Source organism: Oryctolagus cuniculus, chromosome 13 (genome assembly GCF_051225735.1).
Source record: "Oryctolagus cuniculus isolate XC-2025 breed Fujian yellow rabbit chromosome 13, ASM5122573v1, whole genome shotgun sequence".
Taxonomy (NCBI): domain Eukaryota; kingdom Metazoa; phylum Chordata; class Mammalia; order Lagomorpha; family Leporidae; genus Oryctolagus; species Oryctolagus cuniculus.
This window is the reverse complement of record NC_142879.1, coordinates 17,109,764-17,220,814: the sequence shown is the minus strand read 5'-3', so window position 1 is coordinate 17,220,814 and position 111,051 is coordinate 17,109,764. Positions and strand designations below refer to the sequence as shown.

The 111,051-nt window shown below is 60.4% G+C and overlaps 3 protein-coding genes and 1 long non-coding RNA gene across 4 annotated transcripts; 3 read left to right on the top strand and 1 right to left on the bottom strand.

Annotated features, from left to right (window-relative positions):
• Positions 1–6,703: 6,703 nt before the first annotated feature.
• Positions 6,704–10,554, bottom strand: LOC149122494 (uncharacterized). Its single transcript, XR_016219530.1, has 2 exons — positions 9,285–10,554; positions 6,704–7,006 (listed from the first exon to the last, which is right to left on the bottom strand). It is a non-coding gene; the product is annotated as an uncharacterized LOC149122494 (long non-coding RNA).
• A 9,829-nt stretch (positions 10,555–20,383) lies between these two features.
• TMEM9 (transmembrane protein 9) lies at positions 20,384–36,590 on the top strand. The gene is made up of 6 exons (XM_051821105.3): positions 20,384–20,517; positions 20,908–21,013; positions 21,659–21,750; positions 26,629–26,737; positions 28,481–28,612; positions 35,743–36,590. Exons 2-6 carry the CDS (start codon positions 20,948–20,950, stop codon positions 35,893–35,895), a joined length of 552 nt encoding a protein of 183 aa, XP_051677065.3. The 5' UTR covers positions 20,384–20,517; positions 20,908–20,947; the 3' UTR covers positions 35,896–36,590.
• Positions 36,591–50,430: 13,840 nt separating this feature from the next.
• On the top strand, positions 50,431–52,041 carry ASCL5 (achaete-scute family bHLH transcription factor 5). Its single transcript, XM_008268746.5, has one exon. It carries the CDS (start codon positions 50,822–50,824, stop codon positions 51,338–51,340), a length of 519 nt encoding a protein of 172 aa, XP_008266968.3. The 5' UTR covers positions 50,431–50,821; the 3' UTR covers positions 51,341–52,041.
• Positions 52,042–52,439: 398 nt separating this feature from the next.
• On the top strand, positions 52,440–110,844 carry CACNA1S (calcium voltage-gated channel subunit alpha1 S; the record flags this gene model as incomplete). Its single annotated transcript, NM_001101720.1, is given in 44 exon segments — positions 52,440–52,802; positions 54,338–54,443; positions 67,100–67,239; positions 69,580–69,722; positions 69,881–70,033; positions 70,912–71,117; positions 72,504–72,607; positions 73,859–74,004; positions 75,016–75,097; positions 77,581–77,741; positions 80,398–80,623; positions 81,239–81,446; positions 81,701–81,821; positions 82,363–82,477; positions 83,458–83,551; positions 84,213–84,282; positions 85,923–86,055; positions 86,634–86,763; positions 88,845–88,904; positions 90,280–90,386; positions 90,720–90,807; positions 91,067–91,174; positions 92,267–92,319; positions 92,546–92,692; positions 93,022–93,223; positions 93,538–93,696; positions 95,222–95,332; positions 95,863–95,946; positions 99,234–99,290; positions 100,053–100,181; positions 100,343–100,408; positions 100,720–100,811; positions 101,338–101,497; positions 102,468–102,595; positions 103,698–103,794; positions 104,031–104,133; positions 104,879–104,980; positions 105,265–105,389; positions 106,898–107,026; positions 107,721–107,971; positions 109,080–109,165; positions 109,787–109,878; positions 110,105–110,248; positions 110,356–110,844. Coding segments are annotated over 44 exon segments (5,622 nt in total). The 3' UTR covers positions 110,608–110,844.
• Between the last annotated feature and the right edge of the window lie 207 nt (positions 110,845–111,051).

Genomic DNA, 111,051 nt, shown 5'->3' with positions numbered 1-111,051 from the left:
CCTAAAACCGCAGGGGACAGGACCCTGCGCAGGGGGGAGAGGAGACAGTTCCTGCCCTCCGTGAAGGGGACACAGACTCCGCCTTCCATGTGCAAGGGCAGAGCAGGGAGCTCGTGTCTGATGGAGGGGCCGTAACCACACAACCTCCACTGTCAGGCCAGCAGAAATGGAAACTGGCACTGCCATGGTCAGCTCGGACAGCCATTCTGTCCAGGACAAGTGGAGGTGGAAACCAACATGTACCAAACATCGATAGCGGGCAGCTGTGCAAGGCACTGGGTATCGCTATCAACCTCCTTTCAGTCTCCGTGGACTTCAGGGGGAGGCTGGTGCACACCACAGCCCAACTGACTCATGTTAAGATTGGCTCAGGTTGGCCTTTGATGACCCAATGTGAAGTAACCAGCCCTTAGCGCCATCAAAGTTATCCTAATCCATCCTCAGGACATGGGTTTGTTTACTAACTCTCTCCCCCACTTCAATTTTTATTTATTTATTTGAAAGGCAGAAAGACAGAATGAGATGTAAAGAGAAGAGAGTGAGCTAGCTCCCGTCCACTGCTTTACTCCCCAATGCCCAAAGCAGCTGGGGCAGGCTAAAGTCAGGATCCCAGAACCCAGTCTGGGTCTCCCGCATGGGTAGCAGGGACCCAACTCCCTGAGTCATCACTTGCTGCCTCCCAGGGTCCCCACTGGCAGGAACCTGCACCGGTAGTGCTGGGACTTGAAGTAGGTATGAGATGCGGGTGTCCCAAGCGGCATCTTGACCTCTGCACCAAACGCCTGGCCCTGACCTTTGCCCTTGACCGGTCCACTTTTGCTTTGACAAGACCCCTTCCAGTTTTTCCTGGCCATGGCTTTGACTGTGCCCTGTCTTCAGGATCAGACGGATAAAGCCACGTTTCAACTCCGGTTAGAATTCTTGGAAGAAATGCTTCGAGATCTTGATGCCCTTGTTTAACATTCCCATTGCAAGCGCTGCTCTTGTCTGCAGCTGATCTGAGTGCAAAGGTTTTGGCATCCGTGGCGTCAAAGTTGGCTCAACATTAACGGTTCAGGCAGGCTCGTGTAAGCTGAACTGATTGAGATGTCCGTGTGCTGCTGTTGCTTCTGCCATTAGCAGCCGTCCTCTCCAATGGGGGAATGAACAAGGTGAACCTTTCTCTGGCAAACTGAAGAGATGGTGTGTGGCTGTGAGCTCCATCCTCGGCACCATCTCAATCTTTCCTAAAATGAGCTGCTGATTTGCAAACTGCTGATTTCTTTGGGGCACTGACCCATAAGCTTCCCACAAATGGTCAATGATTCCACCATTCTCACACCCACACTTCACCATAGATGTGGACTTTGTTCTTGCTTCAATATGAGCAGAAGTCCTGTTGCTCCTGTGGGGCTGTACTCAAACTGAGGTCTTTTCTTTCCTAGTGCCTCCTCGGGAAAATGGAGAATCAGGTTTTCCAATGACCATTTCATGCTGGTCGTAGACTTGTCCTTCCCGGTATCATTAAAAACACAACATTCCATGGCACCTTCATAGGCCTGTTGCAAAACAGACCTCACTCATGCAGCCACACTCGGCACTGGGCTGGAGCAGGACAGACAGGAGGACGGGGTCCCCCAGGGCCCCCAGGGCCGGCCCCCTCTTCCCTCTCCATTTCAAACACGAGCCTGTGGGAAAGAGACGTTCTGACTCCTCTCTGACATGAGATAAGTGCTTGGCATTCATCGGTTGAATGAATAGCGACTGCGAGAATCTATTAATAGTTTAACCGGCACTCACTAGGTGGGGAAAGAACCATTTCTGCTACTTGACTTCAAGTCTGGGGGCGTTGGAGCCTCAGCTCCAGCTGGGATGTCAGCAAGGGAAGAAGGCGCCGTCACAGCTGTAGGGAACACCACTGGGAGGTTTACAGACAGAAATGGAGAGTTTCCAGTTACGCGGGAACACGGAGATGCCGAGCGGGAATGGGATTTGGGGGGATTTCACTCCTGGAACGCCAAGTCCTAGTTGAGAGCACAGTCAGTTGGTTGTAGCCACCAGGCCCGGGCTGGGGGTCAGAGGTCAGGCTGTAGGATTAACGGAGCACCTCTTTCTCACTCAGCCCTTTCTTTGCTTTACCAAAGAGTTGCACAGTCACAGATTGGCTGAGCAAAACCACACCGCCCAATTCCTGAGCGAAAGCGGAGAACCGGTTAACAAGCGAAAACCCAAAGGGAGCCATGACAGAGTTGAACCAACTTCTCTCCTTTTTGGTTTTGTTAGGTTTTTCTTTAAAAAAAAAAAAAAAGATTTACTTATTTGAAAGGCAGAGTGATAGAGAAAGAGGGAGAGACTGAGAGAGAAAGAGATCTTCCATCCACTGGTTCACTCCCCAAATAGCTACAGTGGCCAGGACTGGGCAAAGACAAAGCCAGGAGCCTGGAACACCAACACGGGTGGTAGGGGTCCAAGTACTTGGGCCATCGTCTGGTTGCCTACCAGGGGGCATTAGCAGGGAGCTGATCAGAAATGGAGCAGCAAGGACTGGAACCAGCACTTCGATGTGGGATGCTGGTGTTACGAGGGGCGGCGTGAGGCCCTGCACCACAGGGCTGGCCCCTCTTTAGATCTGGGTTCAGAAACGGCAAGCAGGATGCAAGCCCCCACCCAGAGCTCTACCAAATCTTTCAAGATTCCTGGGCACGGATATCAAGTGGCAGAGGAATGCTGGGGGGCGGGCATCAGTCACTATGGAGCAGCAATGGGAATTCTGGGTGTGTTTGGTGCCACACACACATCGGAGTCCATGCAGGGAGGAGAGGCAAGCCCTGTGAGGTCTTATTGTCCTAAATCAGACCGTTTCATTGATTGCCCAAATATTCTCTTTCATTTAATTTCACAACCATGGCTCCACGTTTGGAATTTCTTTTCCAGGAATTAAGCCCAATGTTCCAGGAGGTGTTTGCCACTGCCAGAGCCCAGCGAATGCCAGAGAGGTCAAGTGCACATGAAGACCTCAGTGGGGACAGTGGCTTCAGGGTCACACTGGACTCTACAGCTATGGGCACCGTGTGAGGTGGGAATCCTGTGCCCATTCTGTAGATGGGAAGCCTGAGGCATTTGAGACGATCTGAGTGGGGGTGACAGAGCGGGCCCTGATGGACGCAGAGGCAAAGCCAGGAGGAAGCCAGACAGACACGTCTCTGCCTCTCCAGACTCGGGCCTCTCCATGCAGCAAAGAAACGAGATCCGGACCTGCTGGACGGCGACCCTGCTCAGGTTCCCCAAGAATCAGGACAGAGAGCAGAGAAGTGGGGGAAGGAGGGAGGGAGGAGGAGAAGGAGGACGAGAGGGAGGGGCCCTGAGAGACAGGAGGAGGAGGAGAATTCCACGGAGGAATACTATTAGTGCCAGCCCGGGGTCCGTGTGTTTAGCTCTGCGAACCCTTTGGTGCAAACGCCCAGCCATCATCAGAAAATGACCTTGGGCACCCAGAGGGCACTGCTTCCCTGCTGTCCTTGCCTCCCACTTCCTAAAACTCCCGAGCCTCCCGCTCTCCCTGCAGTTAGTTTTGGAAAACACTCCAGGCAGTCCCTGGCTCACTCAGCGCACATCCCAGGGGGCCACCTGTCAGCCTAGGTCGTTAGATACTTGCTCCTGGGAGATTGACGGCAGCCGGCTGGATTGCATTAAGGCCTCAGCGGAAAAGGGCTTTGCTGCCTGGTGACTGATTGGCGCCCTGGGGGGACACGAGCGGAACCGCCTGACCACGTGCTAGCGCTGCAGCTTCGTGGACCTAAGCACCTGATGTCCATTCTTGGCCCAGCCTGTGTCTCTCCTGCAGCTAGAAACCCCAGTGGTGATCTCCAGGCTGGATCTCCCAGAGTTCTCTGGGGCCCTTGTTTCATGTGAGTGGAGGGACAGGGGAATAGTGCCCTGAGCCTCTTGGTCCTCCCAGTGCTGCCTTGTCCTCTGTGCGCCCCTGTGAGACCCCTCGTGGCACAATGAAGCCTTCTGTTGGCTTCTCCTGAGCTTGCAGGAGGCTGGGAGCAGACCCACCCCCTCCCCGGCTGCCACCCTCAACTGCGTTTACAGAAATTGTGGGCAGGAAAAAGCATCCTCTTGAGAATTTAAAGCAAGAGGAATGTGCCTTCCTGGTGGACTTTTTTTTTTTTTTTTTTTTTTTTTTTTTTGACAGGCAGAGTAGACAGTGAGAGAGAGAGAGACAGAGAGAAAGGTCTTCCTTTGCCGTTGGTTCACCCTCCAATGGCCGCCGTGGCCAGCGCGCTGCGACCAGCGCACCGCGCTGATCCGATGGCAGGAGCCAGGTGCTTATCCTGGTTTCCCATGGGGTGCAGGGCCCAAGCACATGGCCATCCTCCACTGCACTCCCGGGCCACAGCAGAGAGCTGGCCTGGAAGAGGGGCAACCGGGACAGAATCCGGCGCCCCGACCGGGACTAGAACCCGGTGTGCCGGCGCCGCAAGGCAGAGGATTAGCCTAGTGAGCCGCGGCGCCAGCGGTGGACTTTCTGAGATCAGTTTCAAGCAAACTTAGGACAAAGAAGAGCAAGACCACAAGCTAAGTGGAAATGAAGACTGAGGGTCTTGGGGGGTGGGGCGGAGAGTGACTGGAGCTGTCCACCTGCCTGGACATGGTCTGGAGAGACAACAGCCACAGCTCTTTGCAGAACGGCAGCCCTTGTCCTCTACCAGTGTCCCCCCAAGGCCTCCGTCCATTCACAGCCCCCCGGGGTGGGGGCAGGTGCCCCTGCTTCGCACGTCCAGCCAGCGGTATTACAGGAAGTGCCCACCCAGCCCACCCGGACTACCCGCCCGCAGGAGCCCTCAGGCCAGGTGGGATCCACTTGTTTTCCTAAGCGAAGTTGTCTTGGGAACAGCCTGCGGCTTCAGGGATGTGGCAGCAGTGGCTGCTTGGGGGTCGCCCAGCGGAACTGAGTGCGGCTGGTGGAGAACGGTCAGTCTGACCGCAGGAGGAAACGTTGCAGACCCCCGGGGTGGGATGAAGGTGCGCTTTCACTGCCTGTAGGGATAGTCTACGAAAAAGCTGCCCCTAGAAACCCCAGCCCCCCAAATTCCGGGGTCCTGGAAACCGAGCGCTGAGAGCCTTCTGCGGGGATGCTCAGGAACAGCTCTGAGAAACGCCGCTCAGACACCGCGTCCCACATCCGGGCACCTGGGCTCAGGCCTGCACTCTGCTCCTGGCTCCAGCCTCCCGCTCATGCACACCCTGGGAGGCAGCAGGTGATGGCCCAAGTCCTTGGGTCCCTGCCACCCATGTGGGAGACCTGGATGGAGTTGCAGGCCCCAGCTGTTGTGGGCATTTGGGAAGCGAACCCGTCTATGAAAGCTCTTGGTCTGTGTGTGTGTGTGTCTTCAAATCAAATAAAAATAATTAAGTGTTTTTTTCCATGGAGGCCGCAGCTGGGCCCCGCGGAGGGAAGCGGACTCCGCCTCCTTGGCCTCTGTGCCAGCTGGCACGGACCGCGGAGGGAAGACTTGGAGGGGCTGGTGAAAGGCTGTGAGAACGTGCAGGCTCCCAGGACAGGGCCAGGTGGGCAAAGAAGGGCTGGGGCGCTGCGGGCGGAGCAGGAAGAGGGTGCCCGGCTGGGCCCTTGTGACTCGTGAAATGGAGAGGGCCTGTCCCGTGACCCTGTTTGCTGATGGCTGTCTCAGTGACATCCTTAATCCTGCAGGGTTTGCATACCCCTGCCTGCTCCCGCAGCGACAGCTGAGCTCAGTCGAGGAGGCCAGAGCGGCCCGTTGGGCGGCACAGAAGGAGAAGCAAGTTTAGTCTGATGGGGGAGGGGGCCCCCTCCCACCCCGGGGCCTCCTGCCCTCATCCTGAGCACCCCTTCTCAGGGAGGGCGGCACACCTCTGGCTGGCGGGGTCGGGGGGAGGGGGAAGTTCTTCCCGGGGGCCCGGTCCTTTCTGGGGGGCACAGGGTATGGACTTCGGAGGCAGATGGCCCCGGGATGAAACCGCCCTGCTCCTTTTTTCAGTCGGGTACTTGAACCCCTCTGCCTGCCTGTAAATGGGCACAGAAGGGGATCCACCCCGCAGGAGGCGAACGCTGGAGGAATGTGAAGAGTAGCAGGCAGATGGCAAATTCCCCACGCATGATCGCTGGTGACTCATTCAGATACCACATCCTTGCCCCTAACTTGGACTCACTTGCTCTTTTTTTTTTTTTTAAAAAAGTCACTGTCGCTCCCCGTCTTCGTGGAGGAACGACACAGGACCCTGCGCTGTTCTTTCGTCTGCTCGGCCCTCCCCGGGTTTGCTGCTGGTTCTTCCCGGGTTGGCTACCGTCCCTTCCACCTCCGTGGAAGGGCGGTTCCCCCTGCCACTTTCCCCACTTCCGCGGGGGAGCGGCACACCGCCGGCCGGCTCTCTCGGGGGCTGCACAGGTGTTCCTCTTAGATGTTCCCCTTAGATGTTCCTGGTGCATGTTGTCTCTCTCCTCCTTTATAGTCCTCTTCCGCCAATCCCAACTCTGCTACCCACACGCCGAGTACGCTGCTCTCCTCCAATCAGGAGCAGGTCCTGCAGCTTGTCAAGTTGGTGAGAGGCAGCTGGGTAGAAGCTGTTTGCTCCTCTCCCAGCGCCATATTGTGGGAGAGCAGATGTATAGAATAAGTCTTAATTCCAGTAACTTAGTCTAGTCCGAGTTGCCCCCAGTTGCTCCCCACAAGTCACCCTCTTTTTTTAAAAGAAAAAAATATTTATTATTTGAAAGGCAGAGCTACAGAGAGGCAGAGAGAGAGAGAGACAGAAAGAGAGAGAGAGAGAGAGAGAGAGAGAGAGAGGTCTTCCATCCACTGATTTACTCCCCAGATGGCCACAACGGCCAGAGTTGCTCTGATCCAAAGCCAGGAGCCAGGAGCTTTCTCCGGGTCTCCCACACAGGTGCAGGGGCCCAAGGGCTTGGCCATCTTCCACTGCTTTCCTAGGCCATCGCAGAGAGCTGGATCGGAAGTGGAGCAGCCGGGACTTGAGCTGGTGCCTGTAGGAGATGCCGGCACTGCAGACAGGGGCTTTCATCCACAGTGCTGGCCCCATGACGCACTGGCTCTCGCTCTAGGCTCACGGTCAACACTCACATAAGCAGTCAGCAGCAGACAACAGACACTTGTGTAGTTGGGACCTCAAGGGGCCAGACAGCATGTTGGGCCATGGTGGCTTGGTGTTTGGCTGTGAGGCTCTAACTGTGGCAGGTGGAACCTTCTAGACAGAGGGGCAGGCCTTCCTACCTCCTACCACATGGCCAGGATTTGCAAGGGTAGACGACCAGAGTCCTGGTCTTGATCCTATGAGATCCAAAAGGATCCAGGGTCTCCAGGTTGAGACACCGTGGACGAACAAGACTCAGAGCCCCGTGGAGCCCATCGGAGGCCACAGACAGAGCAGCAAGCTCTCAGAGGCAAAGCCAACATCTTGAGCCACAGACACGGCTACCGTGCCCACTGACCCACGCAGGGAAAGACTTGTCCCGGTGCCCAGTGCCAGCTTCCACAGCCTTGGGGCTGGGTCACACAGGCACTAGAAACCACCAAAACCCTCCCCTCCCTCCCAGCTGCTGTTTGGGTAAATATTCGCCAGACATTTAATGAATGTGGCCAGGCACTATAGTTGGCATTTTACTCACATTGGGACATCGGAGCGGGCTCAGTGGAGTGAACGAGGCACCAATGACATGCGCCAGCGTCCCCGTGTTGGGAGCCGCCCCTCCTGGGACTGACTGTCAGGCGTCAGGGGTAATTGTAGGAGGCCCCTCCCTGGGACGGCAGGGCCATCCCTGTCCAGGATCGAGCCAGCTGCAGTTGGCCGTGATTAATGGTCTCTATTAACAGCAAGCTGTAAACTGAGCAAGCACCGGAGCCCATGAAGGTCTCACCTCTGCTGAGCCCCACACAGCGGATCCACTTTAACCCCTGAAGCCCCTGCCTCCCTGGTCTGAGACACGCAGAATGGACTGGGGCATCCGCCCTGTTCACTCCCTAGGGAAAGGCTCTGCGTCCAGGGCGTGCAATGGGGAGGGGCCGAGCCTGGGGGTGGGGGTGGGGGGCTGGTTTCAACAACCTCTTGGGCCTCCGTCTCCTCCGCTGTTGAGAGAGGCTTGGCTGGAAGGGCTCGCAGCCTCCTGTTCCACTCAGCCAATTCACAACCGGCCCAGGTCACAGAGAAGTTCACCGAGTCACCGGGGGGCCGTGGGCCTCCCTCACCTGCATCGCTCCCCCCCCCCCCAGCTGCGCACAGAATCCCTGCAAATGAGCAGCCATTCCCCACACTGCACCCCCACCCCTCCACCTCCTGCCCTGATCTGACCAAGCCGTTAGGTCAATGCCAGTACACGCTTTGTCCTCACTGAAATCCACAGTCCTGGGGGAGCAAACACACTGCCCCAGGACCTCTGCGGACCTCTGTGGACTCTTGGCAGTCTCTCTCTTTTATCCTGAAAAGGCAGTGGGATGCACAGGGTCTCGCTGAACCCATTGAACAGGTGGGAAAACTGAGGGCCAGAAAGACGCCAGGAGAGACAGTGGGGAGGCGGGAACCCACTGGCTGTGAGGGCAGTCCCAACGCTCCTGGGAACATAAGCCTGTAAAACCGACAGATTCCTGCAGCCAGCGCCATTTCAGGTCGGTAATCTCTCCGTGTGAAGTGATTAAGTGTAAAAACAGCGGATTAGTGTCTCGGGGCTGCCCTGTCTCCTGGGATCAGCAGGAGGCACGCAGCACCCTCAGGGTGCAGTGAGCCGCCGGCCACCGCCTGCGACCTCGATTGGTGCTCTCCGGGCCGGGGGCGGGAGGGTGGGCAGCCCGCACGAGGACGGATGCTCCGGGAGTTTTGTCACATATTTTCCCGGGGTTAATGACTTCGGGGAGGGAATCCGAGCTGCGCTTGTCTCGGGCACAACAAGCCTTGTCGCCTGGTGGGACAGGCTCAATCTTTCTTAGTGACAGCTGCTGGCCTCGGACAGAGCTGTCCTCACTCTGGGCTTCCACCTGCTCCACGCGGCCGTCCGGGCGCGGGGCGGAGCTTCCGCAGGGGATGGACTGGCCGGCTGCCCTGTGGGCGCGGGGGCCCTCGTGGGTGGGGCGAGGGTGGGCCCCAGCCCGCTGGGAGTCCCTCCGCGGCCAGCCCCACCCTGTTTGACCCCGACGCCGGGCGCTTGCCCTTTGCGTCCCGGCGGGGCAGATATTTAACCTTTCCATTTTGGCCCGGGCTTAGTGAGTCTCGGTGTCCGGCACAGGGCCTGGACCGGAGTGGGCACCCGATACCTGTTTGTTGAGTCCGTCGTCCTGTCTGTCGCCTAGCAGGTCGGGTTCTCAGGCTCGTGTGCGTTCCGGCGCGCAGCCATGTCGGGTTGTGCTGCTGCTACTGCAAGCCGAGCACCCACAAGGGTCCTTTACTTGTCAGGGCAAATCCGAATGCTTTGAGGGCTACTTGTACCGCAGTGCAGCTCCCGCTGGGAGCTGAGGGGCTATCCTGGGGGTAGGGGGGCAGCGATGGGGGTGGGGGGCAGCCCAGCTTGCTTGGCCCTTTCTAGTCATAGGAGGGGACTTAAAAAATCACAGAATGAAAAGGTATTACGTGCAAAATAGGTTCAAATCCACCCACAGCTTGTTCATAAAATGCATTTTCCATGAACTTTCAGAAGTACACTCCCAACTCCTGGTTTAATCTCGGGACATGACCCGGAGCCAGCAGGTGGGCGTGAGACCAAGCGTGGTCATTGGGCCTGCCTGTCTCTCCTGGACCCTGAAGGCTGAGACACGCCTTAAGGATGAGGGGACAGGCCAGCCATGCCACCCACGCCACCCGAGGGGGCGCTCCAGCGTCTGTGTCAGTCTTCAGGTGCTTCTCAGGCTGTGTGAGGTCCCCACGACTCCCCAGCGAACCCCCATTTGCCTTGGGTTACACAGTCAGTCTGTTGCTTATCACCAAAGCCCCCCGCCTGCGAGTGTCCCCGGGTTCGGCCGAGGCTGCTCACGGAGTCACATTCAACGTCAAAGCATCCGTGCGCACCTGCTCCTGTGGAGCATGGATGCAGTCCCAAGAAGTGAAGTGACTCTGTGAACTCACACAGCCAGACTCCCAGCATCTCAGAGGTAAAAGAGAACAAATCTTAAATCTTTCATCTGGTGCTTAAGTTTCCTTGCTTCAGCAAGTGTCCAGCCAAGAGGTGCGTGGACACCTCTGATGACCACACCAAGTCTCCCTGGGCAGCTCCTTCCTTCTTTGGACAACCTGGTTGAACATTCTTCTCGTCACAAACTGGAGTCCTCCCTCCCTGTGCACGTCGGCCTCTTGGACGCACGCCCTCCAGCTGCCGACCCTCTCTCTCAGGCCGCCAGTGCTGACCGCAGTGACACTTCCGACGCTCCTTTCCCGGGACAGGCTCTCGTGTCCTCGTGGGGCAGGGGTTGGAGGCCCTCACCGTCCTGCCCGCTGTCCTCTGGATGCATTCCTGGCTGTGCCCTCTGTGGTCTGTGTCCCCAGATGGAACGCAGCACCCAGCTGGGAGCTGCCCTGATTCTGGGTGGACTGAGTTCTGAGGTTCCGACATCTGCTAATTCAGTCTGCGGTCAAATTCGCGTGTTTGTTCAGGACAGTCACATGACACTGAGCTATCCACTAACATGTCCTCTGTCACCTTTGCTTATCCCGTCCCTCCCCCCACCCCCGTTTCTGATTTGTGTGAGTGGGAAGCCTGCATTCAGCCTCGTTACAACCTTGCGAGATCCCCTTGGATCCTGGCATTCCCTAGTCCTGCACGCTCCTCCACTCCCCGCCTCTTACACACACACAGCTTTGTGGGAGCCGCGATTTGCTAAACAGGCGCCCTGTCTCCATCTACGTCGGTCACCCAGATCTGTGCCCCCTAAGACCCTGCCTTCTACAGGAGGTTTGCCAGGACACTAAAAACCCCCTTTTTAGGCAGAAAATTCCTGCGAGAGTCTGAAAAGGTTCTGTTTCTCTCCCCCAAATGCACCTCGTGTATTCAGACAAGACTGCGTTATGAGAGCGCCGAGTACCCAGTAACTCAGCCGGTCCGTGCCCAGCCGTGAACCAGAGAGAGGAGTTAGCTGCTGTGTCCACGGCAGCCCACGTTGGAAGCAACCCAAACAGCCACCAGCAACAGAACCAGAACGGAGAAGCAAACCGTGATCCGCTCCTGCGATGCAATGCGCGATGTGGCAATGCCCGTGAACCAGCGACTGTTACGTGCAACAACGCACTGATTGAGTAGACAGTCCATGGCTGCCCCACGTGCCGTCAAGAAGAGGAAACAATCCATCTATGCTGATAAAACTCAGGGTGGTGCCACAGCTCTGGTTAGCTCTGGCCTTTCCTGGCCCCCCACCCCCCCATGAAAAACAAGACCACAATAAGCAGAATCATTTGCAGATTGGCTACTTCTGCCTTATCTATCTGTTTATCTACTTACCTACCATCTATCTGCCTGCTTAACTGGCAGAGCAGCATCTGTCAGTTTGCCTACTTGGTCCGCCATTGGTCCTAATAGGGGTTAATGAGGGTGTCCCGCCTCCCTACAGAGGCTAGCCAATCAGAGTTACTTCCCAGCCTGGTTGAGGGATCAACTTGTAACTCAAGCAAAGCCGGAGTCTTCTCTAAGATTGGTCACGCGGATGCTGTGAGAGACACAGAGTCACTTTTTCTTTGTTATTGAGGTCGTTAGCAGCATCTTCCCACAAGTATGAAATGATCCTGTTTGAAAATCAAATCAATTCACCAGAGCCAAGAGACGGAGAGAATGAAAGCTCTCATGGGGCCGGCGCCGTGGCATAGCGGGTGAAGCCACCGCCTGCAGTGCCGACATCCTGTATGGGCACAGGTTCAAGTCCTGGCTGCTCCAGTTCCAATCCAGCTCTCTGCTGTGGCCTGGGAAAGCAGTGGTGGATGGCCCAAGTCCTTGGGCCCCTGCACCTACTTGGGAGACCCGGAAGAGGCTCCTGGCTCCCGGCTTCGGATTGGCACAGCTCTGGCCAGTGGATGAAAGACTCTCTCTAACTCTGACTTTCATACAAACAAACAAACAAACAAACAAACAAAAAAAGCCCTGAGCTTGTACCATTTGATTCATGGGATCCAATGTGCCTGAAGCTCACTCTTTTCCCATTTTTTAAAGATTTATTTATTTATCTATTTTATTTGAGTTACGGAGAGAGTGGGAGAGACAGAGAGAGAGAGAAAGATCTTCCATCTGCTGGTTCACTCCCCCAGATGACTATAATGGCTGGGGCTGGGCCAGGCCAAAGTCAGGAGCCAAGAACTCCATCCAGATGTCCCATGTGAGTAGCAGGGGCCCAAGTACTTGGGCCATCTTCCACTGCTTTCCCAGCTGCACCAGGAGGGAGCTGGATCGGAAGTGGAGTAGCCAGGACTCGAACCAGTGCCCAGACAGAATGCCAGCATCACAGGCAGCTGCCTAACCGGCTGTACCACAACGCCGGCCCTAGGAAACTTGTTCTACAGTTGAGTTTCCCACTTATGTGAGCTATATATTCCCATTGCGTTAGGTTGAACTGTATGAAATTAGCATTTGGTAAGTCAAAAATAATCAAATATGGACAATTCTATATGAGTCAGCCTAATTATTAAAGCAAATTTGAGTTGGACTTTGATTCTGGTAGGTTTTCAAAAACTAAGGATTTTAGTGTGAGATAGTCATAGGTTCACGTGTAGCTGTAAGACATAATATACAAGGATAACATCTGATAGAAAAAATTGTAGGGTAGTAAAAGCAGGATATCCACATCTCCGTCACTACAAGGATCCCTGTGCCGCATTTTTTTTTTAAGATTTATTTATTTATTTGAAAGTCAGAGTTACAGAGAGAGAAGGAGGCAGAGGGAGAGAGAGAGGTCTTCCATCTGCTGGTTCACTCCCCAAATGGCTGCATCTTCCACTACTTTCCCAGGCCATAGCAGAGAGCTGGACCAGAAATGGGGCAGCCAGGACTTGAACCAGTGCCTATATGGGATGCCGGCACTGCAGCCGGTGGCTTTACCCGCTATACCACAGCACTGGCCCCTGCCACCATTTTTAGTCATATCTACTTCCTCCCACTCTGCCCCACAAACACCAGGAGACCACTAGTGTGCTCTCCATTTCTGTAACTTTGCCATTTCAAGACGGTTCCATAGAGGGAATCCGACAGTGGGCGGCTGAGAGTGACTGTCGCTCAACCTTACCCTGTAGCAATGCATCAGGGTTGTTTCGTGTCCCTTCTGATCCCTGGGGACAGTCCGTGGTGTGGCTGTGCCAACGTCTGTTCAGGACGTTTCCTATTTCTTGGCAATTCTGAATGAAGCACTATAAACATGCAAGGTCTAGGGCAACCGCAGGGTCCATCTTTGTAGGTTAAACGCCCAGCAGTGCGGTCGGCTACGGTAGCATGGCATTTCCAGGTTTTGTTTTTGAAGAACCTGCCAAATTATTTTCCAGAGACACTGTACCATTGTACGTCTCCACTCGCTGTGGGTGAGTGATCCGATTGCTTCACACCCTCGCCAGCGTTTGGTGTTGTCAGTTCCTCTTTGTAACCATCCTAACTGGCGTGTGTCCTCTTCAGGAGCTGTCTCTCCTTGACTTTTGTCTACTGTCCGCATTGTTTTTACTCTTGAGTTGGGGACGTTCTTTATGTATTCCACCTACTAGTCCTCTGTCGGATACGTGGTTTGCAAATGTTTCCTATTCATCCTCTGATCAAGGTCCTTTGGGGAGCAAAAAGCTTTAATTTTGATGAAATCCAAATCATCGTTTAATGGATTGTGCTTCTGATGCCGCGGGTAAGACTTCTTGCCAGGGCCAGCACTGTGGCACAGCAGGTAAATACGCTGCTTGCAGCACCAGCATCCCATATGGGCACTGATTCGAGTCCCAGCTGCTCCGCTTCTGATCCAGCTCCCTGCTAATGCACCTGGGAAAGTAGCAGAAGCTGTCCCTAGTGCTTGGGCCCCTGCTACCCTCATGGGAGACCTGAATGAGGCTCCTGGCTTTGGCCTGGCCCAGTGCTGGATGTTTCGACCATCAGGAGAGTGAGCCAACAGGTGGAAGACCTCTCGCTGTCTCTCCTTCTCTCTCTGTAACTCTGCCTTTCAATTAACTAACTAAATAAATCTATATAAAAAAAGAATTCTTGCCTCACCTAAGATTCCAATAATTTTCTTTTAAACTTTTAAAAGTAAAGTTTATAGTTTTAGCTTTTCCATGTAAGTCCCTGGCTCTTTTCTCAGCTACACATTTTATAAGATGGGAGACTTCAGTGGAGTTAATTTGTTTTTTTTTGCCCATGGATGTCCAGTTGCTCCAGCACCACTTGTTAGAAAGGCCATGTCTATCATCCTTTTCATTGCTGTTGCATTTTTGTCAAAAATTGGCTGGTGTACATCCGTGTACCTATCCCTGGGTTTTCTGTTCTGTTCCGTTGACTGATGCATCTCTGTCTCCACCAACACCACACACGCTTGATGACTGCACTTTTTTAAAAGCTTCCTGGCACATAGTAGGTGCTCAATATATGGTAATTAGTATGCATTGCTTCAAATACATATATATCTAACCTGACTGTAGTTCTTATTTTTCTACTTAATTTTTAGCAAACTGCAACTTATCCAGAGGCCAAACTGAGGTTCCTGTAGCCCTGAAATGACCATCATAAAGTCTGCATAAAATAATCCAAAAGCATGCATGCAGAGCTTTAGGGAAAAGCTGACTTTGAATGATAGAATCTGCTATCGCTCAGGTGGAGACCCTGAGCAGTTTCTAAAGCATACTCCTTGGCACACTGGCCTTGAAATCTGGTCTTCGACAGAGAGTTTGTGGTCAAGACTGGGAAAACACCATACACAGGATGTATCGTAAGGGATTCACAGCGAATGTCGTCACACGGAGGCATCTGAAAGTCCTGCCCTAACATACGCCCTACTGGATTGTGCTTTGATCTAAGGATCCCCAAACTGACGCATTCACAGATCCATATCCGGCAACACCCCGGGTCCTTATTCCTGGGAGCACACAACCTGAAGTGGGTTTTGAAAGCCACAAACATAGATAATCTCAGTAAGACCACAGAACGCCAAGATCTGGCACAAATTGTAGGGACTTCCAAACAGTTCTGAAGCCTGCCCTGAGAACCCCGCGGGTCCCCAAGACGCTCTCAGTAAATTCAGGAGAGTCCAGCCACGTCCCCAGCAACACTCAGATGCGCTTGCCTTTTCACTCCCATTCTCCCGCAAGCTCCTAGTGGGATTTTTCCAAAGGCAAGATGACATGTGATAGCACAGGGCAGAGGCAGGAGAATCCAGCTGTGAGAACCCAGCTGTCCTCTACTCAACCAGACATTAAGGGAATTTACCAAAAAATGTAAAACTGATGCCACTTTTCTTACGACATTTTTCCTTTTGGAAAATATAGAAGATGCCCATGCATGCCATGGGGTTGTTGTGCAAATCTGTTCAAGCTGTTTTCTCAGTTTGAATTGTAATGCTGCACAAATGGATAGAACCCACATAAGTGAAAGCTCTCTGGGGCCCTCAGTAAGTTTTCAGGACGCCCAATCGTAACGTCTACAAGCTGCTATTCTAAACCAGCCTCTCCAGGGGAAAAGCGAGGCCCCTCCAAGGCCGGTGCTCTGCCGGGAGAGAGTTCCAACCAGATCCCAGCTCCTATGAAATCTGGTCTTGGGAACTTCCTGCAACCCCACCCTGTAACACCCACTGCTCATTACCAGGAGCTGAGAAACAAACAAAACCCAAGGCATTTGATGTGGGTAAGAAAGCTGAAACCAAAAAGTGAGCTGTCATCCTAGACTCAGGCAGCTCCGTCCAGTCTGTGCCCAGAAGCACAAGTGCGAGGCAAGAAACACAGGGGAGGGAGCTCTGGCACCTGAGCACCTGGGGGTGCCTGGCGCCCAGCGGAACCAGGATTTATTTATTTTTATATTTTTAAAGATTTTATTTATTTATTTGAGAGGTAGAGTTACAGACAGTGAGAGGGAGAGACAGAGAGAAAGGTCTTCCCTCCATTGACTCACTCCCCAGACGACCACAATGGGCAGAGCTGCGCCCATCCGAAGCCAGGAGCCAGGTGCCTCTTCCCGGTCTCCCATGCGGGTGCAGGGCCCAAGCACTTGGGCCACCCTCCACTGCCTTCCCAGGCCACAGCAGAGAGCTGGACTGGAAGAGGGGCAGCCGGGACTAGAACCAGTGTCCATATGGTTTGCTGGCACCACAGGCGGAGGATTAACCTACTGCACCACGGAGCCGGCCCCTGGGCCCAGTATTTAAATTTAAATGTGTGTGCTACAGAAGTCTGTACCTGTAGACTCATGTACAAACAACTTAAAGCTAAGTTTCTTTTGGTGCAAAAAATGGCTGAAACCCATGCATAGTTTTTCCATGCTACGCATTTTCCATGAACATAAATGTGGAGGCCTCTGGTATGCATGGATTACATAGCTTTTGCATGACTAAGCCTGACTCCTAATTCCACTTCCCACAAATATTTTGATGCATTCATTCATATATGTATATATACACACGTATCCAAGGCTGGGCAGATTTTATGTCATTTGTTAAACTTTAGATGGAAGGTGTTAAACTTTTACTCCAAGTTTTGTCCAATTAAAATAGGATCCTTCTTTGGCTAAGTGTTGCTCGGCCCGTTGCGGGTGGGAGAGCAGTGGCTGCGAAAAGGCAAGGACAGAAAAGTGGTGACTCTGCAGGCCACGAGGGGACGGCGCTGTGTGGCCAGCACCGCAGCCCACAGCCCAGTGGCCCGGCCCCCGCTGCCTGGGAAATCCTGCCGTGAACACTTCCCATGCTCAGGGTATCTGAGGACAGAGCCCTCCCCCACGCACCTGTGCGCACAGCAGCACCCTCCTCTACGAGGTGGGTCAAGGGCTCCTCTGGGTGCCAAGGCACTGCCCTTGAGAGTGTTACAAGTGTCGAGTGCTGTCAATGGGGCTTCCGGCTCTGATGAGGCTGGACAAGCTAAGGCATGGCAGCTGATGCAGGAATTCAGACGAGAAGCCTCTCCGAGGTGCCTGAGGCTATGACACACCGGGCAGATAAGCTCTGCTGGGGCCTCGGGGACAGGGCAGGGGCACAGGGTCGGTGCCCGGAGAGCAGGCTCCGTTTGGGGATGACGACCAACGTCCAGCCCTGGCACGGATGCCAAGTCCTGGCCTCATGTGGCCAAACTGCTGTTAGGGTTTTTGGGGTGAAAGCAGGCCCAAGAGAGGGGAGCCATGGGCACAAGTTGGTCTCAGACCCACAACCTTAACCTTGGAACTAGATAGCAGGCGGACAGAATGAAGACTGATGACCCTGCCAGGAAAGAACAGAGGTGCCAGCAGAAAGGGCCTCATTCGGCCCCCTGGGCTGCAGAGGGCACATTCCCGCGGTTGCCTGGCCCCTGTCCCATCTGTGAGCCCCACGCCGGGGGCCCTGGCTCATTCCCTGGCTCACGTTCGACCGTGATGTCACCAGGGTCGGCCCCGGCTTGTCCTCCTGCTTCTTCCCAATCGCTCACCCTGGGTTCCAGCCAAGCAGAGCTGTCTGTTCTCCCCACATGCATTTCCTTGTATCTTCCCAGGGCTGTCTCTCCCCTCGAATGCCTTCCTCATCAGCGCCCTGAATTCTGGCCCAAATCTTGCCCACCCCTCTGTGGCTGCTGGAACAAATGGCCACAACCTTAGTGACTCAAACACTGTATTCTCTTACAGCACGGTGGCTCTGAAGGCTGACGCGGGTGTCAAGGTGACCGCAGGCTATGCTCTGTTCAGAAGCTCTGGGGTGGGGGGGGCCCAGGCCCTTGCCCCACCAGCTGCTGGAGGCTCCCAGGTTCCTGGGCCGGTGCCCCTGCCTGTGCCCTCAAGGTTAGCCAGGAAGCATCTCTCTGACGCTGTGTCCATGGCAACAGCTCTTTCTCGGAGCCCAGCCAGAGAAGGCCCCCATCTGATTATACTGGGACCCCCTAGATGATGCAAGACAATCCCCCCCATTCCAAGGGCCTGCATTTAATCATACCCGAGAATCTTCCGCTATGTAAGACAACACACTCCGCGGGTTCCAGGGCCTCGAACATGGATCTTTGGGGATGGTAGCTTTGTGAGCCGCAAGGAGGGAAGGCCTACACTTCCAGGAATGGAGAGTCCCTACCTGTACTTCCGGGGAAGAAAAGTCCTTGTCAAGGTCCCAGCGGATGCCTAAAGGTCAACCAGTGAGGATCAGACCTGCCTCAACCTTCTCAACCTTTAACCCCCACGCCCTGTATCTATAAAAGAAGCCCTCCCAGCCTCTGACATGAGACTTCCCTGCCCACCCCCCTCAGTTGGGACCGGGGAACCTCACCCGGGAGCGGAATCCCAATAAAAGCTTGTGAATTAATTGATTCGTCTGCCTGGGAAGATTTGTTATGCGCTGGACACCTTGCGGGGAGAGGGGGGACTGTCCTGTCTACCACACTGGCCCAGCTCAAGCAACCCCTCACTACCCTCACAGCCACCTCGCCACCACTCCGGGCTCCCCTGGCCCTTGGGTCAGCTGCCCCGAGAGCCTCTGCTGTCTCGCCCAGGCATAGCTCTTGCCACCTTGAATCCAGCTTGTGGACTGGTCGATTTCCTGCCATCCGCGTCAGGTTCTATAAGAGCAGGGACATGGACTGTCTTGTTCACCGATGCACCTCCATCATGCTCAGAAAATATTTATGGGGGAGGGAGGCTCCTCTGTGACACCGCACCGCCTACATTAAATTATATTCCGGGTGCATGGCTGGGCCTCTGCTATATGCCTTTGCACTTCTGGAAAGCAAGGCCTCGGACAGCCCTGGGGCACCCGGCTCGCCTTGGGAAACTGAACTGAACGAAGAGGTGCAGACTTCTCACTCCCTGGGCGCTGGGGGACCGTGGGGGCGAGCTGCACTGGGGCAGGTGGGGCTACTTGGGAGAATCTCTCTGAAGGCAGACTTGAGAGGGATGACGGGTACCGATCGGCAGGTCTGAGGGGTGACAATATCCGACCAAGGACTGGTGCAAGCGGTCAGCGTGGGGACAGCAGGTGACGAGACTGGGTGGGGAGGGCGGCAGTGGTGGCCAGGGCTTGGATGTCCGGTGGCGGGGTCTGGATTTGAAGCAGGGTTGCATCCGGGATTGTGCTGCACACAGACGAGGGGTAGAGAGGTGGGACTGGGAAGCCAGGCGAAGGAGTGTATTTGAGAGCAGAGTGCTGGCTGCGGCTGGGCACAGGCAGGGCTGTGACAGCTGTCCCCGGGACCCCCAGAGGCAACAGGAGAGAGGGGGCCAAAGATAATCTGACGCCACAGCCTGGGACCTGAGATGCAGGATGACACTGCTCTGAGAAAACTGGGGGGTCTTGCTTCTACTTCATGGGGGACACGGGGACTCAGCCCTGGGTGTCTTCAGCCCGAGCTGCCCCCCCAAGCCACCCCTCTGACGCCCAGTTTCCGCAAGGAGCCCCCAGTTTGTGCCTGATGTTGTTCTGGGTGCTTTGCATGTACGGAATCATCATAGGCACACTGGAAGTCCTCCAGTGTGACCCCCATCTCGCCGATGTGACGACCAAGGCTCCCCAAAGGATAAACCAGCTACCCAAACTCACACAAGCAGGAAGGGGGTCCCGGGGCCCGTGCCCTGGACCCTCAGAGCCCCTGAGCGGGGCGTCACACCAGGTGCCTCTGGCCCCCTCCCCGACCAGGTTTAATCTGATTCTCAAGCACCCAGCAGGTGTCGGGGCCTGTGTCAGGAGGTGAGGCCACAAAGGCCCCAAGGGTGGACCACAGTCCACCTCCACTGAGACGGGCTTGAGCCCACCTGGGTGCAGCCCATCTGCTGGGTCTCTGAGCCTGGCGTCCTGGGCTCAGGCACTGTTGTCTCCTGCACAGCCCCTGAGAAGCTCACAACCGGCTGTTAGCATCACCGGACCCCTCTGCACCCCGCAGCCTGGACTTGCGCACCCTGCCAGGCGGGGGACGGAGCGCCCCCCCCCGGCCCAGTCCCCGCCGCTGCCGACCCTGGCTTCCTGCCGCTGAGGGATGCGGGCGGGCGTGGGGTGGAAGCAGGGCCTACAAACCCGTCTGTGGCCCAAACGTGGGCCCCCGCACATTTCCGGGAGCGAGCCTCTGGCTGTCTTTGTATTCGTGCAGCGGCGGCTGGGTCTCGGCTTGCAAAGTGTGAAACAGCGGGGGGCGCTCAGGAGTTCTCCAGTACAGGGAAGGGCCGCTGGCCGCACCGAGGCCGGTCCCGCCGCGCTCCCCTTCGGCCAGGCTGACGGTCCCTTTTCTTGTTGGATCGAGTTTGAGAAATGCCCGCCCCTCCCTTGCGCGCGAGCCACCGCGCTGAGGCGAAGGCGGGTCCTGTTGCTAAGGCGACAGCGAGGTTGGGCTGAGTGGCTGCTGCAGCAACCAATACCGTCCTGCTTGGGGCGGAGCCGGCTGGGTCTTGTGCGGCTGCGGCGGGGCGTGCAGGTTTGTGGACGCGGCGTTGGGGGAGGGGCGCGGGGGTCGTGGGGGGCACTGGGGAGCGCTGGAGCCCTCGGAGCGGTGGGCGTCGGCCTTCGCCGGCGGATCAGACCGCTTAGACTCTGCCCCCGAAGTTCCCGGCGGGCCTGAACGGGGAGGTGCGGCGGGGCGAGGGTCACCGCCCGGCCTCGCCTGGGGACCTGCGGGCCCCTCCAGGCCGTGGGCCCTGGACGCCCCCGCTGCCGGCTGCAGCACGTGATCCGTGGGGAGCCGGGAGGCCCTGGAACCGCAGCCCACCGCCCAGCCTCGAGCCCTGGTCCCGGCGCGAGTTTAAGGGGCCGCGCGAGCTGGCCGTGCCGCGGCCGCCCCCTGTCCCCGACTCCGTGTCTTTTCCAGGCGCCGGGACGCGCTGGCCTGGCAGCCAGGTGTGATAAGCATGAAGGTCCTGTCCTTGGTGGCCGTGGTCGTCTGCTTGCTGGCGCCCCCGGCTCAGGCCAACAAGGTGAGGGGGCCGAGCCCGCCCGCCCCTCAGCACGCACCCCGGGCTGTCCTCTGCGGGGTGTCGCCGCCGGCAGGCCCGAGGGAGGCGGGAGGGGCCGGACTTCCAGCAAGCAGGTGCAGGGCAGGTGCGTAAGTTCCTTCCCCGGTTCCTCGCACCTGCCCTTACTCCGGGGTAAGACAGTGGCGGCGTCTGCCACCCCTCTAGAGGAAATCCACACGTGCCCTGCAAGTAAAGTCTGTGCAACTCGGGCTTTCTGTTAGTGACCGGGATCCCCGTGAAGTGGGGGTCCCAGTCCTGTAGGGGCGGGTGACCTGGGGTGTAGGTATCCACTTTCCCAAGTTAACCCCGCCTTTCCTCCCCCCTGGTCCTAGCCCAGGAGGTTGGAGGTGGAAATAGCCTAGTGCACAAAGGTGCACCCCACGTGGGGCCCCAGGCAGGGGGCTGCTGCCCGTCCTGCCACTTGTCCCCCGCGTCACCACACACGGAATGGCCACCCCCAGTAGCCCTCTGTGAGTGCTGCTGCCGTGGGGACCTGAAGCAGTCCTTGCTGGGCCTGGGGCTGGGGCGGGGCGCAGGAGTCAGGGCCTGGCGTGAGCCTGCCCCCAGGCGGGGCCCTGCCTGTTCCCTACGGCCCTTGTCTTGCAGAGTTCTGAAGATATCCGGTGCAAATGCATCTGCCCACCATACAGAAACATCAGTGGGCACATTTACAACCAGAATGTGTCGCAGAAGGACTGGTAAGGCTCCGCGTGCGCTGGCCCTGCTGAGGGGCCCCGTTAGGGTTGTTGGACCTCTGGAGGGGAAGCCTGCTCTCCCAGTCCCCGGCGGAGCCTCACGCAGAAATGACTGTCCTGGACCAGTTGTGGCTGTAACCCAGGTGTCTTGAATTCCAGCAAGAGGGGGGGGTTCCTGGTCAGAGGCGTGGAGTCTGTCGTCGGCTTTGAATTTGGGGCTTTATGGATGTGTGTGGTGTGCACAATGGCAGTGGAGAAGGTGGGAGAGGCAGGTGCGCTGGCCGCCTCCCGCGGGGTGCTCGGCGTTTCGGCGGAGCCGTGACGGCTGTCATTCTGTGCACGTCTCTGCACAGCCTTGTTAGTGGGTGGACGGGTAGTGTTCCCATTTCACACTTGTGGAGACTGAGGCCCAGAGAAGGAACGTAAATTGTTCTCCCAGTGTCTTGTATCCACTTCTGGGAGCCCCACTTTTCAAAGCGGAGAGATTTTCAGGAGTTTGTTCCGCTCGGTGAAGGGAAGCTGTGACGCGTGGTCCTGCAGGGAATGGCTGAAGGCAGTAGAGACGGCCTGAGAGGGCAGCACCCGGGTCACGCGGTGCCTGGCGAGCTGCAGCCCCTGGAGCCGGGCTGGTGGGCTTCTGTTACGTTCTTCTTTTTTTTTTTTTTTAATAAAAGATTATTTATTTATTTATTTATTTGAGAGGTAGAGTTACAGACAGTGAGAGTGAGAGACAGAAAAGTCTTCCTTCTGCTGGTTCACTCCCCAAATGGCTGCAACGGCTGGAGCTGTGCTGATCCAAAGCCAGGAGCTTCTTCCAGGTCTCCCACACGGGTGCAGGGGCCCAAGGACTTGGCCCATCCACCACTGCTTTCCCAGGCAATAGCAGAGAGCTGGATTGGAACTGGAACAGCCGGGACTTGAACCTGCGCCCATATGGGATGCTGGCACTGCAGGTGGAGGATTAACCTGTGCCACGGCGCCCCACCCCCACCCTGTTACGTTCTGCATGGTCTCCTGGTGTGGTTTTGGGGCTGGTGGATGATGCTGCGTGGGCCGAGGGAGCTGGGAAGCCCCATGCTCGCAGGGGCAGACGTGTGAGGTCGTTGTCAAAAGGATTAGCCTCCAGTGGCAGATCTGGGTCAGCACTGTGGTTGCTCAGCCTGTGTTAGACGGCCAGGCATGCTCTGGGGAAGTACCACCCGGCCCCATGTTCTGATTCAGCAGGCCTGGGGCAGCGGGGCAGTAGCCTGTTAGAAAATTCCTTAGGTGCCAATGAAGCCCTTAACCCAGCACAGCATCTGGGAGCTTTGAAGCCAGCGGAACGCGTCCAGCTCTGGGAAATGGTGATGCAGGCAGGGCCTCCGGAGCCAGCCTTCCTGGCCGCGGGTCGGGCTTTGCCGCCGGTCACTGTGTGAGCGGCTTGATAGCCAGTGTGCTCTGAGCTCCTTATGTGGGGGAGGGCAGCAGGATTCTGAGCATGCGTGTTTGTGCCTGTGCGCACGCATGGAAGCAAATGCGCATGCTCTCCGGCTTCCAGTGAGGTTGTGGCCCCTGGGCCTCTTACAGCCTGGATGTGTCGTTCGCTGAAAATGCGGTGGACACGCATAACCCGCACTGCACCCTGCTTAGCGGGGCAGCCAGCACCTGGCGGCCTGTGAGTTGCTCGCCCTCACCCTGGCGGGGCTGCCTGGGAGCCGTGGCTCCCCCCCCTGCCCTCCTGCAGGAGAGACGGTCACAGGGCATGTTGCTAGTCTGGAGAAAGCTCAAAGTTCAAAGCTGGAAGTATACTTCTGCGTGGTCATAAAGATGGGAAATCAGAAGTCAAACCAAGCAAGTCCAGGCCGTGTGCACGGCACCTGACACATCGTGAGTGCTGCACAAACACCAGCCACTGTGTTACTACAGCCTGTCAGCTGGTGACGGCACAGTCATTGTAAGCTCACCCCAGGGCCCAGGAAAGCAGCGGCTGCTCCCAGAGCACCAGGCAGGTTCCCGCTGCTCTGTCTGTCCTGGGGGACTCACAGTGCACGGAGACCTGAAGGCCTGGATGCCTGGCGGCTCCCTGGGGCTCGTGGGGAATGGCTGGAAGGGCTGGCATGTCCCACTCCCCCGTGCATGCACCTGTGGCTGTCATAGCGTTGTCTCTGGCTTGGAGAGAGGCTGGCCTGAAACCCCAGCGTGGTGGCCGCACCCTGTGTATCTCTTCCAGGCCAGACCTCATCCCCTGCTTCCCCTTAGAGGCCCGAATGCGGGGGCTGCCTGGTGGACAGGCCCACATCAGGAACCTCAAGACGGTCCCACTAGGGGTGATGATGGGTGGTGAGGCTTCAAGATTCCCGGAGCCAGCAGGGCTCTCCAGGCCTGGGAGTCCTCCCCCTGCTTGCCTAGGGCCCCTTAGGGGTAGGTGGGGCCTCCATACTGATCTTAGCATCTCAGTGCCAGGGCCACTGGGCCTCTTTGGGTTTTCAGGTCATGGCCACGTTGTCACTCCGGTGAGACATTTGGTCCCCTGCAAGACAGCACCGGCCCCTTCCCCCTGGGAGTATGGAGTGAAACCAGAAGCTGCATAGCCACAGTCCTGGGGAGCAGCGGCCAAGCCCCTGGTGGCCCTGTGTTGCTGGTATCCTGCCATCTAGTGTTGGGAATTTATAACTACAGGTGTGGAGGAAGACAAACTGCTGCTTTTGCCCAGTTGTGGGCCTGGAGAGACACATGTTAGAGACAGTCCCAGCACGGGAAGGAGCTTTATAACTTGACAGTTCATCGCATTTCTAGCTTGTTAAAGTCGACCCCACCATGGGGCTGGCATTGTGGCGCAGCAGGTTAAGCCGCCACTTGCAACGCCAGCATGCCATATAAGACCCATTCAAATCCCGGCTGCTCTGCTTCTGATCCAGCTCCCTGCTAATGTGACTGGGAAAGCAGCAGAAGACGACCCAAGTGCTTGGGCCCCTGCACCCACACGGGAGACCTGGAGGGGGTTCCAGGCTCCTGGCTTCAGCCTGGCCCAGCTCCAGCCGTTGTGGCCATTTGGGGAGTGAACCAGCAGATGGAGGATCTCTCTGTCTCTGGGTCACTCTGCCTTTGGAATAAATACATTTTTTTAAAAAAGTTCATATTTGAAAGGCTGTTGGGATACAGCTTGGCGTGACGGCAGCCGTCTTGCCCCTGGGTGACCTGGAAGTCACCAGGCACTGTGGGGAAACCACACCTCGAAGAGAACCTACGGGCACCCTCTGAAGCACTTACCCGAGTGTGTCTTAGGAAAGTTACGGTTTCCTGGAAAAGTCCAAGGGATTTTTTCTTTAAATATTTATTTTATACATTTGAAAGGCAGTGTAACAGAGAGAGAGGAAAGACAGATCTTCCACTGGCTGGTTTACTCATTAAATGGCCGCAACAGCCAGCGCTGGGCCAGGTCAAAGCCAGGGGTCTGGAGCTCTGTCCAGGTCCCCTTCGCGGGTGCAGGGGCCCAAGGACTTGGGGCCATCTTGTGCTGCTTTCCCAGGCCACAGCGGTGAGCTGGACGGGAAGTGGAGCAGCCGGGACCAGAAATGAGCACTCCTGTGGGATGGCGGCATCACAGGTGGCAGCTTCACCTGCTGTGCCACAGATCTGGCCTCTAAATATTAAAGATGAAATAAAATGGACTCCTTTACAAACAAAATCTGCAGAGGAAACACAGACGTGTGAAAGACAAAACCAGATTCCCTCCCCCCACCCTCCTGCACGGGGGCCCGTGCCACCCCGCAGGGCACCTACCGCTTGAAAGGCGTGGAGCAAGGTTGGCCTGTGGGGTTCAATGCCTGTGGGGTTCAATGCGTGCCCTGCATTCAGAGTAGGAGGAGGGACCTGGAATTGACCAGCTCGTGTTTCTCTTTAGCCGCCTCCCTTCCTGTCTGCCCCTCCCGCCTTGGGACAACACTGATCCCCAGAGCCAGTGAAGGGAGACCCCCGGGAGGGTCCCACTGGCTCCTGGGAGAGCCGGAGACTCAGAAATGTTTCCGCTCCATCTTCCTGTCTCCTGACCCCGGGGAGCTTTCCCCTGGGAGAAACGGAACAGAAGAATGGGTTGGCGCTTCCCAGCTGGCCCACCACCATCCTCACACTGTGGCCTGGTGGGGAGTCTGCTGGCCCCCCTCCCCTCCTGCCCCAGCACCTGCCTGCATCACCTTCCAATCCTAGGGCCCGCTGGGGCTGGGGTTGGGGCTGGGGCTGGGGCTGGGGCGTGGCTGGAGGGGTCAGGAGTGCCGTGAGGGAGGTGGCAGGAGGAGCAGGTCAGTTCACCTGCCGGTTAGAGCTGGGGACTGATGGGACCAGGCTTCTGCGTCGGTGAGGTCCCTTGGCTGCCGTGTGCAGGTGGCATTGGCTGGGGGCAAACCGGAGGTGGGCGAGTGGCAGGAGGCTGGGTCGGCTGTCCCCAGGGAGAGCTGGTGCGGGCCTCCACTGAGATTGTGGGTGAGAGGCGTCCCTGGGTTTGACCGGTCAGCAGAGGGGTGCTCTGCCCTTGGGGACTCAGCCGCTGAGACTGCGGGACTAGGGACTGGATGGTGACGGGGGTGGGCACGGGGTTTGTGTTCCCTTTGGAACCCTCAGGTTGGACCCCGCAGGCCACTGGACTTATGTGAGGGTCAGCTCAGGAGGGCAGAGGGGCCTGGCAAGATTGTGAGCTGAGCCCCGCCCGCCTCTGAGCTGGAGCTCCAGGCGCCCACTGGCGAAAGCTTGGCGGGAGGGGAGCTGGTGGCCGGGGTCGGGGGTTGGACTGTGGGCTTCTGTGTGGTGCTTTGGAACCCCCTGCCCTCCCCGGAAGCAGCCTCACCTGGGCCGGCCCCTGCCCCGGCTCCCTGCTGCCCGCCCCATGGCCCTGTCTCTGTGTTGCAGCAACTGCCTGCACGTGGTGGAACCCATGCCGGTGCCGGGCCATGACGTGGAGGCCTACTGCCTGCTGTGCGAGTGCAAGTACGAGGAGCGCAGCACCACCACCATCAAGGTAGCCCCGGGCCCTGGCCTGCACCCCCACCCCAGCCCTGGCGCACCTGCACCGGGGTCATGCTCTCTTCTGGAACGTTCCCAGACTGCTCTGCGTGGCTTCCAGGCTGGTCTGGTACAGACACAGGGACCCACTTCCTGCACCCGGAGCCGACTCCCTCCGTGCAGTGAGCGCTGAGAGCCTGGGGGTAGGGGAGGGGGCTCCCTCTTCCCACCATCCCTTCCACCCCCTCTTTTGGGTGCCTGGGCATGGCGAGGCCAGCCTCCGCCGCCTCCACCCCAAGCTCCCCATTTAATCCAGCTGCGGAGAGGAGGCTGATCTGCCCCTGGGGAAGCTGCTGAGTTGTGGACTGGGCCTGCCGGGGCCGGGGGCTAGGGGCCAGGGGCCAGGGGCCCAGCCCCGGCCCAGGGCACCAACACAGGTGCTTCCTTCTGTGTTCTCTCGAACTTTCTTCTCATGGATCCTTTGGGTGAATTCAGGAGAGCAGCAACAGGCAGGCTGACCACAAGCTCCTCGTCCATTCCTCCGCCTCTCACGGAGGCCGTGACCTTGCCCTAGCAGAGGGTCAGGCTGCCCTGGCGCCCTGCGGTGCCTCTGTCCGGTGTCAGGTGCTGCCCGCTGGTTTCTGACACAAGCCCTTTCTCCGTTTGTTCGCTGCTTTCTGCTTGCTCTGGGAGTAGCATCAGAAAGTAACTCGTGAGCGGGGACGCGCAGCCATCGGCTTGTCCTCTGGAGGCCTGTGGCCGAGAGCTGGTCTTCCCTGCTGTCCCGCCCTGCCTGCTCCAGGGAGCCACGCCCCCTGCCCCGGCTGTCGCCTGCCCTGTATTCTCCACACAGGTGGGGAGCAGCTGCGTGTCCCCTGCCCTGCGCCCTGCCGCCTCCCCCACGCCTGCAGCTGTCTGTCCACTCTGAACTTGGTCCAGCAGCCCCACCCTCGGTGGCCAGACGCCAGAGCCCTTCAATTCAGTTCACAGACAGATGTCACCTCTCCCTGCTGGGCAGGGAAGCGGCTTCCTAATTGCCCAGGCCTCCCTCTCCCCCCAGCGCAGCCCCGTGCACCTGGGGTACACACTGAGCTCTGATAGTTCACCCTGCCCTAACCAAGGAGGAAGTTGGTCCAGTTGAACTTGGCTCTCGGCCAGCTGGGCACCTGTACCTTCTCAGTTAGGTGAATACGGCCCCTTCCCCCAGGGGCTCGTGGAGTGGTTCCACAACCGGGGTGCAGCACCGACGCCATCACACACACAGCCGATTGCTCAGAGGGCCCCTGCGATGCCCAGAGCACCTCAGGCATTGAACTTGGCCCGTTGGGTGGGTCTTTGCTGTAAGGCAGCCTGCGGGGCGCTGTGCACACGAGAGGGGGGGGATGTCCTGCTGCTGTGGCCTCAGCCGTCACGCGCCGTCTCTTGTTCAGCCTGGCAGCTGCCCTCCCACGGGCCGTGGGCCTGCGAGCCCAGACCCCCACTTCCTGGCCCATGTTTCCCCAGCTGCTTCCTCCCGCTCTGTCCTGGTTCCTGATGGCTTCCCCCAGGCTGTCGGGCTGCGGGCTTCTTCCTTTGCCATCTTCCTGTTGCCCTGGGGGCTGCCATGTGCTCGCTGTTCTTGGGGACCCCCCCTCCACCAGGCACCCTTCCCCTCCAGGCCCACGTCGCCTGCCAGTCCTTCCTCAGGGCGGCACTGGGGTTGCTGCCAGCAGGACACAGGTGGCACGCGCTGGAAAGGATTCCCGGGTCTCCTCCCCAGGTCATCATCGTCATCTACCTGTCCGTGGTGGGAGCCCTGCTGCTCTACATGGCCTTCCTGATGCTGGTGGACCCTCTGATCCGAAAGCCGGACGCGTACACCGAGCAGCTGCACAACGAGGAGGAGAACGAGGTACCGTGGTGCCCCGGGCTGCAGCCGTGGGCCACCCCTGTAGGCCCGGGTCCCCCACGTCACCCCAGCTCAGCTGGCTCTGAGTTTTCTGGATGGCCGGCGGCAGGCAGTAGCACTGCACAAACAGGGAGCCGTGTCTTCCTGTTAGGCGGCCACACACGCAGGGTGTCCTGCCTGCTCAGACCCCGGGGGCAGGTGGTGGTGGACTTCCGGTTGTGGGTTCAGTGATTGCACAAAGATTGCGCTCCTGCTCGAGGCAAACACAGCCTTGGGGTCTTGAGGGCTAAGGAGGAGCCAGGTAAGTGTTGGGGGGGACTGGGGGGGCATCACCATGGGAACGTCCAGACTTCTGAGCATTGCACGGCTTGGGCAGGTGAGCAGGAGTAGTGATGGACGGAGCTGGCCAGTGAGCTCATCGGAGGCCTCGGATGTCGAGCCCCAGGCTTCTGGCTTTGTTGCATAAAGAAGGGAGAGACCTGCTGACTACAGACAGCCTGCAGGCCCCGCTGGAGTGCAGACGAGGCCGGGCAGCTGGTGGGGCTCACCCCGGGGCCCAGCACAACTCACGTTGCTTCCCACCCTCCGCCATCGTCCTGCTCAACAGTTGTGGTCGGTGCGGCCAGGATCCCCAAGCTGGGGCAGGAGGAGGGCCCCGGCGGAGTCCTTTGTGGCCGGGGAGGGCTGCAAGGGGCAGCATGCCCTCAGATGCCTGGGGGCCCCTGGACAGTGGCGGCCTCCCAGCCCCCCATGCCCCCACCCTCCTGCTCACAGCAGCTGGCTGGGCACGTGAGACAGCCTCGGGGCGGGTCTGAGGCAGGGCGGGCTCACCTCCGCACCCGCCTTGGGGGACACACTGTGTCCCTGGGCTCTGTCCCAAGGGCCCCACCGCTGGAGGAAGCAGAGAGCAAGCTCGCGTGTGTCCAGGGTTTTGTAGGGGAGAGCCTGGCCTCACGGGGACCAGCAGAACCCATGGTAGGTGTCAAGGGGAGAGACTTCCTGCCGACAGTGCAGTCTGATGGTAGAGGGTAAACTCACGTGTGAGGTGGTGAGCTGGCCATCGCTAGAGGTAAGCAGGCCTAGGCTGCGCTGGCCCTGGGCAGTCAGAGTTCAGATCTTTAGTGGAGGTGAGAAGGGCATGTGCCCCACCATAGAGGACCCAGGGGCTCAGGCCTGTGTGCATGTGCACAGGTGTGTGTGTATGTGTGTGTGCATGCGTATGCAGCCTCCGTGTGTCTGTGTATGTGTGTGTGTGTGCACACATATGAAGCTGCCATGTGTGGGCCGGCGGGAGCAGGGGCCGGAGGGAGGCCCTGCTGCCTCCCTGGGAGCGTGCCTGGGCCCTTCCCTGTCTGTCCCCAGCCTCCTGCGGACATCAGTTCGGCCAAGAGGTAGAGCAGAGGGTGTGAGCCGGGCCTTGGAGGCGGTGGCATTGGCAGTTGGGTGGTCTGCATGCGAGAGGGAAGCTCGCCTGCTACCTGGTTATTAATGTGGAGTAATAGCAGCTCGGATAGGGGAGGGGCGTCGGGAACAAGCGCGCGGCGATTAGGGCGCTGTGCTAATTGCAGCCCTGGCTGGGGCTTCATTGAGAGCGATGATTACAAGCCCATGCTGCCATTTCACTGGAATGCGTGGCTCTTGGGCACGGCCGTGGCTCCTGGCGTCCTGGGTGTGGAGCCAGTGGGAGGGCAGCCTGTCGTCTCCGCGGCTCAGCCTGAGCCTCCCTTCCCCTCGCGGGGCCTGGGGCGCTCCCCACCTGGAGTCTGACTGTGGAGGGGCCCTGGGGGAGAAAGGAGGGGTTGGATGCGCAGGCAGAAGCAGGAACAGAGGGTTTGGCTCAGTAGGTGGGAGGGTTACAGGGTGAGGGCACTGTCCAGCCACGCAGTGGGTGCCTGTGAGGGCGTGGGCCATGCCGGGCAGACCCGAGCAGCACTGGCGACCCCAGGCTCCGTGCTCAGACACCCTCACCTCCCACCCCGGGGGCATGAAATGTCTCTTGGAGACCCTGACCCGACGTGCAGCCGGCCCTGGAGGGTCCCACGCTTGTATGGGGCCAGAGGAAGGGCTGTCTGGGTCTCACCTGTCCACCGCTGGTCCCCAGGGTTCTGTCTGGGCTACAGGGCTTGTGTGTGGACATGACACAGACTTTGCTGGGCTTCAGCCCCGAGTCAGCTGTCCATCACGCAGGGACCTGGGGGTCCTTCCTGTGTTAGCCTGATGGGCGAGGTTTCCTGGCAGGGGCGACTTCAGAGCGGTGCCTGCCAGCTGGCTGTCAGGAGGGTGGACAGGCCCTGGTCTTTTGTTTGTTTGTTTGTTTTTTAATATAAAGACTTATTTATTTGAAAGAGTTAAACAGAGAGAAGGAAAGAGAGAGAGGTCATCCATCTGCTGGCTCACTCCCCAGATGGCCGCAACGGAGCCAGGAGCTTCTTCGGGGTCTCCCATGTGGGTGCAGGGAACCAAGCACTTGGGCCATCTTTTGCTGCTTTTCCCAGGCACATTAGCAGGGAGCTGGATTGGAAGTGGAGCAGCCGGGACTCGATCTGGTGCCCATATGGGATGCAGGCATTGCGGGCGGCTGCTTGACCCACTATGCCACAGCGCCGGCCCCAGGCCCTGATCTTTACAAAACGCATGACCCCAGTTGGCAGGCGAGCAACAGTCTACTGGCCCACCCCTCTGAGCATGCATGGGAAAGGGGGCCTTGGGGAAGGGACAAGGACACCTGGGCTGGCAGGATTCAGCCTGCACCCCAAGAGGAAGAAAGGACGTGGCCTCCCAGGCTTCCCCGGGGCTCAGCCAGGCCTGTACTACTTGCCAACCTTAAGAGAACCCAGGGTCGGCGTTGCTGTGCAGTGGGTAAAGCCGCCGCCTGCGATGCCGGCCTCCCATACCGGAGCATCTGTTTGAGTCCCGGCTGCTCCGCTTCTGATCCAGCTTCCTGCTAATGCATCTGGGAAGGCAACAGAGGGTGACCCGAGTGCTTGGGTCCCTGCACCCACGTGGGAGGCCCAGATGGAGTTCCAGACTCCTGGCTTTGGCCTGGCCCAGCACTGGCTGTTGTGGCCATTTGGGGAATGAACCAGCAGATGGAAGACCTCTGTCTCCATCTCTCTGTCTCTGTCACTCTGCCTTTTAAGTTGTCTCTTTTGCAAAAGAGAGAGCCCTGTAGGCTCCCAGGCTTCCAGGCCTGGCCCCTCTCCGCTCCCCGAGTCAGGGACCAGGCCCAGTGGGATGCAGGCGTCAGAGCACCTCTGGGCTTGCGGGCCTCCTGGCCCCAGCCCCCAGCCCCCAGCCCCTAAAGCCAAGAGCTGCCCTGCCCCAGGGCTGGAGGCCTGGAAGAGGAAGGGGCGGCCGCCCCGCCGCCTGAGCGGGGTCCGTGGCGGGGGATGAAAGCGTGCCGCGTTCGCTTTGAACGGCCTGGCAGCGCCTCCGTGGGCCTGGCTGCGGGCGCGGCCTCCTGGGATTCCAGCGGCATTAGGCCTAATCCCCGGGCTCAGACGCCCTTTGAAAGGAGGAAGCGGGCCTGTTTGCGAGGACAGAAACAGCAAACAGAGCTGTGTCAGATGTGCAGGGCTGGCCCTCTTTGAAGAGACGAGCAAGGGTTCCTGTGAGCCTCTGTGCGCCTCAGCTGCTCCCAGCGCGGCCCCTGGCCTCGGAAGGGGTCCTCGGGTTCTCAGCCCAGCCAGCCCCGCGGGGGAGGGGCGAGCAGGGCATCGAGCAGGGCGGTGATGGCGACGGGGGTGGGCGGTAGTGGGACTGGGGGAAGGAGCCATCCCCAGCCACTGGGGATGGGCAGGCAGCTGTGTGCCAGGCACCAGCGGTGACACATGGAGAGGGCTCAGGACCATGAGGGCAGCCAGGTGGCCTCCATCCCCTGAGGACAGGCGTGGGAGTCAACATCCTTAGGGGCAGCCATTCCCGGTCATCGAGAGCAGGGCTTGGGACCCCTCCTGCTGCGTCGGGGGCCCAGCTCAGTCCCTCACCAGCCCGGGAGCTAAGCTTGTGCTTGGCCCGTCTCACTCCGGAGTAGACAGAACGGCTGCGTGAGCACCCCCAGCGCATGTTCATCCCTCACCGTCTGGCCTGAGCGCGTGAGGGTGGCGGTTGCTGGAGGGAGGCTGTGGGCCCCATTGCAGAGCCCTGGAGTGCAGCCGCCGCTGGGGGCGGTGGGGGGGGGGGTGCCGAGCCCTGCACTGCAGCCCAGCCTCTAGGCCCCGGAGTGCCTGCTGACGAGTGCTGCACCTGTGGTCACCAGGCCAGGATCTGGAGCAGCGTGATCTGATCTGGCGGGGAGGTGACTGACGGCGGCCCTGCACGCCACGCACAGGTGCAGCGGCGAGGGTTGGGGTGAGCCCTGGGAAATGGAGAGCGGCTGTGCATGAGGGCCATCGCCTGCCCGCCTGGCCCTGCTCCCCTGCCCTGGATTGGAGAAGGTGGGGGAGGGGAAGCGAAAGAGGGACACCTCCGTCTACTTGTCCTCAGAACCCCGGCTCTGGCGGGCTGGCTGCAGAGGGTCCGCTTGGGCTGCTTTGATGGGCTCAGGCTTGGCCACACAGGTGTTGGGGCCCTCCCAGGGCTGGGGAGGAGGCTGCGCCTGGGGCCCCAGTCCCTGGTCCCTCCCAGGCACTTTGCTCCCGCTCAGACCTGGGGGCAGTCCTGGCCCACTTGCTTTGTTTGGCCCTGTTGGCTCCCGCCTGGGTGAAACCAGCCAGCAGAGGGCGCTACAGAGCAGACGGGTGCGCATCCCGCTCTGCCCCGCGCTGCTGCGTGGCCTTGGCCCGCGAGACCCCTGATCTGGCAGAGCGTCGGTTCCCTCATCTGTGAGATGAGAATGAAGCTGCCCACGTGCTGGAACAGAGAGCCAGGCGTGACCCGTGCAGCGCCCAGCAGAGGGCCCGCCCCACGGCACCGCTAGTCGGCTCCTCGGGGGCCTCCTCCTCTCCTGTCCCCTGCACCACCCGAAGACCCAGCCTCAGTGGGGGTGGGGGATCAGGATCGGGAGTGGAGTCGGCTGGCGCTGAGGGGCGAGCACGGCTGGGCCGTCTCTGGGACAGAGCCGTCTCCGGCAGCAGCCTCCGGCTCAGGGCTGTGCGTGAGGGGAACAGCCGAGGCTGTGCCGTGGGGTGGGTTCCGCCTGCCCCTTAGTGCCTGCCCTTGGTTCCCCCCAGCTCCACTCTGCGAGATGCCGTCCCAGGGTGCAGAGGGCTCGTGGAGGGAACGCCTGGTGCCTGCACCCCTCACTGAGGCCCCAGAATCAGCACTGGCGCCGGGGGGCCCCCGTGGCCCTCAGAGCCGGGATGGCTGGGCCTCGAGGGCCCACCTGCAGCACTGCACACGTCCAGGTGGCCCGGCGGGACTCGGGGGTGGGCCCGGGAGGTGGTGCCGCCGCCATGGACATTTTCCCAAGGCAGTGCGGCAGCCTGCCGACTGCCTGACCCGGCCAGGGCCTGATGGTCATTGGCGCTGCCGTGACCAGGTGCTGGGCGTGCCGGAGCCTTCCCGCTCTGTGTCCCGTAAAGGAGTCGCTGTTTCCGCCTCCATCTCGGGATAGGGAAGTGGGTTCCGGGAAGGTGGTGACTGGCCCCGGGTCCCCTGTCCAGCAGGGGTCAGAGCCAGGGTTGCTGACCCCAACCTCGTCTCAACTACTGTGCTGAGCTGCCTGGGGCGGGGGGTGGGGGGAGCAAGCGTCTCTCAAGCTCCTGCCCCCTGATGGCCGACGTACTGGGGCTCCGGGACATCTGAGAAGTGGAACTGAGAGAGGTTTATCCTGTTGCAGAGAAGTTGGCAATCCTGTGTTTCCAGAGGTTGTGTCTCGTGAGCCTTCTGAAGGTCTGCCCATTCGTTAAACAATCAGCAGCCCGTGTTTTTTGGATCACAGCCCGTTAGGTCCTGAAATGAATTTTCTGAGTCAGGATCAGGGTGTTTAAAAAGTGACTTGGAAGAGAGCGCAGGACAGGAGGCTGCCTCGTGCCGTGTGTGTGTGTGTGTGTGTGTGTGTGCGCGCGCGCGCAGTGGGGGGGGCGGGGGGGGACTGGGTATCAGGGTGCATGTCATCCCTGCTGACTGCATTTATGAAGCTCAGTTTGGGGAGATGAAGTGCCTTGGCGAGTGCCGCACAGCGGAGGGGCTGAGGCCTAGCCTCCTTCCAGCTCCCACGGTGGGCCTGCGGGTACCACGCGCGGGCCCGGGGAGTCTGAGGCCGCAAGGGGCAGGCGCTCCCCTCGTCCGGGTGTAGAACCCAGGAGTCCTGCTGCGGGCTCGGTGCGCCCCCTGCCTGACGCTGCTGGCACCTGCCTCTGCAGCATTGCCCGATCCCGCAGCCTGGCAGAGGCCGCCTCGGGGGCCCTGGGCTTCCCCATCTCCCTCACCCTGGAGTGAGCGGTCACAGGAGAATTACCTGGCGCTCCTCGCCGCCTCGCCTCTGGCCACCTCCGCAGCGCCAGCTCGCTCTGTGTCCTCCCTCCCCTCCCCCACGCGCCCCTCCCGGCCGCGCAGCCTGGCAGGTGTGTGGCGACAGAAGCTGCGCCAGCTCGGGGCATTAGAAGCAAAGTTGCATTTACTGGGCGGCTCCGGGCTTAGAGGGGCATGCTAATCCCTTAAGAGACGTATGGCAGGAGATGAGAGGCAGGGAGAGCCAGGGAGGAAATCCCCACGGGGGTGGGCCTGGCCCTCGGCTCTAATTCCCCCCAAAGATCAGGTTCGGGTCCTGCAGGAAACGCAGGTGCTAATTAGGGGGGATGCCTTTGACAACGACAGAAGCAGGTCTGAGAGCAAAGGGGAAGCGGGGAGCCTCTGCTGGGAGGCGGTGGGGGTCGGGGGAAGGGGCCGAGCCAGACCGGGCCCTGAAATGCAAGTGCCGAGGTCCAGCTCCCTGCCAGACCCCCTGAGCAAGTGCCCCCCACTGGAGCAGGTCCTGTAGCCCCTCCCCCCTGGGCAGTGGCAGGCAGGGCCGTTCCCCAGCCCTGGGGGCCACGAGGGTGCATCTGCCAATGGCCAGTGGCACGGAGTCCGTTGCTGTCAGGTGGAAGTAGGCGTGCAGCCTGCGGGCCGGGGCCTGGCTGTGCCGTAGGAACAGGGCCTCTCCTGACCCTCGGCCAGGCCCTCAGGGGACCCCTTCTTTCCCGCTGCAGGACGCTCGCTCGCCGGCTGCAGTGGCCGCGTCCCTCGGGGGCCCCCGGGCGAACACGGTGCTGGAGCGCGTGGAGGGGGCCCAGCAGCGCTGGAAGCTGCAGGTGCAGGAGCAGCGGAAGACGGTGTTCGATCGGCACAAGATGCTCAGCTAGGAGGGCCGCCGGCGGCTCCGGGACGTGAGGCCGTGCCGTCCGCTGCTGCGGCCGCCGCCCAGACCGGTCCTCCCGGGCTTCCCTCCGCCAGCCCGCGGCGTTCTCCTCCTCCTCCCTCTCTTTAGAAATGTGGTGCTCAGCCGTCTCGACTGGGGTCTCCTCGGGTCTTTGGGGTTGAGGGGAGGGGGCAGGCAGGCCGGAAGCGCGTGGACCCCTTGACGCTGGCCTCGGGCTGGATGGACGTGCTCCTCGCCACCCTTCCAGCTCTGAGTCCTGGAATGCGACGGCTTCAGAAGGCGCGGGGGCGGCCAGGCCTCAGGGCTGGAGGAAGGTGGCCCGCATTCCGCCAGCACTCCCTCCTGCCCAGTCCCATCTCTCCCTCCCTCGCAGCCCTCAGGAGTGGCCCTGACCCCGCTGGCGTCTCCAGGGCACTCCTAGGGGCTTGGGCCCCCTCCCCCATGCCGCTCTTGCACGGTGCACGGCAGTGCCCATGTATTCCTGCCCAGTCTGCCACCTGCCCCCACCTGTCCCCAGTGCCTGCCCTGGCCAAGCCACACGGTTGCTGGGACCACGGGGCACAGGAGACTCACGTCCCTGAGTTGTACTGGACCAATGCATGGAGAGAGAGGTCTGTCTCTCACTGTCTTGGAGCTGTCTGTGAATGAAGGAAGCCATCATTAAAGCGTTGATCTCTCTCTGTCTGTGGAGAGGCACCCTGGGAAGGGTGGTGTCGGGAGGGGGCGGGAGAGCAGGGGCCCTGCCTGCCGGTGCTGCTGTTGAAGGTTCTTGACTGCGTGGAGCAGGCGGTGAGCGGGGGTTACTCCTGTTTCCCCCCCGCGGGAGACGCCTCGAGACTCCACAGGTGCCTGACGTGCCCCTGCCGTCCCACAGACACGGGCAGTGGTGCTCACTGCACAACCCACGGGAAGCCAGCTGCCCGGGAGCCCAGTGCCGAGTGGGCTCCGCCCCAGGGTGTGCCGGGTGGGGCCGCATCCAGACCCCTCCAGAAACGAGGCTCTGATCTGTCCTTAAGGGTCAGCCAGATAAACGCACCGAGAAACCTCCTGCGGCTCCCCCGCGGGGGCCGTGGGCACCGCGTGGTAGCGTGGGTCTCAGCTTGCAGGGTTTTCTGAAGTTCCAGGTGGAGGCTTGGGAACCAGCCTTGGCAGTGAGTGAGGGACACAGCCGAGAGGGAGCTGAGCTGAGCTGACGGCGGGACCCCGGGCACGAGTGCATGGCCGCTGGGGCTGTGTGGTGGGGTCCCCAGGGGCTCATGGGTCGTTAGGTGCAGGGCGGGGATGGAGGGCCCTGTGTGATGCGACACCCAGTGGGGCCACGCGCTGCTCTGGGAGCCACTTGAGGGCTGTTTCTTTCACGCCGGGGGTGCTCAGGATGGAAGAGGCAGGTGCAGGAGGACTTGGCGATGGTGAGCAGGCGAGTAACCCACGAGAGCAACGGAGCCAGAAACGCAGCCGGCATGGCCAGGTCTGCCTGAGACCACACTGCCCGGGACACCTCTGAGTCCCGGGCGAGACCCGCACACCACCCGGCATGGCCCTGGTACTCCTGGGGCTCTGGTCCGAGTGGAACAACCACCGCTAACTCTAAACAAGCCCAGCGTATGGGAAATCACTGTTTTACATAAGGATCCAACCTGCAACCAAGTGTCTGAGTGGTCTCGGCTTCACACACTAAAACCCTGATGTCCAGATGCTTCCAGAATGCACTGGCCCCAGCCAGGGGCAAGGGAGCGGCCTGGTGGGTCAGCAGCGTCCGTCCCGCCTCCCGTGCTGTGGAAGGAGCAGGGTTTCCGTGCGGCTCGGCTGTCCCCCTCGCCCCCAGCCAGAGCAATGCCTGGTGGGTGTGGCCCTGGGCACCGCCAGAGAGGGGCACCTGTTCTTCAGTGGCCCAGTGGAGGGAGTAAGCCCGCCTCCTCGTGGCCCCGTCATTCCTCACCCAGGTGAGCTCCCTTGCACTGTTTCCTGGCGTCCATCCTCACCCGTCCGCCCACAAACCCCATCCCAGCCCTGCTTCCCTGCTCCCCCAGGGCCAGGGCAGGCAGCCACAGAGGCCGTGCGGGGCTTCCTCCCCCTTCCCCATGGGGGCCCGTGGCCCTTTCTGGAGGCTCCCTCTCGGGGCCACCCAGGAGCCTCACACTGACTGGAGAAACCTGAGGCCAGCAGGTGCGACCTCGCGTCCCTTAGCCCCCTGCTGCCGAGCCGCGTTTGCTTATGTCCACCTGGCACACCTTGGCTGTGGTACTGGGGGCGGCGTGTCGCTGCTCCTCCAAGCCAAGCCATCAGCCCCGCCTCCGAGAGCGCCATCATCTCCACCCTCACCCCATTCCCTGCCCCTCCTCAGCCTGTTGACCAGTCACCTCTCCTACCCTGAGAAGAACCTTCCAGAAGCTTTGTGCCCTGTCTGTGCCCTGTGCTGTCCACTCCTGGCCACTGGCCACTGGCCTTGTGCCCCATGCAGACCCACCCCACCCCATCTGCTTCACTGGAATAGTTCTCGCCCGGGTCACAGGTGGCTCGGAACCTGCCAGGCCCAGGGGACGTCTTTGGCCCCGGCCTTTCTGAGCCTCTCTGCGGCACCTGACCCTGCTGACCCTGCAGAAAATCTCTGCTCGGCTTCTGGGGCCCAGCCCCGCTGCTCAGCCGACGGCCCCATCTGAACTGCCCCACCCGAGGACGCTCCCTGAAAGCTAGTTCTCTTCCATGGTTTCATGGCTGACCCCTGAGCTCCACGCCTGCCTGCTTGGCCCTGTGACACTGGACAGTCCCCCACGGGTCTCAGATCCAGCTCAAGACCAGCGAGTCCAAGATTAACCCCTGTGTGTTCCAGGTTGGCCCCATCTGTTTATCGTACACGCGGTACCCACGCCCCACCCGGTTCAAGATTCCTGCCCTGTCTTGAGTCGCTCAAGGTTCCACCAGCTTTACCTCCTGCGAGTTCTGGAGTCTGGCCCCTCCCTACCCCTCCTGCCACTTTCCCAGGTCAAGCTCCCGTCAGCTCCTGTTAGACAGAGCGGTTCTTCCTAGGAGCCACCAGGACTGCGTCACTTCCCTCCTGCACAGCCTCCTAAGACAAGCCCGGAACCAACTGGCAGGAGTACCTGGGCGGGCTCCGGCCAGCCCTTGGAAGTCCCATGGATCAGCGCTCGCCTGGGTGGCTCCCAGGCAGGCTAGTGGTCCCCAGCTGCCCTGCAAGACTGTGTCCTGGGCAGGGACTGTCCCAGGTTTCCCAGGGAAGAGCCGGGCTTGAAGAAGCGACTGCAGGGGTAGGAGAGGGGAGGCCCACCCCGGCCGTGCTATCATCCCTGCATTGCAGCCGCCTGCTGCTCAGCCAGCTCCTCCCAAGCCCCAGGGGGACGGCAGGTGGAGCAGACACAGAATCCAGGCTGGGAGCCCAGCGCCCTGGCCCTGGCCTTGGCCCTGCTGCTGCTGCTTGCTGTGTGAGCTCGGGCAGGGCGGGCCTCCTCTCCGAGCCTCTGCTGGTCCAGGCACTGAGGCCGGTGAGGCCGGTGACTCTCCCACAGTGCCACGCACATGCGCCAGGCGATCTCAGGTAGTGCCGGAAGGCTACATTACTCGTGTCATGTAATTATTTCAGTGTAGATCAGGGAAAACATAATTAGCACATACACTTCAGGGCTCGGTGGGTATTGATGCTAAGGACAAGAAAGGGGGTGGGGAATGAGCACGGGAGCTGTCAGCGGCGGAAGCTTTGGAGGCGCTGTGAGCTGGTGCGGCTGGTTTGGGCCCCCGAGCCAGTGACAGCTGCGGTGCCTGCGGCGCTCCCGTCCAGGGCCTGCTTTGTCTTCTGCACTCCAGCCCCCCCAGTGACGGAATGTGCCGGAAGAGTGCAGGTGCCAGGGAGGGTGTGAGCACAGCGCAAGCCCCGGATGGGTCCACACCTGTGGCCGCTGGACCCCTCCCCAGCCCGGAAGGGCCCTGTGGTACGGTGGCCAGGAGTGAGGGCACCAGAGGCAGACTGGGTTCTAACCCTAGCACGGGGCAGCTCCTTCTGTCTTCACTTCCTCGGCTAAGCAGCAGGAAGGGCTCAGTGGGGACACGCGGCTGTTTTGTGCAGCACACCTGTCCCTGTGGCAGGAAGGCTGGCTCCCGCTGGTGCCCAGAGAGGCCCCTGTCGACACCTCAGCCAGCGCCCCAGGCCCCTGCCTGTAGGGGACCAGCGTCGAAAGCCGTGTGGGGTTGAGGCTAGAACACAGCTCCGGCGGCTTGCTGCGTAAGCTCCTGCCCAGGGCAGCCACTCTCACCAGGCAGAGCTGGGCAGAAGCCTAGACCTGCTGGCTGTGTGTCTCTGGGCAAACCTCGTCCCTCTCTGGGCTCCGTTTGCTCAGCTAACCCCCGAGGCGGGTGGCCTGGGTGACGTCCACGGGCCCCTGCCGCTCTGGTTTTGGGCAGTTGCACAGATGGGCTGCCTGGCACCTTCCCAGCCCCTGCACCGTGTCCCCGGGAGCCACTGCTGTCCTTTTGGCTTCAGGAGGGCCCACTGACCACCCAACAGCCTCCAAGCCCCTAGCCATAGCGACTTCCGGCAGAGACTGGCGCGTGTTCCTGGCTCTCGCCCTGGACACTCACAAAGCCTTCCTGGGCTCTACCTCAAGTGCCTCCTGCAGTACAGATGTTCACTTGTGGGACTCTGAGTGGCCCTGCCCACGGTGCCATGTGCGTGGTCCCTGCCTTGACCCTGCACTGGTTAGGCCCGGAGGACAGCATCTCCCTCGTGCCTCGGCTCCAGCCCGAGGGAGCCGCCCGGGGTGCCTGTGGCCGGGACTCAGGGCAGCCAATCACAGGCAGCCAGGAGTGGCCCTGTCTCCTACTGGGAGCAGATCCCAGATCAGAGGAGCCCCCCACCCCTTCCCTCCCCTTCTGGGTGTGTCGCCGCTGTTTGAAGCTTAATCAGGTAAAGTGTACCTGGCTCCTGGTGCTGGCCGTGGCAGGGAAGCCGGGCCAGAAGCTGCCGGAGATACCCGGGGCAGACCACGCAGCAGCTGGATCCGAACGCCCCCCGAGAGGCCCGCGAGGCAGTGCCGGGACCGCAGCGCTGGAGCAGCCAAGGCCGGGACAGGTAACAGTGCAAAGTTGGCGGCTGAGAGGGGCGCATCCAAGCTCAGTGTTGAAACGGTGACGGCCCCAGCCGGCCTGGAGGGGGAGGCCCCCCTTCCCTGCCCAGAGGAAAGCCCAGCAGAGCCGGCCACCTGCTGGCAGTGGGCGCAGCCCCGCCTCGGAGGGGAGCAGGGGAGCTGAGCGGTGCTGCCAAGGGCGCTGCTCCGAGCCGGGGTTTCTCCGTGGACGGCAGAGCTCTCTGCCCCTGGGTCTGGCCCGGTGCCTGCAGCGTCTGCAGACGAAACTGTGGATGTTCGGGTTGAGACCAGCTCGGGGAGGCTTCCTGGGAAGAGAGCTCAAATGCAAAGGGTGTGGGCAGGAGAGAGCCTGAGCGTGGGAGGCAGTGGGCTGGAGCGGGTGTGGGGCAGGGTGCCGGGGTGCGGAGGCTTGTTCCTGCTGGGGGCCGTGTCGGGGTCTGTAACAGCATTCACAGGCCGTGCCAAACAACCACATTAAAAATGAGCCTGCTGTAGACTTAGGCACCTCAAGTCCCACCTGCGGTTCCCTTGGCAAGGCCAAACCACGTGATTTAGTGGGCTTCATACAGCCCACGGGCGGCACATTCCCCACCCCTGGATAAGGGCACCACCTCCGGAGCAGACTGCGCGGGCTCACGTTCTAGCTCCGTCACCGAGGTACTGTGTGACCACAGGACATTTGCTTCTCTGGGTCTCTATTCTATCAGCTGTCAATGGATTGATAACAACTTCTGCCTTACAGCTCTGTTGTGAGAATCAAATGAGCAAAGTATGTAGCTTAGATGCTGGCTATAAAGCTATTTTTGTTCTTAATCCTGCTGTTTATTAGAAATATAGATCTCCCTTAGGCTCACTCAAGTTCTCAGAGCTTCAGTTCACACATCTGGAAAATGGGATTGGGCCGGCGCTGTGGCTCACTAGGCTAATCCTCTGCCTTGCGGCGCCGGCACACCGGGTTCTAGTCCTGGTTGGGGTGCCGGATTATGTCCCGGTTGCTCCTCTTCCAGGCCAGCTCTCTGCTGTGGCCAGGGAGTACAGTGGAGGATGGCCCAGGTGCTTGGGCCCTGCACCCCATGGGAGACCAGGAGAAGCACCTGGCTCCTGGCTTAGGATCGGCGCAGTGCGTCGGCCGTAGCAACCATTTGGGGGGTGAACCAATGGAAGGAAGACCTTTCTCTCTGTCTCTCTCTCTCACTAACTCTGCCTGTCAAATAAGTAAAAAAAAAGAAAAGAAAGAAAGAAAATGGGATTGAAAGTCGAGGAGGATTGATCAGTTGCTGGCACGTGGTAGGGTCACTCTCCCTGCGGCATGCGCCGAGTCTCTGCCCCTCCTGGAGACAACACACGCATTTCCTCCCGCTCATGCCTGCTCGCTCCACCCTGTTCCCAGAGGAAGCTGCTCGGATGGAGGAGTTTCATGCGTTCAGGTCCAGAGCCCCTGCCTTGTTGCTGCTGTGCCACAGGTGCTAGACAAGCTAAACGTGGCTGTGGGGACGCCTGCTTTGCCACGGCGAGGTACGGATCAGGGACAGGTGGGACCCGGTGGGTGCCGCTGGCTCCCTTGCACTTTAGGCTTCGTCCTGGGTACCTCCTGTGTCAGGCACGGCGCCAGCCCTGAGATCCCTTAAGAAACTCTTTTTGCCTTGGGCAAGAGCAGGACACAAGTGTGCAGCCAGATGCCTGGCAAGGCGGGAGGACGGCCGGAGAGCGCCCTGCACCCTTCACAGTTAATGAGGCACCTCACGCCCCGGCTGCAAGGAGAGGAGCAGGAGAGGGCGGAGAAGACTCCGCGGACACGGAGAGGCCCGCAGGCTCCGGGGGGAGGAGGGGACCTGGGTGGGAGGAAGGGTGAGGGGCTGTGCTCCCGGCACAGTGCTCCATGCAAAGGCGGGAGCCGGGGCAGGACGGCAGACTGCTGGGGACCAAGCAGGCCAGGCGGGGGCCGCGGGCTGTGCAGAGCTGTCTGTTACCTATCTGGGCAGCGACAGGATTGAAGCAATGTTTTAGGATCGTGGACAGCCAGAGAATGAGGTGCGGGGGAGGGCAGGGCCACGGCGGAAACCAGCGCGCATCCCCAGCAACCGCACCTGCTGGCTGCCCAGCGCCGGCCCCACCCGGGGCAGGCGGCTCCTGGAGAGGTGTTCGGCCCCAAGCTCCTTGAACTTCGGAGTCACCCAGGCAGCAGCTGCTTTTGCTCTCTCCGTCCAGCAGAGGAGGACATGACTAAGGGGCATGCTGAGAAGTGGCAAAGCCAGCAGCCAGCCATCGAGGGCTGGCCCCAGCATCCTGGGGCTTCCTCCCGTGGAGTGTCTGCAGTCCCCTGCCTCGCGGGGACCCCGAGGGGCAAACGAGGTCCTGCACTCCCCGCCCCATCACGGCAGGCCAGGCAGGGAGCCACCAATCCGTTGCATCTGCGATGGAAGGCTGGCTGGTTCATCTTTTTGGAGAAACCTTGGACTTCTGTCGTGGCTCCCTGTGAAATGCCCGAGGACTCTTCCTTTTCCCTCTGCTCCCCTGCACTGGGACCCAGGGCAGGAGGCCCAGGGGCCGACAGCCACAGGGACAGGCAGGCAGCACCCTCGGGGCAGCCTCCCCTGGCTGCCTGGGGGGCTCAGCTTGAAGTCCTTCCCCGGGTCACCTGGTCCAGTCTGACCATGCCTACCTACGTGGTGTCTGTGGGGTGACCTCCCTTCCTTCGTCGGCCGTGGGTCGCAGGCACTGGAGCTCTGAGCATCTGCTCTGGGCAGGCAGCGGGCAGGACTGGGGTCACCGCGCGGGACAGCAGAACCCGAGCTCCAGCACAGGCTCCCAGGCGGGATTTCGGCCAGGGCTTGCCCTTTCCCTTCCGACCCCCAAACCTGCCCGCATGGAGGCTGGGGCTGCTCTCGGAAAGGCAGGGTATGGAGCGGTTTTGCCTTAGGGTAAGAGCTGGCCACTGAGGCACAGTAGCACTCACTGGTAGCTTTGAGACAGGAGTCCAGACACACGGGCTGGCTGCTAAGGCATGGCCTCCCCGCCCCCCACCCCGCAGGTACAGCTCACTGCAGGGGGGAAAGGTGGAGTAGCGTATGGAGACAGGGAGACAGCCCCTCTCGCTCTCCTATTCCGGACAAGATGACGATACCCAGTGTATGCCGGTTTCTCCTGAATCCCAGCTTCAACTTCCGTCAGCTGTGTGGGCTTGCTGTGTCTCCTGCCTGTAAAACCTGTGTCATAGTGGGAATTCAGTGTGTGCCATCCTCTGCAATAGTGGCTGGTGTGGGAGGCAGCTTCCATCGGGGTTAGCTCCAATGCCGAGCGCTGGGTGCTGCTGAGCCCGCGGGTCAGGGTTGCTGAGGATAAACCCCCTAGTGATAAAGCAAGAAAGAAACTTTCCTGGCCGGCGCCGCTGTGGCTCACTAGGCTAATCCTCCGCCTGCGGTGCCAGCACCCCGGGTTCTAGCCCTGGTTGGGGTGCCGGATTCTGTCCCGGTTGCTCCTCTTCCAGTCCAGCTCTCTGCTGTGGCCCGGGAAGGCAGTGGAGGATGGTCCAAGTGCTTGGGCCCTGCACCCGCATGGGAGGCCAGGAGGAAGCACCTGGCTCCTGACTTTAGATCGGCGCAGTGCGCCAGCTGTAGCAGCCATTTGGGGGATGAACCAACGGAAAAAGGAAGACCTGTCTCTCTCTCACTGTCTAACTCTGCCTGCCACAGTTCACTGCGGCTCAAATGGCTGATTGAAGAACTGTCCGATATTTTCTTTTCTTTTTTTTTAAATAATTATTTTATTTATTTGAGAGGCAGAGTTATAGAAAGAGAGAGGGAGAGAACGAGACAGAGAGAGAGAGAGAGAGAGAGAGAGAGAGAGATGTCTTCCATCTGCTGGTTCACTCCCCAAATGGCTGCAACTGCCAGAGCTGAGCCGATCTGAAGCCAGGAGCCAGGAGCCTCTTCCGGGTCTCCCACGCGGGTGCAGGGCCCCAGCACCCAGGGCATCCTCCATTGCCTTCTCAGGTGCATCAGCAGAGAGCTGGATCAGAAATGGAGCCCCTGGGATTTGAACTGGCGCCCATATGGGATGCAGCCCCACAGGCGGAGGCCGAAGCCACTACGCCACAGCACCAGCCCCCCAGTATTTTCTGTTTTCACTCTTCAAGAACGGAGGGAAGACAGCACCTGATGCGTGGCTGCTGCTTTTTAAATGGCTGAGAAATGAGGCTTTAATGCATAGAGTTCTTTAGGTTTCTGCCAGGGCAGGTGTGATGGCAGACCCTACTGGCTGTGGGCATCAGTGCTGTGTCCAGCTGCACTGGCTGGGGGTCGGGTGGGGGATTTGCAAAGCCACACCCAGGAGCCTTAGGGTTCCAGGAGCTCTTCCCAAGGTCACCCCTGCCTCACTGGGCACTACCATTAATTCAGGTCCTACCGGGTGCCACACAGCACCTAATCTTCAGTAACCTGTAAGTAACCTGCATTATCGCCCCATTTTACAGATGAGAAAACAGAGGCTTATAAAAGCCAGTGACCAGGCTGAGGCTACTCAACCAGTGAAGGTGGAGCAAGGGTTCACCTGGCCCAGTTTTGCCCTAAAGCCCATGTTCTCCTGCAGGCCAGGCTGCGTGTCACCCGGGGCCTCCTGGGGACCTGAGGGGCTCTGTGGTCTTCCACCCGGCGTCCTGGGGAGGAGGGGGAGGCAGAGCCCGCCGTTCTTCCTGGAGAGGCGGCGGCTGCCTCCAGGAACGTGGTCCTGTGACTGCCAGCATTGCAAACACCAGGCTAAAGGCAGGGACCCAGGAAAGACCAAGGCCCTCCGCCCAGCCTGGCCTCCCAGGGGTCCTGGAACGATCATGACTCCCAGAAAAAAAAATCACGAGAACCCTGCCCAGCCCAGAAGGTTGCTGTGAACCAACCCAGCCAGATCCTGGAGAGCTGGAACCGAGCTGTGCGCCCCTGGGCAGCCCTCTGAGGCCCCCGCACCTCCACTTCCTCACCTGAGAGCCGATACAGGGACACCCCCTCCTGTCAGCGGTGGGCAGGGCTGAGGGCAGCGGGGCACCACGCAGAGTACCTGCAGCGGCTTGCCTGCCTCTCTGCACCTCTCCCTCCAGATTCTCGGCAAAGCCGTGGGAGGGCGTGGCTCAGCCAGCCAGCCCCCCCTCCCCCCCCCCGCCAGGGCTCAGCCACGCTTTTCTCCGGGTGAAAGGGGTTTCTGAAACCCGAGGCAGGAAGGAGGCGTGGAGGGCATGCGGGGGCTGAACCCGAGGGTGGCGCTGCCTGCATCCGCAGGCCACGGGGCACATGAGGCTGACGTGCAAGGTGCATGAGACCCACCCCAGGGAGGGAGCACCAGGGGCCACGTGGCTCATGGGGCCTGGCTGCCGCTTCTCCTTACTCCTGTCTCGTGGATGCAGATGCTGTCTCGCTGCAGGATTCTATGACAGCTGCTGAGGTCCGATCTGTATGCGGCAGGAGTGGCAAGGGTATCCGTCTAGACGTCTAGAAATGTTTGCAGGGCGAGAGGGGGAGAAGCCCCGCCCCAAGGGAGAGAGTGACAGCTCTTATGAAAAGTAAGTCTTGGGGCCTTAAAGGCAGAGTTTCCTGAAGCGTATTCTATGTTCTGAGGCTGGAAGCTAACGTGTAACACGCGCTCTGTGCTCCATCTGGGACTTGGTTTCCACGCGGGCTTCTCTCCTGTAGGATGTGCTCTGGGACCTCCAAGGAGGCACACAGCACTGCAGACCTCAAACTATTTGGCCACGGAGTGCTTTTATTGGTGGCCTCCTTGCCCGGAGGCAGCGGATGGGGGAGAGGACGCCACAAGGCCAGGGGAACGGTCATGTTGAGTCTTCGATCTCCTTACAGATCTTGCACTTTTTGATGGGCAGGCTCTGGGCACAGCCTCCATGCTGCCACGAAAAAGCTCCAGCGTGGCCCCATGGAGTTCCCGGAAACTCTCAGAGCAGGCAAAGCAGCGGCTGAGAACTCCCTGTCCCCCCAGCCGCCCCAGAGCCCCCAGCTCCCTTTTGGACAGGACACGTCCTGCAGATCTGAGACCCTCCCCCCTTCTCCACCCCCCAGCTCTGGCCACAGTTCCAGTGATGATGGTGGGGGGAGCCAGAGGGGGGTGCTCTGCTTCTGCCACTCCAGCCTGTGTGAGGCTCACAGCTGCCACCACTGTCAATCAACAAACATTTACTGAGCCTGTGCACTGTGTTTCAGAGATGGAGTGTCAGACGGGAGTTCTCACACTGGCAGTTTACAACCTGGCCCCGGGGGACAGGACCCTCAGGCTCCCTGTGGGCCACCAAGAGTCCATGGCCAGGAGAAAGGAGGGAGGGAGCCCTGCGAACACTGGCTCTGGGGAGAGAGCTGGGACAGGACGGGCAGCAGGGCAAATGGCCCCTGGGCAGCCAGGTTTGGGAATGCGCCATCCCAGGTGGGTGGACGGAGTGGCTGGCAGCACGGGACAGCAAGGGGCTGATGTGGGGCAAACTCTACCTGGTGCCGTTGGAAGCAGCAAGGCACCCAGGGGGTGAGGGGGGAGGCCATGGAGACCGCCACTGACGACTTACCCTGTGGGTTGGAGGGTGACAGAGCTCTTTGCACAACATGGGGGGACAGTGGGACCTCCACAATGAGTGTTCAGGGCACGACTGTGAATGTATCCCAGACTCCGGGTAGCTTTAGGGAGGAAGTCCCGGTACCTCTCGCCCAGCACATCCCCAGAGCCAATTAAGCTACAGTAGGGTGGGGCTGGTGAGGATGGGGCATGGCGGGGGGCGGGGCAAACAAGGACTTCCCCCAGGGCCCCTGCCAAAGGTGGACCCAGCTGCCTAGGGGCAGGAGGCCATGGCTCCCCAGGGCATGCGCCCTGACACCCTCAGGTGGGCACTTGCAGAGGGACAGCTGTTACGTACTGAGAGGACCTCATTTTTCCCAGTAAGTTTACTGATGCGATGTGCTGGCTGCTTTTGATGCAAAACAAATCACACGTCTAATTGTATGTATTTTACTCATCTGTATATGTAAGAAAGTTTAAGGAATGTGAATTCATTCAACAGTCTCGGGGATCCAAAACGATGTTGACAGACAGCCAGTAACTCTTCCTCTGGGTTCTCCTTGACCCTGAACTTCCTCCAAAGCCTTGGGGAGTGGCAACAGGGAGTTGCAACTTCTACACCCTTGGGGTCAGACCTCGAAAGTCCCCATTGGCTCCTGCACTGCTTCTCACCACCACACTGTGGCGCTGTTGACAACAGCTTCTGCCAGGTCCCTTGGGCGGGGCCCAGGGCAGATTTTCTGCAGTGGACAGATCCTTCCCCCCGGGGGCCTTTGCTCCACAGGTGCTTCCGTGGGGACTTAGCTGTGGTTTTCTTGATTCAGGCAAAGACGCCCCTCGGGGACTCAGGGACTCAGGAGTCTTCCCAACAATACACTCCAAAGACTGCCCTCCCCGCACATGCTCAGGGGACTGCTGCCTTGCCAAGGACACCCGGTGGCCACAGTTCCTCTCTCCAGGGCAGGAGCTGCCTGGCAGCGCCATGAGTGTAACCTGTGGGGGGGGGGGGACAGGAACCCTGGTGTAATAGGATCCTTTTATGACATCCACGCAAACCTCCCTGATTCTTTGGCCGGATGCAGAATACTGGGGGGCGGGCGTGGGAAGCTGGGGTGGCTGCTGAGTATTTATCTGCTTATGATTCCTCCTGTCCGTGGGACCCTGGGCAAGCGACTTAATTAATCCTTTATGCACCTCAGGGCCGCACCTGCAGGGCTGGGTAACAGGAACAGCCGGGGCCGCACCTGCAGGGCTGGGTAACTGGAGCAGCCGGCTCACAGGCAGGGTGTGAGGACAAGGGACGCTGTGCCCCACACAGCAAAAGGAAGGCGCGACGGCCGGGATCCTCCCGAGGATTCCACGGCGTGGGTCTGCAGCCCTACCCCAGCCCCCCCAGGCTGAAGGCCCTCCGCGAACACAAGCTTTCCTTGAGCAGCTGTGGTGCCGCTTGATGACAGCGTGCCGCACCCTGGCAAGGCACAGGGGACTCAAACCGGACGCAAGTGCACGGGCAGGTGTGTTCTCTCCAATGCTGGACTAGAAGTTCTAGTCTCCAAGAAATTGAATAACTAAATAGGAATAGGTAGGAATCTTGAGACGGAGTAGTTTGGATGCCACACTGTTACAAAACAAGAGGTCTGTGAGGGAGAGATTTTCTAGAACGTTCAGGGCCCATGGAGAAGGGGAGGAGCAGGTGCATTTGCCCGGATGTCCTACAGGTCTGCTGCCCCTGGAGAGCGTGCCCAAGTCTCCGTGATGTCTGCAGCCACTGATGATTGTTCTTGGCTCTCATGGAGGACAAAGGCAGCTGGGAGCAGGGTTGGGGGCTGCATAAGGACAGAGCGAGAGGGTGCAGGGGGAGACACGCCTGGGACTGCCCCAGGCCAGGAGGGAGCCGGCCCTGGCTGCCCTCCTGTGGGCCACAGTGCCCCCGCTCACTCACTCAGTGCACCTGAGCACCTTCCTCGGCGGGAACAGCGGTGGAGCCCTGAGTGCTGAGGTGTGGACCGCAGGAAGGGGGGCGTGGGGCAAGGGGACACCTACCTCGGCGTGATAACTGCTTGGTGGCACTTGGCTCAGCTCAAACCACTCATTTCTGAAATAACAGCTTCCGCGAGCCCGGGAAAGGCTCCGTGTAATTAAGTCCCACCCCAACGAGCCCAGCCTTCTGCCTAATCCTCCCTGTTATTTCACGGCGATCTGAGTGGCACCTCTCGCCTGCCAGGGGTGGGCTCGGGCTCTGGGCACACAGAAGGGAAGGACTGAAAGTGCCATGCAGGAGAAACCCGGCGCCCTCCACCCCATCCCGGGAGAGCGCGGATCCAGGACCACGATGGGCCAGGCCAGGCCTCCGCGGGCGTCTCTCCGCCAGGCGGCGCCCTGTGGCAGTTGGTAGCCCTCCCCAGCACTATCCCCCTCAGGTGCTGCCGGGTGCTGACCTGGGGGCTCCTGAACCCCTTTGGAGGTCAGGCCCCGGAGGATGCCCCGTTCTCAAAGGAAATGAATCGCCGGTCTTTTGTGAGCCTGTGGGAGGTGTTTGGGGCTGTTTCCACCTGATTCTCATATGTAATTCACCTGCTGTGTAGGATGCTTTCCTGAGGGTCACCAAAGTAGCAAAGGGTGAAGGCACGATTCGAACCCCGATCTTGGCCTCTCCGGCAGTCACAGGGCCTCGGTCAGATGCTTCCAGCCCCACGGGGCAAGGGGGTAGCCCCTAGAAGCCCCTACTGTCCACCCTTCCTAACTGACATGTTCACTCTCCCCCTCCTCCTCAGACACACCGGCCCTCCCCGGACGCTCTGTGCTGAGCCCCTGCCCTCGCGAGAGAAGAGCAGCCGCCAGCTCGTGACCCCTGGACAGCCTGGGGACCCCGAAAGCCTTGAGGATCAAGAACCTGCACTGGGGGAGAAGAGGCTGGGGGGACTGGGGGTTAGTGCCTGTGGAGGTGCCCGCGCCCCAAGAGGCAGGCAGCGGCGCGGGTCAGTCGCCCGCCCATGGGCGCCGAGGGCGAGGGCGCGGGCCCTCAGAGCTGCGCAGTGCTCCGTGCGGGATCGGAGAGGGGACCCGCTGAGCCCCCGTGCGGGGCCACACGCGTGCTGAGCCATGGCTCGCCTTAGGGAGTCCTGGGGAGCCTCCCCAAAGGGCGGGAAGAGGCATTAGCAAGCTCTGGGAGTGGCTGCTGACGATGTGACTGGTCCCCGTGGCCAGGACCCGGCAGAGCCCCAGCAGGTGCAGCCTGGTGAGGGTGTCACTCTGGGCCCCGCTCCACGCGGCGCCATGAACAACAACTTCTGCCACACCCTGGTGGACCGGAGGCCCATGGGGGCCCCCACCTGCATGCAGCTGGGCGTCGTGCCCCCTCCCCCGCAGGCGCCCCTGCCCCCCGCTGAGCCCCTGGGCCCCGCGCCCTTCCTGCTGTACCCGGGCCCCGCGGAGCCGCCCTATTGCGACGCCTACGCGGGGGTGTTCCCCTACGTGCCCTTCCCCGGGGCCTTCGGGGTCTACGACTACCCCTTCGAGCCCGCCTTCATCCAGAAGCGCAACGAGCGCGAGCGGCAGCGGGTCAAGTGCGTCAATGAGGGTTACGCGCGCCTGCGCGGGCACCTGCCGGGCGCCCTGGCCGAGAAGCGGCTGAGCAAGGTGGAGACACTGCGCGCCGCCATCCGCTACATCAAGCACCTGCAGGAGCTGCTGAGCGCCGCGCCCGACGGCCCGGCCTGCGCGCCGCCCCAGCCGGCCGACGCCTCCCGCTTCTCCTCCTCGCCTTTCTTAGAGAACGAGGAATCCAGCCAGTGACCCGGCCCGAGGCCGCAGACCCCGCCCGTGGCCACGACAGCCTCCCAACCCACCAGCTCCGGGCGGAGGGGCCGGGGCGGGGGGCGGCCAGCGCCGTAGAGACGGGAGGAGCCCCAAGGTCCCGGGAGGCGCCGGTGCGCGCTGTGCCGCCTCCACGATGCAGCGTGGCCACTAGGGACCCGCAGCGCCGCGTCCGGCTCCACCTCCGCTTCTGCCTCGGCCCGGGCTTGGGGAAGAACGGAGCCCAGCTGGCCCCGGTGGCTCTGTCCTCCGTGGCCGCAGGCCGCTCAGGCTCGCCCAGGCGAGCCGGAGTCTCGGAAGGGCCATGCCACCGCTCTCCACGGATGGCCTCAAATATTAGCGACCCCGCGAGAGAGGACCTCAGAGGGAGGGCGGGGCGGCCCAGGTGTGACTGACCTGCGTGGGAAGAGGCGAGGTGTGCGCGCTGGCGGCTGCGCTGGCTGCCTCCGAAGTCCTGCTCCTCCCACCCCGTCCTGAGGGCCTGTCCTGGTGCCCAGGTTGGATAAGGACTGCGGGTTTTGCCCGGAGACCGTAAGCGTCGGGGGACACACTGGTACCGTGTTTGCACCCAATAAAAGGACTGCTGAATTTGCGATTTCTGGGTCCCCCCTACCCTCACCGGCCCTGGTGCCCACACGTGGCCCCAAGAGCGCTAGGAGCGTGTGTGGGCGTCTCCTGTTGGTTCTAGCGTTCTCCTACTAGCTGCAAAGAGTTTAGCATATGCCAGGGAGTGTGCAGGAAGGGCCCCAGGGCCCAGAGATGAGACACTCAGCCCCTGCGCAGGTGGCGCAGTGCGTCACCGCAGTGTGCAGGCTCCAGGATGTCCCAGGAGCCTTCCTTCCACCCCATGGGAAGAGGGTCACCATGACCTCATGGGGGGCATGCATGGGTTGGGGTGAGCCTGGGCAGGCCTGAGATGGGTTAGGCCACCCAGCACCTGCCCTGCCTTGCACGCCCCCCCCAGGTTCTCACTGCCCCTGTCCATCTCAGGCTGTATGCGAGTTCCCCTCCCAACCCCCACCCCTCCCAGGGGCAGATTGGGATGTCACTGGCTGGGCTGGAAGGAGTGACAGCTGCCTGGCCTGGACAGCAGGGAGCCGAGGGGAGGCTAATTTTACTGCTGGGAGCAGCTAGCATAATCCTCCCGCCCCCACCCCGCTGGCTCAGCAGGGCAGGCTTCGCCCGGCAAGCTCAGCGGCCCAGTCCCCAAGGCGGGGAACACTGGGGACGCAGGGAAGAGAGGGCCGCGGGGTGGGGGAGCAGCAGGAAGCGCCGTGGCCAGGGAAGCCATGGAGCCATCCTCACCCCAGGATGAGGGCCTGAGGAAGAAACAGCCCAAGAAGCCCCTGCCTGAGGTCCTGCCCAGGCCGCCCCGGGCTCTGTTCTGCCTGACCCTGCAGAACCCGCTGAGGAAGGCGTGCATCAGCATCGTGGAATGGAAGTATCCTTCGGCCGGGCCCTGGGCAGCTCGTGCTACCGGGGAGGGGCATGGAGCGCACTCCGAGGGCCCCAGGGCACTGCCCGGGCTTACTTGGCGGAGTGGTGGGGGGAGGGAGAGGAGGAAGAATTGGTGGGATATCCTGGGGCCCCAGTGGGCAGCCCTAGTCCTGGGTGACAGCCCTGACCGTCGATGGCTGGGCCTGTTTCACGGGGACGCTTGCCAGCTGTGCCCAAATCTGCAGGACCGGGGGCACCACGGAGGTCTTGGCAGCAGCGGTTTCTTGGGGAGTGGAAAGGGGGCAGAAAAGGGAAGTGATGGCCTCTTGAGAAAACCCCCCCATCGAGGGGGTCTGATGGTGAAGGGGGTGGCACTGGGACAGCTGGAGGCCTGGGTTGTGGGGAGTTCCGCCCCCCACGGCTCCACGACGCAGGCCCAGCAAGCCGGGCTGATCTGGCTGAGACCCCACCCCGGGCAGGGACTGCAGATCCCTTCGGTGTTTGCATGAGCTCCGGGGTGGTGGGGGGAGAATGATGAAAATGCCCAGGGTTATTTGGGGGGAGGGGTAAGGCGCTCCAGAGAGGAGGGGAGGCCTGTGCAGGGTGGGTGCTGAGGGCGCGTCAGGGGTATTTGAAATATTTCTGAAGGGCTCTGGAAGGCTGGGCTGCCACCAGCTGCTCCCTGGCCTGGAAGAAAGGCGAATGCGGGGAGAGAGAGCGTGGGGCCAGGGTCCGCCCCGCTCCTGCAGCGCACAAGCCTGGAACCTCAGCACACTCACCTGGGCTCCCGGTCCTCCCCCTGCCTCCTGCCTTCCTGCTGCTCCTCTCTTGGCCTCTGCCCTGACTCTTGTCTCAGCTGCTGGAGGCTGCTGGAACAGAAGGGGCTTTTCCAATCCCACCCTGTGCAGGGTCTGCCTGCTGGCCGCTTCCCCAGACTGCACCCCAGCCACTCACACTCCCCCTCCCCTAACTTCTCCCGCACCTGCGCTGGCTGTCTAAGTCCAGAAAGCAGAATGGCAGGGCCGGAGGTGCCATGGTGGGGCAGGGGGTGCGATGTGTGAATGTGTGGCTGGGTGGGAGTATACACACCCCACCCGCCTCTGAGAACCAGCCTTTATCTGGCCATCCCCTCCCTTTCCCAGCCCTGCGTGTGGGTGCTGAGCCTGGGGCCTGCCTGTTTCTCTGGGGGAGCTCGTGCGGGTACTCTGGCCAGAATCCCAGAGTCATAGCTCCAAAGAGGAAGAGGAGGCGGCGGGACCAAGTGCATGCCCGCACCTGGAGCGGAGCAGTGTTAGGGCCTCTGGCCCTGAAGGCAGTTAACCCACAACTGGGCACAGGACCATTGCAGGCCCAGAGAGACGAAGAGGAAGTTCCCTGTTTCTGAGGAGTGGGGGTGGGCTGCAGAGTACGGAGGGGGTAGTGGGAGGAGAGTCCCCAGGCGCTGCCCATAGCCTGGCGCCGCCGTCCTGGTCCGCACGGACCTAGCGCTCTCCCTGTCTCAACCCCGCAAACACCGTGCCTCCTTAACCCCGACGCCAGACCCTTCGAGACCATCATCCTGCTCACCATCTTTGCCAACTGTGTGGCCCTGGCCGTGTACCTGCCCATGCCCGAGGATGACAACAACTCCCTGAACCTGGGCCTGGTAAGACGGGGCCTGCAGCCCCAGGCGGGGAGGCCCCCAGGGGCCCTGCTGGGCCGGGGGTGCAGCTGAGATGCACACAGACCTTGTCTTCCCAGTGGCCTGCAGGGCACAACACTGCCTGTGCGGGATCCTGGATTGTCACCAGCCAGCGCCCAGCGGCTGCCCCGGGGCCCAGGCACCTTCTAAGCACCTGTAGGAGTCAACTCATTTAATATGCACAGCTTCCCTGGAAAGTAGCCCCTTTGACAGATGTGAAACTGAGGCTGATTGAGGCCTGCTGGTGAGCCATGCAGATAGAAGCCCGATTCCCCCTCCCCGGCTGTGCCCCAGGAAGCGCGCCTTCAGGGTGGAGGGTGATCTGGGGATGGAGGGAAGATTCTGAAATGTATATAACACACGTATACATCTCCCCTCCCCACCAAATGTGCCTGAAACCACACAAGGCCAAAGTTGTAGGGACGTTCAAGCTGGGTTGTCCAACCTCCTCCTCACCTGATAGAGGAACAGGCCCACACTCACCCAACAGCTGGATGGTAACGTAACGGTCAGCATTTATGATGCTGGTTCGTAAGCATCAGGCTCTGTGCTAAATAGTTTACTGCATGACGTGAGCCCCGGGATTATTCCTGGGGGTAAGTTAACACTCTGGGAGGTGACATCATCAGGCCCATTTCAAAGACTGAGGAGACTGAGGTCAGGGACCCTTGGTCCCTTTCCCAAGGCCCCTCCCATCTGGTCTGTGGGAGGGTCTCACTCAGGTCTCAGCACCCCGTGCGACCAAGGGAAGCCCTCGGTGGGCTGGGAACGGCGGCGCCACCGTCACAGCAGGGCCTTGCCTGCCCACTGAATCTGCAGGCGCGAGGGAGGCCGGGAGCCTGCGCCCGGGCCCAGCACAGGGCGTTTGTCTCTGCCTGCCTGTGTGTGGGTCTCTGTGCAGTCTGTCTCTGCGGTTCTGAATGTGTGCTCGCTGTGAGCTCCAGCACAGGCAGGCAGAGCGGGGCTGACCAGGGCAGGGCCATGGCGGCCCCCGGGCCCTCCTCACCCTGCACGGAGTCCCCCTTTCAAGGCCTCAGACCCAGGAGTTGAGGACTGGGACAAGTGGCCCAGGCCTCCGCGAAGGGTATCGGATTACACCTTAGTGGTTCCGCTTCTGGAGACAAAATGGCTGCCAGGGTGTGCCGGTGGCCCTGTGTGTGGCCCTCCAGGTTGTGGGCTGCAGTTGCCATACCTCGGGTTAGGTCTAGAGCTCACAGACATGGGCCAAGGGTTTTCCGGAAGAGGGGATGTGCAGCTTGGTGGGACATGGTGACCAGGAGGGGCCGGGGCAGCACCGCCAGCCCCTCCCTGAGGCCCCTGCCAGCCAGTTGCTCATGGCGTGTTCTCTCCATAAAACTCCTAAGAGGGCAGGGGGAGGAGGGAGGACGGGAAGCAGGGAGCCCCCTTCCTCCGACCCGGGGGCTGCCTGGCGGGTGTCTGAGAAAGGCTGGGGGTTTCCAAAGGAACCGTAGGTTTTAGGAAGCGAGGCCCTGGTGCTAACTCTGCACTGCCTTTCTCCGGCCTTCAGCAGATGCGTATCAAGTGCCCGTCGTAGCTTTGGCACCCACTGGGCACAGAACTCTGAACAAAGGCGACCTAGTCCCTGTCTTCACGCAACTTCGTCAAACCCACTCTCTAGGGAGTGACGGTCAAGCTGACTGATGAGAGGGACATGGGTGAGGCTGGGGGACACCGAGCAATCCTGGGCGAGCACCCGGGCTGGTCCTGGGTCCGGGGCGGGATGTCGAAGCTGAGACCTGGGGGAGGACAGGCCCCGTGCAGTGCCACAGAGCCCCGAGCTCGGGAGGGCCCACACTTGGGGTTGATGCTCCGTGGGCAGCGCGTTGAGATGTGACGTTCGTTTGGTCTTGGAAGCTCCGTTTTGTGAGTGAGGTCCATGGGACGGTGGCATCCACGCCGGGAGCTGGCCCGTGCGGCTCACCCATGGTCCTGGCTTGCTACCGCATTCCTGCCTCAAAGGGTGGCGTCTCGGCTCGACTCCTGGCCCCCTGGCTCCCCGGGGTGCCTGGCAGGGGCCTGAAGGCGGGAGTAGGGCGGCTCGGGTGGGGTCTGTGGCCTTTGGTGTCTCAGCTGTCCGGGGGAAGGGCTTATCCCTGAGTAGGCCGTGTCCCTACCACGGGCAAGGCTGCGCCTCCAGGCCTGACCCCACGCAGGTGCTCGGCGTCTCAGCTGTTGCCTTTCTGTGGTGGAGGTAGGCAGCGGGTCTGCGGGACGGGGGATGCCAGGGCCCAGGGTGTCAAGCTGTCAGAGGGGTAGGGGTGTGTGTGTGGGGGGGTGCTGGGATGGTATGTATCTGTCTCCCACAACACTAAATCGCAGCCAAAAAACCCACCGTGACGGGCAGGGAACCAGTGTGAGCAGCCTTGCATTTTAGTACATTGATCAACACTTGTTCCCTATTTTTCGAAGGGAGTCCCGTGTGTTTATTTGCACTGTCCTCTCTCCTGCACAACTGTTGTGGGCCTCTCTAGGGAAAGGGGTCGGGGTGGGCCGGGCAGGAAGAGCAGGCAAGGGAGGGAGCCACCTGGGCCGGAGTCTGCAGGCCAGAGTCAGAGAGAAAAGTGTGACAGCCCAGGGCGAGAGGGGTGGAGGGAACAGGGAGTGAGAGAGAGACTTGCCCAGGCGGTCCAGATAGATGGACGGGAGGTGAGGCTGAGGGAGGTCGCAGGCAGGAGTGGAGGGGACAGGTTCCTGACTACAGGCCCCGGGACAGAAGCAGGGGACAGGAGAAGGCAAGGCTGACACCCCGGTTGCGGAGCGGGGGACCAAAGCAGAAGCAGTGTCGCTTCCCAAGGCGACAGCACAGAGCCCTCAGGGAGAACGCTCAGCAGGTGTCTGGAGGGTCTGGCATCAGAGAAAACCTCCCCGTGGCTCAGGGCACAATGGCGGGGGCAGAGGTGGGCACACAAGGCTTCCCGTAGATACCGTGCGGTGCAAGCCACGGCGGGGACATGGGCACCCTTGGTGGTGGGCGGGGCCCTGCTGCTGTGGGAGGGGCTTCCCTGCGAGGTCCCTCCGGGAGCCCCCGCCTGCCTGTCTGCCCAGCAGCATTTTCTGGGGGTGAAGGACCTGCAGCCCTGGTTTCCCGGGGGCCCCAGGCACCCCCGAGTCTGTCCTGTGTCAACAGGAAAGCTTGGGGTCCTCTTGGAACACAGGAGGGCACTGAGGCCCAGAGGGGGCAAGGACACAGTGTCCCCCAGGCAGGATGGAGGCCCTGGCTGCTGGCGCCCTGGCCAGCTGCGTGGATCAGGGAGTGGGCTCTGAGCTCAGCGGGACGGGCGAGGCAGTGTGGCACGGTGGTTAGGAGAACGGGTTCTACAGCCCAGATGTGTGCTTTCCAGCTGGGGCCCACTCACGCACCAGCTGTGTGATCTCGGACAGTTATCTGACCTCTCTGGTCCCTCATTCGTAGAGTAGGAGTGATGTATTCTTTAAAAAAAAAAAAAAGATTTATTCATTTATTTTAAAGGGAGAGAGAAAGAGAGAGAGAGAGAGATCTTCCATCTGCTGGTTTACTCCCCAAATGGCCACAATGGCCAAGAGTGGTCCAGGCTGAAGCCAGGAGCCTGGAACTCCATCCTGGTCTCCCACATCGGTGACTGGGGCCCAAACACTTGGGCCATCTCCTGCTGCTTTCCCAGGCTTGCTTGCTTGCTTATTTATTTATTTATTTTGACAGGCAGAGTGGACAGTGAGAGAGAGAGAGAGACAGAGAGAAAGGTCTTCCTTTGCCGTTGGTTCACCCTCCAATGGCCGCCGCAGCTGGCATGCTGTGGCCAGCGCACCGCGCTGATCCGATGGCAGGAGCCAGGTGCTTCTCCTGGTCTCCCATGGGGTGCAGGGCCCAAGCACTTGGGCCATCCTCCACTGTACTCCCGGGCCACAGCAGAGAGCTGGCCTGGAAGAGGGCCAACCGGGACAGAATCCGGCGCCCCGACCAGAACTAGAACCCGGTGTGCCGGCGCCGCAGGCGGAGGATTAGCCCAGTGAGCCGCGGCGCCGGCCTTCCCAGGCTTATTAGTGGAGAGCTGGGTCAGAAGTGGAGCAGCTCAGGTTCAAAGCCAGCTCTCTTACAGGGGATGCCCAGGTCACAGGTGGCCCCTACTGCTGCCCCCGACATTGTGTTCCTGAGGGAAGTTTCTGGCTGAGCCAAGACCTTCTACCAAGCAGGTCCCCAGGGGCCCGGGCCTGGGCCTGGGCTGCCCAGCCAGGAAGCCATGGAGACCCCCAGCTATCCAAGGGATTACTACAGATCAAAGCATCCCTCTCCCCTCCACCCCTGTCTCTCCACCCCGATTTCTTTAACCCTTCAATCTCTCCCCAAAACATCCAACTAGCTGGTGGGCTCCTGGCGCCCCACGCTGATACCCAGCGCCCCAGCAGGCTGTGCTCCCTGGCCTCCGTGCCCACAAGGCAGCTGCTGTTGTTGGGCCCATGTTACAGATGAGTAAACTGAGGTGCGGAGGAGTCAGCACTCAAGCTCAATGGGCTGTGTCGCGCCTGGGGCGGAGAGGAGGAGTCACCCCTGCCCCTTGGGGAGAGGCTCCCAGGGCCGGCCTGCTGCCATCTTCTTCCTCCAGGCCATGGAGTTTCTACCTGCCCTGGGGCCACAGCCAACACTCAGGGTGTCCAGCCCCGCCTCTCAGGAGCTGCCTGAGGCTTGGGGAGCCTGTGGTTAGCACAGGAGAGCGAAGGCTGCGGAAGGGGTCACACAGAGGCACCTGTGCCCGAGGAAGGGCAGAGAGACACCCAAACACAGGTGGGAGCCAAGACCAGGACCCGGGCCCTTCCAGACTCGGAGCCAGCTCCGCCCCTTAGGTGCTGCCTGCTCCCAAGACCCAGAGCAGTTCTGCTTCCGTAGGGGGCCCCTGGGTGATTCCAGGGAGACATTCAAGGGCCACCACGCCAGCCCAGGCCAGCCCAGGGGGCCCCTGTGAGCCAGCACGGTGACAATGGGCATCACTAGTTACCGGCCGTGGCCTGGAGATGGAAGCATAGGCTGCATCAGCTCTGTCACTGTCAGAGCAGTCCTGGGTCTTCCAGGAAGCCAGAACGTGGCTCCGAGTAAAGGACAGGAGGCGCCCGCGTCCAGGACTGACTCCCTCCTGAGGGAGCAGCAGTCTGGCAAAGCCAGCTGGAGGGCAGCAGGGACACAGAGGGTAGAATGAGAAGCTAGGATCGCCCGGTGGGTGCCGAGCTGGTGAATGGCCCACCAGGTGAGGACACTGCCCACCAGGCTGCCCTCCCAGTGCCCCAGGGACTGAGGAGTGAGAATGCAGTGAAGGTGCATTCCTGGAGGCCCGCCTGCCGCCAGCCTGGGACGGGGGGGTGGACACCGGGCAGTGTTTGGAATGCCAGAGGTGAGGCCAGCTGCCTCCCACCAGGGAGGATGATGGACCCCAATATCAAAACTGCCCCAGAGAGTGAAGTCATCGCTGGCCAGACCTGTCCCCAAGTGTTCCAGCGCGACACGACAAGGGGACAGCGTCCTTATTTCCAAGCTCTGGACGGCTGCCCGCTGTGTCCAGCCCCTTCTGGGCTCCGGGGCGGGCACCGCCCCCTGCCGCATTCCTGGGGCTCAGGTTGCCGCTTGCTGCCGCTGGGAGGCTGCGGCCCAAGCCTCTGGCAACCAGGGCGGTGTCTTTATATAGGGTCAGGAATGTGCTGCCACCTCCTCCTGTGGCCGCCGCCTGTCCCACCTGCTTGTGGGGCAGGCTGAGGCCTGGGAAGGACCCCCTAGCTCTGGCCTTGCCCTTCAGACACCCAGGACCCACAGGGCAGCCACGGGGAGCTGGAAACGAAAGGAAAACCTGACTGTCAGCCCAGCGAGGACCCCGCTCCCGCATCTTGCACCTGGCACCCCCTCTGCTGTTTGCACCCCCTCCCTGTGCCGGGGCAAGGAGCTGTGGATGCTACAATAACTCAACAGCAAACGCCTAGGGCCAAGCCCTGGCTCTGGCTCTGTGGCTCCGTGGATCATGGGAGAGCAATGGAGCCGTCAGGTCTGACCAACCTGCCTCCCAGCTGGGCCTTGAGGCTTTGTCCTGAGCGCTCAGCTCCTCTGTGGCCTCCCCTGGGCGAGGGGACCACTGTGTCCACCCTCTCCTGACTGTCAGATGCACTGACCTCACACTCCGTAAATGTGCGTTCCATTCGCACTGACAGCCAAGGCCACTCACCTGGCAGTGAGAGACCGGGGACAAGGACCTGACAAATGCATTCGGATGTCCCAGGCCTGTGTTTCCCTCCTTCCTCAGCTTGGCATGGGGGTTGAGCCCGCAGAGTGTGGATTCGAACTGTCTGGATACTTACAGGGTGCTGCCACTTGGTAGCGGTGTGCTCCTGGACCCCCTCTGTGCCTTGTTTTCCTCATCTGTAAGATGGGAGTGAGGGTACCGTTCACACAGGGCTTGGGTGAGGGTTAAATGCAGTGTGTGTCTAGAATAGGGCCAGGTGCATCGGTGGCTGCTGCGAGAAGCTTGGGTGTTACCACCTGGCTCGTGCCCTCTCCCGGCTCCCTTTCCCCTCCCTGCGCCCCCTTGCCAGCCCCCCTAAGTGTGAGATGCTGGGCCAGGTGTCCAGGATGTGGCCACAGTGGAAAAACTGACTCTGCTCCCAGGTGGGGCAGGGGCCTCCTAGCCCTGGACCCCTCGCCTCCCCTGAGTCTCACTCTCATCTGTGAAAGACCGGAGGCCAGGTGATCAGGGCTGATCTTGGGTCTGCGACGGAGGTGTGCAAGAAACGTCCTGCCTCCTTCTGCAGCCGCTTGGTGTGGGGCTGGGGGATCTCGGGGCGGGCGTTCTGGGGGCTGTGATCATTCATAGTCAGATCTTCTGCCTGCACAATAAGGCAGGCTTCCCCGGCAAGGCTGGACCCTTCCTTGGGCTCCCAGAGCCCCCCGGGTCCTGCCACCCGCTCCGGAGCCCGTGAGCTGTACTTTTTTTTTGTAGTTTTTTTTTTTTAACTTTTATTTAGTAAATATAAATTTCCAAAGTACGGCTTATGGATTACAATGGCTTTTTCCCCCCCATAACTTCCCTCCCACCTGCAACCCTCCCATCTCCCGCTCCCTCTCCCATTCCATTCACATCAAGATTCATTTTCAATTATCTTTATATACAGAAGATCAATTTAGTATATATTAAGTAAAGATTTCAACAGTTTGCACCCACACAGAACATAAAGTGTAAAATACTGTTTCAGTACTAGTTATAGTATTAATTCACATTGAACAACACATTAAGGACAGAGATCCTACATGAGGAGTAAGTGCACAGTGACTCCTGTTGTTGACTTAACAAATTGACACTCTTGTTTATGGCGCCAGTAATCTCCCTAGGCTCTTGTCATGAGTTGCCAAGGCTATGGAAGCCTTTTGAGTTCGCGGACATCGATCTTATTTAGACAAGGTCATAGTCAAAGTGGAAGTTCTCTCCTCCCTTCAGAGAAAGATACCTCCTTCTTTGATGACCCGTTCTTTCTACTGGGATCTCACTTGCAGAGTAGTGTCTGCTAATACTAACTGATAGAATAAAAAAGGGAGAGAATGATCCAACATGGGAAGCAGGATACACAGCAGACTCATAGAATGAGAGATGTCCTAAACAGCACTCTGGCCTCAGAATCAGCCCTTAAGGCATTCAGATCTGGCTGAAGAGTCCAGGGAAAACCAAGACACTCTGGCAAAAAAAAAAAAAAAAAAAAAAAAAACCAACCTAAGTGAGCTGTACTTTTGAGATCTCCCAGCTCTGGAATGAATCACAGACTTTAGCAAGCACACCCCAGGCTCCTGCTACGAACCTGCAGCAGCTTGAAGGAAGCGGGTGAGGGCAAGAACCCGGAAGGAAAGCAAGCATCAGTATGGGACAAGCATCTTGCAATGGCCAGACCTGCCCTGCCCACCTGGGTACTTGCTGGGAGGCCCCAGGAGTGGAAGGATGTGTAGGGGCCACATTGAGTCTCCTCCCAGCCCAGGCACCCCCGCCCTGCCCCCTGTGTTCCTCCCCCTCCAACAAATCCGCTTCGCCTCCTTGAAGCAGGTGTTCCGCAAGGAGTGAGTCACACCAAGTCCAGTGTCTCCTGCACCCGCAGGATTTGTGAGGCCTTGACCCAAAGGAGGGCGATGTTCAGGCCCAGGGATGGGGGTGGGCAGGCCTGTGGTGCCAGACACCTGACCAGGGAGAAGTCGTTCTGATGTTTCGGCCTGATGCCCTTGCCTAACCCTCCAATCAGTCATTAATGCTCTGTCTGGGGGCTGTATAGGCCCCAGAGCCCTCCACGGGGACACAGATGGCCTGGGAGACTGGTGTCCAAACCAAGCCGCAGTGTTTGGGACAGGGATGCTGGGGAAAGAAGTGGCACAGGCCACAGATGGGGAGGTGGGCTGGGCAGGTTCCTGTGTAGGGCGGCCCAGCCAAATCCCCCCCCTCCATCTTCCCACAAGCCCAAGGCATTCCAGGTGGGGCAGCAGCTAGGGCTGACCCTTGGGATGCAGGATTCAGCCTGAAATTGGAGACAGTGGGATGGAGAGGGGGTGTGTGGTCCGAGCCCTGCTTTGTTCAGCTCAGGACTTGGGGAGTGCCAATGCCCCAGGAGCAGGTGCAAGGTCTGTGGTTCAAGGTCATGCACCAGGCCTACCTCCAGCCAAGTGTGGAGTGGGTGATGGGTACAAAAACCCTTGTAGGAGCTGGTGCCAATGCTCCCACCTTAAAAAGGCAGGCAGGTGCACGGTGCTGGCCTGAGCTAGGAGGCCAGGGAGGCAGGAGAGGGTCCTGTCCCCTTGTGTGGTGGCAGGGACTGAGGTCTGTATCTTCTTAGGAACAGAGACCCCAGGGTCGCACCTGCCCTTGAGTCCTGGGGCAGTAGCCATCCCAGCTTCTCAGCATTCATTCCTTCAACAAGCATTGCTTGAACACCTACTACGCGCCCTGCAGCATGACGTGCTCTGAGACGCTCGGCGGGGAAAGGCCAGTCTGTTTGTGATTTCTAGTCATCTGTGGGCTGCCTCGTGGTCCTCCTGGCCTGGGGCCCTCCACAGGGGACCCGCCTGGGACTGACCGGTCCGGCTTGATCCGCTGCCCACGCACAAGCGGGGAAGTTGCTGCAGATCACCATAAAACAGACCTAGTGCTGCTCAGAGCTTGCGCCTACCTCGTCTCAGAGCGCAGCAGCAGCCGCCCACAGCCTGCCCCAGGGTGACCACACCGGGACGCTGGTTCCTTCAATCAGGCACACAGATCTGCAGGGCAGGCGCCACCCCAGGTGTTGGCAAAGGAAACTCCCTGCTCCTAGGGACAGGTCAGGAGAGGCAGCATGAAGGATTCGAGAATGCCCGCAAGGTCAAGTGCTGACCGCTGCTACCGAGAGATGTACAGTGGGGTCAGAAGACGGAGGGAGGAGGGGCTTGGAGGGACATCCGGGTGATCTGGGAAGAGCATCTCACAGAGGGGACAACAGGGCTGAAGCCTTGAACCCCAAATTTCATGTGGGTGAAGGGACTTACACCTGGGGGTAAGATGTCAGGACCCCCGGTGGGGGTGATGGTGCTTGTTCAGACAAAATCCCTGCCTCAGCCACCATCGGGGTGATGGGTGCCTTGGCCCCTCTACCCAAATGCTATTGCAATGGGGAAAGACCTTGTCTGTCCTGCTCTTGGGGCCGGGAAGCCGCTGGGATTCCCGCACCATTAGGGACACGCATGCGCACAGCGGGACCTGGAGGAGGCTGCAGCCCGCAGAGGTGGTGTCTAGGGGACAGGGAGGACACAGGGTTAAGGGGTGACAGGTCTGCCCACGTGACAGGTGGAGGGGCCAGGATGGGCAGAGGCACCGAGGCTGGGGTGGCTGGGGGACATGGAGGTCATCCCAGTGGGCCAGAGGTACGGCCAGTAGCCAGCAGTCACATGTCACAGCGGGCTCTGCCTGCCGTGGAAAGCGCCAGCACGTGACCGGGAGCCATGGCAGATCCGCTGGCGAGGCGGTGAGACCCCTGTAGAGAAGGGGCTGGGGGTGGGCGAGCAGAAGGCAGGAGAGGGGAGCAGCAGGGGCGGGGCAGGATGCAGGGGACGTTAGGGGCCGGGGCCTGGTGCGCGGGAAGAGCGAGGCAGGGGGAGCCCAGAAAGAGCCTTCGGGGCCTGGCTTGGGGCTCGGTGCTGTTGGGTGAGACAGGGGCATGGCGGGAGGGTAGCTTTGCTGGGGGGAGGAGTCCAGTGTGGAACAAGTGGAGTTGAGTTCAAGGTGGGCCAAAGCAGAGCCCTGGTGAGCCCTGCTCAGACCTGGCCCCGCTCGGCAGCTCCGTGAAAGCCAGCAGAGCACAGTGGGAACCCGGAGAGCATGGTGCAGGGTGCGGGGGGCAGAGTCACCCCATGGCCCGGTGTCAGAAGAGCCGCCCACTGGCTCTGTAGGGCGCCCAGCGATGCTGACACCAGCAGCACACCATCCAATCCTCAAGATGATGCTTTTTCATTTTTAAAGATTTATTTATTTATTTGAAAGGCAGAGTTAGAGAGAGAGAGAGAGAGAGAGAGCCAGAGAGAGGAGAGAGCCAGAGAGAGGTCTTCCCTCTGCTGGTCCACTTCCCAAATGACCACTATAGCCATGTCTGGACCAGGCAGGAGCCAGGAACTCCATCAGATCTCCCACGCTCGGGCCATCCTCCACTGCTTTCCCAGGTGCATTAGCAGGGAGTGGGATTAGAAGCGGAGCAGCCGGGACTCGAACCGGCACCCACAGCCCTGAGATGAGTCTTTAGGGCAGTTGGTGCCCTCTTGGTTTTACAGGTGAGGGTCTGAGAGACCTGGGAACTTTCCCAAAGAAACAGAGTCCTGAGGTCAGACACTGGCTGCCTCCCTCCTGCCTGGGCAGACTCCTGGGATGCTGTAGCGTTGGTTAATGACTTTGATCTTGGGGAGACAGCCAGAGCTTGCCCAGGGCACCCGGCCCAGAGCTTAATAACTATCAGTGGAGTGAATACTCCAGTCCCCTGTGAAAGCCCGAGCCCGGGCTGGGGAGGCCTTGGGGCCAACCCAGGGTGACACTGGCGACCCTGCGCTCATGGTATAAGATTGAGCCTGGTCCTCCTCCAGCTCCTCCTGGGGCAGGCCCGAGCTGTGTGCACACCCAGGATTCCTGGGGTGGCGAGTTCTCAGTCCAGGCTCTCCAGGACAGGGCTGTGGGCAGGAGGGCGAGGAGAGCTGGGCCTTGGAGCCCTGGGCTGTGGGACCTGAGTGACCCCGTCTGAGGCCCGTGGCCCTGATGCGCCAGGCGATGGCTGGACAGACAGTGGCAGGTGCAGGCAGCTCTCCGGTGGTGCGCATGGCTGTCTGCCCGGCCTGTGAGCAGCACAGCTATTTTGGGTCCTGTTTTCCCTGCCCTCAACCTTACTCTGTCTGTGCCCTGGGGTGGAAATGACCTGGAAATTTAAATGCCGGCTGGACTGCACTCTCTTCCTATACGCCTTTGCCTTACTGTGGCCTGACTCCCAGGGGACCTCCAACCACGTCCAAAGAGACCGGAGACCCCACCCCCACCAGCTGCCCCATTCCACTGCTCCCAGCAAGGCCGCTGTCGGGACCTCCCTCTGTGCTCTCCTTCCACGAAGCACTTGGCCCTGGATCCCCGCCTCGTGCTAGGCACAGAGCTGACCAACAGGCCCCTCAGGACGCGGCTCTGTTGCTTTCTGGGAGAAGGAAGCTTTGGGGTCCCAGATCAGCAGCAGGAATTGGGGTGAGGTCAAGGAAAGCAGGTCTGGCTCGTACATGTCTCAGTTTAGGAGAAAGGCCGCTCTCAGGAAAACACCGTGCACACGAATGAGCCATCGGGAGCCTGCGTCCCACGCCGCACACACCTGCCCTTGGAAGCAAATCAATGTCCTCAAGTCACGAGCGGATGGGGCAGCCCGTTCCCATCTGGCTCTGCTTAGAGTAAAGGGGCTGGGAGTCCGCGGCGTGGCCCTGGCCCAGCAGTGGGTGTTGGTCCCTCGTGGCAATGGGGCCTGCACCGTGGGGCAGACTCGCGCGTGCACAACTGCAGGGGCCAGCAGTCACCTCTCTCTCTCTCTCTCTCTCTCTCTCTGTCTCTCTCTCTGTCTCTCTCTCTCTCTCATACACACACACCCCTCCGGGAGCTGTGCAGTGCTGCAGCCCGGCCCAGGCAGCAGGCTGGTCAACAGCTCCTTGGGAGGCTGGGTGGGCTTTGCTAGGGGCGACCCTGGGAGCTGCCCAACCAGGGACCAAGTGGCTGCAAGGAGAGCAGCACTAGCCTGGTGCCCTGTGCCTGACGTCTGAGGCAGGGAGCCCTCTCCTGGGCCGGAGGAGGGGGAGGGAGGGCAGCCAGCGGTGAGCATGCCGGGGGCCAGGCTGCAGGCCAGCAAGGCCTCGGTGAGAGGATGGCTTTGGGGTGAAGACCTGCAGGAAGTGTGGGCACTGGCGGGTGTAGGGGTGAGGTGAGGAGGGGACATTACAGGCAGAGGAAGTACAAGTGTCCTGGGGCAGGCAGGGGCTCACGGGCTAAAGGGGACAGAGAGGGGGGGGAGCAGGGGTGCCCTGGGGGTGTGTGGAGGACAGGTGTGACCAGCCCCCCCCCCCCCCCCCCCCCGTCCAGGAGAAGCTGGAGTACTTCTTCCTCACCGTCTTCTCCATCGAAGCCGCCATGAAGATCATCGCCTACGGCTTCCTGTTCCACCAGGACGCCTACCTGCGCAGCGGCTGGAACGTGCTGGACTTCATCATCGTCTTCCTGGGGTGAGCCCAGCTCGGGGCGGGGGTGGGCAGAGGCTGGGCCTCTCTGCGGACACCGCCCCCCAGCACCAACACCCCGAGGCAGACGGAAGCACAGCACAGGCGGGGTGCAGTCAGTGACACACCGCCCGCCCTGCGCCCACCGGTCGCAGCCCCCTGCCCCACCAGGCGTTCCTCCATCCCTCAGCCCCTGGTGTCTGCTTGTTTATCTGGAAAACGAGCAGGACAGAGACAGGCAGAGAGAACTCCCGTTCACTAGGTCACTTCCCAAATGTCCAAATGTGGACAAGACCACAGCCGGGAGCTGATTCTCACCCCGGGTCTCCCCCTTGAGTATCCGGGACCCAGCTGCTTGAGTGTCCCTGCTGCCTCCCAGGGGCTGCACTCGCAGGATGAAGCCTGGGGACCCAGGTGTGGGGGCATCGCAGCCGCTGGGTCCAGCGTCCACCCCAAGAGGCTCAGTTCTTGACCGCGTGCTGCCCTTCAATCGGCACAGAGCACAGTGGGTGTCTGTGGCCGGCTCAGGGCTACTCTCCGTGAATCAGCCAAGACAGGCGAGTGCAGAGTGACAGTGTCAGAGCCCAGGGCCACAAGGGCCCCAGTGCTCTGCACGCAGAGAGGCCCAGAGGCTGGACTGGCAGAGGAGGACACAGAGGAAAAGTCTCTGGAGGTGGACAGAAGGGAGGAGACCTGGGGAGTCAGAGGGGGTGACAGGAGGAAGGCTGGGGGCAGTACAGCCTGGGGGGAGCTGGCTCTGGGCTTTCTGCTCCAGGCCACCACTGGGCAACCTACAGCCCACATGGAGTGTCCCCAGCCCCAGGCCAGGGACCCCAATGCTGCTGCAGCACCCAGAGCACACATGACAAATGGATCACAGCACTCTGCACCCACAGCACACATGGCTAATGGATCACAGCACTCTGCACCCACAGCACACATGGCTAATGGATCACAGCACTCTGCACCCACAGCACACATGACAAATGGATCACAGCACTCTGCACCCACAGCACACATGACAAATGGATCACAGCACTCTGCACCCAGCGCAGACATGGCTAATGGATCACAGCACTCTGCACCCACAGCAGACATGGCTAATGGATCACAGCACTCTGCACCCACAGCACACATGGCTAATGGATCACAGCACTCTGCACCCACAGCACACATGGCTAATGGATCACAGCACTCTGCACCCACGGCACACATGACAAATGGATCACAGCACTCTGCACCCACGGCACACATGGCTAATGGATCACAGCACTCTGCACCCACAGCACACATGACAAATGGATCACAGCACTCTGCACCCACAGCAGACATGGCTAATGGATCACAGCACTCTGCACCCACAGCACACATGGCTAATGGATCACAGCACTCTGCACCCACAGCACACATGACAAATGGATCACAGCACTCTGCACCCACAGCACACATGACAAATGGATCACAGCACTCTGCACCCAGCGCAGACATGGCTAATGGATCACAGCACTCTGCACCCAGCGCAGACATGGCTAATGGATCACAGCACTCTGCACCCACAGCAGACATGGCTAATGGATCACAGCACTCTGCACCCACAGCACACATGACAAATGGATCACAGCACTCTGCACCCACGGCACACATGGCTAATGGATCACAGCACTCTGCACCCACAGCACACATGACAAATGGATCACAGCACTCTGCACCCACAGCAGACATGGCTAATGGATCACAGCACTCTGCACCCACAGCACACATGGCTAATGGATCACAGCACTCTGCACCCACAGCACACATGACAAATGGATCACAGCACTCTGCACCCACAGCACACATGACAAATGGATCACAGCACTCTGCACCCAGCGCAGACATGGCTAATGGATCACAGCACTCTGCACCCAGCGCAGACATGGCTAATGGATCACAGCACTCTGCACCCACAGCAGACATGGCTAATGGATCACAGCACTCTGCACCCACAGCACACATGACAAATGGATCACAGCACTCTGTACCCACAGCACACATGGCTAATGGATCACAGCACTCTGCACCCAGCGCAGACATGGCTAATGGATCACAGCACTCTGCACCCAGAGCAGACATGACAAATGGATCACAGCACTCTTCTCTGTTGGTCTCAGCATCCTTTCTAATAAAATACACTTCTCCCTCAGGCATTACCACATCAGCCAAGCTAGCAGGGGTGAATCCTATTCACCTTCTCTCCCTTGGGCCTTTCCACAGCCCCCTCCCCCAGCGGGGTGGGACACGGGGCCCCATGCCCCTGGGACAGTGGCCTCTCTGACCGGTGGCCTCTTCCCCTCCCCTGCACCCTAGGGTCTTCACGGCGATTCTGGAACAGGTCAACGTCATCCAGAGCAACACGGCCCCGATGAGCAGCAAAGGAGCCGGCCTGGACGTCAAGGCCCTGAGGGCCTTCCGTGTGCTCAGACCCCTCCGGCTGGTGTCGGGGGTGCCTAGTGGGTGGCAGGCCCCTCCCTCCTCTCCTCCCCTGGCCCCACGTCCTCAGTGCTGGGGCCCCCGCCCACCTTGGGGTCCCAGAGGCTTCCCAGATCTCCGGAGAGGGAGGGCAGGAGACCCAGTGGGAGGTGACTCCTCTCCCTCTGCCCCGCCCCAGGTTTGCAGGTGGTCCTCAACTCCATCTTCAAGGCCATGCTCCCCCTGTTCCACATCGCCCTGCTCGTCCTCTTCATGGTCATCATCTACGCCATCATCGGGCTGGAGCTCTTCAAGGGCAAGATGCACAAGACCTGCTACTACATCGGGACAGGTGAGCCCCCAGGGAGGGGGCTGCAGGGTGGGAGAGGCCCTGGGACCACTCTAATGGGGCCACCTGGCCCGTGAAGAAGAACCGGGTAGGCCATCGCCTCCCGCACCTGCTGGCCTTGAGAATGGGCCCCTCCCGTGAAGGGGGAATTGGAGGGGTACAGCCCTGCAGGGTCAATGCCAGTCCCAAACCCAACTCAAGAGAGTCAACTGTGGCGGAGCCACCGGTGGTCCCGAGCCCACCCATGTCAGCCTCCGATCTGTATATGTAGATGGGGTCTTCACAAACAGAAACCCCTCTCCAGCTGGGGCTCCCGACTTTACGGGAGAGGGACCCCATCTGGCCATCAGCATCCTGGCCCCATTGTCAGGGCATTGGGCCTGCCCAGTAACCACAGGCAAGGCGGGACATCCTGCATCTGGGGAGCTAAGCTGCTGCGGGATGCAAAGGGGGACTGGACACAGGCCAGGACGAAAGGCGCGCCAGGTGTCACCAGCCCTGGGGACTTCAGAGACAGCAGCGGCAGCTCCCAGGGGAACGAGGCACAATGCAGGCTGCGCGTGGGCGGGGACTCCCCTGAGAGTGGACCCTGCCCCAGAGCTGGGGCTCTCATACAGCCCAGCTCAGCACCCCAGGAACATCTTCATCTTAGCGTCCAGGCAGGAAGGACCCCGTGCAGCCGGGCAGCTGCCCGCTCTTCTAAAGCTCTGTGGGTACCAACGGCGCTCGCGTTGCTCAGCGTCAGAGGTGGCACTTCGGAGCACCATGTGTCCCAGAAGCAGAGCCCCACCCAGGGCCCGGGGCCTCCGCCATGACTTCCCGTCATCTCTCCCCTGTGCTGTCCTCCCCTGCCGTCGCCTGGTGCCACCCGCCCTCTGCAGACATCGTGGCCACGGTGGAGAATGAGAAGCCCTCGCCCTGCGCTAGGACGGGCTCGGGGCGCCCCTGCACCATCAACGGCAGCGAGTGCCGGGGCGGCTGGCCGGGGCCCAACCACGGCATCACGCACTTCGACAACTTCGGCTTCTCCATGCTCACCGTGTACCAGTGCATCACCATGGAGGGCTGGACCGATGTCCTCTACTGGGTGCGTCTGGGCCTGGCCTCTGGGCTGCCTAGGGGAGAGGGTGGGGAGGCGGGCCAGTCACGGGCTGGTGTGCCTGCCGCTCCTTCTCCAGGTGTGCTTCCCAGCATCCTCTGGGGCAGTCCCCGTGGTACAAAGTGTGTAGAAGTGCAGGACCCGAGGCGGGGTGGGGAAGGCGACTCAGCAGTCACCTGGGTTCCCCGGCCAGGCTGGGCCAGGCTGGGAGCGACTCGCTCCTGTGTCATTGTCTTCGCCCCCTTTCAAGGATGCTTGTCTGTAATATTAATCCCGCCCCCGTCACACAGCTGTTGGAAAAAGCACCTGAATTCTGTGTCTGGCTCCCGGCCAACGCTATGGGTGGGGTGTGTTGTCTGTGATTATTAACAGCTAGGCCGCACTTCTCATTCAATTCTGCAACTGCAAAAGGTGTGATTCCCACTTTACAGAGGAGGAAACCAGGCCCAGAGGGCCCCAGTAACTTGCCCGGGTCATGGATTTAGTGAGCTACCAGGCCAGGAGTGGACTCTATTTCCCATGGCTCCAGTCCAGAACTCGCTCTATTTTAAAAAAATATTTTATTTATGTAGAGAGGTAGATTTACAGACAGAGAGAGGGACAGAGCAGACAGAGAGAGGGACAGAGAGAGAAAGGTCTTCCATCTGCTGGTTCACTCCACAAATGGACCCAGCAGCTGGAGCTGGGCTGATCTGAAGCCAGGAGCCAGCAGCTTCCTCCAGGTCTCCCACATGGGTGCAGGGGCCCAAAGACTTGGGCCATCTTCTACTGCTTTCCCAGGCCACAGCAGAGAGCTGGATTGTAACTGGAACAGCCAGAACTCGAACCAGCACCCATATGGGATGTTGGCGCCACAGGTGGAGGCTTTAGCCCGCTACACCACAGTGCTGCCCCCAATCCAGAACTCTTAATGATAACGTGCCTAGGGAGGGGACGCTGTGCAGAACTGCCGGACGTTTAGCAAATCTAAGGGATCAGGACGAATTTCTGAGCTCTCACACTAGGAGAATGACTTATCAAACATGTCAGAGGACCATGACCTCGGTCACAAGACTGGGAAGAGGGCGCACTATGGCTGTGCGTGTTAGACAGATGGGAGGACGCTCAGAGATGTGAGGGGGCCGTTCCAGGGTACTCTTGGCTGCAAAGACAAGGCTGGAGATAGCGTCCGTGAGGGGTGACGTCAGGGTGGTGCCTAGGAGATGCCCGTGGCTGGAGGGAAAACGGGTCAGCCTTGGCTGGCCAGGCGGATGGGCAGCAAGGCCCTTCCGGGAGATCCCTCCAGCCCGTAGCCCCTTTCCTGCCCCCCCCCCAGGGGGGTTGGGACCAGAGCTGCAGGTCAGAGGGCGGGACTCACACCTCCACCTGGGCCAGGTCAACGATGCCATCGGGAACGAGTGGCCCTGGATCTACTTTGTCACCCTCATCCTGCTGGGGTCCTTCTTCATCCTCAACCTGGTGCTGGGCGTCCTGAGTGGGTAAGCAGAGTCAGGGGCAGCTGGGCAGGGGAGGGGAGCAGGAGGAGATGGTGGGGGGAGAGGAGGAATGAGGGAGAAGACAGGAAGGGGGAGGGGGAGCCAGGCAGCGCAGGGCACTGGTGGCTGCGACTTCCACTCATCCCCTTCCCCCATCCCCCAGAGCTGGGCCAAGAGCACTTCTTTCCTGGTTAGCAGGTACAGGCAGGAGCCCTCCCAAGTTCAGCTGTCCTCCCTCCTCCTCAAGCCCCTCCCACCCTCCGTCTCCCTCTGAGCAGAGCCCCCAGACCCCGGCCTCCTGCTGCACGTGTGCACCCAGAGCCTGGGGCGCCTTCAGGCTCGGCCCCCAGCCCTGGAAGTACTGCCCACGTGTAACCCTTGCCCTGGCCGCAGCAGCGGTGTGGCCTCCCTGCCTGACCACCCAGCCCCTCTGGACTCAGCGCTCACGGCTGTCACAGTCCCCAGGTCCTAGGCTGGCTGGGAGGAGGAAGTACTTAACACAAACACCAGAGTCATTGTTCATTCATCAAATCTGCCATTCTGCCCCCCCCAACAGCCCTGCCGAGGTCCCTCTCCCCACCCCCACCCCCGGCACCCCCTCCCCCCAAAGCTTCCCTCCAGGGCCAGTGAACTTGGCTGGAAGCCCTTCCCTTTACTTGCACGGCTCTGGTTGAAAGGTGGCATTCCCAGTCGTGACGGCTAACGGACCACAGCAGCGCTGGCAGAGGCCGGCGCTCGTCCTAACAGGAATCCCCGGCACGGAACCGCCACATTGGTCACACCCGTTACCCACTAGATCTTTCTAGCGGACGAGTAAATGAAGCCGTAGGCTGCTCTGTCACATTTTCTAAAGGTTACGAGCTGTATTGCAGTCGGTTCCTCTGTTACGCTGTGGTTTTGTCTTTAGCCTGAGTCCCCGCGGGCTCTGTTGATCACCAAAAGGGTCCACGGCACAGAGGGTCAAAGCTGTGCCCCTCCCCACCCTGCGGGGATTGGGGGGGACTTGTCCTGTGCTTTGTGAGCCCGGCCCATGGAGCCTCCCCCGGGCCCTGCCCAGTGGCGCAGGGCGCCCTCTGCTGGTCTGAGGCTCCCTTGCTGAGCCCTGGTCCTCTCCCTCCAACCGCGCTGGGGCAGGGGAGGGTGAAAGGGGCTGCCTCTCAGTGCCTGGAGGGGCCCAGGACCCCAGGCGACCCCCAGGGACAGAGGACAGGGCACGCCCGTCCCAGTCCCCCTCCCGTCCCTGTCTCATTTCAGGGAATTCACCAAGGAGCGGGAGAAGGCCAAGTCCAGGGGAACCTTCCAGAAGCTGCGGGAGAAGCAGCAGCTGGAGGAGGACCTTCGGGGCTACATGAGCTGGATCACGCAGGGCGAGGTCATGGACGTGGAGGACCTGAGAGAAGGTCTGGGCCCAGAGGCTGTGGTCAGCGTCCCTGCCCCCCACATGGGTTCCCCACCCCCGAGCAGGTGTCTCATTGCCTGCCCAGGCCGAAGGCAGCCCAAAGCCTTCCACATTTACCTGTGCAATCCAGGCGTGCGGGGGGCTTTTCCCAGAGTACGGGGCTGCCAGCTCTGTCAGCAGAGATGGGGGGGTGGGCTCTGGGCTTCCCGCAAGAAAGAATTCAGACGTGAGACAGCGAGGAGTGGTTGGCAAGGGAGCAAGGCTTATCCATCAGAACAGATGGGCACCTCTCCAGACGGAACCTGACAGAGAGAGAGAGAGAGAGAGAGAGAGAGAGAGAGCGCCCACCCGCCCAGACTGGGGAAGGCAAGGTTGCGAGGTTCCATGGAGAGAACACACCTGGCAGGCCAGGCGGGGGCTCAGGGAGGAGCTGGGAGCTGAGCGTGCAGCTGTGTTGAGACTGGGGCTTACAGGGAATGGGATCCGGTTCTTCCCGCTGTTTCTCCTTCCCCTGGACAAGGGTTCGCTGGGTGTGAAATAGGTAAGATTCCTCCCAGGTCTCACTGCTCAGTGCCATCAGACTGGGGAGCCCACCTGGCCCGGGCGGAGGGGCTTCCCCCACGGTGCCTGCCGTGGGGGAAGGCCGGGAAGGTTTCATCGCCCGGTGCTAATAGGCTGAACAACCCATCTGGGGCTGAGCAGAGAGGACTCTCCTGGGGAGCTTTCCTGGGGGGCAGTCGTCAGGGGATGGACAGGACTCCTAGTGCCCAGTCCTGGGCTACTTCCCAGGCGTTCCGCTGGGCTTCCGTGGATGCTCTGTCTGCCTTTGCCCCCCCCCCCCCACAGGCTAACTTCTAACTTCCTACCCGACAACCCCTGCTGGCCGCTCCCCTGCAAACGAGGACTGTGCTCCTGGGTCTCAGGACAGCACAGAGCATCCAGTGCCGCCCCCGACCCCAGCTCAGTGGCCCTTTGCAAGGACCCCACCGTGTCCTCTCTGTCCTCGCCCCAGGAAAGCTGTCCTTAGAAGAGGGAGGCTCCGACACGGAAAGCCTGTACGAAATCGAGGGCTTGAACAAAATCATCCAGTTCATGTGAGTATCTGCCCACGGCCCCCGGGGTGCTCCAGGCCCCCAGCTCCCCGAGACCCCTGCCCTGAAGTCAGGGGCCATCCAGGGCCTTGGAGTCTCTTTCCTGAGCCCTTAGAAAGGTGGCCTGTCCCAGCCAACAGGGCCAGCTGGTCTGACGGCCCCAGCAATGACCTGTTTATGCTCCACACCACGGGAGAAGACAGCGGTGCCCTCAGGGGCTTTGCTGGCCGCCACTTCTGCTGGGTGCAGGCAGGGGAGGGGCCGGTGCAGGGTGCAGGGAAACCTCCCTGGGGGAAGCAGGAAGGTGTGGGAGCAGGAGGCAGCGGCAGCACAGGCAGCTTTCCAGGAAGGAGGCTGGCGCAGCCAGGGGCCACGCGAGGCTCCCTGGACGTGGACTTCAGGGCAGGTCCTGCCTTCTTGTTGGCTGGCTCCTTGCACCAACTCTTTGAAAGCTCAAACAACAGAGAGATACAGCTGAGGAAAGACAAGGTCCCCACCGCCCTGCCGAGAGGTAACCATGGAAACAGCTCCATCTGTGTCCCCCCTAGATCTTTTGTGTGCCTGCCTCTCTCCTACTCGTGCCTGGGATTTTCTGGTTTTGTTTAAATGATGGGGTTGTTTATGTTAACTTCCTGTTCCTACACAGTGGGGAGCCATGCCCAGCACGCAGGAGGTGTTAGTGCCAAATACTTGTTGAATAAGTGACTGTGATAGACATGTTACCTCACAGCTTACATGTTTAACTTATTTGTGAGGACAATTTGCACACCAGTACATGTGTGTATACATACATACATGTTTATTTGGGTGTCTAGACACACACCTTCTCTTAGTTATCTTTGCTTGTAAAGTATTCCACAGTACAGATATTCCATGCTGTATTTATTTATTTATTTATTTTTGACAGGCAGAGTGGACAGTGAGAGAGAGAGAGACAGAGAGAAAGGTCTTCCTTTGCCGTTGGTTCACCCTCCAATGGCCGCCGCGGCCGGTGCGCTGCGGCCGGCGCACCGCGCTGATCCGATGGCAGGAGCCAGGAGCCAGGTGCTTTTTCTGGTCTCCCATGGGGTGCAGGGCCCAAGCACCTGGGCCATCCTCCACTGCACTCCCTGGCCACAGCAGAGGGCTGGCCTGGAAGAGGGGCAACCGGGACAGAATCCGGCGCCCCGACCAGGACTAGAACCTGGTGTGCCGGCGCCGCTAGGCAGAGGATTAGCCTAGTGAGCCACGGCGCCGGCCTGTATTTATTTTTAATAAAAATTTTATTTTATTTATTTGAAAGGGAGAGAGAGCGAGTGAGCGAAGTCTTTCATCTGCTCGTTCCCTCCCCAAATGGCCACAACAGCCTGAGCTGGGTCAGGCCAAAGCCAGGAGCCTAGATCTCCATCCGGGTCTCCCACGTGGGTGGCAGGGGCCCAGGGACTTGGGCCGTCTTCTGCTGCTTTCCCAGGCACATCAGTGGGGAGCTGGATTGGAAACAGAACAGCCGGGTGTCTGATCGCTGCTCTGACATGGGCTGCTGGGGTCACAGGCAGTGGCTTAACCACTGTGCACTGCTGGCTCCCAGGACACATTTCGTGCATCTCCCCAGTCTAGGGCAATGCGAACAGTGCTGCAGAGAACAGCTGTGCACAGGTGTCACCCTTCTTCTGGGCAGACTCCCAGATGGTCAAATAGTTTTTAAACATTCGATAAGGGCCACCCAATCACTTACCACAAAGGCCACACTGACCGTGAACCTGCCCTTGCCCCACATCCTCCCCAGGGATTATTAATTTGTTAAAGGCGCGTTTTCATGATGGGCAAAACGTGGCATCTCCGTGTCACTTTCGTTAAAATGGAAACTTTTGGTGACCTGTTCTGCCTGGCCTGGGCCAAGCATTTTGCTCACATGATCTCACGTAACAGCCCCAGAGCTGGCGTCACTGTCACTCTCGTTTGAAAGATGAAGAACCTTGCTGGTGAGCGACAAGGTTTTTTGCTTTTTTTTTTTTTATTTATTTCTTTGAAAGGCAGAGTTACAGAGAGGCAGAGGCACAGGCAGGGGGAGAGATAAAGATAGAGAGAGAGGTCTTCCATCCGCTGGTTCACTCCCCAGATGGCTGCAAAGGCCAGAGCTGCACCAATCTGAAGCCAGGAGCCAGCAGCTTCCTCCAGGTCTCCCACATGGGTGCAGGGGCCCAATGACTTGGGCCATCTTCTACTGCTTTCCCAGGCCACAGCAGAGAGCTGGATCAGAAGTGGAGCAGTTGGGACTCGAACCAGCTCCCATATGGGATACCGGCACTGCAGGCAGCAGCTTTACCCATTAATCCTCAGCGCCGGCCCCAAGCAGCAAGGTTTTAAATCAGCCTGGCTCCCTGGCTCCTGCCCTTAGTTCCCCTCACGTGGCCGGGGAGGGGACGGGTGGTCAGGCCACGTGTGGCTGGCACGGATGCAATGCAGGGCGCGAAATCTCCACCTCCCTCCCGCTCTGCACCCCTCAGCCGACACTGGAGGCAGTGGAACCGTGTCTTTCGCTGGAAGTGCCATGACCTGGTGAAGTCGAGAGTCTTCTACTGGCTGGTCATCCTGATCGTGGCCCTCAACACCCTGTCCATCGCCTCGGAGCACCACAACCAGCCACTCTGGCTGACCCACTTGCAAGGTGAGACTGTGCGGGTGAAGCCAGCCAGAGGGCAGGTGTGGCCTGGTCCAAAGCCACCAACGGCGCCACAGTGGGAAAATCAAATTAGATATCGCATCGTTTCCTGGAAATGATCGACTGTGGATGTTGGGTCATGTTTGAATCCCGTCCTCTCACAGCTGGGAGACGGAGACCTCGAATGGTGTGGGGGCACCCCAGCTTGCTTCCTCGTGGCATCGTTAGTGACCGGGGCAGCAGCACAGGACAACCTCCCAGTGCCCGCCCAGGTGTCTGGGCAAAGTAATTCAATCACAGATCCTTGCACATTAGACAGCCAGTAACTGAGAGCTCGGAGCAGCCAAGTTCAACCCACACCATGAAAACAGCCGTCTCGCCCCAGCTGTTTATGGAGCTCCCCCCCGTGGAAGGCACAGAAGTCAGGATAGGAGGTAGCTGCTCCTGACTTGAAAGAGCTTGCTCAGCCAGAGGAGAAGACAGGCGTAAGTAAGCAAGCCCAAGTTCACAGAAGGAGGTCAAGGAGAGAGGTCAGAGGGGCACAGTGGGATGCGGTGGCACCGGCGCCTGGGGCCCGGGGCTCCATGGATCTTCGAGGATAAGGAGAGGAGCCCCGGGCGGGCAAGGAGAGGCGGAGCTCCCGCAGGAGAAGCAGCTGCACCAAGACGTGGTGCAGGGAGCGGCAGAGCTGTGCATGGGACCAAGAGAGTGCCAGGCACAAAGGAGGCCTTAGCCGGGAGGGCCCTTCAGAACGGAGCTAGACACTCAGTGCATTCTGGTGCATGGGGCATTGAAGTCCACGCACAGGAGTGGTCTTCAGAAAGCTCGCGGACCATGCGTGTTGTAAGACAGCTAAAGCGTTTTCCGTCTGGACCTAAACCCTAAAAGCTGGCAACTGGGTTCTGAACGCAACAGGGCCCTGGGCCTGCCTGAGGCCAGGAACTGGAACCAGCACACTGTGTGGAGCCAGGCAGGGCCTGTCCAGAAGTCCCAGTGCCCATCGGGGCAGGGAAAGAACGTGGAAGCTGGTTCCCGCTGGAGACCCTGGGACAAGAGGAACATGTCTGGAGAGAACAGTCAGAATGCAGCCTGTGTCCTGTGTCAGCGCAGGGGCCCCAAGCTACATCAGTAACATGAAAAGCTAGCTGCAGGCAAGTGAAACCCTGGCACGCCCAGCAGACGAAGATTCAGCCCCTCAGGCTGCGCCTCGCTCCGAGGCGTATATACAGCGCGGAGAAAAGCTGATGGGACATTGCAGTAAACGCTGAGTTTATTTGGGTGCCCCCAAATTGGAAACCCCGCACAGTCTTTTTTATCATTTGCATTTTCCGTGAACTTTTTGAAGCACTCTTGTAGGCATGGATTTTAAAACGCTTCTGTATCAAAACCAACTTAAATTTTAATTGCATTTGCACGGACTTTTGGAAGCATTGCTGCAGAACTGTCAGAGGGCAAAGGGTGCTCTGAAGGTGAGCTCACAATGGGAGCACTGGAAGCCAGGAGAGACTCTGTGTACAGAGATCAAAGACCTAAAAGGAGGAAAGGAGACGTCACAGCAGATCCTCCTTGCTGGCATTTGTCCATTCGCTACAACCAGAGTCCCAGACATTGTCACCGCGTTACCCATGGTCAAACATGGAGACCACGTGAACACTCCCTCCCAAGGGGAGCCAGAGACGGGTTTGAGGGTCTGGCCCAGGCAGAAGACTGGGTGACGATGTCGCTCACTGAGACGGAGGAGAGAGCGAAGACCAGATGGTTTTTGTGGATGAGGGAGGAGGCCAGTCCCCATCAGGTTGGTCTTGGGCGTGTCGAGTTGGACAAGCCTTTGCGAGAGCCCAGTGGAGCTGTCAAGGAGGCAGGTGCAAAACTGGGCCTGGAACTGACGCAGAGATCTCCGTTCAGTCTGAGACTGCCGGCTTAGCTAATGGCACCAGAGGGCCCGGGGCGAGTGCAGACTCAAGTGTAGGACCCAAGCCACGCATGCAGTGACCAGGTGGAGAGTGTCTCTGTGAAGGAGGCTTAGAGGAAGCCCGAGAAGCAGCGGAAACCAGGGACTCCAAGGGTGCAGCGTCACAGAAGCCCGGGGCTGGGGAGTGAGGATGGCTAACCGTGCCCGGTGCTGCTGGGAGCCCAGAAGAAGCAGGGCAGAAGCGTCCGCAGGCCCTGGTCAGGTGGAGGTGGCTGCTGACCCGGTGGGATGGCCGGGGTAGATCCAGATGGGTGTGGGCTGAAGACAAATGGAGCAGAGCAAGGTGTGAAGAGGGCCGTGTGGGCCGCTCTTTGGAGAAGCCGGGCTGTGCCAGGAAGGCCAGAGCTAGGACAGGGGACACAGGACAGCGGCCGCTTTGAAGAAGCCATCTGGGAGGGAGACAAGGGGAGAGAGGGGACTTGTGGCAGTGGGCTATCTGAGATGGGGGGCCTGCCAGGCAGGACGGGGAGGGGGGTTCCCCCTCTACCCCGATCTAGGGAGGTGTGTGATCACAAGTGAGCCCAGGTGGAGCAGGAATCACCAAACTCTCCCCATTACAGTGTGGTTTAGCTTGCTGAAAACCTGGGTGAGCACCCCTTCAACGGGTTGAATTGGGGGTGTCCCGGGTGGAGGCTCTCAGGCTCCACCTCTTGCGCTGAGGCTGTGCTACCCCCACCCCACCCCATGCAGACATCGCCAATCGAGTGCTGCTGTCACTCTTCACCATCGAGATGCTGCTGAAGATGTACGGGCTGGGCCTGCGCCAGTACTTCATGTCCATCTTCAACCGCTTCGACTGCTTCGTGGTGTGCAGCGGCATCCTGGAGCTGCTGCTGGTGGAGTCGGGCGCCATGACGCCGCTGGGCATCTCCGTGTTGCGCTGCATCCGCCTCCTGAGGCTCTTCAAGATCACCAAGTGAGCGCAGGGCTCCCGGGCGGTGCCGCCCACCTGCCCAGCAGGGCTGGGTCCGCTCAGCTCCCCGGGAGCCCCTCGCCCAGGACCTCCCTCCAGGGAAGAGAAACCCCTTCTCCCCTCTGCTTTTTGCTTTTTCTCGCCATTGTCTCTGGCAGGGTAAGGCAGAGGTGGTGGAGGTGGAGAGAAGGAAGGGGGGCTGGGGAAGGGCTGGGATGGGGGAGGGGAGAACCAGAGGATACGGCATGGATGGTGGGGCGAGGGCAGGCGTGCATTTGTTGGTAGGTGTGCAGAGGGGCACGGGGCAGACCAGGGCACCGGAAGGCAAACTGGACCTTTCTCTCCTGGGGCTCCTGGTGCTAGGAACCAGAAACGAAGCAACGGTGCTGCCAAGTAGTGTGGCAGTGCCGACTGAGCCGAGGGCTCGCTGCAGGAAGGAGTGGGCCCCGGGCCACGAATCAGGGACCCCCAGTCCCCAGACAGCCCTTCCCACCCGGTGTGTGTCCCTTCAGTCCTGCGCCTCTCCTCCAGGCCCACGCACGCTACTGCGGGAGATGAGCCCCGCCACTGGGGTGGGGCTGCCTCCTCCTCCCCACCTCACGGCCCCTCCCCCGCCAGGTACTGGACGTCGCTCAGCAACCTGGTGGCCTCCCTGCTCAACTCCATCCGCTCCATCGCCTCGCTGCTGCTGCTGCTCTTCCTCTTCATCATCATCTTCGCCCTGCTGGGCATGCAGCTCTTCGGGGGGCGGTACGACTTCGAGGACACGGAAGTGCGACGCAGCAACTTCGACAACTTCCCCCAGGCCCTCATCAGCGTCTTCCAGGTAGGTGTCCCCCACCCCCACCCCGCTTCCTGGAAGCTGCCGTGGCAGGGAGCAGAACAGGGCGCGTGGCGACCCATGATCATATTCCTTGGTCCTGCTGGGCCTTGGCGGGATTTTAGGTCATTGGAAGAGGGGCCACGGGGAGCGCAGGGCCCCCGGATAAAGAGAGGAAAGGGCTGGGGAGCTGCAGGGCTGGGAGAAGCCCCTCGGCCGACGCGGCCCTGGGCTGTCCTCACAGCGCCCCCTCCCGCCAGGTGCTGACGGGTGAGGACTGGAACTCCGTGATGTACAACGGGATCATGGCCTACGGAGGCCCGTCCTACCCGGGCGTTCTCGTGTGCATCTATTTCATCATCCTTTTTGTCTGCGGCAACTGTATCCCCTTAGGGCTTGCGGGGGGGTCAAAGGTGACCCCTGCAAGGGGCCAAAAGCAGGGAAAGCTCTGGGGGACGTCCCTGCCCCGGGAAGGTCAGAGAGGCACAGGGGAGACCGGCTGCAGGTGGGAGGAAGTGACGCCAACAAGGTGAGCTGGAGCAGGGAGGAGGAGAGACGGGCTTAGCCGAGGGGCAGTGGAGAGTATAGGAGGAGCTGGCCGGTCTGTGCCTTGGGACCAAAACACTGAGCTGGGCCGCAGAGAGCTGGCATAAGCAGAGGTGGGGTGTGGAGGGCAGAGAGAGGTGGGCAGAGCCCGAGGGGTCTTGCTGCCTGCGTCACAGCATGTGATGCTTTGGGGAGGCACGGGTGCAGGGGACCCTTGTTCCCAAGCCCAGATGTGCCCGGCCCGGCTCCCCACACAGCCCCATGTGGGAGGCGGGGTCCGTTCTGGGCCTGTGGGGCTCCAACTCCCACCAGCACAGGGCTTGGGTCAGGCAGGATGGGACCCCCGCCCACACAAGGTCCTTAGCTGGCGCCGCAGATATCCTGCTGAATGTCTTCCTGGCCATCGCCGTGGACAACCTGGCCGAGGCAGAGAGCCTGACTTCCGCGCAAAAGGCCAAGGCCGAGGAGAGGAAACGCAGGAAGATGTCCAGGTGGGTGCCGCCTCCTCCGTGGAGAGGACCAGGCCTGCTTGGCCGTGGCCCCCCAGCACTGGGCGGAGGTCTCCCTGGGGCTGGACGAGCAGGGCCCACGACACCGTGATGCTGGCTCTGGCCCCGTGGGCAGCTTCTGCAGGCAGGGTGTCAGGGATTACTCGAGTCCTTTAGGGTGTCCCCTTGGGCCCAACTGGAGGCAGCATGGCCGTCCAGACAGGCCTCAAGAAACAAAGAGCCAGGCCACCCGGGTGACAGGCTCCGGCTGTTGTCCACCCAGTCCCGCTCCCAGTCATTGTGCCCCCTGAGGGGAGTCCTTGCTGAACCCCGGGCCTCCCCTCATCTGTGAAGTTGGCCTTGACTCTCCCGGCCCTTCCCAGTTCTCTCCACCTGTAATCCGTCACTCAACTCCTTAGCCAGGGACGCCCTCCGGGGGTGGGAGCTGGACTGGCCCTCCATACGGGGCCTCTGAAACTCAGGCTGCCTGCGGGTCCCCCCCGGCCCTATTAACAAGGTAGATTCTGACTCACCAGCTGGGGTTGGGCTCAGGGTCTGTGTTTCCGACCCGCGATCCAGCCGTGCCCGTGCTGCTGGCCATCGGGGGCCCATGCTCCGGGCAACCAGCTCCCAACACCTGTGCTGGCAGAAGCGGGTCCTGTGCCCCTGCAGGCAACATGAGAAGAGAGAGGGAGAGAGCAGCAGTGGAGTCCCGAGTTGGGCTTTGTCTTGGACAAACCAGGCGTCCACTACGAGACTTCTCTGTCAGTGGCCATTACGAGTGGCTGACCCGTGGGCCACAGGGAGCCACATATCCCAGGGAGAAAGGCGCTGGCAGGTGTACCCCCAACCCCACAAGATGGCCGATGCCACCCCTTCCTCCACGGAGGCCTGCCAGCCCTTGGTAGCAGACCCTTAAACCAGGGTATCAGGAACTTTCTGGGTGGGCTTCCACTTGGGTTTTCTTGGTTTTCCCAAATCAGGGGTCTCCCTGACAAGACGGAGGAGGAGAAGTCTGTGATGGCCAAGAAGCTGGAGCAGAAGCCCAAGGGGGAGGGCATCCCCACCACTGCCAAGGTGAGCCCCCCCCGCCACGGGGCAGTTAGGGCCAAGGATGGGGGGCCCCAGGGCCCCTGGACTCCCCTCCAAGCCTGATGCACTGGGGGGGTGTGCGCCTGCCTGACCGTCAGCTGGGCGATGGCAGCTGCCTGCTCTCCGGCGGGGAAGAGCCAAGGGCCTCCTCTCCGGGGATTCCTGCACTGAGAGGCAAGGCCCAAGCCTGGGAACCAGACTCCCCAGAGTGCCAGCTTCCTGCAGCAGCACAAGAAGACGCCCCCTCCCCACGACCCCACCCTGCCACGGAGAGGCCGGGCCTGGTTTCTGTCTCTGCCGGCCTCGGCCTGCTTCTTCCGCCTGGCTCTGCTCAGCAGTTTTGGAGATTCAGGAAGTGGACTCAGAGGGGCAGGGGGCTGGGCTCAGAGGGGCAGGGCTCTGTCTCCCGGAGCAAGGGTGCAGGGAAGACAGACAGGCCAAGGCCAGGGCTTTGCCCCATGCACCCTGGCTGGTTGTGAGTCCTTGCTGGGCCTGGCCTTGCCTTTGCAAAACAGGGAGGGTCTTAACGTGACCTCCCCCTGGCTGTGGGGAGGACGAGGTGAGCCGGAAGCCACCCTGGCGTGTGCTCGGTCCCTGGCAACTGCGGTTTGTCCCACCCTCCTCTTCCCTTCGTCCCTTCCTACAGCTCAAGGTCGATGAGTTCGAATCTAACGTCAACGAGGTGAAGGACCCCTACCCTTCAGCTGACTTCCCAGGTGAGGAGCCCAGGTGTGGGCTGCAGCAGGTGCCGGGGCTGAAGGCGACCCACCGGCTGGCTGCTGTGTCCCCCTCTGGGACCCCCCACATGGAGGTCAGGACGCTGGAGTGCCAGGCCTCGCTAGGAGCTGTCTACCAGCCTGCCTCTCCCTCTGACACACCCTGGAGAACACCCTGCACATTTTATGTTCACGCCCCTCTACAAGGACTTACTGATGCCAGCCGTGTGCTTCCGGGCTGAGCACTGACCCGATTTTCTTGGTTTTTGTGTTTGATGTTTTTTTTTCTTTGAGATTTATTTTTATTTATTTGAAAGGTACAGTTACAGAGAGAGAGACAGGTCTTCCATCTGCTGGTTCACTGCTCAGATGGCCACAACAGCCGGGGCTGGGCCAGGCCAAAGCCAGGAGCCAGGAGCTTCCTCTGGGTCTCCCATGTGGGTGCAGGGGCCCAAGCACTTGGGCCATCCTCTGCTACTTTCCCAGGCCATTAGCAAGGAGATGGATCAGAAGTGGAGCAGCTGAGATGTAAAGTGGTGCCCATATGAGATGCCGGCACTGCAGGCAGTGGCTTTACTTTCTGCTGGTATGTGCAGGTGCGAGGTGACAGGGACAGGGCTGGAAGGCAGTGGGGTTGGCCTGTAGGTGGGGCAGCTGGCAGAGCCATCTTCCCAAGGGGCTTGATGTCTGTCCTGTTTCTTCCTCCACAAACTGGCTCAGAGCAGCAGCTGTGCGACAGTCACCAGGCACTGCTGGGGAAGTAAGAATGAGTGAGAAGGGGTGCAGATCTGGGGCTCTGAGAGCTAACGGTCTCCACAGCGGAGCGTAAACTGTGCCCCTGGGTCCACAGCTGCCTGGGCAAGCCCGGGGGGTCACATCAGAACCCTCTCCCGGCATGTGGCCGTGATGGATGGGGTAGACTCTGACAGGTCTTGGCTCCCACCCTCCGCGGGGGTCTCTGCCAGGATCCTGCTGGGTGAGAGAACCCAGGGGGACCCTGACTGCATGCAGTGCCCCCAGTGTGGCTGCTGGAGCCTCCCTCCCAGTGATCACATCCGCCTCTGTGGCCTCTAGCCCAGCTCCACCCCCTGGGCCTGCCACAGCCCTGGAGCCCGGCTGAAGCTCAGGGAAACCCACTACTCTTTTCCTGCTGGCGGTTTCTCTCGGGGTCCTTATGCCAAGCCCAGCAGGGAACCTCGGAGTCTGTTTATTTCAACAACCTCCTGCACCTGGCCAGTTTCCCAGACTGGGGAGCTACTGCTCAGGAGGGGTCCAGAAGTGCCCAGCACTGGCCAGCAAGTGAGTGGCAGAGCCGGGACCAGAACTCCGGGCTCCTGAAGAGGGTCCTCCACCCGGCTCCCAGATTGTGGGTGTTTAGGGCAGTGTGGGTCCAGCCTCAAGACAGAAGATACAGCGACAAGGTTCCTTGGCCTGGTGCCACTTCCGGAAGTTTCTGGGCCTCCCCAGCAGTCCCAGACGGTGCAAGCCCACTGGCCACAGAACAAGGGAGAGGCCCCAGCCAGATCCGCTCATGCCCTAGTGTCGCACGCCGACAGGCTCCCACCGAGCTCTGAATGTGGAAGCCAGGGGCGTGGCAGAGTGTGGGGAGCCACCTCTCATTTCTCACCCTCTTCCCACAGGGGATGATGAGGAGGACGAGCCTGAGATCCCAGTGAGCCCCCGACCGCGCCCGCTGGCCGAGCTGCAGCTCAAAGAGAAGGCAGTGCCCATCCCGGAAGCCAGCTCCTTCTTCATCTTCAGTCCCACCAATAAGTGGGTGGTCCCAGGGCTGCTGTGGGGACACTGATGGGGCCTGAGAGAGAGAGAGAGAGAGAGAGCCAGCGAGCTTGGGATTCTCCATGCCCGCAGTCCGTTAGCTTGAGGTCTTGCTAGTGTCTGGGAGAAGCGATGACTTCAACATCTAGGAGGGAGCGTGGCAATGCGTTCCTGTCTGAGAGCAGTTTCAGACAGGGCAAGGGGATGAGGGCTGGGGATTCGGGGGTTTCTGCCAGCTTCATAACTTGGCACCTTTAAAAGACCCTCAGCCTCAGTCTTGGGGGATCTCAGGTCTGCCTGCCCCAGGGAGGGACCGCAGCGTGCCCCATTGCTCTAATGGGGAACCCCCGGGATGGGGACTGAGGGAGCTGGTGGAGGGACGTGGGACTAAGGCTGCAGGAACGGAGTGGGGGCAGGGCCCCTGCATATCCAGCCGAGGACCACACAGAGGCAAGGTCGCACCTCCACGGACCCCCGCCATGGGGAGTGGGCAGGAAGTAGATGCGGTGTCTCTCACGGGACACCCTGGGGAAGCTGAGTTCCAGCTCACAGCTCACCTGTCCCCCGCTGCCCAGGGTCCGCGTCCTGTGTCACCGCATCGTCAACGCCACCTGGTTCACCAACTTCATCCTGCTCTTCATCCTGCTCAGCAGTGCTGCGCTGGCCGCCGAGGACCCCATCCGGGCGGAGTCCGTGAGGAATCAGGTGACGGCGGCCCCTCCGCTGGCCTTGCACCCCTCCCCCACTCCACCTCAGCCACCCGCACCTCACTGGCGCCCAGGGTGCAGCTGCATCCTCTTTATATCCGGGTTCCTGAGGTTTTTAAGTTCCCTGGATGGCCAGGACTGCCCAATGCACGCTTGCTGCCTGCTTTTAATGATGGTGGTGGTGGTGATGGTGATGATGATGGTGGTGGTGATGATGATGGTGGTGATGATGGTGGTGCTGGTGGTGGTGATGATGATGATGGTGCTGGTGATGATGGTGGTGGTGATGATGATGGTGGTGGTGATGGTGATGATGATGGTGATGATTGTGGTGGTGGTGATGGTGGTGATGATGGTGATGATTGTGGTGGTGGTGGTGATGGTGGTGGTGATGATGATGGTGGTGGTGATGGTGATGATGATGGTGGTGGTGATGGTGGTGATGATGGTGATGATTGTGGTGGTGATGATGATGGTGGTGGTGATGATGATGGTGGTGCTGGTGGTGGTAACAGTGATGATAGGGATGGGATGGTGATAATGGTGGTGATGATGATGGTGATGGTGATGATGGTAGTGGTGGCGATGGTGAGGATGATGATGGTGGTGGTGGTGACAGTGATGATAGGGGTGGGATGGTGATAATGGTGGCAATGGTGGTGACAGTGATGGTGATGATAGCGATGGTGATGATGGTGGTGATGGTGGTGACAGTGATGGTGAAGATAGCGATGGTGATGATAGTGGTGATGGTGATGGTGATAATGGTGGTGCTGATGATGGTGATGATGACGGTTGTGATGGTAATGATGATGATGGTGATGATGATGATGGTGGTGGTGGTGGTGATGGTGATGGTGACAGTGATGGTGATGATGGTGGTGCTGGTGGTGCTGGTGATAGTGACAGTGATGATGATGATGGTGATGATAATGATGGTGATGATGGTGGTGATGGTGATAATGGTGGTGATGATGATGGTGGTGGTGGTGGTGATGGTGATGGTGACAGTGATGGTGATGATGGTGGTGCTGGTGGTGCTGGTGATAGTGACAGTGATGATGATGATGGTGATGATAATGATGGTGATGATGGTGGTGATGGTGATAATGGTGGTGATGATGATGGTGGTGGTGGTGGTGATGGTGACAGTGATGATGATGATGGTGATGATAATGATGATGGTGGTGATGGTAATGGTGATAATGGTGATGATGGTGACGATAGTGATGATGATGATGGTGGTGGTGTGGTGGTGATAGTGATAGTGATGATGATGGTGATGGTAATGATGGTGATCATGATGGTGGTGATGGTGATAATGGCAATGATGGTGATGATGATGGTGGTGGTGGTGATGACAGTGATGGTGATGATGGTGATCATGATGGTGGTGATGGTGATGCTGGTGATAGTGACAGTGATGGTGATGATGGTGATGATAATGATGGTAGTGATGGTAATGGTGATAATGGTGACGGTGGTGGTGGTGGTGGTGATGATGGTGCTGGTGGTGACAGTGATGGTGATGATAGCGATGGTGATGATAGTGGTGATGGTGATGGTGATAATGGTGGTGCTGATGATGGTGATGATGACAGTTGTGATGGTAATGATGATGATGGTGATGATGATGGTGGTGGTGGTGGTGGTGATGGTGACAGTGATGGTAATGATGATGATGGTGATGATGATGATGGTGGTGGTGAGTGGTGATGGTGACAGTGATGGTGATGATGATGATGGTGGTGGTGAGTGGTGATGGTGACAGTGATGGTGATGACAGTGATGATGATGGTGGTGGTGGTGGTGAGTGGTGATGGTGACAGTGATGGTGATGAAGGTGATGATAATGATGATGGTAGTGATGGTAATGGTGATAATGGTGGTGCTGATGATGGTGATGATGATGGTTTTGATGATAATGATGATGATGGTGGTGCTGATGATGGTAATAGTGATGATGATGATGACGATGGTGATGGTGATGATGATGGTGGTGGTGGTGACGGTGGAGATGATGATACCATTTGCTCCACTCCTCTCACTTGGCTGCTTCCCTTCCTGTCCCATCCCCAGATCCTTGGATATTTTGATATTGCCTTCACCTCTGTCTTCACTGTGGAGATTGTCCTCAAGGTGAGTGAAGGCCTGGGACAGACCGCCCACGCGTGGGCCTCTCTGGGCCAGGGAATGGCAACCTCCCTGCTGTGACTCCAATCTGTACAAGCTGAACTCTCTCAGGGCTGGGCTAAGGGACGGGAGAGGAGCAGGACTGACTCACAGGATGCAGAACAGGGCACAGGGCATCAGCTCCTGAGTCGGGTCAGTGGGTGAGCAGGTGGCCGCACGGAAGGCTGGAGGCGTGAAGCGTACCTGGCCCAGGGCCTGCCACCCAGTTAGCAATCAACACTTCCCTGCCACACTGAAAGCCCTTTTAGCTTAGGAGCAGGCCTGGGGAGCCATGATTTGTTCCTAGACCTGTTGTAGGAGTCCCTAGAGAAGTACCCGGCCCCAGACTGGATTTCTGGCAGCTCTTTTGATGCCTCATCTGCACATCACTGCTTGCCCATTCTCGGGGTGCCCTAGGCTGAAGCCATCATGGGGTGGTAGGCGGGCTCTGGGGGGCAGAGGGTGCACCCATCTGTGCCTGACACCCAGCAGCCCCAACCTCACGTTCATGAACATGAAGGGGAGAGGGCCAGGCCCAGAGCAGGCTGTGGGATGGCATCAGGACTGTCCCTTAGGTCAGCGCTCCACTGTCGAGGGAGTGGAGCTGGGGAAGGTGGCGGCTTCCCCAAGGTCAGGGAGATGAGCTGTGGGGTGGGGAGTGAGAGCTGACCCTCCAAGTTGGACAGGACTGTATCAGAGAGAGGTAGCTGGGGCAGCCTAGAAGGAGTCGCCAGGGCCATGCTCAGAGAGGACAGAGGGGGCCCCTTTGGGCTGGGATATGGCACAGGGGCAGGCCTGGGTTTATGGGGCTGGGAAGGCAAATTGAGATAGAATCCCATAGGGCCTTGAATCCCAGGGAAGGCTTCAGCCCTAACGGGCTTTAAGGGCATAATGTGCTTGTGCCAAGGGCCTGGGAGACGTCGAGAGGACGGATGAAAGGAGCTGGGACATGATCAAGAAGGCAGAGGGTGCAAGGGGGAGAGGCAGGGCCCAGGATCCAGGCTGTGCAGGCTGACTCCACAATCCCAGGGAGCTCTCTGGGGAGGAGGAGAAACTGTGTCATGTCCTGTGGGACAGGGGCGGGCCTGGGCCTCCCACTGTGTGGCTCCAGGGGCCAGGAGCCCGGGACTCCCTATGGCACATGAAGAGAGACACTTGCCCTCCGAGAGCAAAGTCTCCTGGGAGAAGCCCACATGCTTCAGCCGCAAGCAGGCAGGGCGGGCAGCAGGAGCCGAGTGAGGTGTAGAGACAGCGCCGAAGGCTGCTGCCCAGCCATGCGCCGAGGGAGACAGGGCTGCCCCCACACTCCGCCCCAGCCAGGACGCTGCCTGTCCCTTCCCAGATGACGACCTACGGCGCCTTCCTGCACAAGGGCTCCTTCTGCCGCAACTACTTCAACATCCTGGACCTGCTGGTGGTGGCCGTGTCTCTCATCTCCATGGGTCTCGAGTGAGCAGGGGCAGGGGCCAGCCCCAGGGTGGACACGTCCTCCCTACACGCCTTGTGCGGGAGTCCTGCCCACTGCTGGTTGGTGGGAACCGTGGACACGGCATGGCCTGGAGGCCGCGAGGCGATGCAGAGGGGAGGTGGCAGGCACCCAGCTGCCTGCCTTCAGACTGCCCCCATAGCAGAAGCGTTCTGCTGCATCACCCACTAGGGGGCGCTTTACCCTGGGGGTGCAGAGAGCTGTGGCAGCAGGCCGCTGTGGGCCCCCGGGGGTTGGGGGGAGACCTGTCTGTCTGGAGCGGCTGCCCCCAGCCCTGTGCCCCTGTGACCTCCCAGGTCCAGCACCATCTCCGTGGTAAAGATCCTGAGAGTGCTAAGGGTGCTCCGGCCCCTGCGAGCCATCAACAGAGCCAAAGGGTTGAAGGTGAGAGGGGGCCTGGGCGGGGCCCCGGGAGGGGCAGGGGAGGCTGCGAGGCTCAGAGCCCAGACCCCTGAGCCCCGGCGGCCCCAGCGTGGCTGGGGGAGAGGGATGAGGCCGGGACAGGATGAGGTGGGCAACCAGGCTGCCCGCTTGCCTCCTGCTCGCTGGGAGCCAGCAAGTCTTGCCCTCGGGCATTCCCTGGGCTGGGCTAGTGGGGCTGCAGCTGGCGCAGACCCGGCCGCACGGACCTCTCTGTCCCCAGCACGTGGTCCAGTGCGTGTTCGTGGCCATCCGCACCATCGGGAACATCGTCCTGGTCACCACGCTCCTGCAGTTCATGTTCGCCTGCATTGGTGTCCAGCTCTTCAAGGTGAGGCTCAGCACCGCCCCCAGTACCCCCCCGGTCCTGGGCCAGCTCTCAGGCCTCTGTGAGGGCCTCCCGCAAGCAAAGGGAGCCCCGGGCTGTGAAAACTGAGGTTCCTGACTGCTCAGTCTCAATGCCCAGGTGGCACAAGACCCGGGTCCTGGGTGATGACAGTGGCTGGCTTTGCTGTCCACTCCCTCCCGTGGGTCTGGAAGCCACCCCTCCCTCCTCCCACCTCACCCACACCCTCCTGACCAAATCGCGTGCACCCCAGACCCGTGCCCTGCCGTTGCCCGGGTTCCTGCTGGGATGTGTGACGTTGTCCCTCTCCGCTCCCACTCTCCTGGGAGAGCATGGCTGTCTAGGGATCGGCCCTGCAAGGGTGGCCCCTCCCACAGAGCCCTGACTCCCGGGACTCTGCTGTCAGATCATCTGCAGGGCACAGGGTCATGCTTAAGGACCACCGACGTGCAGATGCCTCCTGTCATGACCCAAAGCACCGTCTTCCAAAGTCGTGTGTGTGTGTAACCTCAGTTAGTCTAGACAGGCAATGGCCTCCTCTTACAATCGTTCATTCACTCAACAAGCACATAAGACTGGAGCATTTTCTCTACGCATGGACCAGGGTCCTTGCTGGGGCTAAGGGGTCACAAACCCAGCAAGGCCCTCCCTGAGGGCAGGACACAGGCTGTGGGGGGACGCAGGCAGGGTGGGCTCCCACAGGCCTCAGAGGGGACTCCTGCTGGTCCTGCCTTGCCCTGTTGTAGTGGGGAGACCGTGAGGGCTTCCTGGCACTGTGGTGCGGGCCCGGAGGCGCAGGTCCAGGATGTCCACACGTTCCCCCAGCTCAGCTGGGCACTCAGCAAATGCCGGGCAAAGGCCCTGGGGTGCTCAGCCTGGAAAGCTGTGGAGCAGCCCTGGGAGTACTTGGTGGTGAAGGGAAGAGAGGATTCTGGGCCCTGCCCGTGGGGCGAGGCCATGCCTCCGGGAGGAAGAGTCGGGCTCCTTGCAGGCGCTGCCTCGCCTTCTCCCGGCTGCCGCGCCTGGACCACTCCGCTGTCCCCTGTCCGTGACAGCTGTCTCCCTCTCCTGGTGCAGGGCAAGTTCTTCAGCTGCAACGACCTATCCAAGATGACAGAAGAGGAGTGCAGGTGCAGCAGGCTCTGCTGGCCCAGTGCACCATGGGAGGGGCCACCTGGCGCAGCCGTCACGTGGGGGGAGGGGTCCCACCCCAGGGAGGTTCACAGACGCCGCTGGGGGGAGGGAGTTGCCCAGTGGAGTCCCCTCTGGTCACTTCCTCTGCACCCCCCTGCCCAGGGCCTAGAGGCTGTGGGGGGTGGGGGTCTCTGTGCAGTGACTGTCCCATCCCCCCACCAGGGGCTACTACTATGTGTACAAGGACGGGGACCCCACGCAGATGGAGCTGCGCCCCCGCCAGTGGATACACAATGACTTCCACTTTGACAACGTGCTGTCGGCCATGATGTCGCTCTTCACGGTGTCCACCTTCGAGGGATGGCCCCAGTGAGTGAGCCTGGGGCAGGGCTGAGCCAGGGAGCCAGCTGGCCCCTCGGCAGCCCCGAACCAGGGGCCCCGCGGACCCCTCCAGCTCGCTCGTGGTGTGTAGGACCGGAGTGGTCCCTGGTCACTCCAAAGTGAGCCTGACCAGGGCTCTGACAAATGTCCTTGGGGCACCAGTGTGTGAGCGCCTCTCTGCCCACAAGGAAACCACTGACTGGGTGGGGCCGGCCAGGGGACCCCGTGGAAAGGCAGGGCCCTCCTAGGATCCGTCAACCTCTCTCCCGTCACCCGACCGCCCTGCCGGCCTGTCCTCCCTGCTCTGCCCGCCCCAGGCTGCTGTACAGGGCCATAGACTCCAACGAGGAGGACATGGGCCCCGTTTACAACAACCGAGTGGAGATGGCCATCTTCTTCATCATCTACATCATCCTCATTGCCTTCTTCATGATGAACATCTTTGTGGGCTTTGTCATCGTCACCTTCCAGGAGCAGGGGGAGACAGAGTACAAGAACTGCGAGCTGGACAAGAACCAGGTGCCCGGGCCGCCTGCTGGCGCTGGGGTGGGAGCCTCCTGCCGGCCCTCACACCTGCCCTCTCTCCTCTCTCCAACCGGAAACAGCTGGGGAGTGGGCAGTGTTCTCACGGAAGCCCCGTGGTGCCCACAGAGAGGAGGCCCTTCAGAGCCCCTGGGCGAGGCCAGAGCCGTGGGTAACTCAAGAGGACTTGGGGCACAGAGGGGTTCTTTCTCCATACAGCTCCTGGGGTCCCTGAGCCACAGGCTCCTGGCCTGCAGTGGGTGTGGGCGGGGCCTCACGGTGCTGACCTGTCCTATCACGTTGTACCCCAGCGCCAGTGTGTGCAGTATGCCCTGAAGGCCCGCCCACTTCGGTGCTACATCCCCAAGAACCCATACCAGTACCAGGTGTGGTACGTCGTCACCTCCTCCTACTTTGAATACCTGATGTTCGCCCTCATCATGCTCAACACCATCTGCCTGGGCATGCAGGTAAGGGGTTCCGGGCTCGAGGACTCCCCGGTTCTCCCTGGCAGCCATTTCCCGGCACCTGCTCTGCGCCGGGCACTCGGGTTTATTAAGGAGTCAGTTCAAGCACACAGGTAGGGTGGGAACTCTCCTCCCTAGGGGGAGGAAGAACGTGCTGTCCGATTTTCTTCTGTTGGTGCAAGTCTGGATGACTGAGTTGGTTGGGACCTTGGCTCTGGTCCCAAGAAACCTGGGTTTAACGGATTCCCAGTCCAGGTGTCTCTCGTAGGAGCTGTGCGTCCTCTGTAGACAGTATCTTCATGGGCAGCATCATGATCATGCTTTAAGTAAGCACCTGACCCCTTGAGCCTGTAGAGACGGACTCGTATGGCTAGCTGCCCTGCCCCCTTGGAGTCCAAGACACGCCCAACCACAAGACCACACTGTCCAGGTCACAAGGAGATGGGGAGAGCATGGCGGAGCCAGTGGGCCCAGACTGTACCCGGGATGATGACGATGGCTTGTCTTGGGCTGAGTCAGGCAACAGAAAGCAGCAGCCACCAGCCCCTTCTGAACAGCCTGGGGGGGCGGGGTGTGGAGGAGGCAGGCCTTGTATCAACCTTCTGACAAGAGTGTGAGAAACCCCAGGAAAGTGTATGGGGATGCCGTTTAAGGAGGACCCCAGCAGCAGGCCCGGGGGTCCAGGTCATTGCCTTTACTGCCTCCCGGCACGGGGGGCAGCAGGTAGACGGGGTGGGCTTGGTGAGCTCCATGATGCCACCAACCACAGAAGCTGGGGTCTTCTCTCCCCACCCTGTGCCCAGATGACTAGCTGAGACCTGCCGTGGCCCTGCTGGGGAACCACCCATCCTGAACGTCCCAAAGCAGATCTGTCAGTGAGCTCTGGCCTGGCATCCCTGTGCTTAGATACCCCCCCCGGGGGGGGGGCGCTGTGGCAGAGCACGTTACGCCACGGCCTGCAACGCCAGCATCCCATCTACTTCCGACCCAGCTCGCTGCCAATGGCCTGGGAAAGCAGCATAGAATAGCCCAACTGCTGGGGCCCCTGCACCCTCATGAGAGACACAGAAGAAGCTCCTGGCTCCTGGCTTCAGATCAGCCCAGCTCCAGCTGTTGCGGCCATTTAAGGGAGTGAAGCAGCGGATGGATGATCTCTTTGTCTCTCCCTCTCTGTAACTCTTGAAAATAAAAATAAATAAATCTAAAAGAAAGAAGGAAAAGAAGGAAGGAAGGAGGAGAAAGGCTGATCACACAAAGCCTTTCAAAGCTTAAAAAAAAAAAAAAAAAGAACGAAAGAACGAAAAAAAAGAAGCTCCCCAGCGGGACTTGGAATGGGGGCACAACTCATCTCCCCCTCCTCTCACTGCCCCTCTTGTGGTGGTGCTGGGGGGCCGGGGGTACCATAGGATTTGCTAAGAAGCCCCTGGTTTCCTGGCAGGGTTGGGGTCATCCAGGGAGAGGAGGGGCTCTGGGAAGGCCGTGTGCAGGACGGATGAGGCAGGCACTCCCTCCCACTTCCCCTCCACAGCACTACCACCAGTCGGAGGAGATGAACCACATCTCAGACATCCTCAACGTGGCCTTCACCATCATCTTCACACTGGAGATGATCCTCAAGCTCTTGGCGTTCAAGGCCAGGGTGAGCGCTGCCACAGGCCATCCCCCTGCATCCCCTCCTCCTGCAGTTCCTCTGCTCCCAACCTGCTCACCATATCCACCTGCACAGGCAGGGCAGGTGCCAGACGGACTGAGGTCAAAGAGGTGACCGGCACCTCGTCCCTGCCGGCTTCTTTGCACCTGCCTTGCACCCAGTCCCCAGCTTCCTTGAATCTGCTGAAGAACAGGCTTGGGCCGGGGTGGGGCATCTTTCCCTGTTTCTTCCAAGGCCATTCCCTCAGTTCTCACTGCCTGTCAATTCTGTGTGATCAGTTTCTGGGCAGGGCATTCAGTGGGGATCCAGAGACCCCAATCCTGAATGTCCAGCACCCTCCCCCAGCCTTCTACCTTATGCTCAGGAGGAAGGGCCGTGGTCGCACCAGCGGGAAGTGCAGCCCTGGGCACCCGCACCCCGCACCTGGTCCCACAGATCTGCGTCACCCCCAGTGGGACCCTGGGCTCTGCTGGCCTCCCCAGGCTCACCCATGGCTCCCCCGTCTCTTCCCTTCCTAGGGCTATTTCGGAGACCCCTGGAATGTGTTCGACTTCCTGATCGTCATCGGCAGCATCATTGACGTCATCCTCAGCGAGATCGACGTGAGTATCAGGGGGTGGAGTCTCGCTGGGCTGGTGGGGGGAGCACTTGCTCCGTCTACAGATCCTCGAGGGGTGCCCACGGGTGTGCCACAGGGCGTAGCTGTGGTCTCTGCCCGCCACCTGCCACTGTCCTGGGGAGCAGAGAGGACTTGGCTGCCGGCAGAGGCCGTGGCAGGCAGGGGGTGGTGGGCATGTGAGTGGGAGGGTGCGGCCAGGATGGAAGGCCTGGTGGAGCCAGTGCTCTCTGCCAGGACCAGGGCAAAGGATTAGCGCCCACTTCTAAGAAGTTAACCCGGGGATGAGGGGCAGGAAGTGAGAATGAGCGGAAATAGGGACCCAGTTACAAGAGTGGTCCTTGGTGCTAGCGATACCACAGTGAGGTGGGGAAAACCAACAATGAACACCGATAATGTAACAGGGGTGACAAGTACATGTCAGGGAGAAACTGAAGGCAGTGAAGGAATCGGAGTGGAAGAGAAAGGGGAGACTGGAACGAGCTGGCTTTGAAGCAGTGGCAAGGGAGGGGGCCGTACAGGTACAGGAGACAGCGTGTGTGCAAAGGCCCTGCGGCAGGAGCAGGAGATGAGGTCGGGGGGAGAAGGCAGAGGTCAGCTCATCAGTCCCTTGAAGGCCATGGTTATGATATTGAAAAGTCAAGGTTTTATTCTGAGAGAGCCGAGAGCCTTTGGAGGGTTTAAGCACGGTGAGGCTTCGGCTGTAACGGGGCCTCCCTGGCTGCCGTGTGCCATGTGCCGTGCGCCGTGCGCCGTGCTCCTGGGGAGCAGCGGGAGGCCGTGGGAGGTGACGGCGGCCAGAGTGGGCGCAGTGGGAGGGGTCTCCTTCTGGGTCTGTTTCGAAGGTTGAGCTGACAGGATGGCGAATGTCCCCACGAGCTGGACAGAGACACTCAGCTTGAGGGGAGCCAGGGAAGCAGAGGCGGGGTCTGTGCTGCGAGCGGGAGGGTGGGGTGAGGTCCAGGCCGGAGGGGGGCTGCAGGCTGGAGGAGGGGCCGGGGAGGGCCAGGGAGGGGCCTCCAAGAGCCGGAGGCTGAAATGCAGCAACAGCTTCCCTCTGGGCAAGTGCCAGCAGTGGGCGGCGTCCTGGGGCCAAGAGGGAGGCAGGGCTGGGAGGAGAAGGGCGACCCTAGCCACGGCCAGGGGACTGGCTGACCTGGCCACGGGGACCCAGGTGGGCCACGAGCTCCCCAGCCCAGGGACTCACGTGTATGTAGGGCAACCTCCGACCACTCGGTGAAAAGGACTTTGGGCCGCACCGATCATGGGGCGAGCCTTTTGATGTGTGGGGGTGGGAGCAGGGAATCAGCACTGGGGGCGCCTGGGGACGGGGATGAGGGCAGCAGTGGGGGATGAGTCTGGAGTCTGAGGAGGGGCCTGGGCTGAGGGTCCTACAGGCCGAGCCCTGGAGGGGAGTGGCATCCTCTGGGGACTTGGCTGCCGGCCAGCCAGCTGGACCGTGGGCTGGGGTCTGGAACCATGTGCACCTTCCTCCCTGCCACCCCCGTGCTCAGATCAGACAGGGACAGGCAGCTCAGGGCCTGTGAGGAGTAGAGCGCTCTCTGGACAAAAAAGCCCTCAGGACATGAGTGTGTATGCCTGGATGCCTGTGTCTGTGTGTGTGCATCTGTGTGTGTGCCTGTATGCCTGTGTCTGTGTGCATCTGTGTAAGTGTGTGCCTGTGTGTGTGGATGTGTAGGTGTGTGTGCATTTGTGCATTTGTGTAATGCATATGTACATGTGTTTGAGTGCCTGTGTGTCTTCTGTGTGTGCATGCTTGTGTGTATATGTGTCTGCAAGTGTGCATGTGTCTGTGTGCACACATGTGTGTGCATCTGTGTGTATGGGTGTGAACATGTGTATATGAGTGCATGTGTGTGCGTGAGTGTGTAGATGTGTGTGCACATGTACACATGTGTGTGCCTGTATGTGCATGTGTGTGCCATCTATGTCCGTCCACACTGTTGTTGCTGGGAAGAGAGCCTCCCTCGGGGCCCATGATCTGAGAGCAGCACTTCACATAGCACGGAGGAGCGAATTCTCAACCACACAGCAAGCAGCCCACATTAGGTGTCGCTGCTTCTTGAAGTCTGAGGTCTGCGGAGGGGAGGCCTGGATAAACCACGGCGGGTTTTGGGTGGTGAAGACGAGAGGGTGTCAGTAGCCACTATCTGGTTTCTGGGGCCAGCCGACGTCCCTTACCAGTAACACTTGCTTGGAGTCATGTTGAGATTGATTTTCCTTCCTAATGCACACACCAGGGAAAGGTCTATGGCAGTGTGTCGGTTAGAACGTTCTGGAATGATAGACATGCCCCATCCAGTGTGGTTGCCTCTAGCCATGTGTCTGTGGGCACTGGAAATGTGGCTGGTGAGTGGCCAGCAGCTGACCCGTGGACAGCAGGGGTCTGAGACCTGCTTGTCCTCCTGTTGTGTGTGACAGTCAGCGGGGGTGCATCCAAAGCCCCCCTCCCTTAGGCGCCGACTTAACTGGCCTGGGTGACACGTATGTTTTTAATGGTCTGCCTGTGACCCACACACAGTCAGGACTGAGAGCAGTGGTCCAGAGAAAAGCTGCTGAGGCAGACGGGGCACAGTAATGGGAAGACAGTAACTCTGCCCGCAGTAACGGGAAGCCAGGGCAGTGACTTGGCCCAGGGCTTTGGAACGAGGGCTTCTTATAAAACGGAGCCCAAGGGAGAGATGGAATGAGCAGCGAAACCTGTGGCTCCCACACACGCAGCCACCTGCTCTTTAAGAGCCCGACCCCTACAGGTGCGCCTTGACCTCTGCTGTAGCGAGGTCCGCGTCCCCAGAGGAGCTCTGTGCCTGGAAGGTGGCCCTTCCCTCGGGGCCTCAACCTGGCCTCCAGGTGACAGGGGCTTGAATCCACTTGCGGTGACAAGCGCTGCACCTGTCAGGGGCGTCCCCAGCATCACACAACCCAGACACAGGGAGGACCCGAGCCCTTGTGCCCTGTAGATGCATCGTGGAGCTGAGAGGGGCCTGTCCGCGTCCAGTCCCCACCCCCTCCCGGCTCCCTTGCCCCAGCCTCCCGCCTCACTGCCCCCACAGAGCTTCGTCCGTCCGTCCTCACTCCCACCCACCCCTGCCCCCGACTGCAACCACGTGGGGCCGGCACCTGCCTCTCTGTCTTTTTCTCTCTCTAACTCGTCCGCGTCCGTCCCTTCTGACACTTCTCTTCACCTCCCTCCCTCGTGTCCCTCCTCCTCTGCCCTCTCCCCTCCCCTCCCCTCGTCTCTTTTCTCCACAGACTTTCCTGGCCTCCAGCGGGGGACTGTATTGCCTGGGTGGCGGCTGCGGGAACGTTGTAATTCCGAGCTGCATGAGGCTGCCAGCGCCCCGCCCTGCAGCTGCGCAACTGCATGGGGTGCACCTGCTTGCACGCAGGGCTCCTTCCCTGGGGCAGGCTGCCTGCGGGCCCCAGCTTAGGGTGGCGGGGGCACTGTGGTCAAGCGTGCATGGACGCAGCGGCTTCCTGGAGCCCTGGGAAGGGAGAGTCCTCTTGGGCACCCTGTGCGCAGATGGGAACACACAGGGCTGCGACTGTGGGCGCTGGACTTTAGTGACTGCTCATCGGGGACACTGGGAGCAGAGCAGGCAGGGCTGGCTCTTCCAGGGCAGAGGCTTGTCTGGCTGGGGCGAGGGTAGGGAGGGCGGAGGGGGCAGCCATGTTGAATTTATGGCAACAGAGCAGCCAAGCTTTTGGAACTTTTGCATTGGGAGGACACCAGGAGGGGAGCCACCAGGGTCCTCAGCTCAGTGGCAGTTTGAGGGGGAAGTGAGAAGAGCAGGAGGCCCCAGAGAGGCTGGCAGCGGCCTCACCCCCCGCGGAATCCCTGCTGCTGCCCCGAGCATGGGCTCAGCGCACGGCTTGGTGCCCCACGTCCACCCCGGCTCCCAGCTGATCAGCCCCCGAGCGCTCACCCCAAGGATGGCCCAGAGCTAGTGGACGGCTGGGGCCGTCCTCCTGCCAACCGACACGCCCCCACGCACAAGGCGCCTTGCCCGCCCTGCCCCTGCCCCCCGGAGGAACGCCCCCAGACTGACCTCTGGGGCTGCCGCCCCGCAGGACCCAGACGAGAGCGCCCGCATCTCCAGTGCCTTCTTCCGCCTGTTCCGGGTCATGAGGCTGATCAAGCTGCTGAGTCGGGCCGAGGGCGTGCGCACGCTGCTGTGGACGTTCATCAAGTCCTTCCAGGTGCTGGCCGGCGCGGACTCTGCACACACAGGCCCCCGGGACCATCCTCCTCCTCCTGGGGGTGGCTCCCTGGGGACCAGGGCAGGGGAGAGGACCCTGGCGAACTGAAGGGGGGCCGCTGGGTGGAGCCTTGGCGCTGACGCCGCCTCCTGACCCCACAGGCCCTGCCCTACGTGGCCCTGCTCATCGTCATGCTGTTCTTCATCTACGCCGTCATCGGCATGCAGGTGAGTGGGGGCGGGAGGGGCTGGGTGGCCTGGATCCACTCCCGTCTGAGAGTCCTGACACTGGTGGCCTGCTTGCTCCTGGGAACACGGCTGTGCTGCACGCACAGAAACTCAAGAACTTCCCACACCCCAGACGCGAATCCCGGGTGTCTGCCTCCACGGCTGATGTGGCCGGAAAGGCGGGGGAGGTTCTGGGGAGGTAGGGCTGAAGGGAGGTGGGGGGGCGGAGCAGGCGGGAGAGGGCCACAGGAGGGGCGCCCAGGGGCTGCTTTTGTCCAGGTCACAGCGCCAGGGTGCTTTGTGCCTCACAGATGTTTGGAAAGATCGCCCTGGTGGACGGGACCCAGATCAACCGCAACAACAACTTCCAGACCTTCCCGCAGGCCGTGCTGCTGCTCTTCAGGCAAGAGCCGCACGCCCCGCGTCCCCTGCACGCAGGGCCTGGGCCCGGAGGGGTCCCTGCTCGGCTTACCGCTCAGCTGTCACCGTCTCAAAGGCTTTAAGTGTTCCTGAGCCGGGGCCCCACTTCCTCACTCTGCTCTGGGCCCCTGCGGCCACTTATCCCTCCAACCTGGACCCCTGCAGCAGGACAGGGGTCAAGTGTCCCTCCCGAGGTGGCCTCGGGGCCCCCCGACCCTGCCTCACCTGGGACAGCACAGGGCTTTCTCTTGCTGTTCCCTCCATGGATGGATTTTTCCCCTCCGGCCAACCAGCCCCTTGGCTATAAGTCAGCTCCTACGTGTAGCACCTGTGGGGACGGAGCAGTGGGGCTGCAGTGCAAAGGGGAAACTGAGGCCAAGCTTCACGGTGAACTTGGCCATCTGACCTCTCTCCTCCTGCCTCCGGCTGCCTGTGGCCCACGCCCTACCACTGCCCCGCTGGCCTCCTGTAGGGCCCAGCCGGAGCAGACTGGAGCCTGTCTCTTGCAGGTGTGCGACAGGGGAGGCGTGGCAAGAGATCCTGCTGGCCTGCAGCTACGGGAAGTTGTGCGACCCAGAGTCAGACTACGCCCCGGGCGAGGAGTACACGTGTGGCACCAACTTCGCCTACTACTACTTCATCAGCTTCTACATGCTCTGCGCCTTCCTGGTGAGAAGCCGGGGTGGGGGTGGGGGGCCTGCCGCCTGGGGAGGAGCCTGCCTTCTCTCCGCCGCCGGCTGTGTCCCAGGAACGCGGGAGATTCTGGTTAGATTGCCCCTCGTTCTGCTCATCCCGGGTGCAGCTGTGCTTTGTGGGTGCTTTTTCATGCTCCAGGGAGATTGCGAAAAGTTTCCCGTCTGCCTCCCTGTATTTGATTAGCAGTCAGTGACAGTGATCAGAGGAGCTGTATGAGGCTCCGTCCTAAGTGGGCAGGGGCTTCCTACAAAGCCGCATCACCTAGGCAGACCACAGAAGACAAGGAGGAGGCTGGGACTCTGGCACTGGGGTACCAGAAGGGGTCCTCAGTGCGGTTAGTGACATAGCCCAGGTCTTGTAGACTCCAGGGCAGCTGTCTTTGCCCAGGAAGGCATCCAGTGGACCCTCACTCCTTCACTCTTTTTTCTTTCTTATATTTGCTCAAAACCACGGTCTGAGTGTCCGAGGCATGCCAGGCCCTGGGCTGGGTGTGGGGGATGCAAAGAGGAACATGACCCAGTCCTGGCCTGCAGGAACTCGTGGGGTGCAAGGGGAATCTGTGTATGAGCAAACCTTGCAATCCTAAGGGGTGCCCGGTGTTGGGAGGCAAGGCAAACACAAGAACGGGGCATGGACCAGGGGGCCCAAGGAGGGGGGAGCCCCTTTCTAGCTGGAGTTGGGTGGGAGGCAGAGACTCGAGCAGCTTCCCGTGAGATGCTTGAGGTGGGATGAAACCCTGCAGCTGCACCGGGCGGAGGGCCCTGCCTGTGTGTGAGCATGGGGGCTTGGCGCAGCGCTGCCTGCACTGGGAACGGGGTCATGAAGAACTGGAATGTAGACCCCAGAGAAGGAGAGGCTCTGGCCCCACTCCCAGGGCACCGCTCCCGCACCCCCATCCTGTCCCTGTGTCGCCTGCCTTCCTGCCACGCTTCTCCACCTGCAGATCATCAACCTCTTCGTGGCTGTCATCATGGACAACTTTGACTACCTGACACGCGACTGGTCCATCCTGGGCCCTCACCACCTGGACGAGTTCAAGGCCATCTGGGCAGAGTATGACCCAGAGGCCAAGTGAGTACAGCCTCAAGGCTCTGTGCTGAGCCCTCCCCAAACCGTCACCGCTGTGTCCTAACCCCTGTCCTACTCTCCCTTAGGGAGCCACTGTCCCCTCCCTTCCTCTGTCCAAGCCCCCTCCCCCCAGTCAGAGACTTAGAGCCTCAGGGCAGAAAGACCCCTGACTTCCTTGGGAAATGGTAGCCAGCTTCTGCTTGGACACTCCTGGGAGTGGGCAACCCAGTACCTGACCAGACACTGTGGGCTACAAGAGCTGCGCTTGTGGAAAATGCAGAGTCCCAGGCACCATCTGCATTGCCATGAACCCGATCCTCCGGGCAGACGCCTGCACGTTAAAGCTGGCTCCCTCGCATTCTTCCTAGAAAGGGGAGTAGGCCACATTCGGGGACGGGGTCCTGGGTGCCAGGCCCTGTGCTTAGCTAGCACCACCGGTATCCTGTCATTTCATCCTTACAACCACCTCCTACGTTCTCAGTCCCCTGGAGAGGGAAACCCAGGCTCAGAGAGGTGGAATAAGCTGCCTTAGGTCACACAGCTGGACAGGGATGATGCCGAGGTCCAGCACATCTTCCCAGTGCCCTTGGCACCTGTGTCCCCGGCCTGCCTCCCCCAGGAAATGCTTCATCCCTTTCAGAGAAAAGAGGAAGTCGTCCGGACCTTCCCAAGCTGCTTGTCCCCAAGGACCCACGCCTGCCCCTCTGACCTGCCGGGTCGCTCAGCTCTGTGGTTTCCGGCCCTGGCCCAGCTCTGGAAGGGGGCTTCCACCTCCCTTGATCCATACCCTCTACTCCTGTTAGCACAGCCTCAGAGCCCCCTACCAGAATGGCCACAACCTAAGGGAGGTCTAGCCATGGGGAAGAGGGAGCCCCAGATTCCAGGCCTACAGATTCCTCCATCTGAGGGCACCCCATTTCTGGTGGGGAGCCCCCACACTGCGGCTTCTTTGGAAAGGCAGCTGGGCTTCCAGCACCCAGATGGCTGGGTGGACAGGGCGTGTTGTTCCCTGTCCCCAGCTCCCTGCCCCTTCGCCCAGCCTTGGAGCAGGGCCGCAGGTCTGGGTGGCACTGCCCCGTGTCCAAGTCTCTGTGTCCTCCTGCAGGGGGCGAATCAAGCACCTGGACGTGGTGACCCTGCTGAGAAGGATCCAGCCCCCTCTGGGCTTCGGGAAGTTCTGTCCACACCGGGTGGCCTGTAAGGTGAGTGGGCAGCTGGGGAGGCGTGGTCCTGGGGGAGGAGGAGGGGCCGGTGCCCTGGGCAGGGCAGCCTGCTGGGTAAGTCACTTTAGAGCAGTGATACCCTGGGGAGCCAAGTGCCTCCCTGAGTCCCCAGAGCCTCATCACTCCAGCTCCTCATGCAGGGTGTCCTGGTCAGCCTGCACCCATCCGCCCAGGCCGGGTCACAGCCCAACAGCAAGCCCCCGTCTCCCCCACAGCGCCTGGTGGGCATGAACATGCCCCTGAACAGTGACGGCACGGTCACCTTCAATGCCACGCTCTTTGCCCTGGTGCGCACGGCCCTCAAGATCAAGACAGAAGGTGAGGGCCTTCCCGGGGAGGGGGCACACTCCCTTGTCCCAGGGGATGTTTTCCGGCCCAGCCTCTGCCAGGTCCGCAGAGCTAAAGGCTGGAACCAAGAGCAAGAAAGATACAGAGGCAGGACCCCAGGCTGTGGCCAGAGTCCTCGCATCCCTCGTGGCTCAGAGAGAGCCTGAGAATTCTCTGCAGGGCAAGAGAGCTGCCCCCAGCTCCTCCCACTGTATCTGTGGTCAGCGAGGGGTGGGGTGCCCTGCGGTTGGTTCTCGGCGGGAGCAGAGGACGCAGGGGGCAGTGGGCAAGCTGATGGGCTAAGCCTGCAGGTCTTGTGGTGAGAGCAAGGGGGCGGAGTCAGGGTAAGCTCTCCGTGTTGGACTCAGGCCATCCTTGGAGGGGAGGGGGAGGAGGATGGGGTAGGGAGCTGCAGGAAGGCTGTGGAGGAATACTGGGCGCAGGGAGTTGAAGGTTTGGGGGAGGAGAGCAGGTGTGACAGCCTCCAAAGCCCGCCCCTCTGAGCCCCGGAGTAAGTACAGGGGGAAGAAGTGCGTGATCTGAGGGCCAGGCTGCCTCGGAGAGGCAGTGAGGTCTTTCCCCCCGTTTCCAGTGCTCAGCCCAGCAGGTGTTGCGAAAGAAAACTCAGCTGGTGCCTGCTGAGTGTGTGGCTGGCTCTGAGAGAGGTTCAGCCCGTGCCGGGGCAGGCGGCTCGGCCCGATGACTCTGAGGCTGCTCTCGCTTTCCCCTGCCCCAGGTAACTTCGAGCAGGCCAACGAGGAGCTGAGGGCCATCATCAAGAAGATCTGGAAGAGAACCAGCATGAAGCTACTGGACCAGGTCATCCCTCCCATAGGAGGCAGGTGCTGCTCTGGGAGACCAGGGTCCAGGAGCCATCACGGAGGCGGGCAAGGAGCTGCATGGGATTCTGGGAATAGCTCCAACCCTCTGTAAACACCTTAGGTAGACCATGTGGGCATCCAGCAGGGCCTCCCCCAGCCTCAGGGTGGAAAGTGCCCGCTGACCACGTTGGAAGACAAGGGACGGCCTGGGGGCTGGGCCCAGCACCACCTGGCTCCTACCCTGAATCCAGCGTCAGAGTCCCGTTGGTCCTCAGGACGTTTCTTGTTGGCTGCTCTGCAGATGACGAGGTGACCGTGGGGAAGTTCTACGCCACATTCCTCATCCAGGAGCACTTCCGGAAGTTCATGAAGCGCCAGGAGGAATATTATGGGTATCGGCCCAAGAAGGACACCGTGCAGATCCAGGTGAGCCCAATCCAGGTCAAGTCCAAGGGACTCCCCCTCCCTGCAGTGAGCCAGTTCTCCCGCCTCTAGTTTCCTGTCTGTGACCTTGAGGGCCCGGGGAGGAGGCATAGAGGGCAGAAGAGAGCCCCCAGGAGCGAGGAAAGGGGTGGGGGCAGTTCTGAATGGCCCCCGGTGGAAGGGGCTCAGATGCAAGAGAAGAACCAGAGCCCCTTGTGTCCAGCAGGTGGGACCACAGACAGTAGGATTCGTGCAAAGGAGAGACAAGTTAGATAAGAGCGGTGGTCTCCAAAGAAGGGAGATCCCCCCAGGCACTGCTTAAAACACTCCTTTGAGTGTGGAAAGAAAACTTCAGAACTTTGTTTTAATCTCACCAGTTTTTTTTTTTTTATTTCTATTTTTCACGTTCACTGGTAAGCACACAATTTGTAAGCTGAAAAGTGGACTTGCATTTGGACCACGTGTCTAAACATTGACTTCAACTTTTTTTAAGGTTTATTTACTTGAGAGGTAGAGTTACAGAGGGTGGGGGGAGGGAGGGAAGTGTCTTCCATCTACTGGTTCACTCCCCAATTGGCCGCAATCTCTGGAGCTGTGCCAATCTGAAGCCAGGAGCCAGGAGCTTCTTCCAGGTCTCCCACGTGGTGCAGGAGCCTAAGGACTTAGGCCATCCTATGCTGCTTTCCCAGGCCATAGCAGAGAGCTGGATCGGAAGTGGAGCAGCCGGGTCTCGAACCGGTGCCAAATGGGATGCTGGCACTGCAGGCGGAGGCTTAGCCCACTTTGCCACAGCACCGGCCCCTCAATTTACTTTTACTTTTAACAATTTACATTGACGTCAACTGCTCTTCTGATGCCGGAGCTCTTTGTCCTTTCACAAGCCGCGCACTTTTCTGGACCGCGTGAAAGGAGTTACAACGTGATGTTCCACCCACCCGCCTGCACGTGGGTGTTCCCCTGCACAACCACACTGCAACCTCCCAAATCAGGAAATGACCACAGATACGTGACTGCCATCTGATGCCCGGACTTCATCCGGGTTTCACCAGGAGTGTCCTTCCTGGCAAATCCAGAGTAGGAATAGCGCAGAAATCACTGTGTTCCCATTGCAAACCCTCGGGGACACCGATGTTGCTCCGTCCCACAGCTGGTGATAGGAACGTTGATCAGCTCCCAAATACACACTAATGGCACTCGCAACGCAGGACTCACTGAGTACAAGGATTTCTCAGCCTGGTGGCCTGGGAAGGGTCTGTGAAGTCTCTGCCTAGGGGCTCAAGAGAAGAATCCTTGAGGACCAACAGGGCGTGGACTGTCTGAGAGGCCAGAGCAGAGCCCAGTGGCCTCACAGGACCCTGGGACAGTGAAGGAGCCAGGAGGGAGAGTGGGGCCTGCACGGGGGCCCTTAGCAGAGCCCCTCGGGCAGGGATGGGAAGTGAGTGAGGCCATGAGAAGTGGGTCCAGTCTCCTCCCTTGGACTGAGGGGTCCCGGGCTGCTTTGCCATCCCCAGGCTGGGCTGCGGACCATAGAGGAGGAGGCGGCCCCTGAGATCCGCCGCACCATCTCAGGAGACCTGACCGCCGAGGAGGAGCTGGAGAGAGCCATGGTGGAGGCTGCGATGGAGGAGAGGATCTTCCGGGTGAGTGAGGGCCGCGACCACTCCTGGTGGTCCTGGCAGCGAGAGGCCGTAACCCCCAGGGAAGAGGAGCCCGTCGGGGAAGAGGAGGTCCCCGTCCACTGCCTCTCCCAGGACTCGGGGTCAGAGACAAAGCCGCCTCCGCGAGGTGCCAAACACAGAACACCTTCCACCCACCCTACCCCCGCCAGGCCCCTCCCCATCTTCTCCCCACAAGCCCCAGCCAACCAGCCACGGCCCGAGGCCCTCCATGGTCAAGTGCACCCCCTGCTTGCAGTCTCCATCCCCTGGCTCTGTCCGGGGTTTCTCAGCACATCAGAGCTGGAAGGCCCTCCGTGGCCACCTCGGGAAACCTTCTTGGAAATGGGGGCCCAAAGAGATGGCGTGGGATGCTAATATGCATAGTAAGTTAGTCTCAGAGGGGAGCCGGGAGCCGGCTCTGCACACTGCCGTTCAGTGCTCCCTCCATCCATTTCCCCATCTGGATGGCTGTGTCCCTGGCAGGGTCCCTTAGGTGTATCCAGCCTGGAGTATCAGATCAAGGACTTCCTGGGTGTCAGGATTCCCTCCTGCTCTCACTGCCCCGTCCGATCTCCTCCAACCTCGCGGGCTTGTTCCCAGGCAACAGCCCCGGTGCAGCCCCTGCTCTCAGCCCTGGCCCTGGTGTCCTCTCCTACCACTGTTCTCCTTGCCCTAGAGGACCGGAGGCCTGTTTGGCCAGGTGGACACCTTCCTGGAAAGGACCAACTCCCTGCCCCCGGTGATGGCCAACCAAAGACCGCTCCAGTTTGCTGAGATAGAAATGGAAGAGCTTGAGTCGCCTGTCTTCTTGGAGGACTTCCCTCAAGACGCAAGAACCAACCCTCTCGCTCGTGCCAATACCAACAACGCCAATGCCAATGTTGCCTATGGCAACAGCAACCATAGCAACAACCAGATGTTTTCCAGGTAGTGGTGGCGACTGCCAGCCCTCAGTGTAGGACTACTGGGACAGCACTGGGAGGACAAATTTCGAGGGTTGCAAGTTGACTTGGAAGGAGCACCCCAATATTGTCAGACATCTTCTGTGGCCCTTGGGATCCAGCCCGCACCTCAACGCCAGAGGCCAGCTGGGCTGCTGAGATGCCTTTGGCCAGCAGGTGGCAGCCTCATGTCGTTGGCCCCCTGCTGTGTGGGTCTGGGGTTTTTGTCCTGCAGCACATACCCCCAAAACCTGTGGACAACAAGGCTCAGTTACTGCATTCGGGGTTCAGAAAGACCGTGCTGGGGGTGGTGCCCGTCTCAGGCTAAAGCTGACCTGTGAAAGGCAGGCTGGGAGCTGGCTCCAGGCAGACCTTCTGTTCTGGACGGGAGGCCGGCTGCTGGGAGGTCCCCCAGCCTGGAAAGGCCAAGTCCCAGGCGTCAGGAACGGGAACACAGGGAGAGGCCAGGCGAGCAGCTGCTGGCTGAGGCCAGAGCTGCCTGCTGTCCCTGGAGTCAGAGGGACCCCTTGAGTTCAGCCCACATGCCCGCTTTGGGTCACCATGGTGCCGGCTCCACTGAGAGACAGCAGCAGCAGGCCTGGGCTGCTTTTGAAGGGATAGGCTATGTGTGTTACAACAGTGGCCACACAATCGCAGAGGTTAGGGGTCCTGGTCATACAGGGGGGTCCCAGCCACCAGAGCTGCTAAGACCCAGCACGGTTCTCAGCCTCTGCTGCACGAGGTACACATCGGGGCTGGGGGTGGGGCTCTCAACAGTCCCAACGCCTAGGCCCTGCGCAGCCCCTGGAGCAGGGACACAGCTGCCGCTTGTCCAGGACGGGTGCCCAGCGGTGAGGCTGCAGGTGGTCTGGGAAGATGACCAGGGCACAGGAAGGATCGGGAAGGAGGCAGGCATGCCTTTGGCTTCTCTCCCAAGAGTCAGGGCTGGCTGGGGCCCCGGGGTGCGAGTGACAGCCCTGGAGCCACTGCGTGCTGATGGGTGCAGACTCCCGAGGAGAGGGGTGTTTGTGGCCTCGGGGGTTCAGGAGAGCCGGCAGGCTGCTCCGCTTCACCCGGCCTTGCTTCCATTTCAGCGTCCACTGTGAAAGGGAGTTCCCGGGAGAGGCGGAGACACCGGCTGCCGGACGAGGAGCCCTCAGCCACTCCCACAGGGCCCTGGGTCAGTCCTCCCTGTGCACCCAAGCAGCTGAGACTTCTCCCAGAGGGTGCTGCTCTTAGATTCTGGGAGGGAAGCAGCTGGGCTCCTGCAATGGGAAAGCTGTCAGAGCCCGCTCTTCGTGCAGGTGGAGAAGCGGCCAATGGCCGAGCGAGGTGGGGGAGGGTAGCATGTGCATATTAGAAGGGCTTCCAGAGGCCTGCTGGGAAACTTGCCTCCACCCCCTTCACCAGCCTAGTGTGGGAGGCCCCTTCCCTCTGACACCCCAGAGGGGCAGCTCCTGGGCACACTGACAGCAGATGGGCTGGCAGTCCCCCAGACTGCTGTGTGACAATGGGAGCCCTAAGGATGCTGGGGTTCACCAGCAATAAAGGTACCTCCCCCGGCCCCCCCACATACATGCACTTCCACACATGCGTCCACAGACGCACCGGACAGCTCGGCCCCTCCCAACCCCACGAGGACAGAAGCAGGAGAGTCGGGGCAGTTCTGCCTGGCCTGGAGCTGGTGGGGGCCCGTGACACGACTGCTCTCTGCAACCCCTGAGGCTCTGTGGGCTCTGTGGGCTGGGGGGCTCCTGGCAGGAGTCACAGCCCCCTCGTCCTGGCCCCATCTTGCCCACAGGACCTCACAGCAAGCCCTGTGCTGGAAAACTGAATGGGCAGCTGGTCCAGCCGGGAATGCCCATCAACCAGGCACCTCCTGCCCCCTGCCAGGTAACGGGGCCAAGGCCTGGGAGGGGGCTCCACACAGAGACCCCGAGCTGTGGCAGGGGTGGGACCTGGCAGCAACTTGCCCATCAATCATGCAGTGATCGGTGTTCCTGGGTCCCTCTTTTCTGTGGGTGTGGGCTGAGGCTCCCTCAGATAAGCTGGAATTTCACAGGACCTGTGGGCTCCAGCATTCCTCTTGGGGTCTTTGCTTTTGTGCACTTGTGAACAGCAGCCTAGCACAGATCCCCCAGAGCGCGGGCAGAGGAGGACCTCCCTGACAGGGTCTCTGCAAGACGAAGCACCCCAGAGGAGGAGCTCCGAGGGGAGCACCCCCAGGCGCCCGGCTCCTGCTACAGCTCTGCTGATCCAAGAGGTGAGACAGGGCTGGGTCGGAGCAGGGGCTGCGTTGAGGTTAGCCCTGGGACAGCCTGGCCTGGAGGGCATGGCCCAGCCCCACCCGGCCCCCTGTCCTCCCTGCAGGCTCTGGTTCGAGGGGGCCTGGACACCTTGGCAGCTGATGCTGGCTTCGTCATGGCAACAAGCCAGGCCCTGGTAGACGCCTGTCAGATGGAACCGGAGGAAGTAGAGGTCGCAGCCACAGAGCTACTGAAAGAGCGAGAGTCCGTCCAGGGCATGGCCAGTGTCCCGGGAAGCCTGAGCCGCAGGTCCTCCCTGGGCAGCCTTGACCAGGTCCAGGGCTCCCAGGAAACCCTTATTCCTCCCAGGCCGTGATGGCTGTGCAGTGTCCACATGACCAAGGCGAGGGGGACAGTGCGTGCAGAAGCTCAGCCCTGCATGGCAGCCTCCCTCTGTCTCAGCCCTCCTGCTGAGCTGGGGCGGTCTGGAACCGCACCAGGAAGCCAGGAGCCTCCCCTGGCCAGCAAGAGGCATGATTCTAAAGCATCCAGAAAGGCCTGGTCAGTGCCACTCCCCAGCAGGACATTAAAGTCTCTAGGTCTGTGGCACTGGCACGTGCCCTCTGCTTGTCTTCTTTGTGGGTTCCTCTGTCCTCACTCTTCCCCTCCCCAGGAGCCCTGCCCACCGGCCACGTGGGGTCTTCCACTGTGCGAGACAGAGGGCGACCTACTGTGCAGGGCACGGGCTCTCCTGGAAGCCCACGGCCAGGTCCACTGGCAGAGCCGAGCAGCCCTGGTCCCATCGGGATCATACCATATG

What these genes read in the sequence shown, in the direction of transcription:
- ASCL5 (XM_008268746.5), top strand. Translation starts at nt 50,822, where the DNA reads ATGAACAACAACTTCTGCCACACCCTGGTGGACCGGAGGCCCATGGGG.
- TMEM9 (XM_051821105.3), top strand. Translation starts at nt 20,948, where the DNA reads ATGAAGGTCCTGTCCTTGGTGGCCGTGGTCGTCTGCTTGCTGGCGCCC. An exon ending in AATGTGTCGCAGAAGGACTG is followed by an intron (nt 21,751 to 26,628) that starts GTAAGGCTCCGC and finishes TCTGTGTTGCAG; the next exon opens with CAACTGCCTGCACGTGGTGG. An exon ending in ACAACGAGGAGGAGAACGAG is followed by an intron (nt 28,613 to 35,742) that starts GTACCGTGGTGC and finishes TTCCCGCTGCAG; the next exon opens with GACGCTCGCTCGCCGGCTGC.